Raw genomic sequence first — 121,896 nt, 5'->3', positions numbered from 1 at the left:
AAAAATAGCGATATACCTTTTTGTGACATGGGCAGTGGCCAGATTGTCAGGCCATGACCCGGACAATCTGGCTACTGGCTATGACCACGAGGGACCAGCAATGGAGTTAGAGTGGGCATGGCCAACAGGGACCGGCTATATGGTAAAGTCTTTCGAATATGGGATAGGTTTAAATGGGGACAAAAAAATCTGCTTGTAGGTACAGGAGGAAGTGCTGGATGGGATTTCAGCAAATATGCACGAGAGGAGGGTCAGCAAGAACCTGAAAGCATAGTTTTTTAAAAGTGTAAAATGTAAGTACACAACACAGTGTTATAACATTGTTATCTGGTCAATGGGCCTGGCTGTGAGCAAGGAAAAATATGTACTGTAATTTGCTTATTGGGGGCATGCGGCATGGCCAAAGAAGTAGGTTTGAATGGAAAAAAAATATTCTGCTTGAGGTTACAGCTTGAAGTGGTGGACTAGATTACAACAAACTTGCACAACTAGCATTAGCAAGGACCTTAAAGCATGTTTTTGGAAATATGTCTTGTCTTTTATTTTTTGAAAGTATTAGAATGTAAGTGGAAAAACTAGTGATATACGATTGGTCTCTGGGTAGTGGGTCTCACACTCGGCAAATGCAAACGTGTACTCTGATTTGCTTATTGGGGAATGTGGCATGGCCGAAGCCCATGTCCCATTGATTTGGAGACTGGCAATGGCTGAAGCCATGAGCACTGGCCATTGGTTACATTATTAGGGTATAGTGGACACTGAGCTAGGATGCTGAGTAAGTGCAGTGAATAATAGGGGTGGTTTGTTTTAGCTGGGGTCATGGTGGATCCTTATGCCTTAGGCAATTGAACGATGATTTCCATCCCCAGCAGGCGCTGCTGATAATGACAGACCGACAGACATAAGTATGTGTTGCAAAACATATGTTTCTTAAAGGAGGTTTATAGTTCTTTCATATATATCAAAAGAGGAATTATTAATGACGTATATACAATGATGTAACACCATGAAACATTTTCACTTATAAAAACCTATTGAATTGACAAAAAAACTTTGTTAAAGGAATCTTATGGTTAAGATGCATCCCACCCTTGGGACTCCTCTCCTCCAGTAGTTAGTCAGTGGTGTCCCACCTTATCATCCCCTGGCATTTCCCTCCTGGGTTCTTGTGAACACTTGCCCATCTGTACTGCCCCGCCTATTTATGCACTTCTCTTACTGAACAATGCATATGTGGAATTATAGGAGCGTTGTGGAATTTATTTTTGTATAAGTAAGGGATATGCAGATGCAAAAGATTTGTAGAAGATTGTTAAGTGGCAGTTGGTGTGTGGAAGCTTAATATGGTCATAGGTTTATATGTACAGTTTTTGGAAGGGATTGGTGGATGGATGTGAGACTGTTTGAAAGCAGACATTGAGGGAGTGTTACAAATGTAACATTAAAAACGGTTGAGGGGCTGCCCTGTGCGATGGTGTGCACGTCCCATCCAGGTGTTTTAATGATCCATGACCTGGAAAGGGGACTGTGGAGACTGTGGATAGTTATAAAGGTCCATCGATTATGGTCCTTATTGTATGCTAGAGAAAAGTATTTGGGACAGAAAATGGTTTGTCCTTTTTATATTTTTCTCTGCTATACAATCGTCCATTAGCACCCTGGGCGGGGGAGCCAGCCAATCAGGTGGCTACGATTTGTCACTCAGGTGGCAAGGACACAACCATCACTGTTGGATCCAGTTCCTTGGGGTGGACCAGTTTGGGAAGATCACCATGGTGGGGATTCGGGGGGGGGAATCTTCTGGGAGTGGGTCACTGGATGGTGAGATGCTGTGTCCCCTTCCCGGTAACACCTTTTCCCCATCCTACCAGGTAGGATAATTAGGAACTCACCCCCCCCCTCCCCTCCCCGACACAGGCACTTTCTCAGATGGCTCACTGTGAGAGAAAATAGAATAAAACACGAGCTGTATACCTGATATGTCCCAACACAAGGGTCAGGCAGAGTCAGGCAATTACTGATAATTACACACACCTGACTTCATCCCACTTCACCACATGGATAAAAGGCAGAGCAGGAAAGCACTCTGAGCAAGGCAAAACACACGAGGAAGCAGCAGTTACGAGATGGCAGTTTAATACGAGGCGAAAGACGGCAAGACCAGAGAGGGTTGGAAGGTTGCCCCTGACCTTTTTCCAGAGGAAAACTGCTGCTCTCATGAGGTCTTGAGGATAAGAAAACAAGACCCGGAATAAAAGCTGAGGAAGGGTACATTGTTCAGGGCTCTTCTGCGTCGATAGCCAAGGCTGGGAGGAGCGATTGCCACTGTGGTACTGTCCTTGGCTCCTACAACAAAGCAGCGCCAGTAAAGTCAGCACAGCTGGTGAGTCAGGGAGACTGATATCAGACCGGTCTGTGTTAGAACCAAGGTTGCAAGCGGAAAATGTGTATGAATCAACCTGAAGGAACAGTGTGTTAAGTGCATGTGATGAGTGAGGTGAATGTAATTGAACACCCAAGGAGTGACTGAATTTTTGAAGCCAAGATAGATACCATATACAGAGTGATCCGACACCATATGGGTGCTCATTCCAAGGTCTCTGTTCGGTATCCAACTGAGAGGTGGCAAATGTGAAATGTGAATTATGAAATTGAAGTGTTCCTGCAACGGGTCAAGCTTAATCCCATGCACATTCAAAAGTCTTTGCTAGCTAATATGAACTGCAATTGTTCCGAGCCTAGCTGAGTGAGACTGGTTGTGTAAGAGAAAGCTTCTGAGCCCGACTCAGAGGGATCCGGGGGGGGTCACCATGAGTCACCTGAGAGGCGATATTCTCTGAACATTGGAGAAGGGGATCTGAGCCCGTAAGAGGGTGATCCAAAGTCACAATTTTGGTTTAACTGGGATCTGGGCCTGGCTGAGGGGGATCCAGGATGAAGAGTGAATCGCCTAACTTGGGTGCTTGTAAGAGGAAAGGTGCTTTCCATTTGTTTTGGTACATCAGGCCATCTGCATCAAGAGACTTTGGTAACTTAAGAGAATTGGGCGCAGAAGGACCTGATGCTGCTAATGGAAGTGTGTCCTCGTGCCAAAGAAGCCAGAGTGTGTGCTCTGCTCGAGTGAACTTCCTTGTCCTGTGCTGAAAACGTGGGGAAGGGAAGCCAACGGCCTGAGCATCCTGATACATAATTTTGTGAACAAGGCTTTCTTTTTCATGAACACTACCCTACACTATTTGTATTTAGTGGTAAGGATTGGCAATAGTTTTATTTTGTATAGGTCCTTTTATTTTGATGAGACTCCACTAGGACTGCATTACTATTATTTGATGGTCGTAGCTTGCTCTCATGTAGATTTAGGGTTAGATAGGCGTTCATCACACCCTTGTTAAAGTTCAATAAACACCTTTGAACTCTAGTCACTTATGTCTGTTTTACAATTGATGCCTTGCCTTCCTTAAATGGCCTTCATCCTCTGTTGTAGGGGCTGAAACAGGGGGATTACGTCCTGGAGCCCTCGTTATCCACCCTTGCTTCACTTAGGCCAATAACTTGGGCTGCCAGGCCAGTATCCACCGTTCCAGCCTCTGGATCGGGAGATGAACTCAACATTATTTCCATTAGCATAACACAAAATGCTAATGGAAATGTTGGAGAATCTTATTGAATCTATCTACTTTATTGAGAAATGTAAAGTAGATGCATATAAGATTACTACTTTTTAGTTATATTTTCTAACTGTGAAAGGTGGTTCATAAAGGAACCTTTTTTTGAAAACAAAATGTTTGCAGGAGAGGTGGGGAAGGAAATGAGGGAAGGGGCACCAACCACTAATATGGAGGGGCATATGAACAGGGGAAGATGTTGCACGTGTGTTGCATCTAAGGTGGGGGGCAGTATTTCTCATGCTCCTTGATTACAGCTTCAAAAGCACTTAATTGCTTCCCCCCGCAGAGGGGTGTGTTGCAGTATATGCAGAGTTCTATTGTCTTCGAAAGATATGGATCAAAAACTCTTTTTATCACTTGCAAGGTAGCTGGTGGATTTTGTGTCCCACATAAGTAGGCTGTATGGTAACAGTATTGTTTGCGGAAGATGAGGTGGAGGAAGACCGCTTACTACTTGCTAAGAAAGGAACAACCTTTCTGAGAGCAGTGCAGAGGTTGGATTTGGTGTGGCGGAGCATGGAGGTGTCCCGTAGGAGTACTGTCCAGGTAGTCGGCAACTGAGTACAACGTTGCACTCAGTGCATTCAACTTTGGTAGCTTTAGCCTTTGGTACATTCCCAACAGTGTTAAAGAACTGCCACACCCATGATTCTTTGTGGGTGCTAGAGGTAGACACTTCCTCTACCTCATCTTCTTGGTCCTCTTCATTGTCTTTGTCTTTGGAAGTAGTGAGCTTTTTTTGGTTTTGTAGGTCCTCCAGCTGGTGGTAGCTCTTGGGGAGGAGGGATGACAATAGCTGATACCATTTTTAAGATAAATAGCTGTTTTGCAAAATAAATTCCAAGTATATGCTCTGTGCTAGATTGTTAATGGATAATGAGTAAGAATAGGTGTAGGAGCTGTGCAAGGGTACATTTTGAGCTTAAATTCCTAGATGAGCACAAAATGCAATTCCGAACTGTTTCAAAAAGTGTATAGAAGTTTTAGAAATTATTTTAGAAGGTGAGGAATGGCTGAGTTTTAAGGTGAAACTTTGTAAATTGGACAAAAGTGTTGCTATATTGGGATAAGTCTGATATTAGTAAGTTGTAGGAAACTAGTGTGCTCTGGTAAAAAGCCATGAAATTCACTGAACAAAACTTTGTTAAAGGGATGTTAGGGTTGCAAGTAAAACTGGAAAAAACACAGAAATTTGCCAGTTATGTTAAGTTGAGCAACCATAACTTGTGCCACCGCCATACACTGCTAAGACTAACACCCAGGTCATGAATGATGACATCACAATGTCATTGATGAACTCACTGATGACATCACATATTAAATTAATTTTAATGAACAGTCCCTACAAGGGGTTGAGTTTAGAATGCTGGAAGCAAGATGTTAGGGGTAATTGGAAGAACTATCATGAACTACTCAATGTATTAAAGAATGTTCTCTTGTAAATAAATCATTAGATTCTAGTGTTGTTAGTGGAGGAACATAATCGAACATAAATATAGGCAATGGTTGCACCATAGAAGTGACATATTTTGAATGTGGTAATTTCTGATAGTAAAATAATGAATGCTACCTTATGACAGTTTTGAGTAATGTTAGACATGGAATAAATAGGTAACAATTGAAAACTTACCACACACTTGTGTCGGTAGATGAAATACATATAAAAATGCACAATGCACAATGCATACAAATTAGAGGCTCATACAGGGAAACTAAAGTAAGGAAGAAAGAAACAGCACCAGAAAATGACAATAACAATATAGTTAATCCTTATGTACACAAATTCATTGTGTGTTTGAGGCATGCTTATTGCCCCATGTTTGTGCAATATGAGCTCAGATTAAACACCAAGGAAAGTAGTTTAAGAACATATAAAAAGTTTAATGTGTAGTTATGTAGCACCTTTTGAATTTTGGAAATTCTCATTGTCAGTAAAAAGAAAAAAACTAGCCTAATCATGTCAGTAAACCAAAACAAGTGGACCAGATATGTGATGTCATCAATGACATGTGTGATGTCATATTTCATGTTTCATGTCCTGGGAGTTAGTCATAGCAGTGCACAGTGGTGGTATGAGTTACGGCTGCTTAGCTTACCATAACTGGCTGGCTAATTTCTGTGGTTTTTCGATTTTACTTGTAAAAATAACAACCCTTTTGAACACATTTTTTTAATTGAAGATAAACAAATATATATATCCTCGTTTTACCATATGTACGTGATCAAGAAATGGGAGCGTTGCGATACGCGTTGTACCGAGGCGTATCTGCCATAATGATGCCGAAATAAAACTGGAATTTTGAACCTACTCGTGGTTGTATGATGGACTAATTTCAAGGAATTCTTAACGACCGTAACTTGGAGAGTGCCGTCCCTCCTTGAGAGAAGTTTAACTACTTCTTCTTTTTTTGAAATATATATATATATATATATATTTCTTTTAATATATATATTACAGAGCCTGCGGAAGAGGGCCTGTAGTTATGGTGAAGTTGCTCAAACCATAGGAACAGCACTATTTTGGTTGCTTATAATTTCGCCCCCCCTGAATGAATCCTCATGAAACTTTGCAAAAAAAGTATATAGCCCTGTCAGATCGATCCTGGTGTGGTTTCATCAAGGGGGGGGCAAAGTTAGTAGAGGGGGGACCCCAAAATGTGTGCCTCTTACTATAGATGCAATGAAAAAGAAAAATGTGGTCACGTCTATAGGCCAAACCGCGGGACGGATTTTCATCAAATTTGCGGCAGAAGCGGCGGCTTGGTCCCGAAAGCATGCTTTCGTACATTTGGTGTAAACCCGTCTAGAATTTTCTTTTAAAATTACCAAAAAGTAGGTAAAAAAAAAGAGTGTGTGATATCTGGGTTTGGCCCGCGTATGGGCATCCGATTGGCCTAGAGGGCAGCGTGATGACCGTGGACATCGGACGCGCCTGCTGATTGGTCAATGAAAAACGTGAGGTGCGTTGGATTTTTGGAAAACACCTGCCATGTTGGATTCGCAGACAGAGGCTGGTGTCCGTGGACAGCGTGGTAAAAACATATTAAAAACACAACATTGCACTTGTCAAACTAATGAAACAATCTCTGGGTAGTTGAGGGGTGATGAGGGTGGGATAGGGTATAGCCTTAAACAGCCCCAAAAACAGGTGTGTTTTCAGCCTCAAAGTCCGCAAACAGTTCAGATGTCTCGATACATCTATGCTTATTTGTGCATTAAAGGATTGGTGAAAATCAGTTTTTGGATGGCTTATAACTTTGTCTCCACTCAATGAAACTGCATGAAATTTCGGAATTTCATTCTAGACCTGATTCTGAATGGTTTTGAGAAGTGTGGTGCTGTTTTGTCAGGAGGGAACAATTAGAGGGGGGTCCCAAAATATTGTAAAGGCTTGGCACGTTTGAGGATTGCCTACCTCCTTAATACAAAACTCAAACCTTCTACTAGATTGATCTTGCTAGGAGACATGGATTTGGGTCTGAATGACCCAACAGACAGCAATGCCTCCTCTCTAGCAAATGCCCTTAAGGCACTAGGTCTCACACTCCGGATAAACTGCCCAACCCACAACAAAGGCCGCACCTTGGACTGGTTGTGTGACGGACATCTCACCATGCTCTGACCACTTCATCATTAACTTCAACATCCCTCTAGCGCGGGATGACTGGAATGCTGGTTTTCCCTTACCACTCATGTGGCGATAAGCTCCCGCAAAATCATGAAAAATAGCAGCTCCCTCCTTCACTCCAATCTCCACCCTGAACACCTGGTACACTGGGCCAATATCCCAGATGCACTGGCAGACCTTTAGAACAAATCTCTGGAAACAGCTGTGAATGTAGTTGCCCCACTGGCACCTGGCAAGGCCAAATCCATCTCCCATACCAACTCATGGTTCCACCTTCAGAACTTTAGCGCAAAGAAGAACCAAACTGCTACAAGGTACAAACTTGCCATTACCCAAGGCAAGGCCACCTCCTACAACAACAGAATTGTTAATGCGAAATCTAACACAAAGGAGCTCTTTACTATCCTTAAGTAGCTCGAAGCCCTAACACCGGCACCACTATCTATTATCAAGGATAATACCTGGTGTGCAAACATTCAGGAAGCACTTTTAAAATCACCACCCTTGAAGCAAAAATCCTTGGCAAGCAATCCTCCATCAAAGCCGCCTCACTTTGTCTGCCACCACCCATATTCCAAAACCAAGTACCCTTCCATTTCCACCCTGTCTCCAAAACAGAAGTAAGCCAAATACTAACCACTGTAAAACCCTCTAGATGCAAAGGGGACATTTGACCCGTGTCAGTCATCGAAGACTGTACTGAACCCCTCATCCTTTTCATCAATGCTTCCTTAGCCTCCAGTAGGGTCCCTACCTCCCTGAAAGAAGCTTGGGTCTTGACCATCCTAAAAAATCCATCAGTTGGCCTGTCCTCGCCGAGCAATTACCGACCCATCACAACAGTCTCATTCCTGCTGAAAATTCTAGATAGAGCTGCATATGTACAAATTGAGCACTAGCTAGAATCAAATCCTAGGTCTCAGGCAATCTGGTTTTAGGCATGGACACGGTCCGGAATCAGCCCTGTTAGATATAAAAAAAAAACAACTTGACGCCTTCAGAGATTAAGGCAAGCCTGCTCTTTCTCCTTCTGCACCTCTCAGCTACCTTTGATCTGGTGGACCATAAGATTCTCTGTAGTCATCTCACCTCTGCAGCCAATTTCTCTGAGCAAGCCACGGCTTGGATGGCCTCCTTCCGGCATAAGCGTTCCATAAGAGTCTTCTCAAAAGTTTCCTCTGCTTCCCCATCACTGACGTGTCGAGTCCCCCAAGGCTCTTGCTTCTCCCTGACACACTATAACATATTCACCAAACCCCTTTTCGACCTCCTGGGCTCAATTGACATCTCTTATACAAACTACACTGATGATGCGCAAATCCTTCTACCCCTCTCAGGCAACTACGCGTAAGGCTCCCGCACCTTGAACCCAATCTACTCAACCGTCCAAACCTGGATGGCATCTAATGGATTGTGCCTAAATGACCAAAAACTGAGATTCTGTTTGTTGGTCCCCCTCCAGTCTTAAAAAATCTCAATCCACTCTATGCAAACTTCAGCATTGACCAACTTCACTTCAGCGTCTCCGCCTCAGTAAAGGCTTTAGGTGTCTATCTGGACACTTCACTCTCCATGACACACCAGGTCAATGCCTTTGCAACCTCAGCGGCCTACACTACAAAACTTATCAACACTGCCAGACAATTCTTAGCACCATCTCACTGCCCCATCATTGCATGGGAGGATAGCTCGGGGGCAACGTACTCTCCTTAAAAGCAAGACGACATGGAGCAACACAGGTTCAATCCCTGCGTTTGTGCTTAGAAACCTCTGGGTATTAAGTGCATTATAAATAACCAATCATATCATATCGGAGCCTTCATTGGTGTAATACTTGACTACTGTAATGCCCTTTTTGCAGGCACCTCTGCTCGCAATATTCACAAATTGCAAGTGATCCAAAATAACGCCATTAGACCGGCCCTCATCCCAAAAAGAAAGCACATTTTGGAAGCTCAAAGAGATGCATTTTGTCTGCCAATCAAAGAAAGGATCATCTTTAAACCACTTGCTATCACCCACAAATGTCTCCCTAACACAGCGCCGCCATACTTGTCTCAAGGTTTTGTCAAAGCCCAGTCATCCAGACCAGTCAGGAAAGCCTATGCTCACAGGCTAGTCCTGCCTAAAACCAAGAGAGTAAAAAGTGGAGGTTTGAGCTTTCTCTCATTTTTAGCCTTTCACTGGAACGCTCTCCTGGTACACTTGAGAGCGGAACAATCATACTGAATCTTCAGAAAGCCGTTGAAAACTTGGATTTTAACCTAATAATTGTCCTTCTCACCACTCATTTTGTCCTTTTTCTATCGTTTAAATGTACCTGGTTGTAACAGGGCCAAGATGCCCTAGGATTTTGCGCACTTAATGAAAATAAATGTAAAAAAAAAATGTATCACAATGCACTCAATGATGAGTAAATATGTTCACACTAGTTTTTCATACTTTTTAGTCTCTGCCATTTGGAGGATGGATGTTTGATAGTTTTTGGAATAGATGTAAGTGACTCCCCAAACTGTATTTGGGGTGTAAAACCGAATATAGTGCCTGTGCGCCACCCTGTATCGCACAATTGGATTTATATGAGGCAATTGTATCCTTGCTTCAGTGGCCTAACTGGGACTGATATTCACTCCTAGTCAGTCAGAGGGTAGGAAACAGTAGTGGTAAACAGGTAGCTAAGTAGCTGCGCTAGAAAATAAGACAATAAGTATGGTGCTTATTAGATATTTATTTTGTGTCCTAAATTAAATGGGTGCTGGGAACCAGTTCTAAAAAGGACTGGTTCACAGCACCTACTATTTAATTTAGAACCCAAAATAAATTCCTAATAGACTCCCCAAACTACTGTAAAGAACTCATGGTGGCAACAAGTAAGATGAACACAAGTGATCACAGTTCAAGGGTGTTTATTGAACAATTAATTCTGAATGCGGGTTAGAAAAATGCCTATTTTAAACCTAAATCCAGGATGGGAGCAAGCGTCAACCATCAAATGAAAAATAAGGCAGTCCTAGAGCCGTTGTGTCAAATAAAAGAGCCTATACTAAGAAAGCTATTGCCAAACCTTTCAACTAATACAAAAAACAGTGTGAGATAGTTCTCAAGAAAAGAAAGAAGTGTTCTCAAATAATATGTCAGGATGCGGTAGCCTAGGTCTCCCTTCCTCATGTTTTGTGCACAGGGTAAGGTGGAAGCTTGGAACACAGTACCATCTCCGGCTTCTCCAGCACGAGACCACAGTTCTAATGGCTGCTTTCAGGATCGTCGATGACCAAGTCCCGTCTCACTTGAAAGTCTCTTGCCTGGCGTGTTCAGCTAATAAAAATGAAAGTTCTTTTAACAAACAAATGAAGTTCAGTTTTCAATGCTCGCTGCGTGATGTGTTCACCCCTGGGTCCCCCTCTTCTGAGCGCTCACCCTTCTCAATTGTTTACCACAGTTTCACGCAGGGTGATGGCTTCACCCCTGGATCCCCCGCTTCTGGGCACTGACCCTTCTCTCCTGTCTTCAGCGGGATTCACTTCTCTTGTTTTCTCAATGTCTTTTCAAAAAGTTCATAGTGGACATCCCTCTGTCCGGTTTTACGTCTGTCAACACTCTGTTTTTTGGGACTTTAGAATTTGCCCCCTCTCGGGATTTGCTCCCCTGGTTTCCTCTCACTGTGGGATTCACTTCCCTTTGTTTCAAACAGTTTATGGATCAAAGTCTTTTGATTGTACAGGGAATTTGCTTGACCCTCAGTATGACCACTTTGACCTATTCCGCTGGCTGTCCCATGGCCTTGGAGTAGCTGAAGTTTCTCTCATATGGGGCTCGACCAGAGTCTCTCGAGTTAGCACCCATATGCTGCCGGTTTCCTTCTGCAGCTGGTCTCCCCTTTAAATACTTGTTGCAGTTCTTTACACAGTTCATTAAACTTGGTTCAAACTTTCCACTTTGCGATTCTCTTACTCAACACATCCCGGTTCTTATCGATCCTCCCCTCGACTCACCGGCTGTGATGAACCATTGGCTTTTGCATCCCTCGAGTCAAGGCCAGTACCAAGGGCACAGGAACTTCCCTCGATACTGCTTATCGGCATAGGCTTGCCCTGTGTACCGTTAACACAAGTGTCTTGCAGCAGATGTCATTGTTTGCGGTCTTAGGCTCTCCTCCACGAACATTCTGCGGGTCTGGGATGAAAAGGGCAAGGTCACTTCTCTCCTTGCCACCCTCTCAATTCCTACCATCTTTCTCCTTCGTTTGAACTGCCGCGCCTGATTAGCTGTCTCGTCGTGCTGTCTGCCATGCTCGCCTAGCTCGTATTGGGCTCTTTTGCTCCACCTTTTATCGGTTTTGGGGAAAATTAAGGGCCATCCGGTGTGTGTGATTTAAATCCATTACCTGATTTTGCCAGACCATCACGTTGTGACATGTCAGGTAAACAATTACATTACAAAAACAATTACATTACAAGTTAGTTGCAAACGAGTATTTATGTTGAAAAGGGGAGGGGTTGGAGTGTCAGAATGTCCAATGGAATAGGATGGGAAAAAGGATTTATAAGAAGGGCGTCGGTTGGTAGAATGAGAAAGACGAGATGAGTATGGTTTGTGAAATGGATGAGAATTACTGAAATTGTGAATAGAACAGACGGGATTGTGGGACAAATGGGAATAGCTTGGAACAGGAAGTAAACCAGGTGGACAGGAAGGAAAATGACTGGGAGTATTCAGGCAAGAATGATCATAGGGACGTGGAGAAGAATGTCTCGAATGTTTGGGCCAGATGCAGGAAAACAGGGATTCTGGGAGAAATACGTTTTGGTTGTAACTGGGTCTTGGTTTGGTACGGAGGGTTCATTGGATCCGGGCAGGAGTGATTGAATGGAAGGAAGCGGCGCAGGTGTATGATAGCCTTTAAAGATTTTCGGGAGTTCGCTCTTCTCTCCCTCTCCCTAGCTTATGCCATCCTTGGGTTATTCCCTCAAGTATAACCCAAGGCTTCCCCATGCCAGTGAACCTTTTTTGCTCTTTCACCCGTAGGGTTGGGATCTGATTGGATCCGTCCTTCGTTGGCCAGCTGAATAAGAGTCTCTCGAGGTTCGCCATGTGAGATATCCTAAGGAATTTCACACTGCCTTGTCTTTCCTGATGTTGGTCTCATTGTTGGACCATTGAACCTTTGTGGTTGTAGGGAGCCCATGAAGGTTGCATAGTTGTCATAATGATATCATATGATATGATTAGCCATTCATAACGCGTCCGTAAACATGTGTTTCTAGGCGCGATAAGACAAGGGAGGCTATGGAGGGAGGCCAAGACAAACTATCTTACTAGGCCCTGTCATTCAAATCGTGCAAGTGCGGTAACCCAAAGTTGAGGGGAAGGGGAACAGGGTAGTGCAGAGGGGAAGGGGAAAGTGCAATATGGGCAACATTGCTTTGAGTAAGTGCAGCCAGGACAGCGTGGCTCTGGGTAAGGGCAAGGAGGCGGGGGACTGTAGAGGATACAGTTACAGCCCCTAGTGTGTGACAGGCTGAGAGGCAATACAGGGGAGACTGGTCAAGAGAAGCCAGGTATCCAGTCGGACCCTGAGGGAACCAAGCAACCAGTCGGCTCAGCAGACAAGTAGATCTGCAGGGGAGAGAGGGAGAGAAAGCAGAGGAGAAAATGAAGGTCTTGGAGTGCTTCTCAAATTCAGGTGGTCTGGCTCAATTTTGAGCAGGGCAGGGGGCTGTTCCTGAGGGTGGCACCTGCAGAGGAAAGTGATCTTCCCCCTACTCTCTGCCTCGAGAAGCAGCTGACCCACAGAGAGTTGGAGGCAGCTTGGTGAAGGGCTCGAGAAGGAAAGTATTTAGTAAGAGACAGTTGAATGTTGTGCGGGCCCCAGCCCCAGAAAGCCTTGTCAATGATGCATAGGGCCTTGAACTTGATCCTTGCAGCCACCGGGAGCCGGTGGAGAGATTTCAGAGCTGAAGAGATATGGTCCCTCGGCTTGAGGCCAAGGATAAGTCTTGCAGTCCTATTCTGGATTAGTTGCAGAGGGTGGAGAGTAGAAGGCAGATTGAGAAAGAAGCTGTGGCCGATTTGTGCCATATATAAGGGCTAGTTTCTTCATCTTATGCTGTTCTGACTATTTTATATGCATGCATCCATTTTATCTTTGTTTTTTGTTTAAACTGCTTTTAGCTCAAATTCGTTTTTTAAATTGATAGTTTATCTGCCAGGCTTTGGGATATTGCTGCTGCATGACTTTAGGGCTGTAGCCTGCATTTATAATAGAAGAGAAACAAAGAAAACTATATTTGTTTGTCTTGTGGAGACTTGAGTGCCATAGGAACTACAGTTCCCATCGGACCAGTGTGGATTTCACTTCCTATACAGGCATGTGAGCGCCAGCATGTGTGGCTGGTTTGCGCCGGTTCATGCTAGGATCGGGCAGTGAGGCACATACACTTGGATCTTGGTGACCGGAGTAGGTAAACTTTACTTAATTTATACATTATGTATCTTACTAAAACCAACCTCTCTTCTGCCGGAAGACTGTGCTACTCTGATCTGATGCATGATATAAGCACCACACCTGACATGCTTGAATCATTGGGAACTTCATGTATGGCAGCCATAATCAAACAATACCTTGATCAGGCATCTACTTTAATTGAACAAGCTTACTACAGGCATTGCCCCAGCTAATGCAGTCCCTGTATATAGACCCTCAGCAACAGTGGACTTGGTTGGTTCCGGTAGCCCCCCAACTGTTATACTAGTCAAGTTAAGAGTGCTATGGATAGTGGGGAGGAGTATTTAGTTGCTTTAACTACTTTTCTACAAGATGTAGTTACACCAAATAGGGGGGGTTGTTGGCAGCATGATCCCCTCAAAGTACCAAACACTATTGTTTCATCTAACAGAGGCTCACTGAAAATGAAGTGTAGTGGTCAACTTTAAATAGTTTTACTCCTGAAACATGCTCTGGATGTAGCTACTTTTTAATGTTGATCAGGACTTGGATATTTGTGCTCTTTTGGAGACATGGTGCCACGATAGAGCAGGACCCACACTTGCACTGGTGATCCCCCCTGGTTATATATTCTTCACCAGGACAGACAAAAGGGCAAAGGAGGGGGTCTGAGGGGGATGGCCTTCATTTAAAAAAAAAAAAATCTGGATGTATGACAGATTGAGACATCGGGTATTTTGGGGAGTGAAATGGTATCACTAAAAATCGGAATGGATGCAGAAACTACATTTAATATGGTACTGGTCTATAGAACCCCAACCTCTATGCCAGAGTTTGCAACCCAACTGTGTAATATTTTACTACCTCTTCTTAAACCTAATACCAGAGTGTTGGTCTTAGGATACTTTAACTACTGGCTGGGCAATAAGAAAGATTCTCAAGCCAGGTCACTCGAAGAGTCATTAGGGAACCTGGGCTTTGAGGAACTCCTCAAACTCCCCACGCATAACAAAGGGAATACTTTATATTGTGTGGCCACGTACTAGATTGAAACAACTGATGTGACGGTGTCTCCCTGCCCATGGTTGGACCATCTATTTGTTCACTTTACTATAGTTTGTGAAAAGGTATTCAAATAAAGGGAGGTCAAAAAAGTTACTAAAGTATCTACAAATCTTACAAAACTCGCACAAGACGCACTGGATCCATGGCTGTTGCCACTGGGAGAGAAAGTTAATGATCTTACGCAGGTCAAAGATATCTTGGATGCATATCAAAATACCATTGAAGAGGCAATTAACACTCTATCACCAATGAAAACTAAACCGGTGTGGTGGGTGGAGAGAATGGGGAATACTTTGATCTCCCCAGTCCTCTAAACTGCCAAAACGAAGTATGTTTACACCTGGAGAGCCTCCCAGGACACTTCTGACAGGGAAGCCAATAGGAGGGTGGCTAAGATATTTAAAACAACAGTTATAGTGGCAGGAAAATCCCCTTTTGACATTAGGATTCTAGGATTGATAAAGCTCAATCTGAATCTAAAGAACTTTAAGATTTTAAGAGAACTGGAACATCCTTGTACAAATAAATTAGACACAACTGTTAAAAGATTGTCTGGTGCTCGTCTACTTAAGAAACCATACTATATGGGCTGAACCGAATAAAGCACAACATTGAGCTCAGTAAGAAAACTAGCAAACAAGTGTGAGATACCCCTGATGTGGTAATATATACATCTAAGACACCACCCAATCAGTTCTACTTTAAACCTATTTCAGAATCGGAACTTGGATAGTTATGGATAACCTTAAACCGACCACTTGCAAAGGGTATGTTTGCCCTGCAATGGTCATAAAGGCGTGTAGCCTATTACTAACACTCTGTGTTTCATTAAAGTTTTGGACTGTGTAGCATACATTAAAATCTCAAAATACCTGAATGCTCTTGAGATTCTTAACAAATGGCAGTAAGGTTTCATGCAGAGGCATGGGATGGAAATGGCCCCGCTTCATTTGAAATCTAGTCTATTACAGATCTTTGACAGAGGGCAAACCGCAATGCTCATGCTACTCGATTTTATCTGAATCTTTTGACCTGGTGGACCATGGGTTGTTGGTCCCCAGGCTCAAGGATGTTGCAGGCTTCTCTGAAAGTGGTGCCTGTTAAGATGTGGGTTTGGGGTTATAAATAACCACTCGGGAGCCTTGTTCAGTTAGGTAGGTTTAGTAAGATTGTAGGAACACAGGTAAGTACATTAGGAATAATACAGGACAAGTTCATAGGATAGAAGCATCCACCGGTCCCCTTTCTCTTAGGCTTCAGTTCTCAACTGACTCTCTGTGGAATCAGAGCAGCTCCACACAGTAACATTCCACAGCCAACACTCTATATTCCACACTACAAGCCCACACACACATAACAGGGAAAGGCCAGAATAAGTAAAACCCAACACATCTCCCCCCTTACATAGCAATATAGAATAATGGAGGGACAGAGAATGATGGGCACTAAACACATTTGAACAGAAGGATGATGGACACTAAACAGTTTTGAAACTAAACATTAAATGAAACACAATCTACAGACATCCTCCTAAAATATACCCATACAACAAACTGCTCCTAGCAAAAAGCTATCCCCTACCAAGCCCTTAGAAAGCTGCAATTAGCTAAACAAATCCCAACAATCACCAGAACCATAACAGGCCTTTTTATGGAACTCAACTTCAAGGGAACCAGCACACACTCTCATGCAGAACCATTTCCACCTACCTCACAACAATATTCCTACATCATCATTCACTAGCCACAAATTGTGTTATCACAATCTACAGGGATAACCCCACTATCTGCCTAAAGCATAACATTTCAACTCCACTATGGGCGTCCTGAAAACACCCTCTAGAGAAACAAATGCTCACAACTGAGCATATTCCAATTTCCACCATTCCACCACTCCAGGCACCATGCCTGAGCTACTGAATGCTCACCATTTGAGCATCCCATGCTCACCATAGAACAACCAAAAGACACACTAATATTTCCACCACTCCACCACTCCAGGCACCATGCCTGAGCTAATAAATGTTCACCATTGAGCATCCCATGCTCACCATAGAGCAACCAATAACCTCCACTCCAGGCACCATGCCTGAGCTACTAAATGCTCATCATTGAACATCACATGGTCACCATCGTGAAACCGATAACCTCCACACCACCACTCCAGGCACCAAGCCTGAGCTACCAAATGCTCACCATTGAACATCCCATGCTCACCCTAGAGCAACCAATGCTCACACTAGTAACCTCTACTCCACCACTCCAGGCACCATGCCTGAGCTACTAAATGCTCACCATTTGAGCATCCATGCTCACCATAGAGCAATCAAAACTCACACTAGTAACCTCCACTCCACCACTCCAGGCACCATGCCTGAGCTACTAAAAGCAACCATATGCTCCACATTATGGTACCTGACCTGAGCAACCACATGCTCTCCACTCACTTGCACCACCACACACATTTCCCCCAAACACACCAGTCAGGAGAATTGAGCATTTAAATATGATAAACAAGGGTTAAGCACCACACTTTAGTCCAATAATATAGCTTACAAAGTCCTTCATGGTGGTTTTCCTGTGGAAGAATAATTGGTTAATACAGTGCAAAACATACACAACTCACATTAGGTTTTGAATTTCAGTACATAGCTTTTGAATTTCAGTACATAGCCAAGACATCAGAACTTCCCATAGACGCACCCATTAGCGCCACACAACGCCACCAATATTGGCAAAAACACACCACCTCTTTAGGCACCTCAACACCGGGAACTACATCCCTAAACACAATATGCCCTTAGAATGCCATATAGCATAATAACCAACACCACCAACTGCCACAATATACATTTGAGGTCAACACATCTTCTCACTGCAAGATCAGTAATGTTGAAATCTTTTGTCATTGACCCACCGATATCCAGCATTGCAATCAAACTGCCCCTAAAGCACACACTTTATGCCTCGCTACTTGTTCTCTGCAGCATCTATTATGATCTGAAGCCAAGCAGCACCGCAGCATAATACCACAGACAAATTAGCATATAGCTTTCAAAATTTCCAGGTCTCACATGACAATAACTATAAAAGTTGTTCATTACAGCACTTCTTCACCATAGAATAATGAACGTTGCAAAGAAAAAACCAGTAATGCAAAAACAATAATCGTTGGTGCCGGTTTCCAGATGACTTCAAACTCTCTATAGTAAACAACAGTATCTCAGTGACACCAAATTTAAAATAACAGGCCATATAATTTGACATGATGTAATAACTGTCCCGCTGTATAAATAGCCTTCCAATCCTGCAAAAGAAACGTTAGTAAAGTACCCCATCTCTCCGATGGCTTAATATGTAATAAGTGCTAAAAACAAACTCATCCCTTTTGGCAGCTGACACAGTTGATCCACTAGTAAACTTGCACAATTTCCGTTTATTCGGATGCCACAAAATGAGCATTTTGATCCAAATGTTATTTACATTCCATAGAAATTCGATACACGCCGTAAAACATTTTGCATTTGTTGCAGTCCATTTCCTATATGGATCCTTCATGCTACACAGATGAACCAATGCCACAGACCCGGAAGTCCAGCACATTACAGGCACGTTGGAGGGTGCACTTTTCGAAACTGCTATCACTTTCTTTTGACAAAATGCTCTACATTGCAAAGACTCGGAACGTTGGAATAAACACCTTCAGCCACGCAGTGACATCACCACAATGAAGATGAGAAGAGCCACGAACAGAGCTCTCCAGGCCAACCGTCGCACTCGGGACTGATGCCCAACTTGATAGACCACAGCAGTACTATGCCAGCGCAGCTACACCTCGACTATATTCCAGGACGGTAATCATTTTGGGACACAGATTAAATGTACAACGTTCGTCGGAGCGCTAATTGAGCACTAAATATGAGGTGCAATATACTTTCCTATTCTTATTTCCCCAGCCCCTTGCGCGCTGTTAATGACTCAATTATAGTGCCAAAGTCATCTACCAACCAATTCACAACCGCGCAGCGCAGCCCCTGACAGCACAAATAAACGCTGCCTCCTTAAATGCAGGCAACTGGGCGTGCTTACCTTAGGGGCCGGCGGGGCGGCTGGTGGATGCCTCTGTGGTTACTTCTTCTTACTGGTGGGCAACCTCCTTGCCACTTTTTTTCCCTGGTAAAAGTCTGTTTGTACTGCTTCTTTCCTTGTTCCTTTTCTGTTCCTGCTCCCTTCAGTTTCCAAACATCCTCGTCGCCAATGTTAAAATGTGTTTGCGGTTATAAATAACCACTCAGGAGCCTTGTTCAGTTAGTTAGGTTTAGTAAGTTTGTAGGAACACGGGAAAGTACATTAGGAATAATACAGGACAAGTTCATAGGATAGAAGCATCCACCGGTCCCCTTTCTCTTAGGCTTCAGTTCTCAACTGACTCTCTGTGGAATCAGAGCAGCTTCACACAATAACATTCCACAGCCAACACTCTATATTCCACACTACAAGCCCACACACACATAACAGGGAAAGACCAGAATAAGTAAAACCCAACACTGCCCTCTGGCTTAGTTAATTTCTGAACAACCGGTGGTGCAGAGTGTGTAGCAAGGAGGCAGTAGCTGAACCTATGCTCCTGGCCTTCGGAGTTCCACAAGGAGCTTGTCTCTCTCCCTCTCTCTATAATATTTTCACTGTCCCTTTTTTAATCTCCTGGAGGAAAAAAGTGTTGGCTTTACGAATTACACGGATGACACGCAATGTGTCATTCCTCTGTTGGGCAATCATCTAGAGGACGAAAAGACGATCAAGAACATATATCATCTTGTACAAATCTGGATGATGAGTAATGGTCTGGCATTTAACAGAGAAAAAAAAACTTATGATAGTGGGCTTAGAGGCCAAATTATGGAAGATGGGAACTAAATACACTGTTTCTTGTGGCAGGATGCAACATAAAAACTAAAGATAAAGTGAAAACTTTGGGAGTTTTTCTGGATAAGAACCTCAACATGATACATGCCATGATATGATAACATGTGGGCTAAATTAAATAGCTGGTATCTTCCGCTGCCTACTATATTAAACTTGCAGTAGAGCTAAATCTGACTGCACTAGATTGCAAAGTAGTGCAGTCAGAGTGATAATTGGTCTTAACAGGAGGGATCATGTGTCGGAGGCCAGCCGTAGTCTCCACTGGCTGTCTATTGAGGCGAGAATTGATTTCTGCCACTTATTGCTCACTCATAAATGCTTGGCAGATATAAGTAAGCCGTTTATACCATAGTGCAGCACAAGGACTGTTGGGTCCAACAATACTAATTAACTTAAAATACTGGCAAACTGATGCAGGTGAAGAATTGTGCTTTCTCTCTGGCAACACCCAGAGCCTGGACCGCTATCCCTCTGGATCTTAGAGAAATGGGATCCACTACAATGTTCAGAAAAAAAACGATGACCTGGTTGTTCGGGTGATGCTGATCAGACCCCTTTCTGACAGTGAGAGGTCGTGCTAGTGGTCTGCATTGTTAGACGCTTCTATTGTATTGTCTGTCTTTCGTTGTCCACGCCTGTTAGCCTCCTGGTGATTTGGTGTGCATTATAAATATAAAGGGCGGCAAAGGGCAGTCTTGCAGTGGACCTTGAACTGAGAGGAAGAGGAGGCACTTTACTGCTTCACACACCCCACCACCTCAAAACACCCTGGGATGGCAAAGCCTGGTGAAGGGCGGCAAAGGGCAGTTCTGCAGTGGACCTCGAGCTGAGAGGAAGAGGAAGCGGAGGGGCTTTACAGCTTCACATACTACACCACCTTAAAAGACCCTGGGACAGCGGCAATGGGCTCTCTTGCAGTCTTGGTGGTTGGTGAGTGTTCATGGAAGAGGGGAACTCATGGTAACAGCAGGTTTTGGCCCTAACAACTCTTTGCCTTCCCCACTTCCTCGTGCCGGCTAATGTCTCCCTAGCGAGACAGAGTGGAAATAATAAAAGGAAAACTTGGTTTGGCTGTGCGGCAGGGCTTTCCCTGCGTCCCCCTATAGTTTCCTTCCTTTTCATTCTAACTTCCTGCTCTATCATACCTCTGCACCATAACAGCACCATAACAGCACTATACCAGCTTCAACAGCTCTGTCCACCGCCTGATTGCGAGGAATAAGGGTGAGTGTCAGTCTATTTCTCCCCACTTGGAAGCGCAACATGCTGTAGGACATATCGGCCAGTACCTTGGTCCCGCTGGTGCGCCTGGCGGTGTCCGGAGGCTTGCTGACACAATCTGTGCTTGGACCACTGGGGTGCTGCCTTGTGCGGTTGCGCCCTAATGGGTTTGTGCGCTGGCCGGGTTGCGTGGAGGCTTGTGTGGAGCTTTGCAAGCTCTCTCAGCTTGCGCCCGCGGGCTCCTCACCTCCCTTTCCAGGAAGTGATGTTTGGTTCGGCAGTCAGCGTTCCATCCTGGACGCAGTAGGCCGGGAGTGGCGCAAGATGGAGGACATAGATCAATTTTTCACTTTGCAGCTTCACTCCAAGCTCCAGTTTCATTTCCACATTGTTCTGGCAGAACACTGCAGAGTCCTGCTGCTGGTGGAGGGAGGCTGTCATCGCATTGGTTTAATCTTTGTCTAATGTTTGTGGGCGAGTGTAGCTTGTTAGGCTACACTTAACTCCGCATTTATACACTTTTCGATTTGCCCCGAGCTCTCGCTCTGGGACTTGACGCCTCCAGATGGGGATTCTTGGAACTCTCACCTTTCACTTCTACATTGAGCGTGAACTGGTCTGGAAAGGACACGGGCTGAGTGTCGCAGGGAGTCAGCACATTTTCTAAATTCCCACGAGCCAGTTCCAGATTTTAGTTGCTGTTGGGCCACCTGTGGCCACGTTTATCTGATCCATTTCTTGGGAAGGGGGGGGGTCAGACTCGGGCAGCCCCCTGAGCCTTCGGGCGTACCTCGCTCCATGCTGTGTGTATTTATAACTTCAACTTCAAACTTCATTCGTTGGATTCCTTTCAGTTGTGTACTTGTGACATTTTTTTCTTAATATTATCTCAAATAGTATTCATTACTTATATTATCCAATTTCTGCAGATGGCAGGGGTGTTGCTAGGTCTGGAAAAGACCTGGGGCTACGCTAATGTCGGAACTGTTGGGACTGGGGGCTAGCTAGTCTTTTGGCTGTAGCTTCTGAGATTCTATCGGGCACTACAACCAAACGATCAGGGGGGTATAACCCCTGACTCCCCCCTCCCCCCCAACAACGCCTCTGGCAGATGGTAAGTGATATTGACTTAAATTTTGCCACATATTTATCATGAAGAATTAGTCACTCTCGAGGACAATAGTGTGATTTTGCATTCTGTGTACCCTTCACTCCATTGTGCTTTTTTCTTTCTTTCCATTATTGCATATTGATCCATAGGACACTGGGAAATGTAAACTAAGGAAGGAGTCTGGTAATTCCGCCTGCAGGGTGTGCTTGAGCTCAGCGACTGCTTTCCTTTCTATCTGGGAGTTATGTCCAAACGTAAGGCAGTTAGTTCCCCGCTATCCGGCTCAGCAAGAAAGCACACAACCAAGTTTGTCAATCGCATTGACGAGGCCAATGCAATGATAAATGAAATGGCTGATCTGCTGGAAGAATGGTAAGGGGGATAGGCGAGGGGAATGCTAAGGGGAGCGCCTGTGAGCTTAAAGAACCCTGTAGTAAGAACCTGGCAAAGGGGGCAGGGGCACCTAAGGGGGAATCACATGGCCCGAAAGTTAATGCTGTCCAAAGTCACTTATCTGCTGGAATTAATAATCGGGAACAGCTATGACGCCCTGGCTGTGCCCCATGATATTACAACACCCCCCACCCCACCCCCAATCCATAACGAATCCCATTCGGAGCCAATCCTGGTTGCTCTAACACCGGGTTGCACACTGGTAGATCTCACCCAGAGCCCTGGTATGGACGAGCGACCCCCCATGGCTGTGAGGGTTGTACATGTGCTTTTAAATTCATAGCGCTCCTGCCAAAGGAAATTTTAAGAGCTAAAAACAGATGCAGGCTGTGTAAATTGGTCGAGGGGCTAGCACTACGTATGCCCCCCACCTATGACAAATGTTCCAAGGGCCACATTATCGGCACCAAGGCCGGTGGACCAGGGAAGGGGAAATGATTCCAGCGCCCCTATAGGGCAAGTATGTGAGATGCAGCCAGTCCTAGGCCTCTCATTGAGTATTGCATCGAGTAGCCGAGGAGCTGGCATTGATTTCCCTAGAATGTCTTTAATGACACCATGGAACAACCCAGTATATAGGGATGGGGGTAGGGGCAGCCGTGTAGGGATGGGGGTAGGGGCAGCCGTGTAGGGATGGGGGTAGGGGCAGCTGTGTAGGGATGGGGGTAGGGGCAGCCGTGTTTGTCCGGCTCACTTCTTTTTAGCAAATGTGTCAAAACTCGATGAACTTAGATGGGAACAGCGCGAGAATCTTACCAAAATAGTTATCTACTGACTGAGAGCTAAAAAAGGTTGCCTCTCATTAATTATGAATGATATACTGGGGTGTGAAAGGATAGTGGGCCCTTGCTTGGTGGATGCAATCTCGGTTGAGCTGAGTAATGCTGCACCAATACAGGGACTGCTGAAGATGGAGCAGAGGTCCCTACCTCCGAGTGGATTGACAATCTCTATTAAAATGTCCCCGCCCCAATGGGAAAACCTCAATGGAAGCACAGGACCGGCCAGTCGGCAGGCTGTACGGGACCTGTGCAACCTATTGCCTATGGTGTAGGCCAGCTAAATTGGGCAACCTCTCAATGGCAGTCTTGGGCCCCCAGGAGGATTTCTGATGCCACATGGGAAGCGCGTGGTAGGGCAGGCCCATTGCCAAATGCAGGAATCCTACAAGTAAAGGGCCTGGAATGTGGAAGAGTTAGCACATTTGCTCTTGGCAGTGAACCTAAGGGCGTGTAATGGTCGATTTCCTGAGGATGCTACCACTGCAGTCACCTTTGAAAATGGACAAGATAGATTACATCCTTGTGAACCTAGCTGTTTGGGAGAGCGTTAAAGCTTTCCAAGTAATCAATAGGATTGAGAGCAACCATCAACCCCCTTGCCATGGTGTCCAGTGAGGAATTATGGGGGCTCCGGTGGAAGGGGATGGGTAATCCAGAGCTGGGAGCAGTCCCCCTGGAACTACATGGTCATGCAAGATGCAACATAAGGTGGGGGAAGTTGGTCCTGGAGTAGATCCTACCCTAGGTCTATCGTGATATTGTTGGCCTTTTGGAGACAGTGGCAAGACTGGATCCTAAGGATGCCAGCACCCTGATAAAGTTTCATGATAACATAGTGGCCCTTGTCAGGTCCAGATTTTCGAAGCCACGTAGAGCTATCCGCAAGCAAACTGAGTCTGTCACCCCTTGGTATGATGAAGAGTGCAGATTGGTCAATGGACGCCGGATTGCTGCAGCACGATTCAAGAAAGGGGGAAAAACGTTGAGTTGAGCACAGTTAGGCTTACCTATCGCGAGTTATTGAGGGAAACAAGAAGGCCTGGCATGAGGATGCCTGGGGTGCATTGCTCTGTTAAAAATGAGGACTCGAGGAGTTTCTGGGGGCTGATTGGGACAGGGCTAAAGACGGGCAGAAATTCCTTGCAGTGCAGCATCCCTGAGCAAGTATGAGTGGAATACTTTGGCAGCCTTTATAGTGATGGAGGCACGTTAGAAAGTGAGGTTCCAACCCAGAGTAGAACTGGGTGTGGGCAGGGGGTTAGTTCCAACGTACCATCCCTGATGCAAACCAATGAGGAGGTTGGCAGAGCATTGATACGCCAAAAGCTGGGCAAGGCCCTGGGCCCAGAGAGGGTCCAATTGACTTTTACGCTAGTGAACCTGATGTCTGGGTGCCATATTTAACAAAACTATTCAATGCTTTCCTGAAACAGAACAAGGTCCTGGACTCATGGACACAGGCAAGTTGGTCTCTATTTTTAAGAACGGTTGCAGAGACAAACCATGCAATTCTGGGTCGATTTCCCTGTTGGATTCAGGAGGTAAAACTGTTGGTAGGGCCTTATTGTGGTATCTGGAGACTTGGGGAAAGTAACAACCTAACAATTGACCACCGGCAAGCTGGGTTTTGCGAAGGATTGAGCACTGCGTAACAGAGTATTCGGCTGTGATTAATTATAGACAAATATGCCGTCCTAAGGAAAATCAGTGTGTACGCAGTCTTTGTCGACCTGAGAACTGCATTTGATGCAGCGCCTAGGCTGCCACTCTTGCAGGGGCTTAGGGGGCTTGGAATCCTAGAGGCCCTTTTTAGGGCCATTCAGAGCCTGTACACAGGCAATATGGCAGCAGTGAAATGGGGAATTAATGGCAGGCGTATGAGCTACATACACATTGAAAATGGTATGCACCATGGATATGTCCTAGCCGCAAGCTATTTTGCATGTTTATCAATGAAGTAATTAGAGTTGTTGGCCTCCCAGACCGATGCCCCAGCCCAAGCGGGAGATAAAATAACGGTTTTGATGTTTGCGGACGACACAGTTTTGCTTTTGCTAACACATGCAGGCAATTGGATATATTAATTATTTTTTGTAGAAACAACGGCCTGGCACTGAACGTATCCAAAACGAAATCCATTATATTAAGACCAATGTCAGGGAGAAACACAAGGACTTTAAGCTCTCTCTTGAAGAGGGTGCTATTGAGCAGGTTGGCTTTCTATGACTATCTGGGGGTCAGTGTGATGGCCTCATGCAGCTGGTCCATGCAACTTGAGAAGGCAAGGGCTACTCTGGGTAGATATGGTGGGGCCTTGGCCGGGTTCGCGGCTGAATATGGAAATGGGGCGGTGCGTGTGTCCCTAGAAGCCTATAAGGCCAAGGCGAGACAGGCTGCTGTTTATGGGGCTGAACTGTGGGGGCAGCTTGAGTTACATGGACTGGCTTTTATGGAAAATAGGTACCTGAAGAACGTATTGGGTTAACCTACCAGTACACCCAATAAGTTAGAACTCCTAGAAACGGGCATGCAGGGGATCGAGTACGTCTGCACCCATTGATGTTCTGGGCACGTCTTTAGCCCATTGCAAATCTGACTAAATGTAGGGATGCAATGATCCATGTTCTCTCACAGCGGGGGGGTGGGGGGGTCATCCCTGAAATGAGTGTCACATGTCAAAGCGTCCCTGGAGGCTCTTGGCCTCGGGCCCATTGGAGCAATCCTAGCTTAATTACCAAAAAATTGAAAGAAGTGGTAAAAAGCACTGCTCTCAGAAAATTGAAGCAAGATGCTGCCATTAAGGCCCTTGTTTTGGGGCGCTATTTAGCCATTAAATCACAGGCAGGATTGAAAGATTATCTTTATTATGTTAACCCAAAGTGTAAAAGAACAATTTATCTAAATATTGCTGATAGCAACTGTGTCATGCAAGTGGCACACTGAGGGCTCAGCTGTATGCCCCTTATGTAAAAGTGTGGTTGAGGACCTTGAACACTTTCTTACACTGTGTCCAGCCACACCACCCCTGAGAATATGCCATCTAAGGCCACTCTTGCCCCTTCGTGGATGCAGGCTCATCACTGATGCCGTGGCAATTTGGACTAACTCTGCTGATGTTCTGGCAGTTTTTGCAACCTGTAGGTATCTTCAATGGGCGTGGAGTGTAAGAATGAAAACTCTCAGTGAAAACATTGTATGAAGGGATCTAGGGAAGCAGTCGGATGCCTGAGTGGTTTGCGACCCAAGCTGCTTCGCGGTCCAAACAAGGTCTGGAGGGCCGATATTTATTCACAGATGTATGGCCAGCTGCAGATAATAAAGGAGGCTGCAAGCTTGCTCTCCTACAGCTCCTTGTATGAATCTTCGGTACCATATTTAAATCTGTTTTGATGTTCTCAAGAAAGATAAGGGTTGTGCTCAGCTTGCACTCTGTTTTTAGGTATCTGGCACCCTGAAATTAATTTAGGATCTGCTCTTACAGCTTGTACAACTGCTGTATTATCGTCGTTTGTTAATCCTTTTTCTGTTCTCCTCAGGTTGCTTGTTTATATGTTGACTATTAACTGACTATATTATGGAATTTTATATGAATTTGTATGGCTTTTATGACCGTGGTCAAAATAAAGTTTTAATGAATGAATGAATGAAATATATTAAAGTAAAGTAGTCCAACCTAGAGAGAACCAGGGATCTGTTTCTCATTTGTTTTCAAACAATAAGGTCCTTCGTTATATGGACCACTACAGTTGGTTGGCACGCTTGTGCCATGTCTGGAACATTCGGTTCACTTAGCAGCACGTAAGCCCAGACCCAGGTGCAAGGAGATGGGGTGTGACACTAACTCCCCACCCAATTAGCCCAGAGTCTCTAATCACCCAACCCTTGTGCCATGAAAATTGTCTTTGAACTTGGCCTTGCAAAAGTATCCTTGTCTCTGAGAATACACGGGAGTGAGGGCACTCGCTATTGTGTTCTAGGACTCCAAGTTCGAATTCTATTTTCATCCTTGATTGACAGGTGACCACAATTTGGTCCATTTTGCAGATTTTATGTGTCTTTATGTGTCTTAAATGAATTGATCGTGGCACTCTTGGTGTTCTTTCTTTGTATCTTAACAAGGAATGATTCATCCTTTGCACGTTCGCTCCTTTCCAGAATAGATAGCCAACCTTGGCTGCTTCAGTCTTGACTCCAGGCCAGACAACCTCGCCATGCAACTCCACGATTCAGCTTATTCTGGCTGCAACACAGTTTTCCCTTTCTTCTTCAAGTCCTAGCTTACTAAATTCACAGATGTCCAGCTTCTATACAATGGCGGCTTCGCCTGCATTCTATTCACTACGTATAATCAGCTTCTATGATGACTTAGTTTACTTGCATTTCAGCATCTGTACAATTATTGAACTGTTGATTTTCAGCAGCACTTTGTGCACGTGATCTTTTTTGTATTCAAAAGTTCACTTGATTCTTCACTTCGTCATTAGTTTCTGTAGGATCCATACATCCTCTTCAGCCAATATCTCGGGACGTCGTACATGTCTTTTGTGACGTCACTAATAATATTCCTACAGGGAGTTCCACCTTGAAGTTGTAATCACTTCGGGGATACATTTGGTAAGGTTGTCTCAATGGGTATCTTCTCTCAAACACACGTTTAGGTATTGGCACAACTGCTGGTGTCAAACATGGCACAATCTCATGCTTCCAACATAAGGGAGGTAAGGGGCGGGGTTTCCTGTAGAGGCATGCAGCTGCTCCTCCACAACACCAAGGTTTTTTGCTTCACAGGAAGGTGAAGGAAGAGGGCTGCGAGAAACCTGAAGGTTTCTCACCCGCTAGTCCCCAGGGAGCTGTCATCCAGGTGGCCATGACACAGCCATCGCTTTTGGATCCAGTTCCTGGGGGTGGACCAGGGCGGGAGGATCACCTGGATGAGGGGTCTTCGGGGAGTGGAAGTGGGACACCGGATGGCGAGACATGTTATCCCCTTCCCTGTAATACCTGCGCCCCATCCTACCAGGTAGGATACTTGGGACTGCCCTTTTCCGACACAAATACTTTCTCACCGACAACTCGCTGTGAGGGAAAATGGACTAACACCCGAGCCGTATACCTGACCATGTCCCAGTACAATGGTCAGGCAAGGTCAGGTAATTACTGATAATTACACACACCTGACTTCCATCAGACTTCCCCACATGGATAAAAGGCAGAGCACGAAAGCACACTCTGAGTGAGGCAAAGCACACGAGGAAGCAGCAGCTCCAAGATGGCATTTTAATACAAGGTGAAAGATGGCGAGACCGACGAGGATTGGAAGGAGGGAAGTGCCCTTCACTTTTTCACCGAAGGACTGTGACTTTCATGAGCCTACGAGAATAGGAAACATAAGACCTGGAATCAAAGCTGAAGAATCCTCCATTGCGTGTCAGACGTACCCGGGGCTCTCCTGCATTGATCGTCAAGGCGGACTACTGTCCTTGGCTCCTACAACAAAGCAACACCAGTGAAGTCAGCACAGCCAGTGAAGTGGGGAGACTGATACCAGCCCAGTCTGAGTGGAAACCAAGGTTGCAAGTAGAAACATTGCATAAAGGAAATTGTAGAGAACAGTGCGTGAAGCGTATGTGGCAAGCGCTGCAAATATAATTAAAGCAGCAGATGAGTGACTGAACTTTGAAGCTAACATACAATACCATAAACAGGGTGGTCCAGCACCACATGGGTGCTCATTCGTAAGTCTCTGTTAGGAATAAAACTGAAAGGTGACAAATGTTAAAGGGAAGGAATTGTAAAATCGAAGCGGTCCTGCAAAGGGTCAAGCCAAACCCTGTACACATTTGAAGGTCTTCGACACTTGATGTAAATTTAAATTGGCCCAAGCCTGGGTGAGGGAGACTAATTGTGTTAAAAAGGGATCTGAGCCCGGCTGAGGGGGAATCGGGGTGGACCGTGAGGCACCCCAAAAAGAATATCTTACGAACATTCTGCAAAAGGGATCTGAGCCTGGATGAGGGGGATCCAAAGGGAATGAACATTGTACTAAAGAGATCTGTGCCCGACTGAGGGGATTCGGGTGAATATTGAATCACCTATAGCGAATACTTGTGAAAATCCAAAGAGGAAAAGATCTTGTAATTTCTTTTGGTTGCATCAGGCCCTCTGAATGAAGAGACTTTGAGAAGCAAAGAGACTTGCATACATAAGGTCCTGATGCTAATGATCAAACTGTATCCTCTTTCTAAAGAAGCCAGGGATTGTGTTAGACTCGAGTGAACCGCCCTGTACCGTGCTGAAAACGTGGCGAAGGGACAGCCTGACATAATGTTTTAATGCTCCTTTCTTTTTTCATGAACACTATCTGCCACACTGTATGTAGAGGTAAGGATTGGCAAAAGGTTTATTAGTATAGGCCCTTTTATTTTGACAAAACACCACTAGGACTGCATTATTATTTGATGGTCATAGCTTGCTTCTATCTGTAGAGTTAGGATTATACAGGTGTTTATCATACCCTTGTTGAAGTCCAATAAACACCCTTGAACTGTGGTCACTTGGGTCTGTCTTACTGTTGGCACCATGCCTTCCTTACAGTGCCCATGGAGGGCAGCCAGAATGAGAGAGAGAAAGTGGGAGCAGGGGTCCCGATGAGGAGGATCTCTGTCTTACTGGCATTAAGGCAGAGTTTGTTGCAGGTTCACCAATCCTGAATCGCAGACAGACCGACTGGAATGTGCGAGAGAGGAGAGGAGGCTGTGGGGAGCCGGAAAGAGAGTTGTGTCATCCATATAACATTGAAAGTTAGAGCAAAAGGTGGAGATTAGGTGGGCCAGAGGGGCCACATAGAGATTGAAGAGCCAGAGTGAGAGGGTAGAACCCTGGAGAACACCACATATGGAGAGAGAGGTGGTGGAGAGAAAGGACCCAAGTTGGGCCTGGGATGGTCATTCCAGGAGGAAAGAGGTCAACCACTCCAGGGCCTGATCTATGATTCCCAGGTTCTCATGGCGTCGGTTGATCAGGATGGTGTGATTGACCATGTTGAAAACGGAGGAAAGGTCAAGGAGTATGAGGACAGAAGGGGTGCTGGAGTCGAGAATGGAGTGCAGATCTTCACAGGTGTTCAGGAGAGCTGTTTCTATGCCTCTGGCTGCTCTGAAGCCAGACTGGTGGTCATGGAGACAGCCAACATTTTCAGTGTGGAGGGTAAGCTGGGAGATTTCTATCTTTTCCAGAAGTTTGCCCAGGAAAAGAGCGATAGAGATCTGGCAATAGTTTGCCAGACAGATAGGATCAGCAGAAGGTTTTTTAAGGAGGGGGTACACAAGGGAGTGCTTGAGAAGAGAGGGGAAAGCACCAGTGGCAAAAGAGTAATTGCAGAGATCAGCCAAGGCAGGAGTGAGGGTGTCAATGTGGGGGAGGAGGGGGAGGAGGAGGAGGAGGACTTGCAGGACTCACAACAGTATAGTGACACCCCTTGCGGGTTGGGGGACCTAGAAAGTGGGAGAGCCTAATGGGATGCACAGGGGTAGGAGACACACGGAAGGAGCAGACAGGTAAACTCGGCAGTACAAAGGTACTCCCACATGGTGGAGACCTGGAGAGAGCCTAAGGAGACACAGTAAACAGTACCACAGTTACAACAATGCAAAACTCCTTCAGCTTTCCTAAAAAGGGGGAAAAAGGCAAAGTTTTTAAATACAGCAGCAATGCAGAACAACCAGTTTCAGTTTTCCTAAAAAAAAGGGGAAAAATGCCCAGTTTTTAAACACAGCAGCAATGCAAAACACCCAGATTCAACTTTCCTGATTTGTTGCAGGAGGTTGACGGCCTCTAGTTTCGTGCTTGCCCTGCTGACACCGGCAGACACCATCTGTGGCTGTTTCTGTGGGGCTGCCCTTAGCCTTGGGGCCCTTTGCCACTGGGGGCTGCAACCAGCAGTGGGGCTGCCCTACTGGGGTCCAAAAAGGGGCTGCAAGGCCAATCAGGGGTCTGGGGAGGGGTGGGAGGAAGGAGGAACCAGGAAGGGGCAGAGGGGATCGGGGAAGACCAGACACGAGGCGGCAGCAACAAGGCACCCAAGTTAATTAAATAATGGCGGGAGCGTGGGATGAAGGAGAAACTCACTGCAGCCTTCTGCAGAAAATGAGAGCCGTGCAATGAATGGTTGGGCTAGGCACTCAGCAGTGCCTCAGGCAGTGTGCAGCAGACCAATCGGAGGCCTGGGGAGGGAGGAGTGTGACAAGGGGGGAACCAGGAAGGGGCAGGGGCACAGGAGATAGGAGAAGACAAGCCGCGACGTGGCAGCAACAAGGCAGCCATGTTAATTAAATAATGCTGGCACCACAGGATGAAGGAGAAACTCACTCCAGCCTTCTGCAGAAAATGAAACCAGCTTTCAGTCAGAATGAGAAGCTGGAAGCTGGACTCTTCAATGGTATAGTAGTTAGTGGAGTGCCTATCCTGATGTCAGTGGTTGGTGATTTTTGACGGACCCATCACTTAGGGTTGTGGTGATGGGGTTTTGTTTGGCTTGGCATTTTGGTCCTTCTTGCGAGGCCAATGGGTGCTATGGTGGGATTTAGGTGGTTGGAGGGACAAGGACCTTGCAGTCAGGGTTGGGGGTGATTGATGGGGGATATTGTTGGTGCTACCTGGGAGCTATATGTCTGTGGGTTTCCCCACTAGAATGGGTTGGTTAAATGTGAGGTGTGGTTATTGCTTGTCTCTGCCATTGAGTGTCTGAGAGTGAGAGAGAAATTCAAATACGTCCATTATCACAAAGACACAACAATACATACAATTATCATCGAACAGCATTTAAAACTAATTTCCATTCTTCCATAAAATATTTCACACATTAAAAGCTTCCTTAATAAAATTGGCTGCATCAGATAACAATGTTCATTGCCCCAGTGCAGGTTCTTATATTATTCTGGTTAAAATGCTGCCTTTCCTCATATGAATTGTAAACCTACAGACAGTTAAAAAATGAATCAGATCCACCATACAACCCAAACTGCAGGGACAGTTTTTCTCTAGCCTCAACCATGGAACTCTTGCTTGCAACAGTAATACATTTATTAGTGCCATAAGCAGCAACCTGCAGCTGTTAGGAGAGTGTAATCCGACTATTGGTGAGGATTTCGGGAACGCCAAAACAGGATCATAAAACTTCAAATACGGGAGTGTAACACCTCGCTCCAAGAAGGCACCCACTTCCAGCTCAGCTGGCCTTTTTCTAAGAATGGATTTGCGGCCAGATATTGAATTCGCAACCTGTAACTCCTGAGCCATAATTTGTCAACAAGACATTATATTCTGCCCACACAAGAACCAATTTTCACTGACTTTATTTACTTGGTTGCTGAGTTCTGACACTGCCGCCAATACATTTGGAATAGAGAAAGGTTTTAAAAAAAAAAGTCCAAAAAGTGCTGTTCTGCTAAAAGGGAGATATTTATCGCACCCAGTTCGAAGCGAACAGGGTGTGATAAATGCCTGAGAGTGAGTTGCTTAGGGTGATTGGCATTCAGGATGCAGAGTGCTGAATGCATTGCCTGAAACATATGTGTTCCGTTTTAGTAAGTATTTATTGTTATGTTTTTCATTTTAGTCTGTGGGAGGAAGAATTCCCACTTGAGTCCTCTGCTTGAGGTATGTTCTTGTTGAGCGATAAAATAGCCACCTACCATCTTCTTAAACATGATCCATACGTGAGGAGATGATGCGCTTTTCTGTAATTCTTAATTCAGCAGTGAAATCATGCAACTATCAAAAAGTAGTAATTCAGGATGGCCAGGAAGAACACTTTTTTGTGTGTGAGCTGTTCCTTTCTTGGTTGAACTTTTCATTGGATTGGGAAAGGTAAAGCAGGGAGAGGAGCTTGGTGTTTGTGTAAGAGGCATGTTGCTAAGAGATTTGAACAGCAGTGGGTGGATGATCTTATAATTTGTGGGAGGATCCTTGTTGGGCCGAGCTCAGGAAAAGGCAGAGTGTGGCAATCGGTAGGGCAGAATGGCCTTGAGCGGAGATAGATGATAAGCACAGCCTTGTAATCGGGATGAATCTGTGTGCAGTATCTGATGACAAAAGTACGTCTGTTCATCTTGCTGTATATCGAAGTGAATATAAGGGTTAGTTATTCCAACCTGGATCTGCCTTTCATATAAACGTGCTGGCTCTGTTGAGGATAGTCCTTGTTCCCATTTATCGCTTGACCAGCTGGCTGACACCTGGAAGGGATCTGCTGCCTGATGACTCTTTCACTTGTCCCAGTGGTTCCAGCAAGACGGACACTGTGGGATGTTCTCACCCACTAGGCTCTGCCCTGCAACATCACTGTGTGCTGCTTTCATTAGAAACAACAGAATGGCCGCTAAAAAGACCTATGTGCTAAAAACCTCTGAGAAGTGCGCAGGGAAACCGGAAAAATAGGCTGCCAATCCATTTTGCCTATGTCAGTGGTAAAACGGGAGGCCACACTGCCAAAACCTGTCATTGGCCTGCCCATAGAGTGAAATGGAATTACCTGAAAAGGCAGTGCTGCATTGCCAGCAAAATCCAGAAGTGCTTTAAAATCTGTTTTTCCTTGGTTGTTGAAATTGCAAAATCATGGTCCCCAAACAGCAGAGAAGATCCAACATCCTTGTGGGGTGTTCACCATCACCTTATTTAAGGAATCCCCATAAGCACAACGTCAGGAGAAGCACCTTTCATCACAAAAATATCCACATTCAAAAAAAGGTGCTTGCCTGGAAAAACCTGTCAGATATGGGTGCAGTACCGTCTCTTGCCTGTGTCAAAGCTGTCATCTACTTACCCTGTAGTTTAAACTTTTACATTAAGTTCAAATTGTGGAAAAGAAGAGACTTGCCATTAAAAGCAATATAGGTTGCTACAATTCAATTTCTATGTTTTAAAAAGACTGGAATTAAGAGATCTGTGTGTATATTTGTGGAAAATGGTTTATTTTAGCTAAAGACAATTTTGAATAAAGTGTTTTACAGTGAACTGAGGCCAGCCACACTGGACTTCAAAGACATATTCCACAGTTTGCCCCAAACAAAGGTGCCTTCCCTTTTGCTCTCTGCCCAGGAACTCTCAGTTGGATGCTAATTAAAAAAGGAGGAGATTTTGCTCTGCTTCTCTGGGACGAGACAATAGGCTTCCTGGACTGAAAGGGAATGCAAATTCAGGTGCCAACAGAAGCAACTGCCAGCAGGAAGAGAGCTCTGGACTGCTCTGGGCCCAGCAAACCCTGGGGGCGGGACCAGACAGATTTGTGTATCTGAAACTGTAAAACATATCTTTTTGAAAAAGACTCATAGAGAACTGTGCAAAACTTGTAAACATCCGTGATTTATAGGTTGTTAATATGAAAATGCTGCTCACAGTTTGAAACTACTCTGAACTCTGTGCGATGTTCAGAGACAGGAGTACCGAAATGTTGATGTTGTAGCAATTGTGATAATGCTAGAAATATGAAACTTCACAGGATTATGCCCAGATGTCATGCGCACATATGGGGAAAAATGCAGACAGATCTGACATCCGGTATCCAACCAAAAGCGTGAAAAACTGTCAATTTTGAACCAAAGCTCTCACTAAGCTGGGACTCGGACGAATATGTGCTCTATTAAATTTGTGATGTGAATATGTAGTATTAGCAAGTTGGTGATATTGTAAATATGATTTATGTGAAAAATAGATTTACTGTACTGAAACAAAGGGGAGGTACTCCCTGTATTGTAAAATGCTGCATCATCATGAAACCATGTGTTCCTTCTCAAATCAGGAGAGAGGACAGACCCTAACCAATAGAATTCCTAGAGGGTGTGCCTGGTATAATTTAGCCTACCCACCCCTTAGGGAAATACATAAATAGGGACAGTTTAGGACCTAGAGAGACACACATATTCACCCATCAACTGATTTACTGGCAAAGCGCTCTGCAGGAGAAACTCAGATGCAAGACTCCAGAATTCTGAAAGCAGAAGGTCCAATTCCAAAGCTGAACCCTTCTCAGCTGGCCTTTAAAATCTTGCAACCTGATTTTACCCCCAGACTTCCAAGGGGCACATCAGGACTAGAACAGCCGGGCTGTGCTGTTTCTGCTTTATTGCCAAGAACTATTGCTAGAACCCAGGGATCCAAACCAGTAGAGCAGAGCTGTAACCTGATAGCTGCAACCCAGAACCTACCCGTCAGATCCATTCCATAGGCCGTGCAGTGTCCAGAGTGCCGTGCTGCATGCAGAACCAAGCGCCTGAATCCTGTCCAGTGGGCTAGCAGAATTCCAGTCCAAAACCTTTGACCAGATCTTTGACGGGCCTATTTCAAACCATAGTTGTGAGTATCTAGCATAGAAATGTCTGTAGCCAATGTCTTATCTTTAAGTAATCCAATCCAAACCATTCTATCATATCCAGAACTGTATTGTAGAATCTCTTTTGTCTTTTCTGAATCTTTCCCTCATCCATATAGTCCTTTGGTAATTGTAGTGATAATATTAGTCAAACACAAGAAAAATAAAATCACAACACATAAAAGAAATTACAATCTATGCTCCATAGCCAAATGCAATAAATCAAAAGGGACAAGGAAAGAATGGAAAAGAGGACCCTGTCATCTTTGAGGTATTGCCCATTACTCAGGTCGATCTGCCGTAGGACCCAATCGATCTATGCCCAGGGGTGTAAGGTTAGCACCAGACAGCGGAGAGGGCCTCATAGTTGGCCTCAGACGGCACTCAAAGCCTAGATGAAAATGTGGGCTAATTATAATCCCACTCCCTGGCTTCCATCCAGCACCTCCACCCTTTCCCAGGACCCCTTTAGCCACTCTCCAGTCCCAGAAGGCCAATTCCACAGTGTCACAAGCCAAATTTTCCATGCTTGGCACTCTGCGACAACCCGCAATGGTTTCCCTGGACACAAAAGCGCAACCTGTTACGGACCTTAGCCAATATAGACTTTTATTTAGGAGGCCATCCCTAGATTCCAGGTTATCCCTTGCCAGTGTGGGTACCCCATGGAGATACACCATGGCACGTCTTGTCAGCCCTTGAGCTTGGGGCTGGGATATGATCCCTCTGCACCGTGGGCTAAAATATCTCATCTCCTGTGAGCTGTGGCATCTTGGGTCTGCTTGACTTATGTCAAAGTCTGTTGGAGGGGTAGGGGTTGTCTGAGGATAAGGCATCCTATTAGGCTCACTGATCATCGCACTCCTTACACAGGAGTTATTGGCGTTGGCCGATTGAAGGTTCCCATGCTTCCGGCTCAGACACGCAGTTTTAGGAGCTGTGGTTTCTAGTCTCAGGGAGGCCTGTACCAGAGGCTGGACCAGAGGAGAGTCAATGGGCCCCTTACACATAGTTGGAAGGGTAGAGGGCTCTCCCTCCCCCGAGAGTCTATGAGGATTAAGAGCATAACTCTAAGTGTTGCTAACTCAGCCAACACTTGATTACACTAGTAGTTTCAACCCCTTGACATATGATCAGCTTCTGCTAGGGGGTCAATGGCTGTTCCGGCATTGGTGATGGTTTCACAACGTGGTAGCTTATGGGCCCTAAATGGGGATAGACGAAGATAGGAGCTGGCCATTGAGTTCGATGGTGACAGGGGCTCACTACCTAAACTACCAGAGTTTCGGGAGCAGAAGGGAGGGTTTGGCATAAGGGCATCGTTAGACAGTCCATCTTCGATAAATGAGAAGTCAGGGGTGAGGCAGGACGGGGCCACATCCATGCTAGGGCCAACGAAGATGCCAGATGCCGGGATGGTATCCAGAGCTGAGGTAAGAACCACACTGGAGTTTGCAGTGGGATTGCTGGATAAGGGACTGCTACTAGCAAGTACTACTGGCCAGGCAACTTCCCCCACATGAGTCACCGGCACAAGGTAGGGTTGGCCTGTTTCAAGGAGTATATTGGAGGCATCTTCAGTACTCCTCAAATGTTGTGGGGTCTCTGATTTAGACTTTCGGGGGTGAAGTTGCTAGGTGGAATCACCCCCCCAATACAGAAACAACACGCGCAGCATCCAAGGTGGGGGCTTTAACTTTAGCTGATGCACCCTGTTGTCGCAGCCGCTTAACAGACAGTAGCTTCTGCTTGGGTTTGAGCCGGGTAACTTGGCAAGCAAGCTCAGAGTAGGATGGAGGCGAGGTGGAAAGTAAGATTGGTAGGGGTGCCCTGGGAGGACCTTGGCACTTAAGGGTCCTCAAGGACTTTAAGAATGACATAGCAGGCCCTGGACCAGGACCAGGACGTCCAGCCCAGCCAACGGCCAATGGCCAACGGTCAACGGTAGCTTCTCTCCCAGCTTTTCTCCCAAGGCACACAGTCACTTTGGTAGTCACTCGCAGAAACTTACTTCACTCTCCGTGACATGCCTCCCACCTCAGGCGCTGAAACACCCTACGGGCGCGCAACACCCGCGCCCTTGATCCCCGCGGGCTTCAGGCCCCGCGGGAAGGTGCAGTCCAATATGAAGAGGAGGGGGTGTGGCCTCCCCTCGGCAATACGATGTCCCTCCAGGGAAAAAAAAAGATGCTGGGAAGCGGGCCGCAACACCCACGCCCTTGATCCCTGCGGGCTTCATCTTTGCGCTAATATATTTGCTGAAGAAAGACAAGCGTCTCGGCAGGTAGAAACCACCCGGAGGCGTCACTGGGTCGGTGGCTGTGCTGTCGTGTAGCTTTTGGCTTCACAGACTCCCTAGTGTAAAGAAATCCTTGTTTGTAATTTCAGAAGCTCATCTTTCATTTGTAAATCTTGACTTTTTCTGAGAAAAATCGACCTCTACTAAAACCTCTAACTTCCATACCGTACGAAATGTAAGTGTCAAATTGAAGCTAACCTCCTCAGCTTTCAAACTAATCCAAACCTGCATTCCAACTCCTTATAGTTTTGGTCCGCAATCGCGTTTCTCGCGCGCTGAAAAGTTTGACGCGGATTTGCATTTGGCTCAATTTCATCACGTGTAAAACAGCTATTCTTTGCATCTGACCTCAGAATTCCGTTTTCAATCTGCTAGTTATTCAATCATCATTGCTAGTGTTCACCTGAAACAATCCAAAGCGGCTCCCACCAATTTTGAATCCCATTTAGAGAATTAAATCCATTTTTCAGTGATTTTTCCCATTCATTACAAGTCCCATTCAAAAGCATTTGACTTGTTTTGAAATAATTCCTGTTTCTCTCTATGCTTGCTGGGGGGAATTGGGATTGAAACTGCATTTGCTGAGTGTTTATTCCTGAAACCTGTGTGCTCCTCTTCCATCTCTTTCTACTGCATATTGGGGGGAATTAAGTAGTATCAGGGGGAAAGAGTGACATTGCATTTGATTTAACCCATATCAAGTATTAGTCCATGTTGCATTATTTTTCTTATCCATACTCATTCTGATTAAACAGATTGTTGATTGTTGTGATATCACCCAATGCTGATCATTGTATAAATATTAATAGTGTGATATATATATTGTTCAAATTCATAAAAGTGGATATATATCTTGTTCAAATTCATAAAAATAAATCTTTTAACTTTGCAAAACAGCATGCTTCCTGGTTCAGTGAGGCGGGGGGAATTCAAAGAGAGGGGCATGATATAAGGGTACATCATTCAGAAATAAAAGAACTTATAGACACAAATATATAATTAAGGGTTCCAGCTGTGCATCACATGCTAGGCATTGACTTAGGTGGAGTGCCGAGTTGAAATCACTTACAACACCTTCTCTAGAAGACCCGTTTTGGTGCTCTCTTTATAAATCCATATAAGCACGTTGAGTCATTCTATGAAAGCTTGTGCACACATGCTGGTATATTGTAATGGTGTAGGCTGCTATAATAGTTCAGTGGATTAGTGCACCAGCTGCAGCTCACCCGGTCCAATGTCGTCTTTATCCTTCTGTATTGTCACTGTTAACAGACATGCAACTTGTTTTTATTGTGTTTAGTTTATCAAAACTGTAATTCGAGGGGATTGGGTCCTCCGACGTATTCCATATCTATGACAGGTAATGTCCACAGCTGTGCTGCTTAGGAAAATTTTCTGTGTCGATGACGTCGATGCGCCGTCCCCGAGGACCTCCTCCGACGGCCGACGTCACCCGATGTGATAAATAGGACGCACAACGCCCGTAGCCTCAGTTCTGTTTTTTCCGCGAACGTGTTCGCTTTGTGAATCTCGGTACGCCTCGACTCTTTGGAGTTTGTTGTATTCTTCTCGGTTCTTGGAACCTGTTTGGTTTTTGTGAAAACCTGTTCGTGACGATGTCTACCTGGTCTTCAACCCCGCGTCCGGGCTTCAAGAAATGCGGGGACTGTGGGTCCAAGATGTCAGTCACGGACTCGCACGACGCCTGCCTCTGGTGCCTCGGGGAGGCCCACGATATGGACGACTGTGTCGACTGCCAGTCGCTCACGGCCAAGGCCTTGCGGGAGCGCAAGAAGATGTTGTCAGTAGGTCGGGTGTCTAAGCCCCGGAAGTCAAGGTCTACGGGGCTTTCGATGGATGACTCGAGAGGCGACTCTCGAGTGGCCAGTGGGTCTCCTTCCAGGAGTCGGTCTCGCCACTCCTCTGCCTCTTCGAGGCATTCCTGGAAGCGCCGGCATCGGTCGCCTTCCCCGCACTCTTCCGAGGACTCCGCCCATTGGCGGGTCGCTTATCCCACCATGCAAGCGACACCGGAGAATTGGGCTTCCTTCGGGAAGCAGATGTTAGCGATTCTTGAATAGCAGGGCACAGGTCCGTCCGTGCCTCCGAGTGAGGCCGGTCGGCACCGGTCGAGAGACACCGCTCGTACGCCTTCGAGCTCGAGTGGTCGGCACGGCTCGCGGGAGAGGTCCCGCTCGGACAAGGGTAGCCGTTCTCGCCATGCCCATTCCAGGTCCCGGTCCTCAACACGCTCGAGACCGCGTGATCCTGTGCCATCTTCGAGGAAGACGTCGACGCCTGTGGCGCCGAGGTCGTCGACGATCTCTCTCGAGGCTCTGCCTCCGAGGGGGTCGTTGACGCTGTCGGCGCCTAGGTCATCGAGAGACCCGCTCGAAGCTCCGGCTTCGAGGCCTGTGTCGACGCCGTTGATGCTGGCAGCGCTGCAGCTGATGTTGACGCCGATTCGCTCGACGCCCTTGCCGCCTTTCGAGGCGGTGGTGTCGGAGGGGCCCCGTGGTACGGGGTTAGCCCCTAGAAAGGCTCTGGCTAAGGTCAGGCATAGCTTTGGTCCCCAGGCGTATTCCTCTCACCACCTGGAGTACATTTCAGAGGGTGATGAAGGCTCTGATGAAGGCTTGGTTCCGGTTACGGTGCCAGATGAGCTTCTCTCAGGCCATAGCCAGTTCGATGACCTGAGGCAGTCACTGCATGATGCCAGTGGACTGGACACCTCTCCGGAGGTGGAGTTTTGTAGGCCGAGCCTGACACTCATGCCGATTCTTCGTACCAGCGCCTTATGTCTCAGGTCACCGAGTACTTGGGATGGTCGGCTCCCCCAAGGGAGTTTGTTCAGGATGATCTCATGGACATCCTTGATCTTGGTCCCCCCACTGACCCGGTACTGCCGTTTCATATGGCTCTGCAGAGAAGGGTGGCGGTGGCTTGGACTGCTCCAGAGAGTCTCCCGGCAGTGGGCAAGTCTTTGTCGTGAAAATACCGTCCAGCCAGTAGCGACACCTGCTACTTGTCCAGGCACCCCACTCCGGAGAGTTTGGTGGTGCAGGCGGCTACGGCCCCGGCAAAGCAGGTGTCATACCCTACCATCCCTCCGGATAGGGACGACAAACGTTTTGACGGCTGGGCAAAGAAAGTGTTTTCTTCAGGGGGTATGGCGCTTCAGGCGGCCAACTCCGTATGTGCCTTGTCTAGTTTCACACACACTCTGTGGAACTGTGTTGCTTTAGCGGCTGAACATATTCCCAAAGGGGATGAACTGGATGGTTTCCTTGCTATGGTTCAGGATGGCAGGCTGTGTCAGCCGGTCCATGGCGGCGAGCACCGTAATATGCAGGTTTGCATGGTTGCGGAAGTCTGGGTTCGCTCCTGATGTGCAGTCCCGGCTCCTCAACATGCCTTTTGACGGTGAACATCTTTTTGGCAGCAAGGCTGACGAGAGCCTTGAGAGGTTGCAGACCTCCAAAGCTGCAGCAAAGTCGTTGGGCACTGCAGTTCAACAACCTCCACCTTTTCGTCCTAGGGGAAAACAATGGAGGGGAGGTTCCTTTCACTATTACTCGTCCTTCAGTAAAGCGAGAGGAGCTATCGGTCAAAGAGGCCACCGTAAGAGTGCCAGAGGTGGAAAACAGGGTACTCGAGGTGCCAAGGCCACTCGGGCAGTTGCCTCTTTGCCCTCAGGCAATGCCGCAGCTGTACCGCTCAGTCATGAGGCCAGGTCCCATGGTTCGCCGGTTGGGGGAAGGCTGGCGCAGCATCTTGTAGAGTGGCGTGCCATTACTTCAGATGTGTGGGTTCTGGAGATCATAACCCACGGCTACTTTCTTCCGTTTCGGCAGAGGCTGCACGACAATCCACCTGGGAACCTCTCTTTGAAGAGTCCCGATCCGCTCATTGCGCAGGAAATTCAAGCCCTGCTGGAGAAAGGTACCATAGAACCGGTGCCTGGATCGGAGAGGAACTAGGGATGGTATTCCCCTTATTTTTTGATTTCGAAGAAAGACGGGGGATTGAGACCCATCATGGACTTGCACGGTTTGAACAAACTCCTCAGGAAGGACAAGTTCAAGATCGTTACTCTCTCTCAAGTCCTCCAGGCCCTTCAACTTCAGGACTGGTTGGTGTCTCTCAACCTCAAGGACGCTTACTTCCATGTGCCGATCTATCCCAAGCACAGGAATTACCTGAGGTTTGCGGTTGGCGACTCGCACTTTCAGTTTTGGGTCCTGCCGTTCGGATTGACCTCTGCCCCGAGGGTTTTCACCAAGCTCATGGTTTTGGTGGCAGCGCATCTCAGGAAAGGGGGATTCACGTCTACCCCTACCTGGATGATTGGTTGATCAGGGGGAGCTCTCCCGAGCAAGTCCTGGATCATCTGTCTGTCACCTGCCACTCCCTTCACAAGCTGGGCTTCTCCCTCAATCTAAAGAAGTCCTATTTGACGCCCACACAGCGGCTCCAGTACATCGGAGCAGTGCTCGACACATCCCTGGGGCAGTGTTTTCCTCCCCAGGTGAGGGCTTTTCACATTCAGAAGATGGTGCACAAGTTTCAACTTGCCCAGAATCTCCCAGCGTCCGAGTTCTTGAGACTGCTCGGCCTCATGGCATCCTGCATTCTTCTGGTGCCAGTGGCTCGTCTGCGGATGAGATCTTTGCAGTGGGCACTCAAGCTCCAGTGATCTCAGTCCTCCGGTAGGCTGTGGGACTCTGTTCAGGTTCCGCCCTCGGTCGCCCAGGACCTTCTGTGGTGGGCCGTCGAAGGCAATCTGGCCGGAGGTGACGATCGTGACGGACGCGTCCCTCATGGGATGGGGAGCTCATGCCAACGAGTTGACAGTCAGCAGTCGTTGGTCTCCGTCGGAGTCCAGACTCCATATCAATCTGGTGGAGCTGAGGGCCGTCAGGCTTGCCCTGAAGGCTTTTCTGCCGACTGTGCGAGGAAAGAGTGTCCTGATTCTAACGGACAATACGGTGGCCATGCACTACCTCAACAAAAAAGGGGGGGCAGAGTCACTTCCTCTGTGCAGGGAAGTGATGCAGCTCGAGTTCTGGGCCATCCAGTGGAAGTTTCGATCTCGGCTGTTCATCTGGCCGGAGACAACAACGAGATGGCGGATGCTCTGAGCAGGCAGAGCACGATCTCTCACGAGTGGGAGCTAGCTCGGGAGATTCTCCTGGAGATCTTCGCCCTTTGGGGGACCCCTCAAGTGGATCTCTTCGCCTCCAGTGTCAACCGGAAGTGTGAGAGGTTCTGCTCGCGGGAATTTCTTCCAAAAGGAGCCTTGGGAGACGCGTTCATGGTGGAGTGGTCATTCCCACTGCTGTACACGTTTCCTCCAGTCCCCGTCATCCCGCAGGTACCGGTACCTCATTGCTCCGGCGTGGGCCCGGAGGACGACGTACCCAGACCTTCTTGACTTGTCCATCTGCCCTCCACGTCGTCTTCCCTACCGAGACGATCTGCTCTCATGGGAGGGGGCTCAGGTTCTCCATCCAGAGGTCAGATCCCTCAACCTTCACGCTTGGCTTCTGAAAGGTTGAGGTATAAGGATTGGGACCTCCCTGAAGACGTGATGGAGGTGTTGCTCTCGGCCAGGCCGGCCGGCAACAAAGTCTATGTACCGTTGCCATTGGAGAAAGTTCTGCGACTGGTGCAGAGTTAAGAATGTGGATCCTTTTCAGTGTGACATTCCCATGGTTCTGTCTTTTTTGCTTTCCTTGGCCCACAGGGGCTTGCAAGTGGGGACCATTAAAGGTTATGTGGCGGCGCTGTCCATATTAAAGCGCTCGTCTGAAGAATGTTCCTATTTTAAGATTCCTTTAATTTTTCAGTTTTTGAAAGGGCTCACTAATGTGTTCCCTCCGTCGCCTTTTCTGGTGCCTGGTTGGGATTTGGACCTTGTTTTTAAGTTTCTTAAGGGTGCTCCGGTTGAGCCTTGGCATTCTTGCCCTTTGAGACTGTTAACTCTGAAAACTGTGTTTTTGGTTGCGGTTACTTCCGCTCGCAGAGTGAGTGAGTTACAGGCACTTTCAGTTAAGCCACCCTTCACTGTGTTTCATAAGGACAGGGTTGTCCTTAGAGTTCGTCCTTCCTTTCTACCGAAGGTGGTTTCGGAATTTCATTTGAGCCAGAAGGTTGTTCTTCCGGAGTTCTATCCTCCTCCACATCCTAGTAAGGAAGAGGAGAGGCTCCATAGGCTTGATCCTAGGAGAACGTTGAGCTTTTATATTTCGCGCATGTCCCGGGTCAGAGTGGACGATCAACTTTTCATTGGTTACGCTGGAAAGCGTTTGGGACAAGCTGTGACAAAACAGACTTTGTCTCGTTGGATTATTTTAGCTATCTCCGAGCGTTACTGCTAGGCGGGTAAGGACCCTCCGGCTGGCTTGCGGGCCCATTCTACCAGGGGAGTGGCTGCGTCTACTGCCCTGCAGAGGGGTGTTCCTATTTGTCACATCTGTGATGCAGCCACCTGGGCTTCGGTACATACTTTTGTACGTCACTACTCCCTCGATTCCATCCGAGGGCAGGATCTGGACTTTGGCAAGGCAGTCCTTTAATCCGCAATTTGTTTGGGAATGCTAAATTTGTGTTCTAAATTATTTTCCCACCTCCTTGCTTGGTACTGCTTTGGGAGTCTGTCATAGATATGGAATACGTCGGAGGACCCAATCCCCTCAAAGAACAAGTTACTCTCTTACCTGGTAACGTTCTTTCGATGGGATGGTCCGACGACGTATTCCATATCGCTCCCTCCCTACCTTCCCCGCTGCAGAATTTCTTATGAGATTGCAGCTTGCGTTCCGCAAGGCCTTGTGTGTCTGACTGGCAGAAAACTGGTGTCACACGTTCTGGGGGAAAAAACTACAACTGAGGCTACGGGCGTCGTGCGTCCTACTTATCACATTGGGTGACGTCGGCCGTTGGAGGAGGTCCTCGGGGACGGTGCATCAACATCATCGACGCAGGACGCAGACGCAGAAATTTTTCCGAAGCAGCACAGCTGTGGACATTACCTGTCATAGATATGAAATACGTCGTCGGACCATCCCATCGAAAGAACGTTACCAGGTAAGAGAGTAACTTGTTCTACTACAATAACATAGAAAAATCGGCAGATACAAAACAATACATGAATATATATAAAAGAATTATCACAGTTAAGTATCAATCAAGAAAATAAAATGATAAAACAATGATTAGATTTACACAGTTCCACCTAAAAGATCATGAATCTTGATTAAGAAATGCACTGGGGCAATATTAAACAAATTCAAATTCCCTCTCATTAATATATAAAGTAACACCTTCATGCGTGTTTAGAAAATTATGTAAGAAATAAAAATGTTTTATCCTATTGTGTTTCAGCAGACATGGTAATACTCCAACTACTTGGATCTGGGGGAGCGCCACTGTGATCAATGTCTATGTATCATATAGGTGTACATTGAAGAGACACTTTGTGCTTTGTTCACCCTCTGGGACACTAATCGCATACTGGTCTCTTTTACCAGCACTATAACTCGAATACTTCCCAACTTCCTTCCCACTCAACTTTCCACTTTAGTCCGCTTGCCTCTTCCATTATTTCCCACTTTCCACTCGCTTCAGCCCCACTCTCTCCCACAAACCGTCCACTCTGCCCTTCCTCTCCAACAGCACTGCTCCCCACTGATTTTTCCACCCACCGCTCTCCGTCCATTATCGCCTCTCCGCTCCTCTTTCCCACGTTTCCATGATCCACTCGCCCCGCCATTCCACATCTCTGAATTTCACTTTCCCTCTACCCTTATTTAAAACCTCCTCTACCTCGACTCTCCTCTCCCCAACAGGCCAACTCCTTACCCCATTTCTTCAGCTACACCTGTCGCTCCCCGTTTTCTCTCCTTCATTTGACCACCTGTGTAGTCTTTATGTGTAAAGGAACATGTTGCTTTGGTGTGCAGTTGTGCGCCTTGCATGGCCAAGGGGAATTCTGCATTGCCGCGCAGGTCTTTGCTTTGTATATTGCACCTGAGTGCATTGTTTTAGTATGAAGAGTTGTCTTTGGTAGTATTACTATTCTTTTTTTTAATTAGTAAATACGATTAAACAACAAACCTTTCGCGCTACAATTAAAACTAAAATAAATATAATAAAATCCATATAAATTACATATATACATAGAAAATATAATACTGCTCCATTACATGATCACAACAATTATTAAAGGAAACTGTGCAAATCGTGTAAATTACAAACTATTTTTCCATTTGGCAATGCAATCAATCGTTTTGCTTCCATCCATGCATGGTGTGCTGCTGCTGAGATCACAATGGATTCACCCCATGTAGGAACTAAAAAACTGCTCTGTAGTAATAAAATATGCAGTAGGTACAGCACAACTATAGTTCTTTAGATGGGAGGTTGCCAAGGTGGTAAGTACATTGTGTCAAAAGGTGGCAAGTAGTTTCCATTGTCTGATTACACAATCGGCAGAACCGTTGGTCATGAGGTAATTTATGCCAGCGTCCAAGATGTTCAAATGTAGCCAATATATTAAAACGTAGATGATCTTTGAATCTGCGTGTATTTGCAAATGTGTGCACCAGGGCCAGGCTGCGACATGCAGGCTTGTTCCTTGCGAAGTGACACTGCTGGATGAGGGTCAGAAGTGCACAGCAATGGGAGGCCCACCCGTCCAAGTCTGTCACTGCCTGCAGATAAACACCAACTTTCAGGTAGCAGCCACGGTCACCCTAAGCAAGCATTGGCAAAGCCAGCGGTTTGGGGTTTTCTAAATGAAACTCATTTGCCATGCAAGCCTCCTTCTAAAACCCAGGGAAAAAGGCTGCATGGCCAAAGGTTCGCTACCAAAGAAGTGATGGCATTCATCATTTAAGCAGTCCCTGTTTGGTGCTGCTTCGCCGCCCAGGAGGAAAAACTAACAGTGATGTCACCTATGAATACAATTATGGAACTTCAGACAGTGGTGTTAAATGGGCCTTCAGTGTGACTTTAAAACAGCACCTATTATTCAAAACTGTTTAGAGTTGCTACTCTCTATTCAAATGCCAGCTATCCACAACGGTGTGACTTCAGTAGATGTCACTAATGCTCGGAGTGTGATAACTTCCATGTAGCTTGAGGACACCGGTAGACTTTCTGTTCTACGATGCCCCCTGCCGTGTGTCTGCTGGGGTTTGGCTGAAAGTGTTCCTGTGACTGGCAGCTCTGGGATTGCTAGATATGCCCCATGGATCAGAGCAGGGGAGAAAGGAGATGGTGGGAGTGGTAGGAGCTGCACGTGAACCAACATTGCGTAACCGTCTCCCCTCGAAGATCCGTGCCCTTCAATCTCTCCTTCAATTTCCGAAGGAACTAAAAAACCACCTGTTTAAGAAATATAGTAGCAGGAACTCAAAGTTCAGACCGGTTCAGCGCTTTGATTTCCTCCTTGCAGGTTTGGTTTTTCTGCTGTGCTCTAGAATCTTTGAATTCTGCGCCTAAATGCGATTTAGTTCGTCAAGTGCACTATGCAAATGCTTCAACATCAAACCTGGAAGGAGCATGGCCCAGATGAGGCATGTCAGAATGGGAGTGGTCCTTGGTGCAAAGACAAGGTGGCACGAGCTGCCTGAATTCATGTGCTTGGGGTACCCAGCCCTCCCGAGTCCTCTGCAGTCACAGTATAAAAGAAAATGGTAACCTTGTTTCCTTGCGTTGCAACTCTTTTCTGTCATTGCACAGTCAGTCAGTTCTCTTTCCCTGTGCTGCAGAGTTCTATGACTGTCTGGACCTGCTATTCATTTTTATAAAGCACCTAACAAGCTAACCCACCTAATGAGACTCAGGTTAGACTGCAGTCTGTTTCCTCACAGCCAGGTTGTTGTGGCATCGTTCACCCCGTGTCATCCGTTGTTGGTGAGGGTACTCTTTTCCACCGAAAGAGATTGCCGGGGGTTGGTGACTGATTATCGACATGGGAAGGAGGAAAGGCTGGATTCGAACTTGCGACATGCAGATCACAGATTGCGCTCAACCCGCTGAGCTATTTTACCGTCTGTGTATCACGCGATCAATTTTCAACCAATTGCCAATCGCTACGACCAATTGCTACATCGAGGGCCCGATGGCGCAAAAACCCTGAAGCATCTTGCAAATCTGATGGATAGAAACAAGCCTGCCCGTTTATGGTTTTGTAAATTGTACAGTAAGCCCAGGGCACGTTATCAAAAGCCTCAATTTCGTTCAATGGGGAGGGGTTGGGGGAGCGGATATTTATTTATTATTTGCAAGCTGCCGACCTTCATATTATTCAGAGTTTGGGATTTTTCCCCCAACCAGATATCAGCAAAAAAAGCAGTTTTTAAGCTATGCTGAAATGTAATTAAATTAATAAAAGTTTGCCGCTGAAGGGGACTGTATATGTTTATGATTGAGTGATGTGATAGGCCATTTCGTTGGGTGAACTGTATTGATTGCATTGCCTCGTGTTTTGTATTGCACTGTGTAATTAAATTCAAAATGACAACTTTAAAACAGAAAGACAGTAGTGGGGGTCATTCCGAGTTGGGCGGTAGACATGGTGCTATTAGCACCATGGCTGCCTACCATACCGGGTCCGGTCTGGTTGAATGGGGCCTTACCGGGTCATTCTGACCATGAAGGGCCCAGTAAATCCCCATTGAACCAACCATTCCCCATTCCCATTGAGCCCCCTTAGGGCTCAAATGGGAATGGGGAAGGCGTGAATAGCAGGCCCGTTATTAGCGCCCTGGTCCCTTAGCGGGACCCGTAAAGGACGTGTGGTCAGACCACACGTCTTTTACAGTTCCCGTTAAGGGACCTCGGAATTGGGCGGTAAGGGATTACCGGCACTGGTCTCCTTACTGGTGCCCGGTATCCCTTACCGCCCAACTCGGAATGAGGGCTAGTGTCACCTTTCACAGCAATAGCAAAAGTCGTCTTTGTGCTTCACAGTGATAATTCACACTATCGCGCTTCTGGCAATGCATGGCCTGGCACTTCAAGGGCGTGATAATAATGTTATTGTATTTTTATTAATTGGACATTTGTATGGCGCCAGTGTTTCCATGCGCCAAAAGACAACAAGGTGTGCGGGGGGGGGCATGGGAACAAAAGCAGAACAACAAGAAAATTGTTCAGATCAGGCAACATTTCAATGCACAAGCTGATAATGATGTCTTATTTATATAGTGCTTCCGTAAAGCGCTTTACAGACAAACATTTCACATACAATATCACCGAACCGAAGTTGGTACTCATTTATTATCCCCGGTAGGATGAAAGGCTGAGTTGGACTTGCCAGGATTCAAACCTGCGTGATGCAGACCACAGACAAATCGCAGCAGCAAACGCTCAAACCGGTGAGCTATCCTTCCTGCTTAATGTTTCTTGCCTGAAACACAGGATAAAAACAAAACCGAGCAGCATAGGTGAATCCAGACATTCAAAATGAAGTTCTGCATTTTTTTGAATCAAGAAATGTTGCTTCTAAACCACAAGGAGTCAATGCTTTGTTGTTGCAGTTAATGACCTGCAATGTGTTGATACCAGAGGATCGGCAATTGCTAATTTGTGAGGATCTTCATGTCGTCTGTGCCTTTCTCTATCAAAGCTCACAGCACACAGTTATGACAGTGCAGCAAAAATGCTTCACAGGCAATAATATGGCAACAGCAATGACTTGCACTCTATGTCCAGGGTAGAGCTCATGGTGTAACTTTAGTAATACAGGATGCAAGAGCTTGGACATCTTGCCGGAGGATCGCTTTGGGGACCTGGTCCAGCTTTACACAAGAGGTTCACCAAAGGTATCCAAAATAATCAAGCCCTTAGGTCCAGCTCACTGTACAAGAAGAAATTGATCATTTTGAAGCTCTTAGTCAAACCTTAGATGCAATGTCAGTTTCCAAGGCTGGGTCTACTCATGTCTATGATCTGTTAAATCATTTCCAACAGGGAATAACTGTCCTAAGCCTCCCAATTTCCCTCTGGGCGCTGTTGCCAAGAAGAATGCCCATATACAAAAGCAGGTCTCCATACATGTGGGAACTGTGCGAACAGTGCCATTCTAAAGCTGTGCGAAGATCAATCTTTGGAGAGTCTTCCCAGCACCAACCATACGGTTATAGGATTTCACCTGGGTGAAACCAGTATGCAGGTGCCTGCAGGCTTGGGAACTTTCTCTCATCAATTCAAGGAGCTGTGTATATAATAGCACTGCCCTGTAAAACAAAGACAACTTTATGGAGCTAATGGCTTGCATTTGCATACCCACAATACTTTGCGTGTGTGGCTCTGAGTTGGAGGTGAGCTTCCAATCATGGCTATGGGGTTGCACTGTGGTTTGCGTGACTTGGTTCAAATGGCCCATTCCGCTATCACTTAAGGAGATTTAAATTGAATTCTGAAACATAGGATAAGGGAACATGTCAATTTACACACCTTTACGAGCTATCCTTGGTCCCAGTATTTTAAAGTTTGGGATATTCTGGGCCTGATTTACAAAAGCGTTTTTCAAGGAGAGAACCTCATCAGGCCTTCTTTTTTTGAACATATGCTTAGCACTTTCATCTTTAAGTCTCCCAAATGTATGGACCCATTGAAAAGCTACTTAAAACGGAGAAGGGATCCGGACCTCCGGTTATATAGCCAGAAATCTAGTCGTCAGTCATTTGGGTACAAATAATGACTGTATCAAGCATCTGCTAGAAATGCTCTGTCCCAGAACTGGCGGAGCTCTGGCAGAACCTCTTCGAAAGTGGCTTCCCACAGAAAAGTCTTCTGTTGGGAAGGGGCAGAAGCTAGAACAGATCCTTTCTAATTGTTCCAGCCATGTCCCGGAACACACGGAATCATGTTGCTCTGGGGAACATACCTAATGATGACCTGGATCTGCCACATATGCAAGCAGTTGATGGAATTAATAACCCTGCATAAGCACTTCTCCCATACTATGTAAAGACTAGCAGGTCATAGAAAGAGTCAAAGAGAAATGCAGTTTACAAATACTTCTCTCTGACTGGTTCGAAGAAAATGTTGAAATAAACTATAACTCACATAATTTGATGTTTCCTCTAAAAATAAGTGTAACTATTAATCAGCCAGAGGGGATGCAACACTCAGATCTGCTCCATTTTGTCTTGGGTCGGATTGGGTGCCTAATTAACCGGGGCCCCAATGTATGCCTTATTAGCTCCCCCTGTCCCTTCTCACCACACTCTACGCCCCCAATAGCCAGTCTCCCTTTTGCCTCTGGATCCTGCCCATTGTCTCTTATTAATTATCAGAAAATTGGAAAACTAAGCAGAAGAAACCGTCCTTGTTGAACTTTTCAAAGCCTAAAGTTTGGAAAAACTGATTTTCAGACAGTTTATTGAGCTGTTTGTAGAGCAGTGTGCATAACTATGTCTCCAAGACATTGCTATACAAAATACAAATGATAAACACTGAGCAGGGGTTGAAGCAATCGCACATATTTTGCGCACCAAAACATTTCAAAGACAGAAAGTACACGAGCGAAATTAATAGTCATACGATATTAACAGTGTGCACTGCTGGACGGTATGCAGGCGAAATCTGTGGCTGCGCGGTGTCATACTTTGTATAGACGTGTCTACCAATGTTTTTTTTATTTTTATCAAACAGGGTAAACAGTGGGAAACGAACACCGGCCAATCTAAAGGGAACGGCTTCAGCTACTTTTTGTCGCTAGAGGGCAGTAGAAACCAACAAATAAAGCAAATCCACGGTAGCATTTTCTCTGCCATTTGCACGAACAAAAACAAACTCCTAGGCAACGCATCCTGTAGGCCTCAGGGCGACAGGATTCATAATACATTTTATATCCTCTAATTGGCCATTACTTTGCTCTTAGGTGGGAGGAAAGAAGTCAAGACCTAGCAATTCTATGTCGAAGCCTATTCAGTTCGATGACAGCTCCTGCGGCGTACCATACATGCTTAGAAGAGCACGGCCCATGGCAGAGCCCACACTGTTGGCCTGTTAAACTGATACCCAAGTCCGCAGGTTGCACTTTCTGAGTGTGTATGGCATTTATTCATTAATGTGCGGTGGATTATGGTATTCTTTGTCAGTATGTAGTGAGGGGGTTGGCCATGAGCTGTAGAGGCTAAGCTGGAGTGCCCCTGGGCCCTGCCCCTTGCACTCCCTGCACCTTTCTGGCCCTGCTGAAGGAAGCGGTGAGGAGGGTGTTTTAGTGTGACTTGCTCTCATAGCATGCTCTCAACAAGGCGATTTAAGAGCGAATGAAAGGCAAACACTAAGGGCCGGATGCTGTGTGGGCGTTTGCGCTGCTTTGGGGTGGCTGATAGAGGGGTGGGTAAATGAATATGTTGTGTGTGTGTGTGTCCAGCAGGAGCAGATGGGTAGCCGCCAACAGCATTGGCAGTGGTAACATGTCTCCCTCGCCATGATTTATGTTCTCTCTCGAATACTTTGCAGTACGCATGCACTGCTTTTCCTACTGTGCTGCTACCCTGCTTCATGGCACTCGTGGCATTAACATCGTTTTAAACGTAAGCACCAAATCGACACCAGAAGGATGAAACAATGATGCACAGCGGAAAGCATCGAACTCACTGAGCTATCTGACCTGCAAGTCAACATGGCCTGTGTCCACGTGGATGGCTAGTACTGACCAGCTGTCCGCTTGCAGTGTTTGCTGGGGGCGGGGAGGGGGATCACTGGATAATGCCACACCTACTTTATGATGATAATTCATGATTGTATTTTTGCTTTGGCTCTATTAAGGAAACACTTCGCATGACGGGTAATTTGCGACAGCTTAACCTTAATATCTGTAAAATGTATATACAATTCTAATGCCAACATATTATGCATATTTAATGGGAAGCACATCACCACCTTGTCTTTTATCCTTATCATAGTCCTTTCTCACTTAATGCACCGCCTCTAAACTACCCTCCAAAATAACATTGCTAAAGACAGATCGGAGCGAGAGTTATCTACCCAAGTCCCATCGCCATGTTTTTCCTTTTTTTTTATCATGTGACCTATAAAGGCCACCCTCGTCATCGTCAGAACCTTTTTTTCTGTCTTCTTCGAGACTCAGCTCTGCAACCCTTTCTAGCTTCAATTCACAAATATAAGTGTATTTCTTTTTATTATACCATAATTACACAAATGCGTGTGTAACATTACTTCGAATGATTACCAACTGTCCTAGTATCTGCTGCGCAGGCTATGGCAAAATAAACACAGTAGCACTGCCAGGCAGGTTTGTAAGTGCAATACTTGTCCTCGCTACTTGCACTTCCGTGCTGGTCTCCTAGGTGAGGGATGTCCCCATGCAGCGGCCTGCACACGTTGGAGAGACAGCCGCACTTCCCACTGAATCGGGGTTCCATGGGCATTTCTGAGGAAATTCCAATAAAGAAACAAACCTCGCAATTTCTCGCAGAGTGCGTCCCCCTAAAATGGTGGCCTTTCGCAAGTGTTTAACGTGTTGCTCAGCAACATGCTAGTAATGCCGGACACACTGCTGCTCCATTGCAGTCCTTTATTTATTATCATTTTTTACATTTGTTATGAATTGACCAAGCAAGTTGGTCTTACATAAACACATTAACATTTCAACATAAATCAGCAAGTTATTCACACATCAGTTCATTTATCAGTACTTGTAAACATGGCGTTGTTGTAAAAACAATCAAGGTCTAAAACCAGCCACTAACTATCCATAAACGTAATATCAAAAGTCATAAGAAAAAAAAAAATCATAAGATAAATGCAAAAGGTTAATGAAACTAGACCAACAAATCAGTAGTTAAACCCCACACTTAAAGTAAATTAAACACACGCTAGCTTTAAAATGTAGACATTTTCTAAAGTGTGAACTTTTCATTGGCAATTTTTGGGCACTATACCTACTGCGCCCAGGAATTTGAATGGAGCGATGACTAGCCCCGCTTCATACCCCCATCACTCTAGAATAAAACTCCTCTGTAGTCTGTCTTCTTTTCCCACAAATCTGAGAATGTACTTTATGCTGAAAGCATGAAGCAGACTCGGGCCCCCTTAGCGGGTTCTGCCAGCAGTACCTCCTCGTCCCTCTCTGCCAAAAGTCACGCACCCTCCTACTCCACAGCCCCATTGCTTGAACTGTCGGAGGCGTGTTTTAAGAGCAGGAGGCTCTTGCAGAGGTAGAGCGCCCACAATTGATGACTTAAAGCTGCTCCTGAAGCTTCCGAACCACCCCAGAAGATGGTACAATACCTACAGGCTGAACAGCTCACAGACGAAGATGGTACAATACCTACAGGCTGAACAGCTCACAGTCGAAGATGGTACAATACCTACAGGCTGAACAGCTCACAGACGAAGATGGTACAATACCTACAGGCTGAACAGCTCACAGACGAGCGGCAACATATCAGAGTATTGCTAAACCTCCCGGAGCTTGCAGAAAGACCCAGATGAGGATGACCTTTCTTGGGGAACACATCCCAAGTGAGGCAGGTCTCCCTGGTCATAAATTGGTAGGAACCCTCCTTAGAATGGAAGGAGATTGGTAAGCCAGTCTTTGTGGCCAGATGTTACTTCCTGATGGAGGTAAAAATTGAGTTTCTGCCAGTCCCTAAAGTGGATTTCAGGCTGCAAACTGTCTGCCCACTCAGATGGATTTACATTGGTAGATTCTACTGAGAAAAAGATTGACGTGCCATTGAAGAGAATGTTGTCTGCCTCCAACTTTCCCATCAGAACCGTTGTTTGTGAAGCCTGCATTGCAAAGACCATGATAGACCTCAGACAAGTCTTCAAGATGATGCACAATAATGAAGACCCCCTTAGAGCTCTTAATAAGTAGGGAGTTGCAATACAAGCTTCTATCCGCCGTCACTTTTAACGGATTCAGCGCCGCTGCAGCACGTTTCGCCCAATCTGTCTACTGTCAGGTCTGAATGAGATCTTCAAAGATATATGCAACCCAGAAATCTAAAATTTTTCATCTTCCATTCCAGGACTCAAAATTGATTGTCCCCCAAATGGATGACCTTATGAAACTGACCTGCCAAAAACCAGAGCATTGCCAACCAGCTACACCCAAGAATGTGTAGGTCCTACCCTGACAGGACAGTGGAAAATGCACTGTAGGGGTTTCAGGGCAAACAATCCTTTAGAGCCCGGGATCATGTTCAGGCGGCCCCATCATCAGACAGATCCTGGTCTTCCCAAGCCACCTTCATGCCTGACCAACCCTACCAGAAGTCATGACTTTGTGGACTATGGCAGTGCAGGTCCAGTGGGAGGTGGACTGAAGGATTCTCGTCAGGTCTGGGTGGGCTCAATAAAGAACACTTGGGTTCTGCAGATCATCAGAGAAAAATATGGCTTTGACTATTGAAGAGGGAGACAGAACTTACCCACTGTCCCGGAAGACCCTTCAACCTGAAAGAACGATCTGCAGCAATATGGCTGTCGCTCATGCAAACTTGCACCCATTCCAACTGCTCCCACGATGGACTATTATCACGGGAGGTACCCGCCCAGCACGCTTTATATTCCAGCAATAGTAGGAATTCTACCCTGGGTAAATGAAGAGACACAAGAAGGAGCTGGAAACAGTTAAATGGATATACTTGACTGAACAGCAAGACTCAGAGCTACTTGTCGCTAGAAACGCCACAACGACTTAGCCATGTCAGACATGAAGCACATGTGCCATCTGCACACTTTGAACACACACACACATTCAAATACAAAAAGAATACTAGTATACAGCTCTATATCTAGAGTACAGTGACATATACATAGCGATTGCAGGTTGATTATTTTGCCATTAGGCCTGCTACAGCATCGCGGTAACGCAAGAAGAGCTTGAGTACATGCTTGCAGATGCTCATATGCAAATAACCCCATGGTGAGACAGGAGCACTCAAGGGACCTGACAGCCATAACACACTAACTTATAGACTATTTAGAAGACATATGTAGTAGAAGCCCGACCATGGCTCAATACATATAGCAGACCGTGATTGGGCTAGAAACTGGACCCAAAGCCTCACAGAATCGTGCATAGCAGGACTACCGTGGCTGCTGTGAAGCCATCTCCAAGGTCGCAATGTTACAACAGACATTCTTCACTCTGAACCTAGGTAACACTGGCTGCAGGAGAAGCGAGTGTTCCAACAAAATACAGAATAATTAGAGCTCCTGGGGTCACAACTATTGTCTCCATGCACGTGACCAGGCCGAGTTGAGGGGCTGCCAAGAGTATGGCCTGAGAAGAGCCACCTGTGCTGCCGTCTAGATAATAGCTGCAACAATATTGCTACAAGTACGCTACCATACTGCGTTGGTAATTGGAGTGCGCTCAGTACGGCTATCGGCTACACATCACCATGACTCTGACACATAGTTGCATCTTGCTGATACATAATTATACAAGAAACTGTTCATAGGTGTTCCATGGCTGGGGACGGAGTCTGTCCCAGGCTCGGGGGCTCATGGCTCATGGCTCATCCAATCATGGCCAAGGACCCTCGGGGTAGACAGCGGGGGTCACCAACAAATCACAGGGCTTACTCACTGTAGCAACTTTGTTTAACAATGTCTGGGGAATGGCTAAACGTACCACTTGACACTACACACGCCAATGACCTAGCACCTCTATATGATTCCATATGTGCCTACTACTCAACAGCCTATCCCGAGTTAGGATAGATTTTTGAGATGGTTCCGAAAGATGACACCAATTGTGACGTCAGATGCTAACCGAACTGGCCTGCAAGCAGGAGTCTGTTGAGAGCTCAGTGGATGTTCTTCCATGTATGTGATCCCTGTTGCAGGTTTGTCATAATAAACCGCACTATTCCTTGCCTCTTGTGTGGACCTAACGTTCTTGATTAGGACTAAGGGAAGGAGTTAGGCCTTCCAATGACTCGCTCCAGGAGGCCCCCAAAATGGCTTGGCCGGACCTGGGGGTCCACCCCTAACACTTCTCATCTCCTTCTAGTCTACAGGCCCCGTTCTCGCTTCAGTCTCTCGAGACACAATCAAGCACAAAGAAAAGCTGCAAGGAATAGCGGATTTGTTGGGCAATACGGAAATCACATGGATGCCTCTTCTGGAGCCAGGTCTAAGTGTGTATTCAATCTGGGGAATTTAGGCCTGTGATGGACCTCAAAGCAGTCAAACGCTCTGTGACTTGTTGACAGTTCACAATGTTATGCTCCAGTGGACTACCCCCTGATACAGTTAAGGGAATTAACTTTAATAGAATTGAGGGATGCCTATCCTGACATCTCATACAAGATGGCCGATAAGCCCTACGCAGTGTTCACATAGAAGAGGAAACATTATCAGGTCACCGTGCTTCCCTTCAGTTTTGGATCAACTCCCAGCGTTCTCACCGAAGTCTTGGCTCCATTGATATGTTATGTTATTGGGATTTATACCATGCACTGCTGCCATTAGTGGGATTGGGAGGGAAAAGTGCAAGGGAGCTTTGACATACTGTTGGTAGCTCCAGTTCAGATAAAAACAGTCACTGTGTGCTTGTTTGTTTTTAGTTGGTCACCATGAGTTGGTGTTTGGTGCATGCGTGTATACCGGAAATTTATGTGCGATTGGTTTAAGATCCTCAGGGTGTATTGTAGAGTCTGGAGTTTTTAGTAGGGTAAGTGGTTGGTAATTTGGAATCTTTCTCTGCAGGTTGGGTTGATTTGTCAAGTTGATATTATTCTCTGGTGATTTGGGGTGGGATGTTTTATTTCTTTGGGTGGCGCTGTTTCAGGCAATCAGGTTTTTGGTGATTCTATTGTGTTGTGTTGGCGGATTCTCTTTGGTGATGTCTCTTATTTAATTTGGTGAGTTAAAGAGACATGTTTTTAAACATTTTCTGAACTCTTAGGTGATCTTCTGTTCGTATTTCCTTTGGGAGTGAGTTGCAAAGCCTTGTCACTCTGCAGGAGAATGCTGATCCCCCAAATTTACGTTTTGCATATTGTTTCAGTTTACGCTACAAGTTTATCAAACTTGAAAGATTCTCGAAAAAAGAAATAGACAAATTTTGGGAAATTATATCACTCAAAAATTACCTTGAGAACGGATTTATACCTCGAGGCCTAAGGATATTGATCTTCCCGGATTTCTCAAGAGATGAGGATAAAGACCTAGCGGAAGACTGGGCAACAAACTTGAATACTAGTTCCACTAAAATGATTGAAATACTAATTGAACATGCTACTAGGGAACAGAAGCATGCAAAGGAACAAATAGATCTCATCACCCAAGAAATTAAGGAAACACAAGCACCGGAAGCAACCAAGGAAAAAAATTTCAACAAGATGAACGAAATACTTATGGAATATCAAGATGAGATCAAGATACATAAAGTATGTAAATTCTATAGAGATGAACGGGACTACCGCGAAGATAAAGTATACACATTTCAAGAAAAATATAACAAATTGTCTAAACCCTTATCAAGAGACAACACACTGACCAGTTCACCAGCCAGTTCTGATGTTGATTCCGAAACTGACACAGAGGGACCAATAGACGTTGTACGTAACACAGAAGGCTCAGGTTTTTTAAACCAGATTAGACGCTTCAAAAAGGGAATGAGATTTTCCAACACCAAGCAAGTCCGTTTTCAACCAACCTTATCCCAAACTCCCGCACAAACTGTACCAGGAGGAGAGGAAGGAGGGGGGTACAAGACAGTGGAAACCCAGACGCTTTGGAGGATTACAGACATTTGACAAGAGCAAGAGCACGGCAAGCCACAGGAACAACACCAGCGATGGCCTTGTAATGAACATCTCGTCTAGAAACTTGACAACAGATGAAATCAAACTACTCAATAAAGGTCTTTCTTTCGCGCCCACCTACAAATATGATCATATACAAACCCAAATTGATTTGTTTAAATTCATAAGAAAATTAAAACTCAAAAAGTTCTTTTCCACCCAAGTTCATCAATACCGACCACGACAAGAGCAAGAACCACCGAGCATATTTTCCATACAGGATATTGAAAATATACATTTACTACGAACACTCGAATAAGAGGACTTGGAGATGCATGAAACTCTAAATGAACTGAGAATACAACCTATGAGTATCACCACTCAACATCTCAAAAGTAAATCCAAATGTACACCCCAATTTGCTCAAGAAAATATGATTGATGCGTTCCACAAAGCGGTCCAATTTGACATCAACAATCTATTTGAACGTAAAAACAAATCATGCCATAGATCCAAGACTAAAAACAATAATCTTACCCGTGAGGAAATCAAAGCCTTGAAAAACCTTCAAACAGATCAGTCCAAAGTCATTAAAGAAGCTGACAAAGGGGGAAAAATAATTGTTATGGACCGTACAGATTATTTACAGATGGCAGAGAACCACCTGAAAACCCCATTTCATTTACGAGGAATTACGCACCAACCCTACAATGGAAATCAAGAATTTGCTCAAAGAACAGATTAAAACATGGGAAATGAAAGGTCTCATCACGGAAGAAGAAAGAGCATATATATCTGTCCCTCACCCTGTGGTCCCCACCATTTATTTTTTGCCAAAAGTACACAAAAGCTTTGACAGAATTCCAGAAGGAAGACCGATTGTCAGTGGAATTGGTTGGGCCACGGATAAAATTTGTGAATATATTGACAACATACTCAGCCCACGGGTTCTGCTCACCAGAGCATTCTGTAAAGATTCAACTGATGTAATCCAGAAACTGCAAACCATCCAATGGGCTGATACATACCAATTGGTTACCTGGGATGTCCGTGCTCTATATACATCGATCAAACATGAGTCAGCTATCAAAACTCTAGAGTACACATTCCGTGGGGAATCAGCATCGCATTACCATTATGTGACTATGTTGAAAGAAATGTTGACCATAACCCTGGACAATAATATCTTCCTATTTGACAGAAGATTTTTCAGACAAAAGCAGGGAGTTGCTATGGGCGTTAAGTACGCACCCGCACTTGCCAATCTATTTATGAGTATGTTCGAGGATAAATATGTCTATTCAGACCAGGTTGCACAAAACAAGATTGTAATGTGGACCAGATTCATTGACAATATTTTATTAATCTGGAATGGTAAGGAACAAGAACTCATTGATTTTAAGGAACGTCTAGACAACAATGAAGAAGGGATCTTTCTGTCAGGACCTTCCAGCAACACCAGCTTGGATTTCCTTGACCTAACAATATATGTAGAAGAAGATAAATTGCTCACCAAAACTTTCCACAAACAAACAGAAGCAAACTCTAACCTTTACGCTACAAGCTGTCATCAAAAATCAGTCATTAATAACATACCAAAAGGCGAATTCATAAGAGCCCGCAGGAACTGTACTAACAACACTGACTTTCTCCGAGAATGTGAGCTACTTAAACATAGATTTACCCGTAGAGGTTACAACCAAAACTGCATAAAATCGGCATATGAGAAAGTGAATAAAATAAAGAGGGATACAACATTAACCCCTAAAAATCGATTACGACAAGAGGAACATCAAAAAGTAAGCTTTATCACAACTTTCTCACACAACAACTATGAAATCAGGAAAATATTCAAGAAAAACTGGCATTTACTGAAACTGGACGAACACCTCGTAGATTTCATCAATGATGAGCCTAAATTCATTTTCAAAAAGGCAAAAACTTTGAAATCAAGCTTAAGTCCATCCCTACTCCCGCAAATTCCAATGTCAAGACCAACACATTGGTTACCAAGTGCACCAATTGGATTCAAGAAATGTGGTTTCTGCAGTGTGTGTAGATACGCGCACCCTGACACAGATGTTTTCTCGGACACAAGGGGAATAACTACCACAATCAAGGATAGTATTAACTGTCGCAGCAAATACATTGTATATGCCATCATATGTACGTGCAAACGGATATACATCGGTAGTACCATACGTGAGTTGAGATTCAGAATAAGAGAACATCTTCATGGAATTGGCAAAGTGGATACTATTGTGCCACTGGCACAACACTGGCAGAGGAAACACCAAACGGATGATCAAACAAATTTGCGATACATTGGTCTCAAACAGGCTCGCCTGGGAGTAAGAGGAGGAAATAGGGAAGCCCTCCTTCGCCAGTTGGAAGCCCGTCTTATTTGCCAGTTTAGAACAACAGAGTTTGGACTCAATCAAGATCATGAGATGGGCCATTTTCTTTAGCTCATAGCCGAAATAGATCATATGTGCCTAATGCACATCTTCCCAAATAACTTAGAATGCACACCTATATGTGTGATTATACTAATGTATGTATTGTGGACACATTTTATATCTGTAGTTGTGTCTTTGGACATGTTCACGAAACTGATTGATAGGATAATTGCATTGAATACCAAACTGTGTCGGACCGGAACTATAGATACATGCTAAGGTGTTTTTTTCCCCACTCTGTGTACTTTGACGCTGTGAGAATGTGTTTGAAGCTGAACCCAGTAGTGTATCTGAATGTATATAATGTATATCATGCCTTTTTCTTGCCCTTTTATCGATATTGGTTTATTCATACTGTGATAATATACCTCTAACTAAATATAGACCCACGTTAGCACCCAGATACATATAGACAGATACATATAGATTTCCAGCACTTAGTTATACATTTATTACATAACAATGAATAGAAATACTGAGAAGTAACAATACTTCAATAATTCATGATAGGGCGACTCTGTTTGTGGTATCCAGGTAGGCGGTTATAATGTATGTATCTTTTTAGACCAAGTTCCACGAAACACAAATTACTAACGAATGGGACCTTAGACTATCACCAAACGCTACTTATAACTTATATCACAGGAAACCTAGTTCAAATATGGTGCCCACGGTGCTTCGACCGAAGAGGTAACCTTTGATCAAAAACTAAAGAAGGACTGGAGTTGCCATGTTAACTCATACATACACCGGGCAGGACTGCCGATACAAGGACCAGACGGCAGGAGACATTTTTTGGAGATCAAGGTAAGCGACTTAGTTCATTTATTACGACATGCAGTAACGGACAGAATTCATGTCTCTTGTGAATATCCAACAATACGGGATCGTGGGTGGGGATGGACCCGTGCGGCGCTTGAACATTTGCGCCCGCGGCACCTATCACATATATACATAATATACATAAGTGTTTTGACTGTTTCGAATATGGTTAATTTGCATATGCATAACTAGAACACTTAGGGCAAATAACGGCCATACGAATAGAAATAATTTTAAAACCATAAACATCTTATCATTATGTCACTTATTTCAGGCATTTCAAGCTTTGTGAACTACCACTATATGTCGGGTGCCCGACCACAAATATGGGGGGGCCTGTTTAGTGCGCCAACTGGCCTCTAACCCATGACTTGTAATCTCACTTCACACAGGGGGATTCATCCCATGACGTTTAAAGTTGCCATCTTGAATTGAAATTGTTTTGACATGGATGATAGGTAAGGTACCCATAACTACATTTAACAAAAGCAACTATGTTCCAAAAATGGAAGTTATAACATACAGGGATAACAAGGTAATACAACTTCAACTTATTGAACTTCTTTTTCTTTTTCTTTGTTCACTCTCTTTTTATCTTATATTTCCCTTTACCCTCCAACCCCTTCAACCCCTCCCTGTTTCTCTGTGAGTTGTATCTACATTTGTGCAATTTACTAATATTATCTGCGTACCATATATGTTTTCTGTTTTTGTTTGCTTTTCTTTTGGAATATACTCATGGATGTTGAATGGTTAACAAATTCATTTCCTGTGAATGTTCATTAATACTTTATCATGCCAGCACCAATTAGCCCGGATTTGGAAAAGACACCTGTGTGCCGAAACACGTGTTATCCAATAAGGGCAACTTATTAAATGCTTATACCTTTCACCCAAAACACAATGTGGCGCAGTTTTTAAAGTGTGGAGTTTTTTGACTATTGTTTCAGTTTGAGACACATGTCATTGCTTGCGCTTAGTGTTCGATTTGGTTTGTAGATGGAGTTTCTTCCCTGTATACATTCTGGTCCTTGGCCATGGATTGCTCTGTGTGTTATGCAGAGTTTTATTTTAAGGAACTGGGCTTTTTGACAAGTAGCCAATGTAGTGGTTGCAGTGCTGGTGTGATGTGTTCTCTTTTATTGAGTCTGAGGTGTACTACATGGGGAGAGTATTAGTGTTTTTACATACCCAGATGATTGGCTAATTTATTTGTTTTAGGAGCCTCAAAAGATGAGAAGGTGGTGTGTGGGGATCTTCTGCTTCAGCTGGAAGAAATGCCACTTGAAATCAACTGAACCTCTAACCATTATAGAGGGCCTTTTTGACACATTAAAGACCCAGGTATTTTTTTCCTCAGAACAGAATTGTCATACCCGAGCAGAAATTGCAGTCAGTTTTGACCAAGTATTGCCCCTCTGCCTGAGAAGTTTTCAGGGTAGAAGAGGAGATGTTTGCAACTTCGCAAGTGGTCCTCGTGGCCTGTTTTCATTTAAAATCATTGGTCCTCCAACTCCTCTAAAATGATTACCTTCATCCCTACAGTATGAAGCTCAGGTTCTCTGGGGACTGTCCCTTAATGTCAATATGTAATGGTGACTTAACGCCTTCAACCTCCTCACAGGAGTTTCCCTGTCATCGCCCGCACCATAAATCCTCACAACAGCTACCAGTCACGTCAGGGGGAGGGGCATTTAATCATAAAAACAGTTGAGGTCCAAATGGTGCAAAATGAAGCTTATACAGAAAGCACACTTGCTTTTTCCCCTCATTGCTACTTTGGAGATACAGCCAGGTGGTAAAAGACTACCTGAATCACCAAGAAGAGACTTGTTGCAAGTCCCTGGAAGTTATTTCCCATTAAATATGCCTATGAGTGGTCAAACTTGAAGGGTCTGTCAGTAGCATATTTTTCTGGGAGGAATTATCTGAACAGGTCTCTCTCTCCTTAGCTGAAAACAATCTACAGCCCCCCTTGTTCCATCAACTTTTTCTCTATTACAGGTCTGAAAAGGTGGACCTGTTTGTCTCCGAACAGAATTACCAGGATCTCATTTTTGTTTTTCGGCTTGGAGAGTTCATGCTCTGTCAGTACACTGGCCAAATAAAAGGCTGTATGCATGCTGATTTCCCTGATCCGGAGGTTCCTGCAGAAGACTTAGGAGGAGAGGGCAAGGGTGTTTGCAGTAATTGTTCTGTGATCTTTGTCCATGGTTTCTTCTACTCCAACTTGCCTAGGGTAATCCATGGATCCTACCTAAAGGCTATTGCTCCAACGCACGTCTTGGGTGCTCAAAGGGAGTGGCTGTATATATCCAGGCAGACAGGAAACCAGTGGTCTTACAGGCCTACCAACATCATTGGTGACATTTTCAATTGGTGCCCCCAAGAGATTCCTCCTGCTGACCCATTCCTTATTCCATACTTCTTAAGAGATGGATTCCCGTTGGTTTCTCCCAATCTCCACATTGGAAAGCAAATGGGCAGCCATCCGGGAGCTGAGGTTCAACTTTGGGCGGGAAGGAGTGTTCTAGAGCAGATTATTGCATAGCATGCTAAGTAGGTTATTCACTGATAAGACAACATTACCCTAAGTTAACTACCTCAATTCTCCCCCATGCCAATACAAGACAATATTAACATAGAACATAGGGCCTCATTACGAGTTTAGTGCTGCAGTAAAAAAGTGACAGTTATATTGTTACTGTCACTTATTTTGGTGGTAACAGAATTACTGCCATTTCTACACCACTGAATTCCAAGTTTGTAGGAAAAGTGGAGGATTCACCTCAAGCAAAAGGCTTGAGGCAAGTCCTCCACTTTTCCTCCCAAAATCAGTGGAATAACGGTGGCAAAATTACTGAAAGTGATAATTGTACCAAACTCCCCATGGAGTCCTCGGAACTCCAAAATTGTGGTTTACATTACCCTTCCACTCCTGGTAATCCCGTGGTAAATCCACGGGACCGAGTTGCGGAAACTGTAAACGAGTTTGGTGGTAATCTGCTGGATTAAAAGTCAAATTACTGCCAAATTCAATGTTTCTCACTGTAAATTAGGACCCATTGGTGCATTGAAACACTAGGACTTTTGCAGAAATGAAAAGCCACCATTTTGAAGTTCCCGCAATAATCCCACTGGAACAGAACAAAGAAAAACACACTCAAAATGATATTTGGAGGAGTGAAAGGGGAGGTTTGACATAAAGGTAGGGATTGGGAGGATGAAAGGACCAAATGGTGAATTTAACACTTTGGGAATGGGTAGAGAGGCTCTTTCAGTCGGGTCGCTTCCGTAATACCACTCTGGAATCTCATTGGTAAAGAGCAGGATTACTTCGGTAATTAAGTGTGTCACAGGAAGAAACAAGGGGAAAACGATATCCGGATAGAGGCTGTGTGCAAATTGGCTTCAGGTGATTGTGGACTGATCCAAAAAGTTGGACGGGTCAATATGTAGTTACAGGGGTGTTGGAAAAAAAATAATTTCAAAGGCATTTTTGTATTACCATGAGAATCAAAACACTTTGTTTTCCTGCGAGAATCATTCCCATGGTAATGGACCATCAGCGCATGCATTTCTTTGTGAATAGTTCCACAGGACAAACTAAGGGGATGAAAAAAAAAAACTGTCCTGGATTTTTTCCCTAAGGGGACCTGTTCTTTTACGATAATTTGTGGAAAAGTGCAAGCGTCCACAGCCAAAGTGGCCTAATGGGTGGAAAGTGGCACTGTCAACAACTGAAGGGTATGGCCAGTGGCCCAATGTCCTTTATGCTATGGGTGCAACGCGGGAGTGACCACAGCTTTCAAAGAGACAATCAAATGTAGCCATTGATTTAGTAAACCTTTCAAAGCAGACTTCATAGAAAGCATAGGTTCTTGATGTCCAGCTACATCATCTGAATTGTCATTATGAGAGGCAAACTTGGAATATGACTCTTGAATAGATTCCAAAATGGACTTCTCTTCATCTGTGGTTCCAGTAGACAACACTTTATTTAGTAGTGTACGAGACAGAGGGTATTTTCAGTGATTCGTTTGAACAAAACACATATATGAGAAAACTTACTACTACATTTTCATGTTCCCAGAAAAGCCAAGGAAGGACTCAGTTGACCTGTAAACTCACACATTTGCACTTATTCCTATTATGTAGGATTTGTAATCTATTGTTACACATTTTTATGAAAATAACTGAAAACAACTTTCAAAAGTGTCTATTTTTGCACACAGAAGAGCCCTCCCATTGTACGAGAGTTTCTCTCAATTCAGAAGAAATGAGATACAACACACCTGTTCATTTGTGTCTCACTTCATTTTCTCACGTTCACTAATAACACACTTCTGTACCTCACTTCAAGCCCCCTACCTTATCAGTAACAGCAAAAGTCACAACAGTTTCCTGATGATAGTTCTTGGTTAAAAAAAATAAAAAAAACTTCCCATGTCAGAACTATGGTGCCACTTCTCATCCAAAGACTGTGCAAATATTCTTTAAACAGCATTTTTGAACAACATGCAATTTTTCAAGGGTTATTTTGTTAACATTGTCAACTGCCTTAAGGGATTCAAAATCTAAATAAACACGTTTCTTTTTACATGGACAACTTTGTTGAATATTCCAGAACTAAGGAAGGGTTACTGAGAGACTATAACTAATGAGAGTTTAGCAATATAATGCAGTGACTTTAACAAACTGGAAAGAGGAGAGAGCTGCAGCTCATGGAGAATGAGTAGGAGAAAAGAAACTAATAGTAAAGCAGCATTACAACAAAGCAGACTAGCTCTGGGGAAAAGTAGCAGCGGGAAAAGAAAAAGTAACTGGAGGTAAACCGGTTCCTAAATGGCAAAAAAAGGAATCGGCTAATATAATCCGAATTATAGTTGCAATAGTTACCTGCTTTATCTCTAAATGGTAATTGCATGAAGGGAAGGTGCAACTTATCACGTGATTAGAATGACAGCCAGAAACTCTTAGTAACCTGCTACACTATCCTAATTATTTAAGAACCTCCACAGACCCCATGAATTGAAGTAAGAGTTTGGAGAGCAGGAGGTAGAAGCAGCTCCTGCATGTAAGACATCACCCAATAAGCAGGAGGTACCTCTGCGGGAACGATAGTATATAGCAGTACAACAGATGCTCCCTTTTTAGCTTGCAGTCAATTATAGATGGCCCACTGTGCTTTAAATGTCTTTTAAATGTGATGTAATGCACCTTTATACACACTCCAAAACACACAGAGGTAATGTCATGTAGGTATCTTTGACTAGTACTAGTTGACCAGGCGAGTCAAACATAGCTCCTGAAAGCTGCTGGTGACTACTAAACAAGCCTTCTAGGGTACAATCAAGAGCTTAGTAGCTTCCTACTCCAGCCAATTTCAAATCCTGCACTGGCCCCATTTTCTGTATATTCCATGGTGCTGGACATTGATATTTGTAAACATACTCTAGCTCCTGACTAGAACATTCCCCATAAGTGTTAGGGAGAATTCTCCGGAATGGCTAATTTCCCTTAGCTTTTTAGTCCCTCAGCAGCTTTGCTGGATTTATAGGGTTACATTTTTTCACCTGGTAAGATTGTGAGCCTTTTTTCCCCACTTTTACATGTGTTTTGCTGTGTGTTGTACATTTTTGTGCTCATGGGCTATGGAGTCTCACCCATCCCATAAGCATCATCGTTTTACTGTGTGTCACCCAGCACCCTTAGTGCAGTGACACAGGGTTGTCTTTTCAGACTTCCCACTTTAAACTCCATTTGTAGGACTGACTGTCTCCCAGAACCTGTAAAGTTGCCATTGACTTTACTAGTCTTTTTAAATTTACAGACCCGGTACCCCCCATCTTCCAATAGAGTAAGGAAGGGTTTAATAGTTATCGCCTTTTGTATGATTCTCACGGAACATTATTATGTTCCCCTTTCTCTAAGATTTGGCTGGTGGCAGTGGTAGCTACCCTTTTTATTCTACCGTAGAATATGAAAATAGCCTTTGGTACCGTTGGAGGCTATGGTGGTAGCCTCAAACTCAAACCTGGTAATCCACTTTTATTTTACCTTGGGTCTGGTCGAGTTCTTTCGCCATATCTTTTTGTAAAGGTCTTTCCAGTGTTTTACGCTGTGCGCTAAACCAGGTTTGGTTCCTTTGTTCGCCATCCTTTGGCGGGCTTCTGACAGAAGCCCTCCTTACGTGCCTGAGTATCTGGATGGGCAGGATGTGAGGGAGGGGTTTGAGGCCCCCTGCACAGGGTCTCCTTGGAGACCCAAGTCACACTCTTGTTTAATTGGCTAGGTGGCTGCCCTGCCAGGACAGCCACCCTGCTGTGTGATTGACAGCCAGGCTGTGTGAATGGGGGATTTGGTGCATAAAAAGCCAGTCTCTGGGACTGGAAGGCAGAGTCGCCACTGGAACGAGAGAACCAATGAGAAGTTGAAGGAAGATGACTACTGCAACTACTGGACACGGGGTGAAGCCCTGCTGCAGGTCCGAATCGCCTGACACTTCGACAACAGAGGAGATCTGCAAGGAATCTTCTCCCCTTGAGCTTGGTGGGAACAACCAGTTCGCCAAACACCAGACACTGGTCCTCATCATGGTCGAATTTGCTGTGCATTGCTGCAGTAGATCGGATAGCCAGTGGGAAGAGAATCAGTTTGGGTGTTAAGGAGCGCACCTTTTATTCGTTGTTTTGCTCCGCTGCTGGCTTTTTCACTGGGCAGTGCAGGACCCTCCAGCCGTCCTCCTTCTAGTCACCATGACTGAAGCTTCAGGAACCGTGAGCCTGCAGGAACTGCCAGGAACAACTACCTCAGCTACAGCATTCTTCTTCTTTAAAGGTACTGTGCAAATTTGGTCATCCGTTTCGTCCGACCGCGGTAAAAGCACAGGAAATCTTTCGCCTCTCCGAAGGCTTGTCCTTCTCTTCTCCTTTGAATAATTTTTCCTCCGACCAACTTCGTTTTGAACTCTTGGCAAAGACTTAACTGCAAACTACTTTGAACTGTGTGATCCTCTGCAAAGACTCTGAACCATCAACATTGGCCCAGACCTATTGACTTGAATCCTAGTTGTAGTCGCCTTTTTTAGATTGCTCTGCCTATAACTTGTTGGTGCTACTGATTTTGAATAATCTTGCCTTTTCTCCCTTTTAAATTACTGGAGTGCCATTTTGCTCACACTTCATTTTGAGCCTAACTTGTCCAGAATTGATTGGGGGTTGTTGTAGTATAGTAAGACTGTGATTTTCTGCTGCTTTATGAAAGTGAACTGTTTTATAACTGATGGTATAAATAAATGTATGTTCTTTTACTCAGAATCCTTGAATCAGTGTTTGTTTGAATCATGGGGCCTCATTACGAGTATGGAGGTAGCCATGCTGCTAAAATCGGCATGGCTACCCCCATACCGGGTACCAGGTCCGGGTCCCACAAAAGGGGACTTACCGGGTCATTCTGACCTTGGAGGGCCTGGTAAATCCCTTTTGCAGGACCTGGAACCGGTACATCCCCATTCCCATTTGAGCCCCATAGGGTTTTTTGGGAATGGGGAGGATGCTAACAACGGGCCCGTTAATGACGTGCCCATTGTTGGCACCCTGGACTGCTAGCAGGTCCTGCTAAGGACGCCTGGTCTGATCCTCGTAATAGGGCAGCCTGTAATGAACGGTGCCGGTCCCTTACCAGCATCGTTCATTACGTGGCCACCAGAGTCCTAATGAGGCCCATAGTAATTTTTGTCCTTTGTGTAAACTCTTGTCCTGCTAACTTTACTCTTGAGATAAGTTTGGCTGCTCAGCCATTGCTACAACTTTACTGTGTAGTACAGGCTTGTACCAAAGGTGAAATTGTACTTACACTTGTAGTCTTAATTGTGTGTGGTATTCCCAAAGAGTGCTGCACATGATTCTGCCTAACACTGGTGTACAGTGGTGAGGATAAAGTATAGTGATTACACTTAAAGTGCTTCTATTACCTTGGCTCAACTAACCACAAGGCTAAACACCACTAAAAGCAATTTTAATCATGTCTGATATGGAAAGCTACAGTCAGGAGACCCCCCTTACGTACTGTTGATAAATTGAAAAATCTGTGTAGAGATAGGAATCTCTTTGTTAAAGGCAAAAAGTCAGACTTAGTTGAAAAGTTGTTGGAGAAGCAAAGTCTGAGGAGTGGGTCTGGAATGCCTACCCCTCCAGCAAATGTGGAAAGTGATGAGGAAGATAATGTTTCAAATATTATGGATGAATTAGATGAGGCAGATGAGTCTCACAATGTAGGTCCTATTGCTCCTCTAGCTGTTCAGAAACCTCAACCTTTGTCCACTAGGACCCAATCAGGTCCTACACTCAGTCCTGAATTCATTGCTCTAGAAAAGATGAGGCCTGAATTGGAATTCAAACGATTAATGCTCAATTTGAACAAAAGCATCAAGAACTTAAGCTCAGAGAAATGGAGTAGAATCATGCACTAGAAATGAAAAAGTTGTCTATTAAGAATGCATCTCTGCCAGAGTCTTCTAGGTCTTCAAGTCCTAAGAGACCCTTTCTGCCTAAAGAAATTGTAGGTATGTATGAGGCTAAGCTTGATATTTTGGATTGGTTGGCAATGTTTGAGTATAACCATGCGATTCAAGATATTACAGGGAATCAGTTGCTTCCTTGACTCTTCTCTAGGCTAGCCACTGTTGCATCTGATTTTTTGATGGAGTTGGGGGAGGTAGATAGGATGGATTATGAGTGTGTGAAGCTAGCTTTAATTGCTAGATTTGGGAAGACCCCTTCCCAGTACCTTAAGAGGTTTAGGACCCTGAAAAAGCATGAGGTACGCCTTGGGCTACCTTGGTGTGTGAATGTTTGAAGAATTTAGAAGGTTGAATTAAGGGTTACAGAGTTAACACTTATGAAGGTATGAGAAATCCTGTTATGTTGGAGTCAATATATGATGCCTGCTCTCCTGGGCTCAGACAGGACTTGGCTGATTCTAAAGAGATAGATCCAAAGAAGTTAGCTAAGGCTGCTGACTTGTGAGTTGCCAAGAGGGCTACTCACAAGGATTCTGGGGCAACTCAGAAGAAGGATGAGGGAAAGCAGTCAAAGAAAGATAACAAGGATAATTCTAATACCTCCAATCCAAAAGAGGGCCCAAATATAACAAGGGTAAGCCCCAAAGAAAAAACGAATCAGGCTAGTGTACCTCCTGGTGCAAAACCAGAGGTGGGTCAAAACAAACCCCCATTCATCAAAACATTTTGTAAATGTTATGTTTGTGGGTCAACTGACCATGTGAAAGGGGATCCCAGATGCAAGGGTAAACCTTCAGGGGTCCACACTGTCTCCTTAGCCTTCTCCCCAGAGGAAGAAGTACCTATGACAAATGGAAACTTTCACCTACTGGCTGATGAACCCATGCAAGTCTCAGCTAGTGTTTCTTTAGTGTCTCTGGGTTTGTGGCAACATAATTTAGATGTCTATAATTCCATCCCAGATAATACTAAAGAGTATTATAAAGATAGTGTCCTTGTACATTGCCAGGAGACTCCTGCCATCAGAGACACTGGAGCCAGCATAACTGTGGTTGATGAATCATTTTTCAAGGTAGAGGATGTTGCCAAGGCACCCAAACACCTAACCAAGTTAGCTGAAGGCCCTGTGCAAATACTTCCCCAGTTACCAGCTCTCATCTAGTGCAATGGCAGGATTGTCAAAATACCTGTTAGTGTGCAGAGTGAAGTACCTGGGAGAGTCCTGTTGGGTAATGACCTGAAAATTCTTGGAGTTGTCTAGTACCCCCAGGCCACCCAGTAAAAGGAAACAGGAGCTCACTAGGCCTGCCAGGGAGAGGACCTTGAGAGGCTCTCCAGGGGACTTGATAGAGAAACTATCACCCCCAGTCCACAGGACTTACTAATGGCTATTTAAAAAAAAGAAAGAGGCATAGGGGAAACCTAAGACCTCCAAGAAGAAAGCAGATAGCACCTCTGTGCTACCAACCAGGACATCCCCATGATTGTCCAAAGTCACACCTGTGACTCCTCCACCAGCTGAGGCTGAGTGTGAGGTACAACCCTTTGTGATTGATCCAGCTCCTGAAGAATCCGATCTGGAAGAGCACCTTACTCTAGTTGGAGATCTGGACCCGGCTGACCATCCTGAGCTGCAGTCTTTACTGGCAGAAGGTGGACCCAACAGGTCAGACTTCAGCAGAGGACAAAGCGAGTGTCCTACTCTTGAAGGTCTTCCACGCCAGGCAGCTTCTCAGCTTGATGGGCAAGAGCCTGGGAAGCACAGGTTGCATTGGGAAGATGGTCTCTTCTACAGTGAACCGACTGAGTCTATTCCCTGGATTCCTCCACCTCCCAGACAATGATGATTCTCCAGCAGTTCGCACTCAGATGATTTCAGACAGAATCAACACATTTGTTATTGAAACAATAGACGAAAATCCAAGAGACCATCAAATAAACCTCTCACATCATTAGCATCCCTTGATCCCCAGCGGAGTCTGTTTTCTAGGGGCCTTGTAGTGCCCTTGAGTTTCAAAAAGACCAAGGAAAGGCTCTCTTTATACATCTAATGGCCTAAGATGGGTTCAAAAGTTGACAAATTCTGTAGGAGCTGTCACACTTGCCAAACCTCTGGCAAGAGTAGAGCCAAGAATGTGGCACCATTGGTGTCTCTCCCAGTGGTGGGAGTTCCTTTTGAGAGGGTGGCAATCAACATTGTTGGTCCTCTTGACACTCCCACATATGCAGGAAAGAGGTCTATGCTGGTTGTAGTGGACCATGCTACTAGATATCCTGAGGTGATACCTATGACACATTTTATGGCTCAGGCTGTGGCTAAGGCTCTACTTAGTATTTTTACCAGAGTAGGGTATCCTAATGAAGTGATATCCGACGGGCGATCCAATTTTATGTCCCACTACATGCAAGCCATGTGGAAAAACTGTGGTGTCACTTACAATTTCTCTACAGCCTACCATCCACAAACCAATAGACTGGTGGAAAGGTTTAATCATACTATGAAGAGCAAGATAGGTGCTTTAGAAGATCCCCTTAAAAGAAAGTGGGCCTTCTACTGCCATGCCTTCTCTTTGCTTATAGAGAAGTCTTTCAGGAGGGAGTTGGATATAGTTCCTTTGAACTTCTCTATGGCCATCCAGGCAGAGCTCCTTTGGCCCTGATTAAGGAGGGGTTGGAGAGTGCTCCTTCCCCCAAGCCAGTCAGAGTGACTGACTATGTGATAGGTCTCCGAAGGAGAATGTCGCACATGATGGCAGAAGCTAGTGATAACTTGAAAACAGGACAGGCTCTGGTCAAACATTGGCATGACCAGAAGGCCAACATGGTTGAGTCCGCTCAAGACCCACTTGTGCTAGTTATGGTGCCAACAAGGAAGAGGGCCTTGCAGGCCAAGTGGATAGGACCCTTCAAGGTTGTGGTAAAACGTGGAGAGGTGAACTATCTGGTGGACTTAGGAAATCCTAAGGAGGCTCCCAGAGTCTTTCACACCAACCGTTTCAAGGCCTATGTCTCGAGACCAGTAGTGGGAGCTTTGCTTCTAGCTTCAGCTCAAGAGGAGGAGGAGAGTGAACCTCTGCCTGACCTACGCATAGGACAGCCTTTAGATGAGAAAATAGAAGGAGTCATCAATCTCTCTTCTAATCTGACATCTGAACAAAAGGAGGAGTGCAAGTTTCTATTAAATCAGTTTGTCTTCCTGTTTTCACTATCACCAGGCTTGACCCCTTGGGGCCAGCATGAGATTCTCACTGGTGACTGTTTTCCTTTTGAAAAGCAGAGTTTACAGAATGTCAGACCATGTAAGAACCCACAAAAAGAGGGAGGTCAACAAGATGCTTGATCTCGGGGTTATAGAGTCACCTACAAGTCCACGGTCTAGTCCAGTTGTTCTAGTACCAAACGCAGGATCCAAGGAGTTGAGATTCTCTGTGGACTATCGAGCTCTAAATTCAGTCACAAAGATTGATGCCCACCCTTTACCAAGGACAGATGAACTGGTGGATAGGCTTGGTTCAGCCAAGTACCTCAGGACAGTTGATCTTACTTCAGGCTATTGGCAAATAGCCCTGACAGACCATGCCAAGGAGAAAACTGCATTTTTGACCACAGCAGGCCTCTACCAGTTCAAGGTTATGCCTTTTGGATTAAAGAATGCACCTTCTACATTCCAAAGGATGGTTAATCAAGTTCTGAATGGGATGGAGGACTTCTGCATGGCATACTTGGATGACATTGTAGTGTTCAGCCTTACTGGGAAAGAACATGTTGACCACTTAGGATATGTATTGAAGGCTCTTGAGCAGGCCCATCTGACCATAACGGCAAGTAATTGTCAAATTGGTCAGAGCAAAGTGGTCTACCTTGGTCATGAGGTAGGAGGAGGTGAAATAAGGCCATTGCCTAGCAAAGTAAAAGCTGTACAAAACCGGGCCACCCCTACTACTCAAACCAAGGTTACAGCCTTCCTAGGTGTCACTGGGTACTACGGGAACTTCATAGAGAACTATGAGACCATAGCTTCTCCCTTGAATGCGGTCTCCTCTCCAAAATTCCCTAAAAAGGTCAGATGGAATGACAAGTGCACTCAAGCCTTTGAAAACCTGAAGAAAGCCCATTGTCAAGCTCCAGTCCTAAGAGCTACTGATTATCCCCATTCCTTCATTGTGCAGACAGATACCTCCAACAGGTATAGGTGCAGTCCTTAGTCAACTGGATGAGAAAGGTAGGAGGCACCCCATTTGCTTCATCAGCAGGAAGCTGAAGGAACCAGAAACAAGGTGGGCAACCATTGAGCTTAAGTGCTTTGCTATTGTGTGGTCTCTGAAGAAGTTTAGACCATACTTGTATGGATCTACTTCTGTGATTCAGACAGACCACCAACCCTTGAGATGGTTGATGCAAATGAAAGGGGAAAACCCCAAACTATTAAGATGGTCAACCTGCCTGCAAGGGTTTGATTTCACCATTGAGCACAGGTCAGGATGTCACCACCAAAATGCTGATGGTCTCTCTAGGTTATTTGACCGACTAGCGTGAAGAGATTCATCCAGGAGTGGATTAAATCCTCCTGTCCCTTATTCTGTGGGGGTGGGGGGGCGAGTGTTAGGGAGAATTCTCCAGAATGGCTAATTTCCCTTACCTTTTTAGTCCCTCAGCAGGATTTCTAGGGTTTATTTTTTTTTTACCTGGTAAGAGTGTGCCTTTTTTTTCTCACTCTTACACGTGTTTTGCTGTGTGTGTTGTACATTTATGTGCTCATGGGCTATGGAGTCTCACCCACCCCATAGGCATCATCGTTTTACTGTGTGTGTCACCCAGCACCCTTAGTGCAGTGACAGAGGGTTGTCTTTTCAGACTTCCCACGGTAAACTCCATTTTCTGGGACTCACTACTGTCTCCCAGAACCTGTAAAGTTGACATTGACTTTACTAGTCTTTTTAAATTTACAGACCCAGTACACACTATCTTCCAATAGAGTACTGGAGAGGTTAATAGTTATCCTCTTTTGTCTGATTCTCATGGAACATTATTATGTTACCCTTTCTCTAAGACTTGGCTGGTGGCAGTAGTATCTACCATTTTTATTCTACCGCAGACTATGAAAATAGCCTTTGGTACCGTTAGAGGCTAAGGTGGCAGCCTCAAACTCAAACCCGGTAATCCACTTTTATTTTAACTTTGTTCTGGTCGCGTTCTTTTGCCATATCATTTTGTAAAGGTCTTTCCAGTGTTTTACTCTGTGCGCCAAACCAGGTTTGGATCCTTTCTTCGTCATCCTTTTGCGGGCTTCTGAATAGAAGCCCTTCTTAGGTGCCGGAGTGTCTGGGTGGGCAGGATGTGAGGGAGGGGTTTGAGGCCCCCTGCACAGGGTCTCCTTGGAGACCCAAGTCGCACTCTTGTTTGATTGGCTAGGTGGCTGCCCTGCCAGGACAGCCACCCTGCTGTGTGATTGACAGCCAGGCTGTGTGAATAGGGGATATGGTGCATAAAAAGCCAGTCTGTGGGACTGGAAGGCAGAACCGCCACTGGAACGAAAGAACCAACGAGAAGCTGAAGGAAGACGACTGCTGCAACTACTGGACACCCGGTGAAGCCCTGAAACTTCCACGACAGCTGAGATATGCAAGGAATCCCCTTGAGCTTGGTGGGAACAACCAGCTCGCCAAACACCATACACCGGTCCTCATCCTGGTCGAATTTACTGTGCATTGCTGCAGTAGATCGGATAGCCAGTGGGAAGAGAACCAGCACACCTTTTATTCGCCGTCTTGGTACGCTGCTGGCTTCTTTCCTGGGCAGTGCAGGACCCTCCAGCCGTCCTCCTATCCTCCTAGTCACCACGACGGAAGCTTCAGGAACCTTGAGCCTGCAGGAACTGCCAAGAACAACTGCCTCAGCTACAGCATTCTTCTTCTGTAAAGGTACTGTGCAAATTCGGTCATCCGTTTCATCCGACTGCAGTGAAAGCGTGGGAAATCTTTCGCCTCTCTGAAGGCTTGTCCTTCAATTCTCCTTTGAATAACTTTTCCTCCGACCAACTTCATTTTGAACTCTTGGCAAAGACTTAACCGCGAACTACTTAGAACTGTGTGATGCTCTGCAAAAACTCTGAACCATTAACATTGGCCCAGACCTATTTACTTGAATCCTAGTTGTAGTAGCCTTTTCTAGATTGCCCTGCCTATAACTTGTTGGTGCTATTGATTTTGAATAACCTTGCCTTTTCTCCATTTTAAATTACTGGAGTGCCATTTTGCTCACACTTCATTTTGTGCCTAACTTGTCCAGAATTGATTGGGGGTTGTTGTAATATATTAAGACTGTGATTTTCTGCTGCTTTATGATAGTGAACTGTTTTATAACTGATGGTGTAAATAAATGTATATTCTTTTACTCAGAAACCTTGAATCAGTGTTTGTTTGAATCATAGTTACACCAGAACACAAAATACACCTGCACAATTTGTACCAAGCAAAAGTTTACCTTAGTAATCTGATAACTAGTGAAACAGGCACAATCTGTAAGTAACGGTCTATATTGATGCACATATGTACGCAATTACACTCACTCTCGTTTCTAAATGGCGTAATTCTTAGAATTTTTACATTGCACAAACTCTCACATCATATTTTACAAATTGACTTTGAAATTACCTTAAAACCCAAAAATAAATGTAACACATTGTGACTACTCCAGTATCCGTACTCTTTAATTTGCTTCCAAAAAAGGTTTAAGGGTTTTTATTTTGTTCTTCAAAGGGGTCTACCTAAGGGCTGCCCCCTCTCCCTTTCTCCTCTCCTCATGGGCTTCTCCCACCATAACCCAGTTGCCTCTTTCCCCAAGATGGTCACTAGTGATCGGTAACCCCTATTGTTTAAAATCTGACTGGTTACTCTTGTGGGCCTATAGGCATTTGCCTTATCTAACTTACTCCCTCCAGTTTCTTCTAGGTGGATCCTATCCTGGGGTCCCACAAAATAGAAATGTTCTTAAGGCTAGGAATAGGTGCCTCTCAAGCACCCACACTGCAATAGGTCTCCCCCTTCCCCTCTTATGCTTTCAAATTACTTGTCCTGGTGTTCCTTTTTCCTTTCCGTTCTTCTATTTTCTCCCTTATCTCCCTACCATCATCTATCCTTTCTTCCCCCAATATTCTTCTGTCTTGCATCCAAATTCTCCTCCTACCTTTTCATCTACTGTTCTCTATTCTCCACTTCCACTACTCTCCAACACCACTGCTCTTCCCTACTCTCCACTCCCACTACTCTCCAATCTACACTCCCCTGCACCTTTTCCCACACTCACTGTCCTTTCACTCTCCCAGAAACCTTTCGTAATCAATCTGACTCCTGCCCCTACTTCCTCGCTTAGTCTCACTCTCTCAATCTCCACACATTCTCACACCCAAGTACCACTTTCTCTCAACAAGCAATACCTCACCTTAAACACCCTATCTGCTATATTCCTCCATAATCTGTTACTGTCCTTCCAGTGCCTGGTCTTTTGGTCCACCTCCTTCTCGCCCCTTGACCTCACCGGAACTACCCACACTTCCCTGTTTGCGTCATTCCTTTTCATCCCGCTGATATCCCTCAACGGTTTCTTGGGCTTGTCTGGTACTGTAGCGATAAATGCTCTGTGCACCACTACCTTGCAACTCAATAGCATGTTGCTCACTTGGCTACATGGATCTGTGGTTGCTGTGGTCCTAGGAGGAAAGAGGAACACACTGGTCAGTATTTGGCAAGGTAAGTATGGCATGATCAATAATGGTTCTTTTTAATTGCAGACATGCACATAAGGGGATAACACCAACTGGGGCCATTGCAGCTCTATGAACCCGCCTTGGAGCCAGCACTGGCTCTGGCAAACAACCTTTTAGGCTTCCTTCCCCAGGCTGAGAGAGGTCCCCAATCCACCTTGATGGGGTCAGATCTCTGACTCTCTTTCTCTCTCTTTCTTGCAACTCCCAGTCTTCCTAGGGAAAGCTGGTTACCTAGGGGTACCAGGAAAATAAGTCTACATTTGACTGTTTTGCACCTGCTCTATGTTCCACTGAAAATATGTATGATTGGAGGGCTAATAACAATTGTAATATTTGAGAGTTGGTCTCTTTGTTCCATACCATCCAGACCAAAGGTGCATGGTTCATAGTGAGTTTGATTCAACGGATGGTCAAGTAGTACCTTAGGCTATGCGTAGTCCACTTTACAACCAGACATTCTAATCCAAAGGATGCTTCTTTTCCTTACAGAAGAGTTTGTGACTGATGTACAATATCGGTATCTCTTCCTCGTCCTGGACCTGAGAAGACTGCCCCTAGACCCATCGTGGATGCATTGGTTTGGAGGAGGAATTCTTGTGAGAAATCAGGCATGACCAATATCAGTTTCTGCCAAAGTTCCAATTTACATGGTTGGGATGTGTCTTGGCAAGGTTGACTGTCAATGGTGCTGCCATGCCAGAGAGGTTGGGGATGAACAGTCTATAGTACCCCACCAGCCCCAAAAAAGCTAGGATGTCCTTTTTGGATTGAAATCTTTGGATACCTTTAATGGCTCCCACCCTCTTATGGTGAGGCAGATATTTCTACCCTCAAACCCAAGATACTTCATGGATGATTGTGGTAGGTGGCATTTCACAGGATTGACCATGAGATTAGCTTTTCTTGGTTGATCACAAACAGCAGAAAGGTTTCTTACATGATCTGCCCGTAGGTTTGCTAAACACAATGTTGTCATTGAGGTAGGTCCTATCAAGGGCCCTTGAGGGGGCCAAGATGTGGTCCATCAGCCATTGGAACGTAGCGGTAGGCCAAATGGTAGGACCGTAAATTGAGAAAACTCTTTAGGTGTTGACGGGGCAATTTTTCAACTTGAATCTTTATCCAGGGGAACCTGCCAGTAACCGTTGTCGGGTCCAAAGTGGAAATGTACTTGGTCTATCCTAATGTTTTTACCAATTTCTACCAGATTTTTTATTTGGATCATAGGGTAGGCATCACATTTCAATATTTCAGTTAACCTTCAAAACTGGATGCAAAAATGCAAGCTGTGTTCTGGTTTTGGTATCAATATGACAGGAGAAGGCTGCTTACTTCAGGACATTTCAATAACTCCCAGATACAACATTCTTTCTGTTCTTCTCTAATGATTCTCTTTCTGGTCTTGGGTAGGTGATAGGGTTTCAATCTAATCACCCTTTCAGATGGTGTTAGGATCTTGTGTACTATCACTAGCACTGTTCCTGGGGTTGGTGAGAATACGTTTGGATTACTCTCCAACAACCTCACCGGTTCTTTGTGGTTGGAGCGAGGAAGTCCTGGAAAAACTATAATCCCATATACCTGAGTGAGCAATGACGCCTTTCTAGTATTGCTCTCATAAAGAGCCAGTAACTGTTGATTGTTGTTTTCTCACAAGTCTTTAAGCTGTTGACGTTATATAGTTGGGATGGTTTCCTTATATCGGCTTGTTGGACTTTTTGAGTGAGACGCAAAATAACCTCCATGATGATATATTACTCTTGTGATCTATCCAGAAGCTTGTTTAGTGTGGCGGGAAGTAGCAGCACTACTTTTCCCCCTACTTGAAATGTTTGTAGTTTGGTTTCTTCATTGTAGGCTTTCTCCTAGCGAGTCTGAGCTGTTTGCAAATGGGTTCTTACTAGGCTCCCTAGCTGTTACATGTATTCCAAGGGGTTTTGTACCATGTGATGATTGCTGGTCTGTTGATTCTCGGGATCTTGCCTCATGATATCGAGGAAGTCCCATAGATTCCTACCATACACCACCTCGAAAGGAGAGAATCCAGTGGTATTAAATTGTCCCAGGTCTTCCCATTCTTGGTGACAAGCTTTCCCTGGACGTGCTTTAGTGTTTGCCTATACTTTATTACCAGTCCATCGGTTTGAGGATGGTAAACTGATGTTCTGAGGGTCTTGATCTTCATGAGGCCTTTCATCTCCCCCATTAGTTTGGATATAGAATTGCTACCCCAGTCCATCAGTATTTCAGTAGGGAAGCCCACTCTGGTAAAGAATGGAATGATCACTTTGAGTACGTCTTTAGTGTTGTTGCTTCTCAGGGAAAAAGCCTCTGGATAACTGCTTGAGTAATCTAGGGTTATATGAATGTATTTATTTCCTGCCCTGGAGAGCTCCAAGGCCCCTGTGATGCCCATGCCAATGTGAAAGAATGGGATCTCGATGATAGGCAATTGTTAGAGAGGTGCTCTGGATACGTCACCTGGGGAATTCTCCTGGCAGATTGGGCAGATGTTGCAGAACTGTGCGATATGAGCATAAAATACAGGCCAATAGAACCTGCTAGGTACATTCTGTGTTTTCTTGAAGCCTTGATGTCCGGCTGTCAGGGTGGAGCTGGCTAGCTATATCACTGTATTTCTGAACGGATTAAGGACTAAGTGTGAGTGATAATTGGTGACTTCCCCCCTCTAGTTCATGTCTAGTCAATACAGGAGTCCCTTCCCGTAGATGAAATTGGGGTTATTTATGGTTCTGTTTTCTTCTTCGGACACCAAGCTCTTCTGAGCCTGTTCCAGAAGGGGTTCCATTCTCTAGGCCTATGCATATTCCACTGATGGACAGGTTGGAACTTCTATGCGATGGAAGTCTCTATTCTGGTCCTTCGTTATCACGCCATACCCACCTTTGTTCCTTTCTTTGCCTTCGAGATATTCCACTTCCTCAATTTCTGGAATTAATAATATTTTCTCACACACCTATTGGGCTGTGGGCTGGCTGGGTTTTATGACAAATGCCAGAATACCCCGGTTGAAAAGAACGACCTTTGCCTCGCCTCGGTAGTCCCCATTAGTGAGTCCATCCCCCACATTCTGGGAATGTTTCAGCCAATCCAGACTTGGGGGCATTCTGCCTATTTCCTATTAAAATCAGTCACTGTAATCCCTTTTTAAAGAGTCTTGCCCCCTCCCCGAACTTCCTTCGGGCCTCTCTAGGGGGGCAGCCCCATAGTTTGAAGGCAACTGCTCTATTGTGAGGTAGGACTTTGATATGGAATTGCATCTTTCAAGTCGTTTTGTGAGCTACTGGGCCTGACGCAGAAGAGTTACCCAACCTCCCAAAGTTTCAGCAGAGGTGAACATCCTGCCGTTTATCCCATTAACTGGAATGCAGGCAGTCAGGTGCCTGCAATCAACATTGCCTCTCATAGTTGGTCTGAGTTTACAGGGTTGCCACGGGTTGCTTCAAATCGGATGTGGCTTTAATAATTATGTGGGCCATCAGCCATCATACTAACCTAGTTGTAGTTATAGCTTATATTTCCATATTATCCTTCCGCCAGGCGATGATTTAGCACAATTATTATGGCTTTGAAACAGAAGAGAAAACTTGAATGCAGCTCTGCACTGCAGTCACTTGGCTGTCACAGCACCTGGGCCCTTATGACCTCTCAGCATGCCCTGTGCCACTGGTGAGTAGGAGCAGCCAATCAGGATACTAATGCAGCAGGGCACAGGTGGGCACTATGCTTTTGGCACGGAGTTTAATGAAAGGGGTGTGGTTGACATACCCCCCTTTATGGATGGATTACCTGCATTATTTGATAAAAATCTACTTTTTTCAAAAAATGACACCTTTTCTAGATGGCAATCCTTCACACTATGAATTGGAGAGTGTGGAAAAAAGGCTGCATTTCCAAGTATCTATAATGATAAGCAACAGTGGGAGCAGAGTGAATGCCATGGTGCACACAGGTGAAACCAATAGAAGCACTTGTGTAAGCATACACACAGATTTGTGATAATGCATCACTGCTGATGATCGCTGCAGAGTCACAAAGCGTGCACACTTCCTTCTCTGACCGAGTCAGGTTACCTGCAGGCACATTAAGGGAAAGGTAAGCAAAAGTATCCACGGGTTTAATTGCCAGAATATCACACCTCATAGATCATATTCTCTGGGGAGCCTTATTTAACCAAGGGGTGTCTGAATTTCTCAGATTCCCATATTATTGTTTTGGTATCAGCATCACTTGTCAGGAGGAGGTGGTACCACAACTAGTAAAGAAATCCATTCACATTTCTGCCTCTTTCTTTTTTTCGGCACGGCGGACCCGCCTTATCTAAAATATTAGTGAGGAATCTTTGAAGAGATATCCAGATGGTTGAGTTGGCCCTATATTGGCAGGTTGTCCTTTGGGTATGGTTTAAGTGCTCATCAACCTCTACGACCATCAGCGTAGATAGATGTTTGGATTGTTTCAATTAAATAATCATAGTGTAATCTTTCTCTTAGTAAAATATTGTATTCGTTTTCCTTGTTTAAATTGTTCCTTGGAAATGCAGAAAGTGCTGAAACAAAGATTGACAAAGTAACTGTCTTTGTGAGCAAATTGTCATGTTGAATTAATGTACATTTTACTTTGTAGATAGGGATTTCCCTTGTCTGGGCATTCTGACAAAGTCCCAGGCTATAAAAGGCTTCTCCTTCCATGATTGTAGTAGGTGACATCGCTTCTGCACAGGAGCATACACATCCCAGAAATGCATTAGGATTATTGGACATCATCAATGATATTGTAGTTGGTACCCTAGGCACTCTGAGCTCGGCGGTCATGCATGTATCTGCCTGGACAGTTAAGGTGAGCCATACAACTACTTGTACATTCTTGTTTCATTCGGGGATGGGAGTCGTAATGGCCGCCAGTGTGACACGTGCTCCTTAACCATCTGAGACGTACAGCACATCCCTGGTCTCCATTTCTATTCCTCATCTGAATACTGTGTGCTATGTGAATGTGGATAACTTTCGCTCTGAGAAAAGAAAGGTCCTGGGACAGGCCATGACAATATTTGCACTCCACCAACTGCACTGCACAGCAGATACCCCCATTGTCTATTTATTTGGTCGTCTGTAAGACTCCTGTGCCATTATACTCTAAAAAGGTGTTCAGTGTTGCTTCTGAAGACATGCTTGTGCAATTACTGATGTCACTCTTAACTTAGTACAGCGTGACATTTTTTTCTTTTCTCTTGTGTTAACTGAAGAAACTTCTGTGTCCCTACTCCCAATGTGGCCGACGTTCTTGCAAGAATCATAAACACCTCTTCTAATCACTCTAGTGGCCTATTCAACCATTTGGACTGCTGAAGATCAAAATTGCACTGTTTGCCAGGCAATTTTGCACCAATCCCGGGCAAGTTTGTTTTGTTACCAGGGAATTCAGCAAAGGCTGCAACAATATAGCAGTGCATTCATGATATTTGCACTAACACACCAAAGAAAAAACAATCAATGTTTTGTACCATTCAGTGGGCAAATGTTGGTGCTAAATTACCTGACAAGAGGGCCTGGAGACCATGCAAATGGTAGCGGTACACAGTACAAACATAATATAACTAGGGCAATTTATATGATCTGGTCCATTGTAATGTTTACTACAATTGAATCTGCGTTCAAAAGCTTACAAAGGGCCTCATTACACGGATGGCGGTGAACCATGGCGCTATTAGTGCCATGGTTCATGCCGGTAAAATACCGGCACCGCCTTGGTGGAAAGGGGAATTACTGCCCTATTCCAAGGTTGGTGGGGCGGTAATTCCCCCTTCCACCATTGCCCTTCCCCATTCCCATTAATTAATTAGCTCCCTGGTCCCTTTGCGGGTTGGTTTTTAACGCCTGCAAAAAGCAGGCGTTAAATTCCCCAACCCGCAAAGGGACCTCGTAGTAAGGCGGTAAGGATTTACCGGTACCGGTAAAATATCGGTAAACCCTTACCGCCATCCGTGTAATGAGGCCCTAATAGTCTCTTATTTTACATACAAATCAATTGAAATTGTTTTCTCTTTTCTTATGTACTCTTTCTGTACATTAACAATGGAATGTGCTCGCTTTCACAGGGGATATTTATATAACGACTAAAGGTGGTGCCCCCAACCCCCCCCACCCCTCCCCGCGCTTCGACTATCCCCCAGGTAGTGCACTACAGCTATTTCTACTGATTTTGTGTCTGAAAAGAACTCAGCAAGGCCCTTCCTTGCCGACTACAGCCCTTTATATTTAGCTTACTTTCTCATGCATCATTAGCCTTAACCTATTATTTCTCCCTTTGTCTTTGTGAGAAGGAGGACAAGGGAGATGATTGTTCGGAAACGCTCCTTTGTGTTGTTAGCAGAAAGCTGTCCTGTAAGGATTACAGGGGTTCCGCTCCTCTGAGAGATGTATTTTTAACTCTCTTCGCCCAAGACTTGTAAAACAACACAATTTGCAGAGGAAGTGCAAACTCGATCCAGTTGCTCTTAAAGTGTGGAAGATGAGGGTGAATCCATTCTTTGCCTTCTTTTTCGCATCCTGCAAATGAACTCTGCTTGAACTAGAAATCATAACAATTAAAATAAGTTCCTGTCACAAAAGAAAACATATTCTCAGAAATCAAAATACGTTTTGAAAACAGTTGCAAAGCTGCATTTCCATCCTTAGTTTCTCCACATTATTCACCCCGAATGTCTCCTAGATCCCAATATGCTGTGCTTGATTTATTTCCTACACAATATTGGGGATTTGCCTACAAGCCATCTTCAGTCACTCAATTATTGAAGAATTTTACCCTTGACTTTCACTCTTCTGACAAATTTATTTTGGATCTTCTTTTTTGTTATATATGTCCTAACTGTTGTACCGGCTGTTGTTACCAACTGGATCATTATCAGTTAGAAAACCCTTGAAATATTTAAACATCAAAAATCTGCTTGATTAATCTGCCAGACACTGCAAGCGGTAAAAAGCGGCAAGTGTGATTTCATTAAAAACTTCATGCTGTATTTATTGCGTGATTATGAGTTACTTACCATCAAAAATACATGCACAATGTACTGAAACCAAAAAGAGAAAATGAATGACCTGGTGAGTTCCAATCAAGCACAGGGCAGCGCGTATCTTCCAATAGAGTTTAAAAGGCACACAGAATGTTTCAAAACAGGACTGATCAAAATGCGCCTGGGAGGAGACCTGACCAATATGTGCATAAACTCATATTGATGTGTGAAGGAGACAGGAAGCTGCAGATACAATAGGCGAGGAGACAAGAGGCACCTATGAGAAGGAGGAAGATGAAGCGGACTGGCATCTCCAGTATCCGACCAATACCATGCCTCCTATTGTCAAGCAATATATTACACTGTATTGCCAGGACACAAACACTATCAGGATTCTACTTCTACTGATGGTGACAGAGGGTGACATAAAACGCGTCAAACCAACACTTCTCAAGCTAGTTGGTGAGCTTCATTCCTGTGCAATTGTTACATAGCATCACTTTGTCATGTTGCAAGAAATCCCAAGGCCATCCTGGCCCAGGTGTAAGAATTGCTCCTGAAAAATGCACATCACAACATTTCCTTAACTGCCACCCTAGATTATATCAATGCAACTAAAAGATGAATTTACTACATTCTCCATTTCCCAAATATGCTCTGTGCTTTGGGCTGCAGTCATATCCATTGCTCCCACATCAGGCAAGATGTCATCCATTCTGGTTTTTGACTTCGATTTCTGTCTAGAACTTCACTTCCAGTGGTCATCTTGGATTGGTAACATCACTTCCTGTGCCCCTCTTGGATCAGTAAAATCACTTCCTGTGGTCATCTTGGATCACCCCTATCTCCAGCTGAAGGCCACCAGAGGCTCCTCTGGGAACAACAATCAGTAAGAAATCGCATCATCCCAGGAACACCACAGACCATATCAGAGAGACCAACCACTGATTGACTAGACGATCAGGTGACAAGGCCATGTGTCAATGCTTTCAGCCAGTGGCATCCCAGTTAAGGGTTGAACAGTGATGGGTAAAGACCTCTCATTGTTCAGCCTCTTTGCATTTGGGCCTTTGCTTGAATGTGTCCTCTAATTCTACTTACACACCCTTTATTGCTTCTTCACAGCTTCACCCTAACTATGCACTTCTCATGCTATCTCTTTCTTTTCCTTCTGCCACTCTCTTCACTCTCCTCCACTAAGAACCATTTCAACTCTCTCCCCATCCCTATTATGTCTTCTCCTTGATGCCACCTCTCGTCCCACTCCACTACTCGTTCTATTCACAAAATCTACTCCAACCCTAACTTCGATTACGCATCCTCTTCTCGCATCTATCCCCAGTGCCTCTCTATTTCACAGACTCAATGTCGCTTTGCTTCTAAATTTCACTCTCTTTCTATTGCTCTTTGGAATGCACAGTTTGCAATAAAACCTCCTTTACCTTTGACTTCTTCCTTTCTCATTCTCCTTCTCTTGACCTCATTAACTTTACTGAAACCTGGATCCCTACCTCTGGTTCTGCAGCCTTTGGTGCCCTTCATGGACCTGCCTATTCTTTCACTCACTGTTCCTGCCCCACTGGCAGGGGTGTTGGTGTAGGACTGTTTTCATCTTCCAAACCGCCAATCCCTCCTACTGCCCTGTCTTCTGCTAATTCTACCTCATTCAAATACACATTATCCACAATCACTGCACCGTATGGCATATACATTATCTCTCTATTGTGTCAAGACTCGAGGTCCACAAAGACTAAGAATACCTCTGTCCCAAAGCACAGATTAGAGAGATAGTGTTTACTCGCTGACCAGTTATTAGGGCCACATGTGACTGGAACAGGAAGCACCAGAATTCCACGTGGCTGCAAGGAAAAAGGCAGGTTATATGATGTATCAGTTGCGGAGACACTTAGTAATACAATATCTGAGAAATAGATACAATAATAACAAGCAACACCTACCCATGGATTGACTGGTGAATGTATACTTGAGGGGTGATAGGTTGTTGTATCCCTCTTACTTGGTGCTGGCCTGTTCCCCTAAGAATGGTGTAGCAGTGCGTGGAAGGACACAGATTTGGCAGAAGTTGAAAGGCACTGCAAGCGGAGTCACCCATGGGCAGAGTCCTGTAGTTGGGTGTCTTGTTAGTACAGATCCGGCCTTGCGTCCTTGTTAGTAGCAAGAAAAGACTCAAAACCTGAACCGGATACTTGAGAGCTGAGAGAGCAAAGTTATCAATGGGAAGAAGCAAAGAAGTCCGTACTGGAAATGTCGAGGTCCATGTCCGTGGAAGCAAAAGCAGCGAGGCGTACAAATCCGACAAGGGTAATCCAAAAAGCTGTCTGAAGTCTGCAAGCAAGGTTCCTGGTATCCGTGAATCCAAAGAAGAAGAAACGCGACTGGTGGCAAACCGCAACAGCTGAGAAGCATTGAATGCAAGGCAAGGACGTTATTTATATCATTGCCATGGAGGCATATAGACGCGTCTGCGTCAGCGCCGACGCTCTATGCGAGCGGTGCTGCGCCATTGGTGAACGTCCTCTGATTCTCCAAGGTAGACGCCAACACTGACACATTTGCCATGACAACCACTTGTGAGCGGTTCGTGAAGCACACAAGTCTTGGTGTGCCTGTCCCCCAACTCGTTTGTCCTTGTGGTTGTACCTCAGTCTGCAATGAGTAGTGGGTGACTGTGTATGAACGTTACCCTGATTATGGCGTGAAGTGTGCATGAGCCTGAGGCTGCTAGGTTGCAAATGCATGACAGAGCCCCCCCCCCCCCTCCAAAGGCCCACGACCCCGTGGGCAAAGAGGATAGGAACAGTGAAAACGGAAACCAGGAGTGGGGCATGCACATCAGAAGCAGGCTGCCAGGACCTCTCCTCAGGACTGTAACCCACCCAGTCAACCAGATAGTATAAACGTCCCCATATGAGATGAGAACTGAGGATCTCGTTTACCTCATATTCATCAGACGAACCACCCACAATGGGAGCAGGGGGCAAAATGACCCGAGTGGAAGAAGGGTACGCCTTCAGAAGCGAGGTGTGGAAAATAGGATGGATGTACCAAGAGCTAGGCAATGACAAACGATAGGCAACAGCATTGATCACTCTGGACACCCTATAGGGACGCACAAAATGGGATAACAGCTTCTTGCAACCAGGGATACAGAGGTGGTGGATGGAGAGCCACACCCTATCACCCACAGCACAAGAAGGAGATGTGGCACGTTTCTTGTCAGCTGCCAGGCACATAGACGTCTGGGCTTCACGAAGGTGTGTGATAGTCTGCCCATGGATCTGGCGCAGGTCCCTGAGACAGGAATTGGCTGGAGTCATAGCTGAGGCAGGTAGAACAGGGAAGGGTAGGATCCAGGGATGTTGGCCATAGAGAACATAAAACAGGGAAGAACCAGTGGAGGCATGGGGTGCATTGTTGTAAGCGAATTCGGCAAGATGGAGTACTTTAATCCATGAGTGCTGGTGCTGGAGGGAAAGACAACGGATGTACTGCCCAAGTGTCTGGTTTACATGCTCAGTCTGGCTGTCATTTTCAGGATGGTATGCAGAGGAGAACAGAGCGTCAATCCCTAGGACGTTTGTGAGTGCATGCCAGAATCTGGATATGAACTGAGAACCCCGGTCCGAGATAATGACAGTGGGGAGCCCAAATAGACAGAAAACAGAAGGAAAGAATAAAGATGCCAAAGCAGGGGCCGTGGGAATACCTGAACATGGTATGAAACAGGCCATCTTAGAGAAGGAATCCACCACCACCCATAATGTGTTAAACCCCTGGATCTGTGGAAGGTCAGTGTAGTTACCATGTGCCAGGGTCTGGGGGGAATGGTAGTGGCTGTAGTAAGCCTAAAGGATGCTCTTTTCGAGTTTTGCATTGAGCACAAATAGAATAATTACTGACATAGTCGCAGACATATCTGTGCATGGAAGGCCACCAGCACCACCTCTGGCGCAATGATAGGGTGGCCATGGATAGGGGCATCATGTGACAAACAGAGAAGAGAGTGGGCACCACCATGTATTCAAAAATGTTCAGAATATTCAAGTAAAAATCAAATGTTTCAAAAAAGAATATACATCCAATTGAAAAGGAGCTGGCTGTGACAAGTCTGGAGACACCCGGACTTATAATTGCAACACACGCTGGAGACCAAGTAATAATACTGGGTCACACAACCGCTCTCATATGGGGCCCAAGATGGGCACGTATTTATATCTGATTCACGACAATATGTTCAAGTATCCATAATATACCATACTTCTTAGAGAAAGGAAAATGAGTCTTTCTGATTCATATCAAAAATGATTTATCCATAATAGTTCAAACAAAAAGCTATCACTAATAATCCTTAGTGAGGAAGCAGTTGCCACAATCCACATGTATTAGACTAAAAAAGCCAATGCATTTCGGAAATTATTTCCTTCATCAGGGCGAGTCTCATTGGTGTGGTCAGTGGTGAAAAACAGAACGTCCTGCGTTCATGCCCACTCAGCAGTGGGTTGTAAATGACATTATGCACAAAGGCATGGAGAAAATCCACTCGTGCTTACAAGGAAACCAATCTTGTAATACACAGAGAGAAACAGTGCCCTGCAGCTGCACAGTGGAGGATCGTTTCTCTCTGTGTATTACAAGGGCCGGAGCAAGGGTATTGATGTGGTCCTTAATGGTTTTAGAGGAACAGGGATGGACCTGTTTTTATGAGGCTTTCATGAATCAGACTTGTCTTGCGACCTCATCAGGGGAGAAGAGAGGGAGGGTGGTTTGCTGAGGGTGGGCCAGCAAGCAGAGAAGGAGGGAGTGGAGTGGGAGAGGAGGAGAGAGTGGACAAGATGTCCTGGGTTTTCGAGACAAAGTGTGCAGCCAGGGCATTACAAAGAGCCTGAGGGGCGAGAGGAGGGGTGGCTACTGCAGCAAGGTTGGCCAGCTCCTTGCAGATTTTAAAGAGTTCGTCCGAGTTGTTAGATGCCGCAGAGACACAGGCTTGAATGTGGACTTGCTTCTTAGTGCATACAGAGAGTCGGTATTGTCTTTGGAGCAGGCGGCAGGCCGGTTTGTCAGAGGATGAGCAAGAAGCCCCCCATTTCCTCTCGGCCGCCCTACACTTACGTTTAACTGTAGCTAGGTCAGAGTCATACCAAGAATTGCACTTGACTTTGGGCTTCAAACGGATCCTCATGACAGGGGCAAGAACATCAAGAGTGGCAGAGATCGAGGAGTAGAGCAGAGACAGTGCTGTGTCAGGGTGTGAATCAGCCTGGGATGAAGGAGGGGGTGAGAAGGTGGCAGCGAAAGCCTCGACTGACACACGCTTCATGGGCCTGATGTCCGAGAAGGTGGGTGGCAATCTTGGGGTGGGATTGGCTTGCGGGGAGGAGATGGAAAGATGAGAGGAGAGGAGGCAATGATCACTCCAGGAGAGAGGAGTGGTGAGGAGAGTAGATAGGGGGAGGCCAGAGGAGATCAGGACATCAAGTGTCTGTCCAGTGTCCAGCAGAGTGAGTCAGGCCGGAGGGGAGGATAGAGAGGGAGAGTGAATCGCAGAGGTCGCAGAAAAGCGAAGATGAGGAACAGGGAGAATCAAGATGGATGTTGAGGTCACCAAGGAGGAGGAGTTGAGAGGTAGACGCCAGGAGGGCGTAGGAGAGGTCTGCCCACTCAGAGAGAAAAGAGGTGTGTTGACCAGGGGGCCGGTGGAGAGTAGCAACAGTAAGAGAGTAACTAGGAGAGAGACAGAGCCTACAGACAAGGCATTCGAAAGGGGAGTAGGTCTGAGTGGGGATGATAGAGGCAGCAATCCACTCAGGGAAGATCAAGGCTACACCACCACCGGGCCGGGTGGATTTGGGGGCGGAGAGGATCTTGTAGCCGTCAGGGAGGAGAGTGTCAAAGCTTGTGACCAAACTGGCCGTGAACCATGTCTCGGTAAAACCAAGAACAACAAGATCAAGTTCTTCTAGGAGGTGGCAGATGTCAGAGGAATGTTTGACAGCAGAGCGGGAGTTGAGGGTGGCAAGATGAAGAAGGTTGCCAGCCTTAAAGACCTTCCGGGGAGGGGTACAAATCAGAGCTACACCCTGCGGAGGAGTGGAGGGAGCATGAGATGGGGAGGGTGAGGAAGGGGAAAAGGGAAAGGTAGCCAAGGGAGGGGATTAGGGTACAGCTGGAGATGAGAGGAAGTTGATGAGGCGAGGGAATCACCTATCAAAGAGAAGGAGGACCTTGCACCATGACAGTGCTAATGGCAGAGAAACCATGAATGAACCTATGATTGAAATTAACGAAACCAAGGAAGGACTGTAGTGCTTTCAGGGATGTAGGAACGGGCCACTCAGTATGACACGGACCTTGGTTTCATTCATGGAAACCCCCCCAGGAGTGATATGAAACCCTAGGAAATCGACAGCTGAGACATGGAATACGCATTTCTCAGGCTTGGCGAAAAGGGAGTTACTCCTTAGATGACATAAGACCTCGCTAAAATGGGAGACATGTTATTGAATGTCCGGGGAAAAGATGAGTATATCATCAAGATAAACAATGAGGTATACATCAATGATGTCATGAAAAAGATTGTTGATGTACCTTTGAAACGTGGCTGGGGCGTTTCACAGACCGAATGGCATCACAGTATACTCGTACAAACCGTGACGGGTGCAGAAAGCCATTTTCCATTTGTCACCCCTTCTGACACAGATTACACTATAAACTCTGCTCAGATCCAATTTAGTGAAAGCAACGGCATGGACAAAACCATCTAATAAAGGATTGATGCGGGGTATCGGATAACTGTTCTTTATAGTGACTTGGTTAAGCCATCTGTAATCAACACAAGGGCGTAGATCTCCCTCTTTCTTAGGAAAAAAAAAAAATTGGACTGGCAGCTGGTGATTGGGAGGGATGAATATGGCCTAATCTAAGGGATGTCTGTATGTATTCTTTTAACACAAGGTCTTCAGCAGGTGATAAAGAGTAAACGAGACCTTTGGGAATGTCTGCCCCAGGAACCAATTCTATGGGGAAGTCATAGGGCCGATGTGGTGGGAGATGTTCTGCACAGCCCTTATTGAATACCTCAGCAAAATCGTGGTATTCCTTGGAGATACTGGTCCTGTGGAATCAGGGTGTATGAGTTGAGGTTAGTCAATAGACCTGTGTGCGAGGGCACCTAGTATTTGAGACTTTGTGAAGCACATAGCTCCAAGTGTTGCTCCATATCTTGCTTCCCTCTTTAACTTTAACTCCTCTCTTGACAATGCCACTTATCTCTCATCCTATAACACTGCTACTGCCATCCCTATCCTTAAGAAACCTGGTCTAGACTCTAACTGTCCTGCCAACTTTGGTCCTGTCTTTCATCTACCAGACTATTCCCAATTCCTAGATTGAGTAGTATTCAATTGACTCACTGCTTTCTATGATAAACCTAGCGATGACATCACTCCCTCTCCAGGGAAACTCTCTTCCCATATGGCCAGGGAAGGGCAGCTGTTACCTTATGCCAACCCTGGAGGTGGCTACCTGAGGGAGGACCATATGGGGGGCGATAACCCTTGTGGGAGAGAAGCAGACTCACTGGCAGAAACATGAATCCCTCCTTCCACTCAGGGTATGACACCCCAAATTCTCAAACCTATATGGCACATTGTGGCATAGATCCAGTCCAACCACTTTCCAATTACAGTAAGTTTCTTTCTAACTCTTTTTACAAAAGCACTGAGACGAGGAAGAGCACAAGAGTAATGCAGACCACTAAGGCTTCAGAACTAGACTCTCACTCCAGTGGTTGGGATGATCTAATATGTGCTAGGACATTTAAAACCCTGCCACCGCCTAGAAGAGGAAGTTCGACTCAACCCAACGCGAGTCAGGAAGCTAGAAGAAAGCCAGCAACAGCAGGGTGCAGAGGAGCTCCTACCGGCACCGTCACGAGACGCAGAAGAGAAGAAAGTATGCTGCTCGGAGGTCTACCGCAGGAGCTGCTGCAAAGTGGAGGCCCAGGCATGGCAAGTACTGGAGTGCAGACAGGACGCTGGAGAGACTGAAGACCGCAGTGAACTTTGAAACAGCTAGATGACACCGGTGAGCCCAGACCAGGGAGTGTGGACACTGGGGCACTCCCAGCATGGGCTGCATGCTGAGGAGGGGCAGAAACATTCACAGGGTATACCTGGAAAAGGGAGCTGGGATCGCTGAATATATTTGAGAAGGAGAATGCTTAAAAGGGGTTGGAGACTCAATACCTGAGTGAATTGAATTGTTGCATGTGGAGAAAGCCCTGGCAGGAGAGTAAACCAGGCAATCTTTTGCGAGCCAGAGACACTCACCCAAACCTAAAGTGAACACTGTTAAAGTCCTGGCAGGCAAGTATACCAGGCAATGTGATTGCATGTCTGGGGCACGTCCCCAATTACAAAGAGATTGTGGAATTCAAGAAGAGCAAGAGAGCCTCTTGAAACTGGGAATCCCAGGAGAAGGGGATCATACCACCTGGGCAGAGAAGGTGAACAAAGTGTGAAAATCAACAAGAAGGAAAAGGAACTCCTTGAGTGTGTGAAATCATACCCCCTGGATTGGATAAATTGCATTTCCAGAGGAAAAGACTTGTGTTTGTGATCTTTGAGGACACTGAGAACTCAGGGTAAGGGGACCCGCCACCCTGCTGAGAGTTGTGGAACTTTGTGGAACTTAGATCATTTGTTTATTTTGTTTGCACCTTTGGCACTTTGTGTTGGAACATTGTAAAAAGCTATAGATGGTCAGCTAAAAGACTATACACATGTTTGCATTATATTGAATTAGCATGTAAGGGTCAGGTTAGCATTCTGGACACAGGATGGACAACTCTTTATTTTTGGACATTCTCACACTGAAATCCTTGAGTTTCGTTGAGGCAAGGAAATAGAGATAGGGTGAGATACGTTTTTTTCCAACCCTCTTTTATTTTTACTTAAAGTCTATAGCAACCATCACAATGCCCCTGTGGCCGAGTCTTATTCTGGATTTATTACAGTTCCTTGATACTAACAATCTCCAAGATCCTCTTCAATCCGGCTTCTGACCTCTGGATTCTTCCTCAATGTCGCCAGCTTCATCTCTTGCGCTCAGCATGCAAACCTTTAATCTATTCTTATTCTTCTGAACCTTTGCCATACCGCCCCACTCTCCCCTTATTGTTGGAGTTTAGCAGTGGTCTGTTTTCTTCTCGCCTGACTACCTTTCTTACTCTGATTGTGCTTGGTGTCGTCTTTGACCCCATCACACACTTCTCGCTCTTCGCATCCAAATCTGACAATGCAGCCAGACTCAACCTCCACAACATCAGAAAAATCTGTCATCTTCCTTTGCTAATATCCTCCTTAGTCCTTTAAATATCTGACTATCTTTCCAGTGTCCTCTATGGCCTTCCCAAGTATACTTTCTCACCTCTGATTAAAGTCCTCAACTTCACAGTACATTCACTTTTCAACATTCTCACTTTACCCTTACCTCCACTGTCCGTCACCAGATTGGCTGGCTATCTAGGAAACAAAGGGCTAAATAGAAACTTCTTCTCATCATCTTCAAAACTATCCATAGACTTGCCCCACCCTACCCATCTGCTCATCTCACTCCCTACTCTCCTCCTCGCTCATTAAGATCATCCTCCGGTCACCTCCTTGTCACCACTTGATCACCCTGTGCTCCCTCTCATTTCTGCTCTCTCCTCACTCCCATACTCTGGAATGCTCTTCCTCTCTTTCTCTATACTACTCCAACTATACTACTATTTAAACCTCAAAGCTCTTGTTTCTGAAGTACATGTTCCCTAGCACTATACGCTACTTCATCACCCTGTATTCCTCTCTCCATGCCATTCATGGACAATCCTACAGCACTTTTCCATCAACCCTCCATCCTTAATTCAGCATTATCTCTACTATCATTCCTAAATCATTCTGCCCTGTCCTTGTCCATGGTTTATGTTTCCATCTTCCCCTGCAACATCTGCTCGTCAAGTCATATTCTCACCCCATTGTAAAGGATTCATGTCCTGTGCTCTGTTATCATTAGTACATTCTGTAAGCATTTGTGTGCCAGAAATACATTACTTTCTCTGTGATTTTTATAAATAACATTTAAAAAAAGAGAGCGGGTGTTCTGAAACCGAAGCAACTGCACAAGATGAACATATGAAGGACCTTCGATACTGATCTTACAATAATGCGCTGCTGTGCCCAGTTTCCTGGATCTGTGCAATATGTCATGATCCTGCAGAACAGCACCCTGCCAAAGTTCTTTAAGACCCACATGGATAGGCAGACGTGGCTTTAAAGGGAGCTCTGCCAGCTCAATAGGGAAGTCATAGCAGATGGATAATTACTGGAGTCTCCTTAATCTCAGGTAGACATTAGGGAGGGGGATAGTGTAGCATAGGAGAGGACCTGTCCCCAGACTAAGGATACCACCATCCTAAAATGCCTAGGCCAAATGTCCTTCTCATGACCCCTCTGAACGTCCATGAGACAAGGGACTGTGGGATCAGACATCAGAGGGAAAAACCTTTGCTACAGCAGCAAGGATTGCCCCTACAGAAGGCTTGAAATGGACCAATCCACTGTGGCTAAATAACTAAATAAGAGGGCGTGGCCTCTCTTATTTGAATCATCTTGAGGATGTTGCTGGAAATGTGTTGTGTTAAAATCTGCCAAAGTACCCAGGTCAATCCAGTTACTGAAGAAGTTTGGGCTAAGCATATTAGTAAATGATATGCTGTGACACAACAGACTCATTCCCCACTCTTAGTAAATTGTCTATGGCTGTTGTTCTCTGAAGCGAAAGACATTGAGTTGTAAATTAGGAAAGCATCTTCCTCGGCTGCTCCGGGTCCTTGCGGGTTAAGCAATAAAATACCAAAAAGTGATTTGGTATTATGGACTAATATCTTTTATGTGCCTTTTAGAAACAGAAGAGACTAAGATATTACCGCTGAGTTGGAGTAAAACCACTATTATACCCATATATAAAAAGATTATAGGTCTGATCCACTTAGTTAACTACCTATCACCTTGTTAGATCTGGACATACACAATATTTGCCACTGCCTGCATAGCACAGAAGAAGTTTTCCACTGCCGTCTCACACCGCCAATACAAAGCTAGGGTTTTGAAGTTGCCGTGTCCTTGTGCATTTCAGAAACAGAATAAGTTCATTGCCATTCCTCGCAATCCAGAAATGGTAGGGGCCGTGCCCTCTGGGCGTCCACAAGCATTGTGGAAGTCCGTCATGCCCAGTAAGTGGAGTCTGCACCGGTGCTGTATTTCTCTCACGGCAGCCTCTGGAAAGTAAGAGCCTATTCCCACATGTTGGAACGGTCCCTGATTTTGGGACCATCAGCAAATGGTGATTGTATATTGAAATGAGATGGGCCCAATGTAGGTGTGGGCAGGGCGTGATGGGGAATGTTTAGGTGATGGTCCCAGAGGTTTGGGACCATCTGTATTTTGGCTTGTTTCGGTGGGCGCAATGCATCCAATCCATGGGTAGCGTAGGAAATGATTTCTGTGCCGGTTCCTGACCTCAGGACTGGCAGTATGTAATTAAATTTGCTTTCGCCTGGCGCTATGCGTCCTTGAAGGCAGTCGGTGAGTGAGAATGAGAAAAGGTCCACGGTTGGAACCTCCGCCTGCTTGCTAATTATTTCCTGGCACTGCAGGCAAGTGCCTTCCTTCAGTGCTTCCTAGTGCCCCCACGGCCTTACCTGCTTGTTTTGGGGCCTTCTATTTGACCCAGTGACTATCTCGCTCTCAGTGCCCGGCTCCAGTCCCCACCACTGAGATTCCCTGCTTCCCCTCCCTCGACTTGCCTCCCCTCTGTCGAACCGCCTCCCATCCCTCCCCTCTCCCCTGATTGGACAATTGGAAGTAGCCACAGTCAGGGCCTAGTCCCCGGGATCCGCCTGCTCAAAACGTATTTCCCAATTCTGCAGGTGAGTGTCTTCATTCTGTGCTTCCTAGTGCTCCCACAGCCTTGCCTACTTGTTTTGGGGCCTTTTATTTGACTCGGCACCTATCACACTCTCAGTGCCGGCTCCATTCCCCACCACTGAGCTTCACTGCTTCCTCTCCCTCAACCCGCCTCCCATCCCTCCCCTGATTGGACAACTGAAAGTAGCCACAGCCAGGGCCTATACCCCAGGACATCCGTCTGCTTGCCACTTATTTTCTGGCGCTGCAGGTGAGTGTCTTCTATGAGAAACCTGAAGGTGTCTCACCTGCTACTTCCCAGGGATCTGTCATCCAGGTGGCCAGGGCACACCATTGCTTTTGGATCCCTGTGGGTGGACCAGTGTGGGAGGATCACCTGGGTGAGGGGTCTCCGGGGAGTGGGACACCGGATGGCGAGTACTCTGATTCAAAGCTTTGTTGGTTAGAGACCCAGTCAATGTGAGGATTGTGTCCCCTTAGCCAGGTTATTCCTAGAATAACCGGAAAATGGGCCGCCCTGATGATGTCAAATCTTATTCTTTCGGTATGCTGAAAGATTTTAATTTCCAGGGTCTCGGTAGTCTGCGTGATGAGTCCTGAGGAAAGCGGGGTACCGTCCACTCCTTCCACCTTCTGATCTTCCAAGCGGGGTAGCCGCTTAAGACCCACCTCGTCGGCCCATAGAGTATCTACGAAGTTTCCTGCAGCTCCGCGTTCCAGGAGGGCTAAGGTATACACCATTTTATCTCCGACTTAAATGTTGACACTGACCACCATCAACCTGGAATCTTTTTGGTTTTCTTTAGTAGAAACAGACAAAGACACATAGGGACTGGATGCATCTGAAAACGCCCGGACACTCGTCCCTTTTAGCTCCGGGGTTGTTCGTTTCCCGATCGTCGTTGAGGCAGTTCAGGACATTCCTTGAGAAGGTGCTTGTCTGAACCACAGTAAGCACATAACCCTCTTTCTCTTCGCCGTCTTCTTTCTTCAGAGGAGAGTGGAGACTGAGTGTTTCCTATCTGCATGGGTTCATCCCGAGATGCAGACATAGGTGAGAAAGAACTTGGCGGAGGCTCATTTTTTGCTACACTTCCTCGGTAGCGTCTTCTTTCATGACGAAGTTCTAGTAGACGATGTTCTATCTGTAGTGATGCAGATAACAGATCCGAGAATGTTTTAGGTCGAGGAAACCTGGCTAATTCATCCTTTATGTCCTCCTTGAGACCTCTACCAAAAATGGCATATTGAGCCTGTTCTGCCCACCCGGCACCTGCAGCTAAGGTTTTAAAGGTGGTGATGTATGAAAGAACATCAGAGGACCCTTGTCTGACACCTAGGAGGTCCTCTGTAGCAGTGTACGTGAGTTCTGGTCTCTCAAATGTTTCTTTAAGAAGGGTCTGAAACCCACCATAGTCCTGCAAAACTGGGTCACCTCCTGTCACTAAAGGAGTAGCCCAGACAAGAGCATTGCCGATCATATTAGAGATGAGAAATCCCACCTTTGCCTGATCAGTAGAAAACATTTGGGGTCTGAATGTAAAGTAAACCATAGCCGCCTCCAGGAATTCTTTGACCTTCTTCGGAAAACCATCAAATTTGCCTGATGATAGGGCAATTGGTGGTAGCTCAGGAGGTGCCTGTTCTCGGTTAGACATCAGTTGTTTTAATACCACATTTTCAGCCTTAACTGTCTGTAGTTCTTGGGAAAGGCTTTGTACTGCATTCCACAATTCTTGCATCTGTTCCTGAACCTGTTCTGGGGTGCCCATCGTATGTTTTTGGCATTGCAATCTGTCAATGTCCTCCCTCGAATCACCACTCTCCTCACCTGATTGTTCGGAGTCTGTCTCCTTGATTCCTTGTCGGTGAGCCAGATAGTCCTTCTTCGATTTTGATGCCTGGATCCTGTCACGAGAAGTAGACGTGGTGGATCCCAAACTGGACCACTCCACGACTTCAGTCTCGGAAGCAGGAAATGTATGGGGGAAAAAGCCAAAGGTGGAAACAAACCCTGTGAATATCCGTCGTTGCTGGCCAAGGCTGCGCCGAAAGTAGAACCCCCGTTGAAGTGGAGCCGGAGGCAGGCAGCGGTAAGAGGAAGAGAGCACAACAATGTGCGGAGCGGTGTGTGACACGAATGTTCCACTACCAGAGCGGAAAGAAAATTCCAAGCTGGGGCAAGCCAAGGCAGTGGCAGAAAAGGAACATGAAAGGGTAAACAAGGTGAGCAGGTACGAGGCAAGAGGAGGAAAGAGCGGAAAACTCACAAAGCGAGCGTGCCGAACGGAAGGGAAAAGAAGGGCAGAATGAACAGGTATGGAAAACAATAGAGAAAGGCAGGCTTCCGTGTGAAGCAAAAGAGGAGAAAACTAGCGTGTGACCGTAGGAGCAGAGCTAAAATGGTTGCAACACGCAGACCGCAAGGGAATCTGGGAAGAAATACTTCCGGCTGAGGCGAGCAGGAAAACCACTAGAACGTTAAAGCAGCAACGTGAGAAGCGTGATGGCACCGATCAATGGCGGCAAAGCCATAACCGTGGTAACCATCGCCATCCGAACGGGTTCATGACAGATAAAGCTTGGGTGAGAGCTAAACGCCCCGCCCCCCCCTCACAAGCTCCAGTAAATGCTGAAGAGGTTTTTAAGACTTTGTGAGCTTTGAAAAATCATGATTCTCTCAGGCTAGATGGGCACATTCTGTTATTCTGTGAGAAATGTTATAAGCCCATATTATATAGACTTGTGAGCACATTTAAATAATTTAGGGGAATAGAAAACAGCCAGTAATGTGATGGTAAAAGCTGTAATTTAAGTCATTCCAGTGCCAGATCAGGGCCGGGAGCTAAGCTCTTCTTACAGACCCATATCACTGCTCTGTATTGGTTTCAAAATGGGTGCCACAATTTTAGAAACTAGATTAAAACCTTTGCTACCAGCTCGGGTAGTGGAAGACCAGCGTAGATGTATTCAGGGTAGGAAGATCTAAGATAATGTCCACAATGCAATTAATTGAACAGATGTAGCCAGCAAAAGAAAGACTCCCTCCATCCTGATTTCACTTGTTGCAAAAAATGCATTTGAAAGGGTGGAGTGGAACTTCCACGTGGAGGTTCTTCAAAAATTGGGTTGAGAGAGGACGTTCTTCTTTTGTAGTATGGCTCTTTATGCAAGCCCTAGAGCTAATATATATATATATATATATATATATATGTATGTATGTATAATACTCAAATATTTTCCCACTTTTCAGAGGAATGCCTCAGGGCTGCCCATTGCTCTCCTTCCCACCCCCCTTGTAATTTCTCTGGTTGTAGGACCCCATGCCAGACTTATTAGGGATAACCATGTCACAGGCAGAATTAAATATTGCAAGATTTTGCTTTTTGTGGATGGCACCTTACTCTCTTTTTCTTACTCGGATGATTCCTTGCCAGTTCTTCTGCGGCAATGTTAGTAAAGTCCAGCTTGTCTTCGGCTTCAGGTTCAAGTAAACATTGACTACCTACTGCACAATTTGTTACCTCATCGCCAGAAATGTTTTCACAGGTGAATCCTAAATGTACCACATTCACAGTCCTTGAAATAAATAACAGCTTCTGGCCTTGCATTCTACACATGGACAGAAATATTCTGCCTTTGGAGGGGAAGAATAAAACATACTCTTGAGTATTACTAAAGGGATTGAGAGGTATTTCCACGACATTGTACAAGTAATGAAAAGCATACTGAATGAGCTATTCATGTGCAAAATGTATAGTTTAGTATGTCAATGACATTCCGAGTCACAGTAAAGAATAATCATAACGTGACTAGCATCTGAGAGAAGTATTGAAGAGAATGCAGGAGGAGGTTGAAAGTGAGAATAGCAAAAATTCAATGGAAAGAAAGAGGAAGTATAGTTTTTGGGCATGCGTTTATCAGCAAAAGGCAAACACATGGGTAAAGATAGAGTTCAGCTAATTATGGCATAGCCATTCCCATGACCTGCAAATCATTGAAGTCCATGTTGGGTATTTTAGGGTTCTCCAGAAAATCCACCCCTATATTAGCAGAATTGGCTAGTACCTGGCATGATTGCTTGAGGCAGAAATAATTGTAAGGGGGTGGGGGTGAGCACTAAGAAGTGCTGGAACAAATGAAACAATCCCTGTACACAGTGACACACATGCGTCACCTTGGCCAGACAAGCGTTTCCTATTGCCCTTGGTTGCAGAGAATACCATGGCAGTGTTGTTGACACAACTGCATGACACCCTGCACAGACTGTAGCATGCAATTCACAGATGTTGAAAACAACACGTTTGAAATACACCACACGTGAAAAGAAAACCTCGACTGTGAGAATGGGTACTAGGAAAGATGAAATCTTTAACTGGCGGTCAGGAAGTGATTATTACAATGAGGCACACACTGCTGGAAGTTTTATTCTCTCTGAAAATTCGCATAGGGAATGTGCCCACTGTGAGACAGGGAACATGTCAACTATGCAATTGTTGCATCTTACTGCACCTGGCCTGTGCCTGTGTGAGTGCATGAGCAGCAAGATAGTGTGGAATGCAGTCTAGAATGTAGAATCTGGGGACGTCTGAGTTGTAGGGATGACTTTGGGAACTGGAGGATGGGAGATGTAACTAGAAGGCAGTCCTTTCCTTGCTCTCTTACCTATCCTTCATAAACTGTAACCTGTAACAAATAAAGCGACTTCCTGTTTATATCTACATGGGTCCCAGTGGTTCCTGCATGCTGGCTGATGATTCCTGTGACCCAAGGCACTTCATTTTTGTGATGAGTGATGCCCCTGAAGGAGGACCACTGTGAGGAGGATTTGAAAAGTGTGGTGCAAGTGAGGAGAAGCTGGACATCCTGGCTGCTGAAGACGTTGTTAGGAAGGGCACCACAGCCGCCACAGAGGAAGACCGAGTGTCCTGGAGTGGCACAACATGATAATGGAGCTGGTCCTTGCTGTCATGGGACAGAACCAGGAGGAGAGCCGGTGGCCATAATGTTTGCAGGGGCGCAGTGTTCATTGGTGGCAACGAGAGGGGCTAATGGTGCAACAGAAGTTTGAGGCACCACAGGGAGCAAGCAACACAGACGGCATCATGATTAATGATTGGCCTGTCTGGCACAGCGCTGTAATTCAAGTGATGCTCGGTACACTGTGGGAGCACTGTTGCCCCTGCAATAGAGGCTGCCCCTGGGACATGTAATCCTCTGGTATACGGCCGTGCAGTGATCCGGACACTGCACTGGCCGGTTGGAGTGTCATTCCGGCCTGCAGTGTTTGCAGTGAGTTGGAGGTATGGACAATTCATTTGGGATTGTTTCGAAGCAAGCCCCGCTGGTTTGCACATGCGTTCCAGCTTGCCGGTTGCCGGAACGCATCCCATTGGGCACCATCTTTATACAAACGACGAATAAGATTTGGACTAGTGGAACATCAGGATGTTTAGGTATGTTCCATCTTCTTTGGAGTTTCGTCTGCAATAGAATGGGCGGACACTTCACGGCAGAAGGGAGTAACGTAACACTGGATTGCCATGGGATTTGTTACGTCTTTAAGTTAACAGTGCGCATGCGCGAGCCTCGTTCTGGCCGAAAATGCGTGTTTGGAATAAAGACGGTCGGTGCGGCAGTTGCCGCCGGGACCCCGGAACGTACGGACGTGTGGCTCATTGTGTCAGTGTGTGCATGTGTGCTTGGATTAGTACAGGGCGGCCCGAGGCACGGGTGCGCCCATCACATTGGCGATGAGGCGGGACATGGAGAGAGAAGCTCTCGGCACGTGTGAACGTGTCATTTAAGGGCTTTTTTCTTCGCGTATGTTACGAACTCGACACGAGTGATGGCGGCCATTTTGTTTTTCGGTATGAGAGGCAGTAGCGGCCCGTGAGGGCGCTCGTGCGCTGCCACCATACTGAGAACAATACCTCAATTTTTGGACACTCTGCAGCCCTCCAGCTGGGAGGACTGCATTTCAGACATGAATATACAGGTTTAAAGTGATCAGCTGCCAAGGGACATCACCACAGTGCAACAGCACAAGGGTCCAAACACATCAGAGCCAGTTTCAGCCAGGTTTACGGCCTCTATTACTGACTGAGGTGCCTGTGCGACCTGTGAAGATGGCGGACAGCGATGGAGAAGCCCCTCCAGCGGCAAGAGTGGTGAGGAGGCAGCATGGATCCTTACAACCCATGCAAGAATTTGACACATCAGGCCCACCTTCGAAATTGGGCCCAAGATGGCTGCTATGGATCAAAAAACTTGATATGTTCTTTGCTGCGACCGGAGAAACCGATGATGATGCGAAGCTGGCGATGCTGCTATACTCAGCAGGTACGGAAGTGCTGCGTATTTACGAATCTCTCAACTTACCAGCAGCGACCTATACAGCCGTCAAGACAGCACTTCGCGATCACTTTATTCCTTTGTCGAACGTTGACTTTGACAGGTCTGTCATGTGCGGAGAGAAACAGCATGATGACGAGTCATTAGACACGTTTTGCGCACGCCTAAGACAGCTGGCAAGTACCTGCAGGTGGGCAGACGCAGATGTAATGGTTCGCAATGAACTAATCCAAGGCTGCAGCTCAAGCAAGCTGCGGAGACAGATTCTGAGGGAGCCGGGCATGACTCTGACACAAATATTGGACAATGGAAGGGTGTACGAGCTCGTTGAAAGTAGAGGTGCAAAAATGGAGGCCGCGGTTCGCCCGAGCAAATGTGAGGAGGCCTTTGCAGTGGGAAGACAAGCTCAGCAGAAACCACGCTGGACTCAAAAGCGACAGGAAGCGACAACCCTGCAGGGTGCCCCTTCCATATGCCAGTATTGTGGATATGACCTGCCACACTCAGAAGACTGTCCAGCAAAAACCAGAGTCTGCGGGAGATGCAACACGCCGGGACACTATGCCAGAATGTGTCGGGCCACTGCCCTGGTTACCCCACAGAGAGTGCCAGCCAGAGCAGGTGGTGGTTACAGGAGACAACGCAGTGTTGCCGCGCTGGAACAGGACACCCAAAGGCTCAACATTGCCGAGGAGGAAGAGGAAGACAAAGAAGTCTTTTTCATTTCGAACTTGGCTATGGGGACAAAGAAACGCAGACAACGACGTGCGTTATAGACATTCAAGGGACCCCCACACAAGTGCTGATAGACACAGGGGCGTCGGTGTGTGTGCTAGCCACAGAACACTATGAAGCCATCCCGGGCCCGCCTCCCCTGGACATGTCGAGAGCCAGAATCTTCACGTTTGGAGGTGACACCCCGTTGCCCATCAAGGGAGTGTTCGTGGCCCCCGTGGCCCGTGGAGCCAAAGTCATCAAAGCCAGGTTCTTCGTCACCGACGTCAGCCCACATTCCCTGTTAAGCTGTGCCGCCTCGGAGGCTTTGGACCTTGTGCACTTTGCACTGGAGGTCTACCAAGGAGACATTGACTCACTTCTGGAGAAATACGCTAGTACCTTTCAGGGGATAGGCAAGCTGAAGGCAGAACCAGTGCGACTACATATTGATGAGACCATCCGGCCTACGGCACTGAAACACCGTCGCATCCCGTTCCACCTCTGATCCCAGGTTGAAGAAGAACATAAAGCACTCATCAAAATGGACATCATTGAGAGGGTCGAAGGACCGACTCCATGGGTTTCGCCGATTGTCGTGGCGCCAAAGCCCAAACAACCTGGCGCATCAGCATTCCGAACACGCCCATTAAGCGTGAACGCCACATAACACCCACGCTAGATGAAATAATTGGTGAACTGCAGGGGGCCAAGGTATTCTCTAAGCTGGATCTGAGAGCAGGGTACCACCAGCTCGAACTGCATACCGACTCGAGGTACATTACCACCTTCACCACACACGATGGTCTGTACCAGTTCAAGCGCCTCAGCTTTGGCATATCCTCTGCCGCAGAGGTTTTCCAAAATACAATCAGGAGTGCTCTGGCAGGACTCAAAGGGGTAATAAATATGAGTGATGACATTCTCGTTTTCGCCACATCCCATGCCGAGCACATGAAGAGGTTGGAGGCAACCCTACAGAGACTGAAAGACCTAGGCCTCACCCTGCATCGGGAAAAATGCAAGTTCTTCAAGGACCGTATTGGGTTCTTTGGGTTCGTATTCCACGCGAGCGGTGTGCCTCCAGACCCGGAAAAGATCAAAGACATCCGTGAGGCTGCGGCACCCCAATCACCTACTGAGGTACGCAGTTTTCTGGAAATTGTTAATTTCGGCGGCAGATTCGTCAAAGGGTTGGCGTCGCCATCTGAACCCCTGTGGGCCCTAACAAAGAATGACGCTGTTTGGTTCTGGGACAAGTGTGAACAGGAGGCGTTTGTGGCAATCAAGAGAGCACTCTCCGACCAGGACACAATGGCATATTTTGATACAACTGCGGAGTCGGAGATCGTCGTGGATGCCAGCCCCATGGGCCTAGGAGTGGTTCTCGTGCAGGCGGACACCAGAGGTGACATGCTACCCATCACGTATGCGAGTAAGGCCCTCACGGAGACTGAGAGATGCTACTCGCAGATTGAAAGGGAGGCACTGGCGATCCTGTGGGGATGCAAGCATTTCCGGTTGTACATCCTCGGAAAACCAGTTACCGTCCTAACAGACCACTAACCTCTACTGCCCATCTTGGCGGGCGTTTCCTTGAAGCCTCCTCCACGGATAGAGCATTGGATGCTCGCCCTCATTGAATATGGCGTCAAATTGGTGTACCGACCGGGAACAAACAATCCTGCGGATTACCTGTCCCGCCACCCCAACAAGGACAGTACGATAAGCCAAGGAGAGCTGGTGGAATGCCAGGAATTCATCCACAACATCGTAGAAGGGGCAATGCCGGTGGCGCTGGCCAGGGATGTCGTGGCACGAGAGTCATCCAATGATCAGGTGTTTAAGATCATCCAGGCCGCGATTCGGAGCAGGGAATGGAGAGATGTACTGCAAAAGACTAGGCGGGAAGAACAAGCCCAAAATGACCTTCAGGCACTATGGAAAGTCTGTGATGAATTGTCAATTTCAGATGGTGGACTGTTGCTGCGGGGGCGGCAAATAGTCATACCTCGGTCGTTAAGGACCAGAGTCCTAGAGCTGGCCCATATAGACCATCAAGGGGTAGCGAAAAAGAAGGCGAGACTACGACCGAAAGTATGGTTCCCGGACCTGCAGGGCCTAGTGGAATCACATGTGAAGGGATGCCTGCTGTGCCAAGCAGCGAGTTCCCTGGAAAGAGCTCCACCGATCAACTCCATGGAGAGGAGTGAGAGGACATGGGGCACGGTTCATGCTAATTTCGGGTCAAGCGGGAGGGGCATGTACTTTTTAGCAGTGGTTGACCAGTGGTCGAGGTATCCAGAAGTGGAGCTAGTCGATTCAACAGCAACCGACCACACAATCCTAGCCCTGGAAAAGATGTTTGCCACGCACGGCTTCCCGGAAGTCCTGTGTTCAGACAATGGGCCGCCATTCACCTGAAGCCAGTTTGCGCAATATCTGAAGGAAAAGGGGATTCAGCACAGAAAGGTCTCACCGCTTTGGCCTCGTTCGAATGGAGAAGCGGAGAGGCTCATGAGGACGCTCAATAAGGTCTTCCGCATAGCGGCTAATGGTGGAGGAGAACTGAAGAGAAACCTCTTTGAATTCCTCAGGGAGTACAGAACAACCCCCCACCAGTCGACAGGGGTTGCACCAGCCAAAGCTTTGTTTGGGCGCTGCCCGAGAGCACTCCTCCCGGAAGTTGAAGGCCGTGAGCCAGGGGTCATAGACAACGACCGAGTGAGACAGGAGCGAGAAGCCCACAACGAGAAGGAGAGTAGAAGGAGAGGACTACAAGACAAGGAGGTAGCTGTGGGAGACTCTGTGCTGGTCCGGAACCGCAGACCCGAGGGGAAGCTATCGCTGCCGTACGAACCACAACCCTGGACCATCACCCACGTGAAGGGGTCAATGGTAACGGCGGCGAGCGAAAGGGGAACCGTCACCCGCAGCAAGTAATTTTTCAAAAAGGTTGACATCCGATCCCGAGAGGCTGGAGTGATGGGACCAGAGAACAATGTCAAGATCCCCGAGGAAGACACTGCAATGAACCCAGCACCAGTGGCAGGGGCCTCGCCACCAACCCCGACGAGCGGTAGGCGTTACCCGATGAGACAGAGTCGCAACCCACCTGTTCGGCTCAAGGACTACGTCCTGGACTCAGGAGACTGACCGGTAGGCTGGCTCAGGTCAGCAACTCACCGGTGGGTCAGTTAGAACTGTTATTGATTGCATTGTTTTGTTTAAAGAAAAGAAGGGATGTTACGTCTTTAAGTTAACAGTGCGCATATGCGAGCCTCGTTCTGGCTGCGCATGCGCGTTTGGAATAAAGACGGTCTGTGCGGCAGTTGCCGCCGGGACCCTGGAACGTAAGGACGTGTGGCTCATTGTGTCAGTGTGTGCAGCGTGCTTGTATCAGTACAGGGCGGCCTGAGGCACGGGTGCGCCCATCACAGGATTCATCCTGGCCGCTGTATTTATTTTGCTGCTGCTGCACCAGTTTGTTTATTTGCAGTTGGGAGGTACTTTAATTTATTTTAAAGCGGTGGAACTGGTGAGGGAACCCTCAGATATTAGGTACTGTTTATTCGGCGCGGCGGCTCGAGAGAGTGGAGGAAGTTTTACAAGATCTACTGCCGCCCGCTGCGGCAATGAAGTCGCATCGATTTTGCTCGGCAACTGGTGACTGAGACAGCAGTTTCAGAGTTTTTCATGGTTAAGCTTAGAGTTTTACAGTTTATAGTTTCTGCGAAGAAATTTAGATGTGTGCATTAGTAATAGTACACTTTACTGAACATATTGGTGAAAATTGTCTAAGTGTAAATGGCAATGTGGTGTTTGGCGGAAAGTAAGCGTATTTGGTTCATGTTTTGGTCTTAGTTTAGCATGAGTGGTCTTAGTTTGAGTGGATGCACAAGCATGATTTTCTGAAAGTGGTGAAAAAATGTAATACAGATTTAAAATGCAAAATAACGCGTGACTTAGCAGTGGATTATGGAGTTGCATGGAGAATGAATTCAGTTTTGCATATATAGGTTACAGAAAGTCTTAATTCAATTAAAGACACAGAGGTGAAGGATTGCGACAACCCGATGGCTCTAACGAGGTTCAAACTATTGGTGTTGGTCCCCTCAGGGGGTGGTCACACGTTGGTGAAGACAGGCAACCCCAATTACATTGCGTGGGCAATTTCAGGGGATCCTGGGCTAGGGCAGGACTATCAGACGAATCTGAACAATTTATTGAAGAGACCTGGGTGTATGGTACTAGGAAAGCATATGGACCAGCCTGGCCAACATGGCACAATTGGTGCATGGAAAGGAACGTACGTTCCACTGGAACAGATGTGTTACACATAGCCAACTTCCTGGCACATTTAGCAACATAGGGAAAAGCACATAGGACGATTAACACCGCCCGTTCAGCTATTTCAGCGGGAAACGCGAAGAAAGAGGGACTTCCAGTGGGAGAACATCCACTGATTTCCAGACTTGTGAAGGGTTAGAATAAATAGACCTCCGGGGCAGAAATATGACCAGGTATGGGACGTAGGTAAGATCCTAAAAATGCTCACATCACAGCCAGATAATGATGATCCAACTAGGAAAGCATTATCAGCCAAATTGGCTATGCTTGTATTCTTACTGTCATGTAAGAGGGTATCTGGTGTGAGAGAGCTAGAGGTCAAGAGTAAAACCTTATTTGCACAGGGAATAATACTCCATATCACAAGAACAAAAACTTTGTTGAGATCAGTGCCATATGAAGCATTACCTGATCACCTCATGCTTTGCCCAGTAAGATGCATTTCAGCATATGAGTCCATGACTAGGGAGTTGCGACCCACAGGAGTGACACAGTTCCTCATAACCTTAAGGAAACCTTTTGGGGGCAGTGGCGTCAGCTACACTAGCAAGATGAATCAGGTGGGTTATATCCCAAGCGGGAGTAGATACCGTTTGCTATTGGGCCCATTCAGTGAGAGGGGCGATGGACCCGAAGGCTTTTCAGGCAGGTGCCAGACTACAAGACATTATGAAGGCAGCAGACTGGTCGTAAGAGTCGACTTTTAAAATATTTTATTTCAAGCCAGTAGAAAAGGTGGCAACGTTGGTGGTAAGTAAGCTTTGACCAAGCATAATCCGAGACTCCGCGTCTTGACAGAGAATTCAGATTTTCCACACATACGTTACTGAAAGTCACAATTCTATTAAAGACACGGAGGTGAAGGATTATCCCACCCAAGTAATCAAATTAATGTATTGGGTAATGAGATGTTTTAATGTAATGAAAATGGAAGGGTGGGCACCACATAAAATTGAACAGAGTACCAACAATGCAATGTTCTGGTAATGCAAATTCCAAGGAGCTGACTGTTTAAAGTCCAGAGACCACCTGGACTCAATAACTACCACAAGAAAAAAACTGAATGGATCACTCAGTTAATCAGTCGCTCTCATGTTGTCATCTGCAGTTTTTTTCTTATGTTTTAATGTAATGACTTGATTGCAAGGGGAAGATTCATTTGGTTTCATTCATATGTCGATTACCCACCATTTTGGACCACAAGACTGAAATGTGGTTTGTTTTGCAGGTTCCAGGGCGTCAAAATAAGCCAACAGGTTCATGATGTTTTGGTTCAAGGGGACAGTTCAACACCGTTTACCGTTTGGGATGCTACAGTTCTGAAAGGATCAGCCAAAGAAAGAGAAGTGCATACAATGGTGGGCAGGATTTATAGGGATTGACAGACTATTGGTTTATTAAGGTCACGTGTTTGAAAAGGCCAATAACACTAAGGACTACAAACAAATCTAAACATATAGAGATTGTAGTTTTTCGCATTTTTGGATGTTACTGTTGCTGTTTCATGATGCAACTTGGGAAGTAAAGATGAGAGAAAAGCATAATCCGCGGCTCCGGGTGTTGACATAGAATGGAGAATGCTGGGAGGAAGCTATTGTGATGAAAAATACTAAGAAAAATGTACTGTTAAGCTATTATGCTAAATTCAGAGCAGGTAGTGAATTTAGTTATGGAGAAGTATTGTTAAGTGGCATAGAGTTGCATAAGGAGTTAGAGAATGGTCGTGGCTGATAATACACAATAATTTAGCGAATGTATGTTATAATGTTTCGCCTTGATAGTGCTGTGCCTGATAAACACATCTCTGCAAGGTCGTTTGTGCATTCCTAATTGTTGAACATGATTTTTATGCATGTCCGAGACTGCTTGAGTAAATGCAGTATTGTGTATGTAAGATTTGACCGATGCATGTTGGGATGCGTTAGTGTCATGTAGCGGATGGATGCCTAGAAGTTTGTTCCGTTGATAAGAATTTAAGTGATTGTTAGTGCAATAGTAGAAGCTTTGGATTTAGTCCCAGTAGATTGAGGCACACAGTGTGCAGATGTTGTTTATTTAATGTTGTTTATAGCAACAGTTGCGAGCCCCCACCTCTTTACGTGCCGAAGTTGTAACCAAGTGATGTGTAGAAGGTGAGGGCCACAAGCATTAGTGTGCTGAGGTTTCATTGTAGGAGTTGTGGCCACAAGCACTTAGAGTGCTGAGGTTTCAAATCGTAGAAGGTGTGGGTCACAAGCACTCATAGTGCTACAGATTGCAAAGATTGGAATGTAAGAAGAGTAAAGCACACGCACATATAGTGCAGGGGTGTACATCACACGATGTGGCTTTAAGCCATTGAGTGAGTAAACCACTTGGGTGCAGTAATTATGGTGAAGTAGAGTTTGTCATGGAGTTATAGAGGTTGTGTCACGAGATGTGGACTTAAGCCATTGAGTGTGTAACAGTTACGGTGTTAGATTATTTGTAGTAGAATTGTCATAGAATAAAGTAGAAGAGTTGTGCATGATCCAAGGCGTGTGGATCCAAGAGAAAGTAGAGTTTTGTGTCATGCAGATTGAGAGTAGTTCAGTAAAAACTGAAAAAAGGTTGTAAGAGCCATTTAAGAAGATGTTTAAAGTGACACTAGAAGCAATGGTGACATTTAAAAAAAATCTAAAATTCCCACTGAAGATCATGTGAGCAAGTGGAGTAGCTAACCCTTGCTCGTGTGCAGATTTACACACTACCCCCGTCCCCCTTTGCAGTTGTTGTTTTGTGTGTTCTTTGTCTTGTCTCTTTTCAATCTGTTTTCCTTCTTCTACATGTTATTTTAGGAGCAGTGGTGGTAATGTGAGATGGTTTGTTGGTTACATGGCATGTTGGGCTTATGCGTGTTTCCAAGTTGGTCGTAGATTGATGTTAAGTTTATTGCGCTTCAACAGGATTTAGGTTGGTGAGAGTGGTTGCTCTTATGGTAGAGCAAGGTTGTGTTTCGGGGAGGCTGTACAAACAAAAGGAGCAAAGTATTCTCTTGTGGGTTGCGAATGTAGAAGGGATTTTGCTTGTCATACTGAAAGTTCGGAGCTAGCAGGACTTGTCATAGAGCAAGTTTGTGCTCAGGATTGGTAGACCTGAGGCCCTGGAGTGGAAGTCCAGGGCAAAAGGGAGTGAAGTAAACGATGTAATGTTAATTATCCTGTCGTGCATTGCTAGGAATTGTTAGAACCTTACTGAGAGTTCTCCTTTCTGTTTGATTGTTTCAGAAAAGGATATGTGTTGTATCTTAGTGCACCTTGCCTGTGTAAGTGCATGAGCAGTGAATTAGTGTGGAATGCCATCTCGAATGTATAATCTGGGGACGTCTGAGTTCTAGGGATGACGCTGGGAACTGGAGAATGGGAGATGTAACTAGAAGGATGTCATTTCCTTGCTCTCTACCTATCCTTCATAAACTGTAACATGTAACCAATAAAGCGACTTCCTGTTGATACCTACCGGGGTCCCAGTAGTTCCTGCACGCTGGCTGATGATTCCTGCGACCCAAGGCACTTCATTAATTATTAGGTTAGAAGTTGCAGGATTAAAGCAAAAGCTGAAGTCGTCACAATGGAAGTTGAAGTGTCAGAAGAGCCCATGAATGTGGCATTACGATTAGAGATGCATTACACCTGCAATACCTGCTTGTCTACGTTTTGACTGATGTTTAATTTTGGGATGGCAGCTCCAACGAGGCTGGAGGGAGAGTGGAAGCTACAGTAGAAATAGTGATTAATGCAAACTACCCTTTACAATATTGGCTCACTTTTCAAAGATATGGGACGCACAAAGTATGCCGTGTTCAGTGATTCAAGCAGTTTACATGGCACTTGTAGACACACATGAACATCTGCTGAAGAGGTCCAAGCAGCATTGATGGCAGATTCCGTCTTTCTGTTTGAAAATATGGCAATTTATTTAAAATAAAAAAAATGAACAATGGAGTCGTATAGATTCTTCGTCAGTAAGTTCTTTATGGCAACAAATTGAACATTTGTTTGAGCAGAGGAGTAGAGTTTACTTTGCGAAAGTCACAGCAGAATGTAGAAGGAAATAAATGATTGGCTTTGCAAGGGATAAACAGAGTGCCAGCAACACTGAGACTGTATCTCACCTGGTATTAGACCACCCACAGCACCCGTGCATCTGGTGGTCCCAATCCACTATATTTAGCTAAAATATGCAAGCATAAATTAAGAGACTCGTGTAGTGAATGAGTGTTTGATGCTAGGATCTTTGCATGTAAATTCACCGATTTCACATTTTCCTTCCGCCTCCCTCTTTCCAGCCGACGCTTCATACTAAATTCGAGCAAGCACATGACAACCTTTAAACCCAGATGGGTAAGTCTCATCGATAATATCGTAAAAGTCATGAGACTTAACTAATAGGGTTAAAAGCAGGAACGTTGTAAGCAAACTACTGTATAAATAGTGGAAATACAATGAATTGACTGCTAATTAGACTTTACAGTATATATTTTTAGCAAAAACCAAATGCAGTAATGAAATGGAAGCTTAATGTTCGTTTTTATGTCCAATATGAAAAGACTCATTTAATTATGACTTCTTATTTCTCGTTTTCCGTTGTCTCTCTCCTCATACCATCCAACTAATTTTACCCTAAGCCAAATCCCTCAATCTCTGTCTCTAACCTCAATCTATTACAATACATATATTATTCCTAATGTGAATATGTGGTTATTTGTTCTTTGTTTATTTAATTTACGCAATCAAAGGTTATTTAATGTTTATTTCTTGTACAGCTGTGAAGAAGGGCATCGGCCGAAACACGTGTCGTATTCTGAACACACTAAATGACTATTTTCCTATAAACCAGTGAATAAACCTATACAAGTTAACTTGCGCAGAAAGCGTAGTGGCATTTTTTCATGCTTTTCAAATGAGAGTATACTGGGATAATACTCTTGCTTGCACGCTCTGTGACAGACCAAACCAATTAGGCTTCGCAATCTCTACTATTCATTCAGATAGAGTTGCACTAAGATCCTCTTCAGTTTTCTCACTCAACCTTCGTAGTGTTTAGGAGGACAGCATAAGAGATGGTGGTGATTTCATGGCAATGAATGTTGGTTTTCATCTGGGGTTGGCTGCTTGGTATTTGTATTGAAGATGTTCCCTCCTGCTTGATCTTCTGTATTTTGTCTACAAAACACAATCGTTTGAGCCTGCATCACAATAATTATAAATACACCTACACAGGATACTTCTTATGAACTGAATGTCCTCAAGGCACTGACAATGTGCTACTTTCCCAACTCAGTGGTATTCATGAGAAGGTACATGCATCATGCCAGGCAAGTCAAGAGTGTGACTTCAGTGTCACATTGAGATTAACTTGCATCTGAGGCAGGGGCGTTGCTAGGGGGGGTTAAGGGGGCTATAGCCCCTGATCTTTTGGTTGTAGCCCCAGATAGAATCTCAGGAGCTACAGCCAAAAGACTAGCTAGCCCCCAGTCCCAACAGTTCCGACATCACCTTAGCCCCGGGTCTTTTCCAGACCTAGCAACTCCCGTGATCTGAGGTGTTAAGACCAAAAATGCCACTGTTTGGGGCATTGTGCATAGAAACGTAATATTTCCTGATGGTCTTCCTTAAAAACATGTTAATCTTTTATAAATCTTTTCTGCTGTTTATGCTTTAGTGTGGCTTTGTATGTTTCTCTGCCATAACTGAACGCAAGTTGCTGTTCATCCTTTTAGTGATTATTCGTCAATCGTTGCCTATGTACGAGTGTAATTTTGTAATGTGTTGCAATCTTTACCTTGGATACCTCAATCTTTGAAATCTGAGCGGCCACCACCTCATCACAGGCAGACCTTCTTCCCAACCAGATCAACAATCAGAAATCCAATAGGCAGCCTGACAAGCCCTAAGGTCATGCACATAACCTCCAACACAATTTCAACCAAGGAGTTCTTCCACACTGTTCACCCTCCTCTGTGTCTCACTGCCCCAAAACCTAGAGATATGGCTGGACTAACTCTACATTGTGATTATATTCTCCCCACGAGAGAGTGATGCGACTACACACTGGCACCCTGAACTGAAAAAAGAATTGGATTAAGATTAAAAGCATTTTATAAATTGTATGATAAAGAACTGACAGTTCTGAAGAGACACCGTTTTAAACTGGAAAGATCATGGCCCCTATAGCAAAGGCAAGTAACAAAATGGCAAGCAGGACACTTGACAGGGATATTGTCAAAAAATGAGCAAATCCACCAAAACAGGATCATCAACGCCCACAACACGTCTTTAGGGTCAGTAAACATTCTTAACATGTCAACAAACCCTTCTAAAGGCCATGAACCTAACCACACATCCCCAAATTAGTTGATGATATTGTATCATTCTGCATAATCAAGTTGGCAGACATCAGCAACACTATCGGTTAAAATCGGATAGACAAGTCCCTTTCACTCCCATTATCACTTGTGCTGTGCGCCTTTACTTCCTGAACTCCATTCAATGAAGAAGCTCTGTTGAAAGACGCATGGCGCTTTGGTGTATCTGAAAGAAAGGGGGTAGGTTAGGGCACATTATTAGGACAAAGTTTGGAGAAAGAGCAATGGAGCTGTGATGTGCTGTTGGCAGCTTCAGTTTGTTTAACACCTTTCGCAGAGTTTTTTGGTGTGGTATCCGGTCAGAGTCCGTCATGTGCTGTTGTGTAAGGCTCTGTGTGGTGTGTTTGTTGTTGCGTTGTAGTGAAGTGCATGCGGGTTGCTGTGGTTTAAGAGGTATGGTTGTGTTTAGCTAGGGTTTGAGAGGTGTATGAAGAGGGTTGAGGTTTTAGTAGGGTTGGTTATTAGCATTGTTGTCTGAAGAAACGCATACTCATTTTGTGTGCCTTGAAGATTTAGACACATTTCTTCCTTACACTGATCTAGTTTCAGCATGACAAGGCTGTCTCTTATCTGTCTCTTATCTCTCTATCAATATGTTGCGCTGGTCAGTCTCTACAACTCTCTTTGTTGTTACTCAGGCCAGCTCCTGCATCCCAGTCTGTTCCTTGATGCTAACTGGCCCCCGTGGATCTATCTAGTTGTGACCTGTGCCCATACCCATAGCTCTATCTGAGTGCGACGCGGTACAGTTCAGTCCTTACCAGCATGTCTAGATAGACGCAAGTGAATCACCATTCCTATGTCTCAGATGATTTTTGTTGTGTGTGCTGGGTTAGTCATTTAGGAAGTCAGTACATCTCCAGGAACACTGCTAGGGTTTCGTGTATGTCTGTCTAGTGCATTCCATCTTCTACTTACTAGCTTGGGTGTGGGTTTCTTAGTGCAGCGCTAGTGGTCTTATTTAGGCTGGTGGGTTAGCTTATATGGTGGGGTTGGTTTGAAGATGGTTGTCTTGTGAGTGTGAGGTAATAGTTGGATAGTGTGAATGCACAGTTGTGTTGGGTTGGGGTTTACACATGGGTCATGTTGTCATTTCTGTCATAGGGATGCTTGGTAGTGGGTAAGGTTAATAGTTGTGCCTGTTGTTTGTGTCAGCCGTGTTAGCTATTGTTCTGTCCTGATTTGATTGTTGCTCGTGGTCGGTTCAGCCTTGCATTGTCTCTTTAGTTCTTGCGGGTGGTCCCCTTCTCTGTCGATTCTAGGTGTTCTCTGTACCGTCATGGGTTCTGTCAACTGGTTCTCTTTGCATTTTCAGTTTTATTGTTTCAGTTGTTTCCGTCTGGTTCTGAGGTCTTGAAGAGCCAGGTTTTTAGTAGTTTTCTGAATTTTAGGTGGTCTTTTGTATTTCTCATTTCTTTTGGGAGGTTGTTCCAGGTTTTTGCCACCAGGTGGGAGAAAGAGGAGCCCCCAACTTCCTGGCATATGGATTTAGTTCCTGGTGGATTTTGTTGCTTGGTCTAAGGAGTCTCGTTTGCTTGTAGATGGTTCTTTTCTTTTGTAGGAATTTTGCTAACTGGACGCTGATTGCCCTTTGTGTTATGCACATTGTTTTGAAAGCGATATGTTGTTTGATTGGAAGCCAATGTAGCATTTTTAGTACGGGTGTGATGTGGCGCTTCTAGATAGTTTGAGGAACAGTCTGGCTGCTATGTTTTGGATGCGTTGTAGTTTCTTCAGCAGGTATTCCAAAATTCCAAGAAAGAGGGTGTTCGCATAGTCGATTCTTGACATGATGGGGATGATGATTGTCGGTGTTTTGTGGCTGAAGGACAGTAATGGTAGGATTCTTTTTGTTGAGTGAAGGAGGAAGAAGCATTTCTTAATTGTTGCTTTTACTTGCGGTTCTAATGTTAGCATGTTGTCCCTTAGCACGCCCAGGTTTTTTTACTACGTTTGATGGTGTGGGTGCGGTTCCCAATTCTTTTGGCCATGGTATGTAGGTGTTGTTCTCTTGGTTTGTGGATATAATCATGATTTCTGTCTTTCCTGGGTTGATTTTTAGGTTGTTGACATTCATCCATTCATGGATTTCTTTGAGACATTCTCCTAGTGTTGAGTGTTCTTCTTGTGCATCTCCGATTTTGTAGATGATTAGAGTGTCGTCTGCATAGTTGTAGCATGTAAGATTTCATTTTTTGAAGATCTTGATTAGCGGAGTCTGGTAGATGTTGAAGTACAGTGGTGATAATGAGGATCCTTGTGGTACTCCAAAGACGTTCACTCGTGGAGCAGATTTGAAGGGCTTTATGGAGACAGTTACTTTTCTATTTGTTCGGAATTATTTTATCCAGAGTAGTGCTAAGTCTGTTATACCTATTTCTTCTAATCTCTTGATTAGGGTGTCATGGCTTACTGTGTAAAATGCTGCCCTGAGGTTGGGGAGAATATGTTTTAGGTAACATAAAGGAGGAATACCAGTTCTTAATTGTATGTGTAATGAATGTGCTTGTAGTGGCCTGATGTTGTCAAGATGCACATCCATCATTATCTCTTCCTTATGATCACAACAGATTCGAGCGAGGGAATTACGCTGGCGTATTTTAAACAGTAGGTGTTTTTGAGTAATGACAAACATAGTTTCAATAGTAATGTGTCTGCTGTTTTCCCCACGGTCTATATGCTCCAAAGATTCAGGTGGTGTTCTTACACACTTGTATAAGGGAACTGACTTCTCACCATCTTCTGCTAAGATATCACTCTGCACCTCTCTTTATTTCGAGAGTCTGAGAGATCCCCAAAGTCGTATCCAATATGACAGTCATTTTCATTTCACTTCTTGTTTGATATTTGTAAGGGCAAGGGTCAAGTTGGTGTTCCCAGAGGTAAATGTAGCACTTTTTGAAAAAGAATTCTTTGTGATAGCAAGCTCTGGTAATGGACAGTAGCCCCATAGGAAACACTTGTGTATAGGCACATTATAAATGCCATATCATAACACATAAACATACATACTTATTTGCCTTGCGTGAATTTTATATATATTTAATGTTAGGCCAGTTTTTCCATTCTCATGCGTTTTTGCAATCCTCTCATTGACAGTACCATATCATGCTAAAGTAAGGTTAGATTTGTCTATCTAGGTATCCCAATTACAGGTTTCTGTAAGTTTTATTCCCAGATAATCATATGAGACTACCTGTTTAATAATTGCATTGATGATATAAACTCGCAGTCTAGGTGGTTTTGATCTAGATGGTGTGAAAACCAGTCATTTTGTAGAAATCATGATGAATAGACAGTTGTTTCTTAAGACCGATCAGAGTCTTTGACACAATACTGCATTGTCTGAAAAAAGTTAAATGGGTATTTTATCCTTTTGAAGGCATGGTGCATTGGATAGAGTTAAAAGGATTTGCAAAATAGAGTTGTCACTGTCACTGTAGTTACATATCACTGTTATGCTCCCTTCTCAGTCCAAAAAGGGATGGTAATAATGCCAGTCAAGCATCATCTCACTATGACCTTACTATTGTCATGTAAATCATACAGCGCTTCTAGTCTAGAAAAGGAAATGTAACGATTAGTCAACAATTTCCAAAAGATTGATTGTGGGACCCCATCACATGGTGTTCAAATAATACACACATATTTACTTTTCTCAAGGCCACATATTTCGCAGTAAAAGAAATAACCTAAAACGTTGGTCAACCATGCTTATCCGAAATTGAAAGAGCTTGCAATCCTCCATCCATGTATGTAGCTGTTTTTGCAGCACCCTAGCATATATGTTCCCTGCCCTTTTTAATGACAAACTTGGACTATCATTTGCTTGGTCCTCTCATCCCCTTTTTTATATATAGGTATTATTTCTGCTTTGGACCAGGAATTAGGAATTAAGGATGAAGATGTCATTGCATTTAATAATCTTAAAAAAAGGGACCCAGATAAATGCTTCAGCTTTAAATATATGAACCGGGCATTTATTATGAGCCAGAGCATTTTAGTTTTTTGGTACTCAAAAGCTGCTAGGACTTCATGTAATGTGAATAACAATGCTGCTGTGTTACCCCATTGGCCTATGCATAACTCCGGGCTATCAGTTGTAAAATCACTGTTCTTAGTATAGAACCCCTTGAAATATGTTAACCAAGTAATTTCAGTGATGTTAGCATGCATCACGTTATTTTCAATCAATGACCCTGGAGTCGCCAGTTCTAGAACTATTTTTCTCTTCACTGCTTCAAGAATAATAAGCCATTTTCCTATGCATGTGCCACTTTTTACTCTCTAATATTGTCACACCCCTGGAGTATCACACAACTCCTTTTTTGCCACAGAAGCCAAATGTAGTGACCCCTTCCACCTTGGTTGGCACAGGCTCCTGATTTTAGAATATACAGGCACCACGAGGCAGCCAATGGGGTTAGGGAGAGGTTGTGGATAGGGAGGGGTGTTTAGGATCACCGGGCAAAGGTATTGGGATAGCAACATGAACCAGACTTGCACATATCCTGCCTTGCACTCCTAACTTGGTCACTCAGCAATCCTTCTTAATTAGTTTACCGAGTTGACCACTTGACATAAAGCAACATACAGAAGCACATATAGCATGATTGAAATGGAATCTTGACACTGTAACTTCACAAACAAAGATAACAGAAAATACTTGTGCTGCACTACTAGTAGTACAATCTCAATCTTGTACCTCGTTCCTACCATAGAGGCACTGCACCTGGTAGAACAACATATGACTACACACGTAACACATGATACCAACAACATGGAGTATGAACATGGAACCGCCACATACAACATAGCGTTACCACACACATGCATGATTTTCAGTTCCCCACACGCTCTGAGCCTTTGGGAGCGCTTGGAAGACTTGGCAGTCTGAGACCTTAGTTCGTAAAGCAAGGAACACCAAATGATCGTGTGCGGTCTTCATAACCAGAACAGCGACTGCTACTGCAGGCTCAGCAATCGTTCACACAAGAGCAGTAGTCTGTGCTTAATTAACGAAACAAACACTGATAACACGATTCATACTATGAGGCACTTAAATGACGCCTGGGGTAAGCACGCCGGCTCCACCCCAGGAAGTGTAATATCCAGCGTTGAATCAAGCGGCTGTTGTGCAATCATTCCTTTCCCTGCATGAGTGCCAAGCTGCCTGAGAAGACAGAGTTTCACCGCCGGGCCCGGGTTGAGAATAATATGCCGTCTGACCTGGGTAGACTTCCTTAAATAGCAAGTGTCTGCCCCTGCCTCCTCCAGACCAACTGTCACACAAAGGATCATGGGGATCGCAGTCTTTTCCCTGTTTGTGCACAAAACACCTTCTGTACACGATCCTTCCATGCCCTCAGTTGCCTTTTCCTTACAAATATACATTTGCAGTTTCTTCTAGCTTTCTTGACCTGTTCCGTCCATGTTTTTTTTGTATTTTCTAGGTTTCTTAAAAGGCCTTGTTCTGCAACAAACCATTTATCTCTTCTTACTGTTTTCTATTTCTCCTTAGTGCTTGGTTTTGTAACTAGAGGTTGTATTAAGGTGAGCATGTCATTATATGCTGAGAAGATATACTTGTAAGGAGTAAAATGGTCCAACAAGAATGCATCTATTGCAGGTAATACAGTCATATCAATTACAGGAATTGCAGCATTTGAATACAAGTCATCCCACTTCAATACTCCAAATTTACCAGGAATCTTGATTTCAATGTTATTAGTCAATAGTTCAGTAGAAATATTTATCCTTTTTTTGCTAATTTTAACATGAGAGGGTGATGTCTCTTTGAGAGGTATCTGCAGCCAAGTGAGTAATATTGCAAGAATCATCTTCATCATTTGATAATCCTTTCAGGACAGTGAGCGTCTCATGTAGTAAATTAAAGTCGCCCACCAGTATTACCTGCAATCTCCCAATTCTTTTATTATTCCGAATTTCAAAACACAGTTTTACCAAACAATATTGGTATTCCATCATCTCAAGCTTATCTATTATAAATCTTTAAGTGTAGAACATTATGTATTTGTTTACATTCTATTTGGAGTTCTTGCAAGTCGTGGGATCCCATTCCTATTTTTCTAATCGCAGCGTAATGACAGAATCAATCCACAATTTTAGGCATGCACTCTGCCTCCCCTCAGTGCCTTTGAATGTAGGAATATTAAAACATTCATCACCCTATACGTAGAGGTGGTTGAATATACGATGCCTCCTGGAAACAGATAAGCTGGTACTTTCTAATGAAACCACACTAGGAGACATTTTCAATTTTTTTAAGAGTCCTGGTGTATTCCATGAAAGAATTTGGACTCCATTTTGTATATAAGGAAATGTATTGTTTGGCCTTAAATCAATGAGATCATCCTCAGTACGAAGTTTTAATCAATCAATATGCTCCATGCGCCCACCCTTTTTATCAGCCTCAGTTACTAAAGCATTGGATAAGTCAACACTTGTTTCTAAAGTTGCATTAATAGTTAGTCCAAGCAGTTTCTCAACTAGGTGTGTAATGCTTCTTGTGTTTTGATTTTAATTTTGTTTGTTTCAACTTTTGGTCATCATTTTACTTCTATTTAGGACCCCAGTTTCAGGGTGGCAAAGCTATGAGTTTAATAATGGACCCCAAAGGCACGTATGTTCTATATTCTGGGGACTGAATCCCATCTACACGTATATACTTTTTCTAACTTAAAACTGTTATAATTATTGTTAACGCCACCCAGCATTCAATAGTATCATTGTGGATCACAGCAAAACACCCTCTTCTGG

The 121,896-nt window shown here is 45.2% G+C and overlaps 1 long non-coding RNA gene across 1 annotated transcript; it reads left to right on the top strand.

Annotated features, from left to right (window-relative positions):
- The first annotated feature begins 2,205 nt into the window (after positions 1-2,205).
- Positions 2,206-112,701, top strand: LOC138527925 (uncharacterized). Its single transcript, XR_011284088.1, has 2 exons — positions 2,206-2,383; positions 109,960-112,701. It is a non-coding gene; the product is annotated as an uncharacterized lncRNA (long non-coding RNA).
- Positions 112,702-121,896: the final 9,195 nt, after the last annotated feature.

The sequence above is a fragment of the Ambystoma mexicanum genome, chromosome 7q, assembly GCF_040938575.1.
Source record: "Ambystoma mexicanum isolate Mex_15411 chromosome 7q, UKY_AmexF1_1, whole genome shotgun sequence".
Taxonomy (NCBI): domain Eukaryota; kingdom Metazoa; phylum Chordata; class Amphibia; order Caudata; family Ambystomatidae; genus Ambystoma; species Ambystoma mexicanum.
This window is presented reverse-complemented; position numbering and strand designations above follow the sequence as displayed.